Source organism: Haliaeetus leucocephalus, unplaced genomic scaffold (assembly GCF_000737465.1).
Source record: "Haliaeetus leucocephalus isolate CR32 unplaced genomic scaffold, Haliaeetus_leucocephalus-4.0 Scaffold140, whole genome shotgun sequence".
Lineage (NCBI taxonomy): Eukaryota > Metazoa > Chordata > Aves > Accipitriformes > Accipitridae > Haliaeetus > Haliaeetus leucocephalus.
Genome location: NW_010972576.1, coordinates 12,195,286 through 12,337,930, shown reverse-complemented (window position 1 = coordinate 12,337,930; position 142,645 = coordinate 12,195,286). Strand labels below are relative to the sequence as shown.

The 142,645-nt window shown below is 43.5% G+C and overlaps 1 protein-coding gene across 1 annotated transcript; it reads left to right on the top strand.

Annotated features, from left to right (window-relative positions):
* The first annotated feature begins 41,574 nt into the window (after positions 1–41,574).
* Positions 41,575–95,380, top strand: EMCN (endomucin). The gene is made up of 11 exons (XM_010586197.1): positions 41,575–41,635; positions 59,132–59,191; positions 61,841–61,939; positions 62,353–62,466; positions 69,447–69,569; positions 76,031–76,063; positions 79,078–79,143; positions 80,693–80,788; positions 82,530–82,554; positions 83,592–83,653; positions 95,322–95,380. Exons 1-11 carry the CDS (start codon positions 41,575–41,577, stop codon positions 95,378–95,380), a joined length of 798 nt encoding a protein of 265 aa, XP_010584499.1.
* The last annotated feature ends 47,265 nt before the right edge of the window (positions 95,381–142,645 follow it).

Sequence of the window (142,645 nt, the reverse complement as noted above, 5' to 3'; positions counted from 1 at the left end):
TGGGAGTGAAGTTGTGCCCGGGAAGAAGGGAGGGGTGGAGGGAAGGTGTTCTGAGATTTCGTTTTATTTCTCATTTACCTTACTCTGGCTGATTTGTAATAAAAAGTGAGCTAATTTTCCCTAAGCTGAGTCTGTTTTGCCCGTGATGGTAATTAGTGAATGATCTCTCCTGTCCTTATCTCGACCCGCAAGCTTTTTGTTATATTTTTCTCTCCCCTGTCCAGCTGAGGATGCGGGAGTGATAGAGCGGCTTTGGTGGGCACCTGGCGTCCAGCCAGGGTCAACCCATCACACTACCAGAAGAAACGGCACATCTTTGGTCACTTTGAGAACAAAAATTGGCAGAGCCCTGAGCAGAGTCTTGTTCTTCTGCCTCCTGCCAGCAGCTGTGTCCTAACCTGTAGCCTTGCCTCTTCCCTTTCATTTGCCTGGATAAATCAGTGTAAATTGTATACCTGAGCTGTGGGGACATTGAAAACCCCCGATTTCTAATCTTCAGTCAAAATCTCAGGGTTTGTATCCAAGGTTCATGAATGCTGCAAGAAGAATTTCCTCAGTCCTGCGCTGAATGCAGACATTTCTGAATAAAACTTTAAACTCCCAAGCTTTCTCTTGTTCAGCTTCAGCTGGTTTGATGAGCATATATCTGTTTTGGGTTTAGCTTTGTTATGGATATCTTGGTGTCATGGTTTAACCCCAGACGGCAATTAAGCCCCACACAGCCGCTCGCTCACTCCCCCCTGTGGGATGGGGGAGAGAATCAGAAGGGTAAAAGTGAGAAAAATCATGGGTTGAGATAAAGACAGTTTAACAGGTCAGGCAAAAGCCACGCACACAGGCAAAGCAAAACAAGGAATTCCTTCACCACTTCCCATCGGCAGGCAGGTGTTCAGCCATCTCCAGGAAAGCAGGGCTCCATCACGCGGAACGGTTACTTGGGAAGACAAACGCCATCGCTCCGAACATCCCCCCCTTCCTGCTCCTTCCCCCAGCTTTATCTGCTGAGGACAATGTCATATGGTCTGGGATATCCCTTGGGTCAGTTGGGGTCAGCTGTCCCAGCTGTGTCCCCTCCCAACTTCTTGTGCCCCCCCAGCCTCCTCACCGGTGGGGTGGGGTGAGAAGCAGAAAAGGCCTTGGCTCTGTGTAAGCCCTGCTCAGCAGTAACGAAAACATCCCTGTGTTATCAACACTGTTTCCAGCACAAATCCAAAGCATAGCCCCATACTAGCTACTATGAAGAACATTAACTCTACCCCAGCCCAAACCAGCACACCTGGAAAGGAAAATCCATAGTAACCTCTTGCCTTTGACAGGTCCCCTGCCCTTTCGTTCACTTACAGCTACAAGAATATTAAACTTTTTGATTATATATAAAATAAATACCTGTTTATAAAATGCTGTAGAGAACAGCAAAAATTGAGCAGGAAGTGAGGATTGGAATATTTTGTGTTTCTTCATCCTACCATTCCTTCATGGCTGGATCTCAGTACGTTTCTGTACCAGGAGGTGGCACTGATAATCACAGGGATCTGCAGCAGACCTGAACAGAAAACCAGTTGGTAAAATCTCTGTTGATACAAAGTATGACTACAGCTGTGTGAATCTGCGCAAAGGTCTACACGTCTGTTTTGGCTTTATTTAGCTGTCTGCAGGAGAATGGAAGACAGCCTGTCTCTAGCCAAAATTCTCAATTCAGTCCCAAAAAGGCAGGGCAGGAGTTTTATAGGTTACTATAGTATGTGAAAAAGTGAGCTGCTGCTAGGAAGGACAGCATCAGTAGTGTGGTTCCCTAATGCATTTATAGTATTTCAGAACACCATCAAACTGTGATCAGGTCAGACGTACTTAATCCTTCCAAAATATGCCTGAGAAAGTTCTGGTGCTCCTGGGGGAGGCAGAAGTAAGTAATACTGGCATGGGTTTAGGGCTGAAAACTCTTTTGTGATGGTTGTAGAGCTAGAGCAGAGAAACAGCCTAAATGCCTTCAGGCACTGCAGTGCTTGAGACCTTGGTCTCAGAGAGAGAAACCTAGATGCCTGGGACACAGTAGGTGCTTTGCATTTCAGGGTGAATAAATAGACATCAGAGCAGGGAATCTTATTCAAGGTGTTTCTCAGACTTTGGTCCATGGACTGTTGGTACTCTTTAAGACATCAGGAGGTATCCTGTCTAACAACTGCAAAATTATTTTTAAACACTCATGCAAGGAGTGTTTAAACACTCACGAGCAAGGAAAGAAGCAAAATTGGAGAATAAATGTAAGAAGTGAACAATCAGATGTCACCCTGCCTGAGTTTTGGTTCTGATGCAAAACATTACAGTAACATTGCACAGGCTAGTCCTTGGGAAACACAATTGTTTGCTTTTATATTTAAAGATCTGGAATCACTCTTGTTTCCAGGGTGTCCTCTCAGGGCTGCAAGGAAGGCCAGCAGATGCCCGCCTCTCCTGAGGACAGGGCTTTTTTTCTTCTCGGTTCTTCAGGGAGCAGAGAGGGCTACAGTCTTGTCTTGGAAAATGTGAAGGGTGCTTGGGGTAACTCTTGCTTGAAGACATTTTGGAGATACTGAGAGTATATCATTCAAATCTCCCATTGGTCTGAGGCATTTTAAAGCCACGTTTGTGATCTCCAAAGAAAGTTTTGTAATTGCCAAGCCGTAAGAGCATGAAAAAGGGATGTCTTCCTCAAAGCTCACTCCGCAGCTCCCTGATTTTGTTTCCTAAGCCTGGTGGAGGCATAAGCACAAGGTGCCTTTCCTGCACAAAAGCTGCTTCTAGTGCTTGGCTTAGCTCAGGCAGAGTTAGCTGGGAATCTCAAGCACAGTCCTATTTAGGCTTACCCTGGCATGCCTGAGGAGTAAGATGTAGCAGGAAAACTAAATAAATTGTGATCTATTGGAGGACTCAATATTTTTAGACACCAGTTTTGGTGAGATATAAAGCCCTCGCTCTCATTAGACACAGCCTATCTGACTAGAGGTGCAAACAGCCTCAGGCCAGGGAGCAAGCAGACTCTCGGGTTTCCTATTTTAGCTCTGTGTGTGAGTATGAAGGAGCCAATAAAACTAATAAAATGGTGATTGATTTAGTTCGTCTAGTGGCGGTTGTCTCTGTATCACCAGCTCCTCTTAAAACAGTTACCATAGTAATGAAAAATATCTGTAAGGGTTTAGAGATTTTTAGGGACAACAAATGCACAGTTTAGTCCAAAGAGTATCCAGGAAAGAAGTGATTAGGAGGAAGTCTTACTGGATTACTTCTCTGGATGGTATCTCTCCATGCATATCAGGACTTCACCACAGTGCCTGTTCATTTGCACACCTGATCTTTGCTCTCATATCCACATCTCCCAAGATCAACAGGGATTGCCTATTGAACAAATTTGCTTCCATCTTTAACTAGGCCTTGACAAACTCAAAAGAAAATGCCTTGCCTAAACAGTCAGCACAGTTCACTCTTTATGCAGTGGGAACTGACCTGCCATTTATTTAATGTCATCTTTTTCTTCACATTTAATCAATATGAATTGATCTCTATTGTTCTTAATTCAACTTAATGAACTATTGCATGTTTGAAACAATCATATAGCTGATGAGGTAGATATGACAATCACTGTTGTTTTTCTTTGTTGTTATCTAATTAATGCAGTTTTTTCTAATTTCAGCTTTATTTTGGAATTAAAAATTCAAGGCAGTTGATACAGGGAGAACAATTACATTGCTATGGTGTTGAGCAAAAATACTAGAAAAGCTGCTAAAATCCATGCCAGAACATTAGTAGCAGCATTTGAAGTAAGCTTATTTTATGTTCTCTCCAGTCAAATGAGGTTTTTTGGTGACTATTGGAGAATTTAGGTCAGGCTACAGTAAAAAGAGACTCTAAATAGAGCCTATGAGCAATTTCAAGACCCTGATTAGTTTGCGGGTTCCAGGTATTCGAATGAGCTTTGTGTGAGGTATTGCCTGAAGTCACGGATAACTCATGGACTGGTCATTACTTTATATTACCGCTTCTCCTTTTTTGTTATTTAAACCACAAAAAGCATTTATTCACCCTCTCAATTTTTTCTTAGAGGCTTGATGTGTCATTAAATCCCTGTTTAAAAGTCCAAATAAATGTTTCAAGGGTTGAGTGCCCGCAGTAAAGACCAGGAGCAGGAAAGGTCTGCGGCAAGGGCTGTGAGCAGTTCTGAAAATGCCTGCAAAAATTTTCCTCACTCCAAGCTATGCAAAATATTTGAGCAGAAGAGAGAGGAGAAGGCTGACATTTGGATTAAGAGTTGTTGAGAACTAAGTGTTTTTGAGACTGAAGATCTGGCAGCAAATAAGGTGAACCGAAGTGTAGCTTATCTGTTTGGCTGGATTTCCAGGCCTAACAAGTCCTTCATCCAGGAAGCAGACTGGTTGCCGAGGGAGGAGCAGGGCTAGAAAAATATTTATTTACTGAGGATGCTTTCACAGGTGCTCTTCTCTTTTGCTTATTATTCCCAAACAGCTTTTTTCCTTCATCTGTGTGCAAGGCTCACCTACATCTGGGAGGCAGCAATTTGCTCTTTTTTGATTTTTTGATGAAATATCAGGGCAGGGGGGTTCACAATAGCCTTGAGATTGCTCCATAGCTGTCTGGACTTCCTACCCAGCACCTCTCACGAGAAGTTAATTCTGCTTCACCTACAGGATTTTGTTCAAGCTGATTTTATCCAGCGGAACAGTTAAGGTATTGACAAATAGTAAAGAATAACAACAAAACACCAATTGGAAGAGCAAATCTTTCCCTTGGCTGTTTTTATTTGAAACATCTGAAATTATTTCTGCATAAGTGGAACTCCTCAATGAAGAAAATCTTTCTTAAAAAAAAAAAGAAGCATCACAGGGCATGAGAATGAGCTTGCACCTTGGATCCATGCATAGATGAAGTAGAAGGGCACAGATGCAAAATACTGGTCTCTGTAAATTCTCTATACAAAAGTGTTCTGTAATTTCCTGGGTATGCAATGAAAGACAGAGAGAAATTCAGTTAAAGAGGGTTTAATAGACTCCAAAATATTTGTAGGAATTTTTTCAACCATCTTATGGTGTTCAGTTATGATGCTATGATGTTTAACTTCTGTATGCAGAAAATACCACTCTTGGAAATGATAATTTGCTTTCTATGGCTTATTTCCACAAGGGCTGGGCGGGCTCATGGTATGACCAATCGTGCCATACCAGATCAGTTTGATATTTCAGCTTAAATGGCTCCAGGACCAGCGAATGAGGAGGAACACATCCCACGCCTTGTTCTTTATCCAAAACCTGCTTGCATATAGAGGAATGATTCCTTGGAGAATTAACACTTGCTGTTAAATACATAGAGGTGAGGGAGACCTTTTAAATACAATGTTCACATATTTGTGCACATTCTTTCCCCAAGATTAAGATCTTTTGGCCTTGAGTGCAGGAAGCTTCTCCTGTCACCTAAAGAGCAAGCTTGAAGTACGCACAAATGCAAATGTGCCCCAGGAATTAAAAAAAAAAATAAAAAAATACGCAAGTGATGGGATCCTGATTCGGACAGGACCCAGCTACGTGCACTGGTGCTTGCCTGAAATTGCTTTGTGCTGCTATGAGAGGCTAGCCTGGGGTTTTGGATGGCCCCAGTGAAACTTGAAAGGCGTTGTTTTGAAGTGCTTCTGGCTTTTCCTACAGTTCATCACAGATCTTGTTAGGAAATGAAGGAGAGGAAACTGGGCAACTGCGCTGCTCAGCCACGAGGAAACGCACAATGAGCGTGATGAAGCCAGCAGCTGCAGGACAATGGGAACAGGCTGGGGCTATTTTTGTTAGATGTGAACAATCAATTGAATGTGTGAGACCTTATCATGTTCCCTCCCCGCCTTCTCCCCCCTTTCTTCAACACTGGAAATTTTCCCAAAGAGAAACAGCTTTCCTTTTCTCTTAGCAAAGTTGATTACCATAATAATTTTCTCTTTCATCTCAGAGCAGGTTTCTTTTGGAAGTCTTTGATGGCTTCCTCTGAGCACAGTTATTGTCTTGCTGTGACTGAGTGACTTGCAGCTGGGTCGTACTCTGCATTGTGAAACCTGGAGCAGCATTTGGCAGTATTTACGAGTGGGTAAGAGTCCCCTCACCTCTCGCTTGCTGGATATGGAGGCTGGAAGCATTTCTCCCAGAGTTATCCTCATGCCAGAAATCTGAATTTGAACTGGGCATAGCTTTCACAGACGGAAAATAAACAGCAAGTGTTCACATCCTATCAGATATAATGAGAATAAATACATAATTAAGACGGTAATCAGTGCTCCAATGGCTGAATTTACCCTTATCTTTATGACTCTCTTGTCAGAACAGTCCTTTTAAATGTCACAGCAATATTAGCTCCAACTTACAAATGGAAAAACGGAGGCACATAAACGCACGATTTATGATGTTAAGCAAGAAGGAAAGAAAAAACATATTTTGTTCTCTCTCTAAACAGAACTACATTGTTCCTTTATGTTCAGATATAAGTATAAATCCCCCTGATATAGTTATGTCTAATTTATATTGTTTCAATGTTCCATGTGCCAATAGCAGATATACTACCCTGGATTCTCATACTTCATAAATATGAAAGGAATATTAATTTGTAAATGAGCTTTTCTAACATCTTGTGATATTTCAAGCATGCACTGAAGCAGCACTTGAGGTTTGCTATTAATATTTTTTATCTTCAGTTCTTCAATATGTAAGTCTTTCTCCCTTTATTAAGCAGCCTATTAGTCACATAAGATCAATACTTTCTGCACTTCTACCTATTATCTTAATGTCACTGAGATCTGGCTAGAACTTCATACCACAATTCTTGCTACTACTTTCATTTCATTATAATGACATGTTTACATTGGTAACAGTTCAATCAAAATTGGAAGTGTTTATAACACTTACTGCAGTTCAGATTAACAGCTTACTTCTACTTTACTACAAGGAAACCACTGAATTGACTGTAATTCCTAATCAATATAGCTATAATTCTTAGAATTTAAATAGGTTTTTAAGTGGTCTTGCCCATGCTGCTAAAGGTAACATGGCTGTCCTGTAATTTGTCATCCAGCTACTGCAGAATCCATTTCCAAACAGTCGATTGTTTCATTCTACTTCCAGTTACCAAAACCAGCAAGATTTAATCACAGGCTCTTTTTCCCATTTCCCACTGCCTTTCCTTCACCAGGACTTGGTTTAATGAGCAGTGACATTGTATCATGAAAGCAAATCTTGAAACACCTAATGACTGAATCCATCATCATAACATGTCCATGCCTACTGCAGAGGAGATGATGCTGGTGGGTACAGCCGGCTGACTCCTCCTTTAACTCCTGGCCCCCGATGGTCACTAACTTTCTCTTATTATCCCATTTGGTTGAACACAACTACTCACTCCACCCTGCTGTCCAAATATGCTTCTCTGTTCCAGATTTGTCTCTACCAGTTCACCATTATTTTTCTCAAAATCAAGCACAATTTCACTCACAACAGCTGCGGCTCAAACTCAGTTCAGCACTGAAAATGAAGATCACGGTTTTCTCAGAGTGGTCAAGTCGATGCTCTGACCTCACCAGTCATATCTGAGAAGCCTTAAACAATGCTTATGATCAGAGTTCACAGTTTAGGAATTTATCCTCCATTTCAGGCTGGCCTACCACACAATGACACAACTTACAAGCATTGCAGTGTCATGGTCTGCACCTTGAATAACTATTTTTGTCAGTGTTTTGGCTATGTTTCAGCTGAGGACCCAAATGTGTTTCTAAGCATGCCTCAGGCACACCCTGCTCCCATATCAGAAGGCACCAGACCCTAACAAACACCTCCCTCTTTCCCCTCTTGTGGGAAGAAAACCCAGCTGCAGGGGACCAGCACATCTTTTTGGACAGGTCGCTCATCTAAACAACTAGGTGCATTCTAGGCATACCTTGGGACTCGACCACTGCTCAGCTCAAATGCGCCCAAAAGAGACTTGATCAGCTTCTCTCCCTCTCCCTCCCCACTGCCTTCACAGCCGTCACGTGAGAGGGAATTTGGCCTTGCTTGCTTGAGCAAAACTTTGGATAGACAAACACTGACCCATTGATCAGATGTAATATGGCATCCTGATGTTGACTGGCACTTTGTAGGCTAGGCAAAAGCTCTCAGTGAAAATAGATGCCTAATTCCCATTGACTTAATTTCTGTGGCTGCTTGGCTCCATAGTGATGGAAGCTTTAAAGGAGGTGTTGGGTCAGACCCTGCCAGAGGTATTTTCTTTTCGGATGTAGCACCGGCGGACCAAACTGCTAGAGACTGGGGAAAGAGAGCTTCCAGACAGGTAACCCGTGTCTAAGTGTTACAGCACTATGCTTATTATTTGCTTGCTTTTTTTATCCCATAACTGACTCTTTCTGAACAGAATAAAAGGAGATTCAGGAAAGCCTTTGAACAGCCTACATACTTCCGTAACTTGGTTTCCCAGGTTTCCTAACAAAAAAGGAGCTTCAAAACCTCTTCCCTGAAACAGATGGAACTAAACTTGTTTCTTGGCCCTGTGACCCTTCCCTGGAAAGACTGCTGCCCTCTGACTTTGGCTCTGAATTGCACAGTGAAATGCCTAGAAACTGGAGCCCTGTTTTGTTAGTGCTTCTGGGTATTTAAGAGCTCTTTCGTCAAGGAGAGATGACAGCTTTCTTTTCAAATCAACTCACTTAGGAAAAAAAACCCAAGAGGAAGGGGAAGGAAAAGCTCTCAGCTCACACAATACAACGCTCATTTTTTATGTCATTGGAGACAGACAATGTTTTAAATTCATTTCTCACAAGTGAGTCTGAGTTCAGTAAACCTGGGATCCCTTTCCATTGTTTCAGAGGTAGCAAATCGAAAGCAGGTTGCCAGCAAATCCTGAATATACTGGGGTCTCCATCATATTGGAGTAGGCAAGGCTGATAGGACCCCAGCTACCTAACTTTAACTAACACTGAACCTGTTTTGGGACCTCCAGTGCGAGCAGACAGATCCCTTGAAAGGCACCCACCTCCCTCCGTTGCTCACTGCTTTCTTAGGCATTGACAGCGTGGGAGTAAATAGTGCCCAAGCTGGGCTCACCGGATCCTGTCCCATCTTCTAAGCAGCTTTTCTGTATCTAATGATGGAAAAAAAAAATCTTTTCCATTTCCCATCCCTGTGCCTGAGTTTGTAAATGTGAGTCCTTTTCCCAGTGAAGAAGGTTGACAGGTTAGCAATGGCAGGTTGTTAATACTTATGATGACTTCAAGTACAATATCAGATTTGTTGCCTGGCTTGGGGTTTGTCTAGACGGGTTGTTTTATTAGATAGCAGATGGTTTGGAAATTGTTTGCTGTGACAAGGCTGAGTGGAATTTGAATTCTCTGTTCCCAGACCAAAAAGGGGTGGGGTAGGGAAAGAGGAGAGCAAAACTCCCACGTTTCCCATTCAGACTGAAAAATGCATATATATATATATATATATATGTGTATATATATTATTGAGGGAAATGAGCTTCACTGCACTGATCACGGATCCTTAAGCAACTCTGATCAATTGCAGGGTGAATTTCCTCAGTACACCCTCAGTGCCAAAACTAGGAAAGTGAATTTACAATCTTTGAGTGTTTAAATTTTGCAATTTTGAATGAGATAAATAAGCAACAGCAGGGTGTATTGGCTGGACCAAAAAGTTGCAGTGATTCAGATCCTGGTATCAGGCAGTTGGATCTACCCTGTTTATTCAGACCCACGTGGGCAGAAGTTGAGGCTGCCTCCTTTGCAGAGAGGTCTGAGAATAAAGTCTTGCTGGCAATGATTTTGGATTTCTGTTTCGTTCTAGGCCAATCTTCATGTACTCATATGAATTCATTTGCAGGGGAGGCAGCAGCTCTCTCCCCTCAGAGATAGCACAAGGCTCTGCAGATGGGCTTTGTATGTCAATATGGACTTAAGTGTGAAGTTTTAAACAATTTCCCCTCTGTCTTTCCTGACATAAAGGTCCCCTGGGGAGGAACTGGTTACTGAGTCAAAAAACTGTAAATGTCGTGAAGCAATGCCTTTTCTCTGAAGAGATGCAAAGCTTTTGTTTCTGGCTGCACAGGAATGAAAAGCCATGTTTCTGAGCAGAAGCTGGGCCATCTGCGCTTTGAAGTATTTCAGATTTTATCCCCGGAGCCAGAGTATGTGCTGATAGAAAAAATCAATGACAGGTTAAAATTGACAGCCTGCAGCCTCAGTTAGTATAACTGGGGTAATGTACAACCGCATTTGGGGTTTATGATTCAGGGCTGAATGGCGCTTCTGGCTTCCTAAGTCCTCCGATAGGGTATCTGTGGGGAAAAGTATCTGTTTCAGAGGCAGGGAACTAAGAGGCAAAGGCTGGGTGCCTTAGTCTAGGGCAGCCAGCAGAGCTCACAGCCTTGTTTGGTAGGGCTTGGGGTAGGAAATCCCTTATGCCACTTCTCTCGCCACCGAGAGCAAGGGGAGAAGCAGCAGCTCTTGAATGTGGCTCCCTCTTTCTCAGGGGATGGCATAGTTGCATACAAGCCTGTATTTATACCTGTGTGGGCAATCACATTTTTAAAAAGGATTATGCACTGCTTTGGCTATTTCTAACCTTGTTTAATCACAACATCTGCTGAAATGTAACTGTAAAATGTCAGGGAATTCTCAAAGGTGATATCTGGCTCAGGTAGGCAAAAACTATCAGACTTTTTGTGTCATCTTTTTAAACTATACTTCAGCCAACAAACCTCTGACACTTGCGGGGTGCATCTATTAGGAGGAAGAGGCACCTAACTGCAGGCCTGTACTTCTGTATTCGTGCATTTTGGATTCCTCTTTCATCGTGGGATGATCCTGGAGTGAAAGATTTTGGACTAGATTTTGTGGCATTGAGCTATCTACCATATTACCTTCACTCTGCAACCAGGTATTAGCAAACATTTTAATATAAAATAATGTATATCCTTACTATAATTAGTGGTAATAATTCTTGTGCTTATTTTTCATGCAGAATCATACCAGTGGCAAGCTCCTTATTCAGGGAATAAGAGATGCCAAATTTTGCAGTGATGTGCCAAGCAAAGTATTTGCTGACACTGACTGATGCCTGCCCTGGTGCTGAGGGCATGCAAACAATGTGTTACTTTAATCTCCAAATAGTTTAAAGGAGAATATAGGCCTTATGCTAATTTTTTTCTATAAAGGCATGTGTTTGTCTTGTCTGACATTGTTTTACCAGTCTGTGGCTGCTACTCATCAAATAATTGACAAAATGGTAACACTCAAATTTTGCAAATGCCTTAATTCTCAAATATTGGGCTGCATTTTTGACTGGTGTTAGTTCTGGCATGATTGTATGTACATGGTGAAGGGATTTAAGGTTTATCAGTCAATAATCCAGTGGCATCAGGATGTCTAGAGTTAGCATTGTTAATTTATTTAGTGCAATTCCCCAGGATGAGTAAATGCATTTTTTTCTGCACACTAGAAGCTAATGCTTGATGATAGCTGCACATTGCCATAGAAACCAGGACAGGTTCAGCTGTAAGTCAAAGGTTAATTTACAATTATTTTTCAAATTATCTCACTCAGATGCATCAGTTTAGACAGAACTTGTCCAAAACCTGATTCCTTACCAAAAATCTATTTTTCTATTCTAGCTCTTCCAAAAATACACTAAGATGGCTCCTGTTTGCTTAAGGCAGATTCTCCATAAGGTGTTATACAAGATAACTGTCTGGTTTTGAGTGTTTGTAGCTATGTTTGCAAATGACAGAGTGACTGACAGCACAAGCTCTCTGTGGGATGGCTGTGGACCAGAGCACGGATGACTCATTGTGTATGATGTGTTTCACACCAAAGTGTTTGCTCTATATACCGAACATGTGTGCGAGTCAATAGCAAAAAGTTCAAGAGCAAACACAGCTTAGGTGGAAATAAATTCACAGTGACTGAAATCATTATGCCCGAGTCAGAAAGCTAATTTCATCAAAGGGTAGATGACAAGTGAAACACCCATTTAAATGCCTTTTTAAAGCAGGAGGTTTACTTGGGATGGTTCCCGTGTCCTCCGCAAATGCTTGAGGGTCAGGCAGTGTGAACAGAGGGTCTTGGCATTTTCTTGCAGTAAAAGCCTTTTTGTTCCAGGCACGGGCAGAAATGAGTTTAGGTTCCTGCTCAGATCTCCCCCATACAATGGCAATACCCAATAATTGGGTACTATTTTCCTCTTGGAAGCACAGACTTTTGCCGAAGACAGGCTTTCTCCCCCACCTGTCTTCCCAACTGCTTTGTCAGAGTTCAGCAGAGATCTGAATAGCTGGTTTTGTATTAGGAGCTATTCATTTGCTTTGTTGCCAATTAACCCTCCCCTACAGCCCTTGCATGTCTATAAAGCATAATTAAAAACAAACTCCTTTTGATTTGATGATGCTGTTAACATCCTCCTCGGAACAGCCCAAGTCTCAGGCTCGCTCAGTGGTGCAGAGGTGCCCCCCTCAGCTGGCTCCTCTCTCCCCAGCTGAAATAATAAGGATCTGTGAGAATAACATGACACTGCCTCAGTCCCTTAGGGGCACTTGACTGTACCTCTGGGCTACCTCTTCTTTTGTTAAGAAAACCCTCCACAACGTATGTTGGAAGATTTCCCATCCTGAGGGACATTTTACTGAACATATAAAGGCAATTTCACCCATTGTTGTGCTCCCTCTGTGAACATGTGGTAAAGTGACACAGAAATATTCCTCTTATCTGACTGACAAATAACAAATTGCTTTTACGCTAGTGTGGAAGATTAAACTATACAATTTACTTTTAAAATCAGGTTTCTCATGGGGGGTGGGTATGAGCCCACAAAGACTTCAGGAGTCTTTACTGGGCTTTGAATTGTGTCCATAAGACCCTGTTGTAGCTGAGGGACTGGTTCAGGAAGTGCTGCCCCATAGGGACCACTGGGGTCAATCACCCAACAGTGCTTGCATGGAGGGTCTTGCGTGTGGTTATGTGCGCAGGGTGTTGAGGGGCAAAGCACGTGTATCATCTGGAGGTTGCCTTTAGTCAGAAAGCCTCAAGCTCATTCCCCCAAAGTCTCTGGCAATGTCCCTTCTGCAAAGCCCATTTCCACATCCTAGACCTTTTCTTGCAGCCCATGTGTTTCTGGAGCCACGCAGCTGATGAAGCCAAGGGGTTCGTACCCTCATGGAGTGATCTGAGACATGGCCGCGCTTCATCAGCTGCAAGGCTCCAGACATGGCCAGGCCAGGACAGACAGGGAATTCCCGTTTCCTCATGCCACAGACAGGCCACAAGGCTGCAGTACTGTCCCTCCCTTTTCTGCACTTACAGAGGCTGGGCTGCAGCAATGGCAGCTTCACCCCAGGCGAGCCACCTCCTGGGAAGCTGGGACCAGCCGGAGGGACAAATTCAACCTTGAAAAACAGCCAGCAGAATGGCATGCAGATCAAAGGGGTATTGCAGAGCTCAACTAAAAGAGATCCCTTAGAGACTTTTTAAAGCATTTTAGCTCACCCTTAACTTCCTTAAAATGGAGCACAGGTTCTCTCTGGGAACAGAGAAAAATAAAATAAAAGCAGAGGATGGGACATGCCTTGAAAAGCACAGGCACCTTGAGGAGCATTGCCATCTTTGGCACCCCCATCTGCTCAGTGACTCTGTGCTGCTTACAAGAGGTTTAGTATTGCTGTTGTACCTTTTGAAATATAACACTGCAAATCTCTGAGGCTGGAAAAGCTGTTTTGTGATGATATTTAAACATTTTAAATGTGGGGTGTATGTATCCAATTTCCCACGAGGTGTAGGCAATAAAGTGTATGGGTGTGAAAGAGCCTTCTCAAGAGCAGGAGGTAGAGCAGTTATTTCAGCATTTCATGTGCCTTGGTCAATTTGTTTTTAATGAGAGGGAGAGTGTTTTTTTTTCAGTTTCCATCCTCTAGTTTGATTTACCAGTCCGTCAGTGGACACAGGTACTGTAAGTGCATGAAAGTATTTGCATGTCAGTGAAGATTTCCAAAAGAGTACAAGCTACAGTGAGCCATCCTATTTTGCAGTTAAATTCCATGTCTCTGATGGATTTCCCCACACTGTTGCTAGGAGATGAAGGTACTGCCTAACAAAGGATATATTGACAAAAAATTTTCCAGAACAAATCTATCTTGTTATGGTAAATAGAGCCTCACATAAAATGGATATTGCAGGATTTATTTCCCTAGTGGTGGCACTGGCAAAATTACATACATCAAGTTAAGGTGAAATTTCCCCATCACGAATGCGTTTTTGTTTTGTTTTGTTGACATGAGGACTCTCAGCGTGTTTAATGCCGAAAGCACTGTTGCCTTCCAGTGTGTTTTGTTGCTAGGCTAATACGATGAACACATCCTACGTTAGTGTTTTTCCCTCTTCCCTTCTCTGCTACTTCTCCCTTTCAGGAAGAAATGTGGCTTATTATAGCAGTTTCCTTTTTTTCATGACTCTTCTGGGAAACATGGATTCCTTTGCTTTTTTTAAAGCAGGGAAGAAGTGTGCATGACTCTGGACATGTTGAGATTTGGCATAGAAGCAGACGAATGCAATGGAAAAGCAGATCAGCCTCTTGCTTTACAGCTGTAGACACATGTACATTAAAAAAAGAAAACATGAAGTTGAATGGAAATCTAATAGAGGAACTTCAGAAATTCTCATGGAAAGATTAAATTTCTAGAGAATGACAAGTTTTCTCCCTTTCTTGTGGTGGTGTAATGAATACACAACAAACGGATTTGAACAGCAAAAGCCAACGTGGCTTAAGTCACATAAAATAAAACTCTTTCCTGGAGAGCAGGTTTAGCTCTGGTGTGGTGATTATATTCGCTCATCCACTGCTGTCTCAGCAGTTCCTATGCCACCGTAAGGGTCTCTGGCTCTAAACACATGTAAGTAAACAGCTCACTGTCCAGAGAGATGTGAAGGCTGAAAATGAGATTGCCTCTTACCTTGCAGGGGAGGGAAGGAGTCAGAGAGAAACACAGTCCCCACCATTTTCCTACATGCATCATTGCACAGAGGGAACAGACAATCTGAACTTTTTTTGTGTTAAAGTTACCATGTCCCTTCCTCCGCAGCTATGCAAATGTTGGGCTGGTTTCATCCTGGGTGTGCATCAGCTCACCCAGGTGAGGTCATCTGCACAGACCAGTGGCAGACGTGGTCCCCGCCTCCTCTGTTCGCAAATGAGTGGTGTGGAAGGGAGTTAAGGCAAACATCGTCACTTCTTACCATCTCACTCCTTGACCTGTCCCCTCCTGGGACGCACCGTCACCTTCTGCCTCCCAGGGCACAGTAAAGGCGAGCCCACCAGCTGGGCAGAAAAATGCGGGTGGGGAAGGAGGTGACACATGAAGCCTGGAGTCGCTCAATTGCCATCCGTCATGGCCATTCCCTGTTTCATGGGGAAAGGGAAACACTGATTTTGTGGTGTTGATGTGAATGCCTTCGAAAAGCACTCTTTCCACCACAGTCTTGGATGTCTGTGTCAACTTTTGCAGCACTGGCAATCACAAATAAAACTTGCCAGAAGCCAGAAATCTGCATTTAATTTGTCTATAAACTTGCACAGGGTTTTAACAAGACACGAATGCATTCAGATGTTATCTCTACTTGTTTTGACGGGCAGGGGAGAGGGGACAACTGGGAAGGGCCTTGTAGCTCCCACTGTTACTGCACTTATCCGGTTTTTTGCTGTAATATCCTGTTTTTAGATGCTTACAGTTTAGCCAAACATTAACCATTTAGGATGAGACTGACCATGCTGGGATGGCGCAGACCAGTGCCTGCGAAATATAAGTAAAAATAAAGCAAAGTATTTTTTCCCAGATCAAAGCCATGTGGGGGGAATATTTTATTCTACATTAAAAGATCACTGCAATCTCTTTCCTTTGAAATTTGGCATGGTGGTAGTAGTTAGGTCACAGTGCTCTTTGCTGAACATATGGCAAGCCAAGCACATTTAGCCAAAATAAAAAATAGTAACAATAAGTCCTTAAAGCACAAGTGGAGCACACTTGTATTCAGCAGAGACTTTGGTTCTCGTGACTGCATTGCTTAAGGATTTTTTCCTGCCAGATGCGCCCTGGGGATTTTCCCCCACTTGCAGCTCTGCAGGGTGTGGATCCCCTCACCATGGACCCGTCCGCCAAGCCTTGAGCGCTGTGTAGGAGGCACCTTTCAATTACATGCAGAGGTACAGCTAGAGGGTGGATAACAGAGCAGAGCTGGGAGCTCAGGCAACCTCCACCAGAGCTAAAATAAAACTCTGGTCTCTGTTGAGTAGCGATGTCTTCTCTGGGCTGGGGGCCGCCTGCAATGGGATGACATAATGCAAACAAAGTGACACAGCCAGTACATTACACCGGGCAACCTGGAGCGGGAGGTTTGGGAAACAATCTGTTTGATGGGAAAAGAAGGAGAGCCAAGGAAGAAGAAAAGATAGCCAAGGTGACAAAGGAGATTTTGGGAGGAGGGGAAATTTACTGGGTAAAATCTGAAGGCAGACTGTGAAAAGCAGGAGCTCTGAGGAGGGGTAAGAAGTTGTGTATTAAAAGAGGACCATGGCACAGGAGCAGAGACTATCAGGAGACGGTGAAGTAACAACATCAGGAAATTAATAGAACGGGAAAGGAAAAATAGAGAGGAGACAGTTTTTCCTCCTTCTTTTACATTTATGTCAAGTGCTTATTTTCTTTATCCAGCACGGTGTAGTTCGCATCCAAGGGTGATGCATGGAGGTGGTTAAAAATCAGTGTGATGTTTTCTTCAGCTCTTTCCAGCTTTAGGCTGAGCACAAGAGTAACTTTCTTTGCCGGACTCACTGGCCTCTGCCATCTTTGTGGCACTGGTAACCTCTTTTTGGCAACATCAATAGGGAGCTCCCATTTTCTACTGCCTATCTCTATTAGTTTGAATGGAGATTAGAGCATCAGGTGCGACGACTACAAAGTATTGTGGAAATGTTAGTGACTAGGGTTCATTCACAATGGTAAATTTTTCCTTACCAAAGAGTTCCCTCTGAAAGACGCTCGCATATAGCAGTGACTCTGCATCACTGTCATTTGTGAGGTATTTACTGAATTTCAACAAATTGTTTTCAGCAGGCTTGAATCAGCATGCAGTACAGTTGGTCAAATGTGGCTGAACTCTGTGGCCCCTTAACTGTGAGTTAAATATATTTTGTGTTCCACTGAGTGTTTTTTGAACAAACCTATTTTCCGGTGTGCTCCCTGCAGGATAGGGACTGCCATTGCCCACATATTTATTTAGCTCACACATTGGCAAGTTAAAATGGAAAAAGCCTTTTCACAGAAGCTGCAAATAGAAGAAAATCCTAGATATATGCAAAATCCTATTTCTTCTGTGATCCTGCCCTTACAAGGAGTAACTACAATTCTTTTCCTATCCATACCAAATTAGGTATTTTTCAGTTCTTGAATCTAGTAGTGATCTGCCTTGAGTGGCTGCTGACTTTGTGAGGAATGGATGGCCAGTGATAGCAGTGGGCTGCTCCACTGAGCATCTCAAAGCTTGCTACAGAGTGACTTTAGTCTGCTTTAATTTCTCCTATGTCCCTAACGCTGCTCTTCTGACATCTTAGTTTATTAAGCGTGCCTTGGGCTACCATCTTGTCTCCTCTTCTATTTCCTTCTCTCTTCAGCTCACCCATACGTGTTATTAATTCAAATATGTTTCAGATACCTCTGTTCACTAAAACCAGTTTATAATCCTCTTTACAGAAATGGTTGGAGCTGACTTCAATTTTTCACTCTGCTCTCAAAGAATAGATAATTAGAAGATTACTGTGATCTGTTCAGGTATGTTTTCATAAGCAAAAGATTCCTTAAATTGTATAAGATGGGAAAACACCTGAAACAGAAACTATAGTTTATAGTTATCTGTAAACTATGGAATATCAGACCATTTCCTGATTCAAGTATGAGCACATACACACTGTATGATACTCTTCATACAAATGATACTGAACTCTTAAAAAGCATTACAATGCCTTAAAAAGATTGGAGGGCGGGGGGGAAATATCTTTATTAAGGTAACTTTGTTTTCCCTAATCAGATAGTAAGAGTTAATTGCATTGAATGAAAAATCTTTTCTATTTTTCCTGCTTCGCTATGATGTGGGTTTTTTCAAAGAAAGAGTTTATTTATGAGGAAGTAATTAGTCATTAATTCTTCATTGCAATTACCTCAGTCAATCTATTAGCAGGAACTTCAGCATGGGTGAAACCAGCCTGTTCTGTTTTTCAAAGCCACACTATGAAATTCTTAAAGCACATTTTGAAAGAAATAGTAGTTGTGTTCAGTCACTAAAAAAGTTTCTTTATTGTTCCTCTTCTGCATTCTGAATTACTTAGTACCTGCAATTGCACAATCTTTATTTAAAGTAAAAAGTAATTTCTAATAGCAGGACTGTAATGAGATCTCCCAAGAGCAGGATGCAAAGTTAACCAGGTTGTGGGAACATGTATTCCAAGTAGATGGAATGGGATGTCAAATGTAGTTCCAAAATTTCTTTGAGAAGTCAGGAAAAATATTCAGAAGATTTTGTTATGTACTTCCAAGATCAAAAGATGACTTATCTGTGACTAACTAAACATATCAACGGGTATGAACTGAGAATTACCTGGGGGCAAATATTCATTCTTGTTTATCGTTCATTTGGTGACATACTGGTGGCTACTAAAGTTAGCATTAGCATTATCAGCTGCAAGTCACTGTACTTTTGTTGAGTTGCACTTCAAACATTTCCAGCATTCTAAATGTGATTTCACTTGCTCTTCATCAAACCAATCAAGCTGCCAATGGCTTTTTCCCCTTTTAGTTGTATACTAACAAACCTAATGTAAGTCACTAATAAAAAAAAAATTATTCCCATGAGTTCAGGCATTAATGCCCACGACATACTTTGCCTTTGCAAGCAAATCTTTACTTTAAGGGGGACCAAACATATCACTGAGCTATGCCTTTCTTATTCTACTAGAAGTATCTCTTTAGCTATAGATGAGTCCTTGGAAAGTACCATTTAACTTGTTAGAAACAAGTGAGATATGAGTAGGACTAGGAATGCTTTATTAGTTCTGCAGCAGTTGCCTTGGTGTTTTCTGTGTTTTTTTCTATTTTTCTTAGAACCAAAAATATTTCCAACAATATTTTGTTCTGAAATGCTATATTTAAATCAATTCCTTGGCCCTTTCTATTTGTATGCTGTTTTATATCTGACAATCCGTTAACATGAGCAATGGAGAAATTTCTGCACTGACTACGATAAACCTTTGGCAGTTGTTCCTGTTCTGACTGGTTCTGTGCAAAATTACTTCTCACTCCTTTCAGAAAAGACAAAATGTGGCCTTCCTTAGCAGAGTGTCTTGAATTCTTAATGGGACGTGACTGTGATAGCACTGTTGTAGTCTCAATCCAAAAGCGACATTACAATTAATTCCAAATTCATGAAGAGTGTAATATTTATTATTACACTGCAATTATTAGATCATGATCTTTCTTTCTGCCTTGCATTTGTGTCCTTATGATGTGGTTATCCTCCTATACAACCACTGTTTAAGTCATAAAAATATACAGGATAGAATCATCTTTAGATACAAGTGTGGCATGCAGAGCAATCTAGCTGCAGTGCTTTTAATTAGACTACAGCTATTTTGCATATCAAATATATCTGTTTGAATTTCAGCAGGACGTGATGTAATTTAGATACAAAGACTGTAAAGACATGTGGAGCCCTTTGTGTTTAAAGATACCGCTTAAATGTAAACCACTGCTCTTTGATATCAAGTACACAAGGTTTGATCAACAAAGTGGCCTGGGGAACACCAGCAGCTTTCAGCTGAGATGAAGCCACTTGGGTCCTCGCTGAGGAGGAAGCATCTCTTCTCCTTTCCTCCTCAGGTCCCTGCTTAGGGCCCCCATTTCAGGTTCCTCAGCTCCAGGAGCAGCCTGGCAGAAAAACCTAGGGGAGGATCAAGTCATTTTTTAAAATTAATTTTCTACCTTTGTTCCTCTCTTTACTTCCTGCACAGTCTTTGCTGTAATACAAAGAAAACTGGCTTTCTAGCACGCTTCCAAGTCAAGCACTGGACATGGTGGTTACTGAGCCCTTGCACAAAAACCATGCTGCTGCAACTGTGTGGCAAACACTTGCTGTTTACATAAACATTAAGGATGATAAGTTTTTCTTTCTCATTTGCCATTTCCTTGCCAGGTTTGCAAGTGCAAAGACAAAAGACCTGGGGAAATACTGTGTTTAAACTGACAAAAGCTTAGAGGAGGAAGACACATCTATGATTTCAGGTACGCACTTCAGTAGAGCAACACAAAGGGAGAAGTTTTCTCTTTCTCACTTGCTTTCAGTTTCTTTGATTTTTTCAAACAGTTCAATTAGTTCAGGTGATTTAATTAACAATTACACTGCTTGGGTTTGCTCTGAAAAGATTTAAGTGAATCAAATCTTCTCCTTCCTTTTGCAGCAAATTAATAACATAAGGACCACTTGTCAAGCAAGAGGGAGCTAATCAACCTAAGCACTAGATTAAGAGAAAATGAAGCCTAAAATCAGAGTCTGGTAGCCACAGCCAGCGGCTGGTTTTGGCTCCTTGCACACTGCAACGCAGAAGGCAGCACGTAGCAAAAACACCAGAGGGTTTTTTCAAGTATTGACAAGGAATGTACCTTTTTTAAAATTTTATTTTATGATACATTCACTTCAGCAAAAAGGCCCCACCATTCAGCTTAGCAGCTAGTACCTCCTGCCCACTGCAAGCAGAAAAAGCATGGCTGTAATCTTAACTAAATGTTGGTGCCATCTGGTGTGGGCCAGGGAAGTAGCAGGGATCTTCCCTCTGGCAGCACTTCTCTGTGAGTTGCCGTGAGGAATCAACTGTTTGGGCTTTTTTTTTCTGAGAGGCAACACTCTGCAATTAGATAGTCATCGTGAGTTTTATCCCCCGAGGCAGCGAGCACCCCCATCTTTCCTCCTCTTCCCTTCCCTGGTGGTGCGGGGCAGGGAGGAGCAGGCCTCTGCCAGGCCTGGCCCAGGGCGGCGTCGGGCCCATGGGGTGGCTGGACGGCCAGGCATGGGCACGCCTGGTGATTCACAGCTTCCACTGCTGTTAAGGTATGCTTCAACATCGTTGGTATTTATTAACGAGAGGTGTATTCGATCATATAGTTATTTCATGGTTTCATTTCACGAGGAGAGCCTGAAGGCACTGGCAGGATGAATGCTGGCTCGGACAGGGCCCCTGGCAGGGCCTGTCGGCAAACCCCAGGCAGGCTTTCCACTCAGGGGTACGAAACCTTTACCTCTCCTCAGGAGAGCAGGCTCGAGCCATCCTGCCTCATGCTTGTCTCGTATCCCTCTTCACCCAGCAGCTCTGGGGTTCGTGGAGTAACTTCACCCACATCTGGCAACGAGAGCAAAGGCCTCAAAGACACGAAGCCCTGAAGAATTAAATGAAAACTGGTGGCTGGAGAGAGGACGGAGAGGCCCCTGAGTCATGTCCCTCATGAGGGAAATTGGCGCTGCCAACCCTGTGCTTTGCCTTCTCCATTGCCCGGCCAGTGTGTGCGTTTTGGAGCCAGGCCGAGGAGAGGTGCGCAGGCAGAAGGTAGTGCTGGTGAAGAGGAGTCGGGCATGGTGGGGGCATGTGGGGAGGGATTGGAGTAGGGGAAATGAAAGCATTGCAAGGATGGGGGGAGGACATGGGAGATTGAAAGGGAGAGAGGGAAGCGACCCAAACCCATGGAAGACCAGGCTTCACTAACGCATCTGCTCACAACGTGGTGTGTTGAATCCTCAGAGCTGCACCACCCTCCCTCTTGCTTTCCTAAATGGAGCATGGCTAAATTCCTGCAGTTGCAAAGATATGGTTGTTACTGAAGCTCCTTTTCCTCTTGACCTCTGTTTCTCTCCTGTCTGAAAGTTTACTGGCATATCCACATATTACAGATTTTTGTTTGTTTGTTCTTAAGAATTATTTTTACCATCCAGACAATTGAGGATGTACCAGGAAGGCAGGCAGCAGCATTGCTTTTATTTTGCCGACAGTTGTCATGATGGGTGGTGACAGCAGAGTTTCCATCCACTGTGTAGATAGGTTAGTTATTCGAGTGTGACATGACCTTCAGATTAGATAATCACGGGTTGTTGTTTTTATCAGATCTGCCAAGAAAAAAGATTACTTCCTTCAAAAACAAATTTGAATTCATTATTTTTCCCAAGGAAACTGTGTACTTTTTGGGTATAATAGGGAGATGTTTTTGTGACTAAAATCCTTCTTCTCTTATGTATATGAAGGGAGTGGAGTAAAATATGGCCTTGACATTTCTTGACATGATGCTGTGCGCATGTGATGCTGTACAAGACAGTGATTCCTGGGATCCTGGAGCTTTAGATAATGTGGGCACAGGCTTGTACTTAATTTGCTTTTTAATCCACTGGGCAATATTATACAAGGAAAATACTTGTTTCGCAAAGTAGCCAAAAGCCTGCCTTCATTCAGGAATTATTGCAATTCATTCGTATGCGAAGAAAATATTCCAATAGTTGCTGTCAGTGTTTTCGGAACAACAGCCCACAATCTGCTTGGGTTGTGTGGCTAAGCCTTCTCTCTTTTGCATTGTGCATTTTGGTGTAAGATTTGTCAAAAATAAGAGCTTAGCCAGCGCGTCTGAACATTGTAGACCCTTGCACACTGTGTTCAAACTGCGCCATGGTTTTCTTTGGGGAGTGTGTTTTAACTGCCAAATAGTATATTGACATCAGGAAGTGAGCTTTCCGCTACTGGAAACATGTGCTGCCAAGTATAGCATTCCTAAGTAAATATGGAAGCAGAGATCATTGTTTATGGTCCACCTATTCACCCATCCAAACCTCTGCACCCTGATGTACGAAAGCAAAAGGGAGATTGAAAAGTACACAAGACCACTTTTCTCCTCATTTGACTTTGGGCCTGATCAGACTCCTCGTGAAATCTATGGGCAGAGACTCTACCCCTCTGTGTTAGGAACCCCCTCCAGAGACTGCATTCCTCACTTGGAAGTGTGATGCAATTTAGCAACGATCTAGCGGTGATTGACCTGAATGAGAGACAATTTTCAGCATTATTCTAACTCTGATTCCACCAATTTGAGGCAGGCCAGGGCTGACCACCTGAAAATCCCCACTGTCATATTTTTTGTGATAAGTCATCCGTATGAAAGGTGCTGATTTCATGGAAACAGGGACTGATGCTGCAGCCTGCACATTGCTTTACACAGTAGTAATGGCTGTCTCCCTGGTTTTCCTCCCAATGAACTGTGATGAAATGACTTGCAATTTTTATGTACATATGTGGGTGTATGTGTATGCAGTGTAGTACATTATTAATATAAAATTAATATACATTTGATGTAACATATCTCTTAAAAGCAACACTACCTGAAACAAAGAAAGGTTTAGCTTATTTAGCACTTAGCTCAGTTCTTGCCCCAGGAGAAACTCCCACTACCTTTGCCTGAATAAAGAATGAGAAAGAAAAAGGTTGTGGAAGGTAATACAACTCTGTAATTATACAAATAACAGCTTTGCTGGACATATATCTAATCTGAGACTACGTATTCTAGATTTATTCAGGCTTTGATCCACTTGCCTCAATTGCCATAAACACTTCCATTTAAATACAGAAGGAGGTTAGTATAGAGAAACATGCTGATTACATGCAGAGTAATGATTACACCCACGTGGATGCTGTGAGATGCATTTGATTCATTGGTCCAAATGGACCCGATCCTGGCTGTAACAGCCAAGGAGTCCTGTGTTAGCATCTGGTGAAGGGAAAGAGGCTTTCTTACATCCAGATTGTTTCTCGCTGCCATTCTGGCCTGGGAGGCCAGTGGGCATTTGGCACAGTGCAGAGTAATGTCAGAATCACTCCAGCTACTACCAGCCAGCTATGAGAAGGAAACTGGGTTAGTGCCAGATTTGCTTGCTTTTTCTACTGTGACAGGCACCCAGCACAGCTCAACTGGTCTAAAAGATCTCAGACATTATTTCCATTTCTATCAGTATCTTACAATTGTTAACTAACATCATTTGTTTATCTGAGGAGATAGAACATTTCATTGTGGCTGCTAAGTTGTTTGTATCCTATTTGGGGATGTTGCAGAACATTCTTTAAACAAAAAGCTTTGACCTTTTATTTTTTAAAGTCTTTGTGCAAAATAATCTGCTGTACATCTATGCCTTGCGCTCACCTGTGTTGCCCTTGCTTTCACATACTCATTTATGTTTCTGTTAAAAGTGTTTTCATCCTATACTTATTTAACTTGTTTATATAGCAAAGTTTCTATTATATATTTAATACCTATATACACTTATATACATAAATATACAAAGCTGTTAAAGCCCTTCTCCTTCAGGGGCTATTATGGCCTGCATTTCAATAGATGTTTAATACATTTTAAAGGTCCAGTTAACCAGCTTTAAAAGTCCTGGAACTCCACAGCTCAGTTATGCCATGCTTTCTATACAAAGCTTTGTGAGGGTAGCTATTACTGTGTTGTATGACTTGTTAAGTGTAGTTGAGTGCAGTGGGAGCCTGGGAGGCTGCATTTTGATCACTACATTTTAAGAGTGTCTGCTTTTTTTTTATGGAACTCACATATATGCAGTCCCTTCTACTATACATCATGTACTACTGTAGTTTGAGTTTTGGCTTAACATGTTTAAATCTCCAATCTGTGCTTAATGGCAGGATGAATAATGATGTTTTCCATCTGTCCTAAAAAGAAAGAATATCAAAGGTATTACTTGTGGTGGCAGCATGCTTACTACAGAACTTACTATCTTAGAGATGACCTGAGAGAATTATTAACTATGAATTATACTTGTATGACTGGAAAGAAAGAAAATCAATTAGTGCTGGCCATTACATAGCCCTGAGCTAGTAATATATAGGCAACACATCCTATCAATTCTTTGGGGATTGCTAATTATCCAGCTTGGACGATACTAATACTATTAATATTTGGGGCACAATTCTGCTAGGAAAATTCCTTCAGGACAAAGCTTGGCATCTCTGATTTTGGAATGGAAGGGTTGCAACAAGAAAAGAAAAAGGAAAGAATGAAGCTTAACCACCATTTTAACCAAAAAAATTGCCTTTGAAACTGAAATATGACAGTATTTTGTTCTGAAACATTAGTTTACTTAAAAAGATATTAACATACACATTAACACAGTAATGATGTATGTCCCCTACACATGTGATATTACATCCTGAGCCACTTGCAGTGAGAGAAGTCAGTGGGATTTGAAAATGAGTGAGAACTGAATTGTGACTCAGGACTTTCACCTGTAGGGATAGACAGTGTTGCTACTGGTACCTTGACCAAGTTTTTGGGAGGGCGATGTCAAGCAGCCAACTTCAATAAGTGAGGAGCTCCTCACTCTGTTTAGAAGAACAAGTAGACAATTTTCTCCTCCCTACAAAATATCTAAATGATAGAATTGGAGTAGACAGAAATTTTACTCAGTAATTTAATTCAAGTTGTGTCAGTCTGAAATAAGAATAGAGAAAGGCATTCGTTCCCAGGAGCAAGGAGCTGCAAAATACAAAACACAGTTACAGAGTGCAGTCGGGTCTGTATGTCCCCTTCGACAACTCCAGGGGTATTGTCGTAATCACCACGGCTCTGCTGGACCTGTGATGGACAACAAGTCGGTTATGAATCTCAGCAGTGTCTCCAATGTCCTGTGACAGTTGTGTAAAACCCATGGGTATATGATTCTTCCTTGTGTCCTGCTCTCCTGTTCAGGCCAGGTCTATAGCTACCCTTCACTTTCATAACCATAAAAAAAAAAAAAAAATGTTGTGCATAGCTAATTCCAGTATCTCAGTTGGTGATTTGGAGGAAAATATGTGGAAATAATGCTTGACAATTAGGTGCAATCTGTAATCCACAGAATTACAGAGGACCTGAAGCACCACTCACCTGTCCTGGCTTAGCAGTTCCTATCTTATTCACAACATCAATCCTGAGACCTCTGTTTACAGAACATTATGGCAAATGGTTTTTTTCATTCATCGTTTGGTTGCTCTGTCTAAGGAACCTTGAAGAGCTGCAGACAGAAAAATCATTTTATCGGTTTTGTTTTGAAAGCTTTGAAAGAAAAAGCAGAGATAATTCCTGAGAGGCTGCAGGAATTCAAGGCTAAAGAGCAGAGGAACCATGGAGGAACGCTCACAGTTACAGATCTGTGTCTGGTTTACATTGCTGGGATCTCAGTGGAAATGGTTTTACTGATTTTGCTGAGAGCTGAGCCATGTCCTTTTACTGGATAGGGTGGCATTATGCCACTGCAAACTGGGCAATAAGACTCTGAAATTGAATGTACAGAACTTTGGGTACAGGGAAAAGTCTGGACCAGAACAGGTGATGGGATCCTGTTCAAGCAAGGGAAAATATAATGGGGCAGTTGGATCATTCTTGCAATGCAAATAAAGGATGTAGGAACCTAAGGGCGGCTCTAGCTTCCATTAAACTCAGTAGCTCTTTTGCCATGGCTTCTAACAGGGCAAGTGTTACAGCCATTAGAGACCAGGTTTTGCTCATTTCTGCATTATTGAGAAAATTCCAATTGACTTTAGATAGTGAGGAATTATGCCACTCACTTTGTAACACAGAAATAATGTTTAGCCTGTTTGTTTTGTGCAAAAACTGCTACAGCAGAAGAGCCGAGATATAAAAGGAACAACAAGTTGAAAAAGCAATTCAGTGAAACTGTGGAGCTGCTTTTAGTATTTAGATATTAAAACTTTCTTTTGAAATAGTCTCACTGTGCTTACATGGGTTGTTTGAAGATAAAAAGAAGACTAAGGGTGGCATTTTCAGCAGGGATTTATCCCTGTTCCTTCTCAAGTCAACTGGATTTCCACATTGGCATGTCAGGGAAGTGCTGCATAGAGAGAGCATAATCTAAACCAAAGCCCACTTACAACCCCCAGTCCAGTGGGAGTCCTTCCCCGATGTCAATTGCTTCAGACAAAAATTTTGAAGGTGGTCACCATTTCTATAATTTTTCTATGGCTGACTGCAGTGATACATCTAATTACTGATACTACTGACCAGTAATAAAAACACATTGGTAGTTAGTGCTTAGAAGCTTGAAAAAGTTATTCCAGCCATCTTGAATGGTTCTTAATCTTGTTTGTTAAAATTATCCCAAAAATAATCAAGGGCTTCCAAAGATACGGGTCAAAACACAATCCAATTCTAGGCACATAGCTGGACCATCAGGTAACCCTTCAGCTGGGACACGAGGATCCTGGTGTGTTTCAGGGCCATGAAATATGTTGTTAACATAACCTTGCCTGATTTTTTTTTTTAACCAGGCATTGGGGTACAGTTGGAGAAATCAGCTTATTGCAGGACCTTTCCAGGACAGTTTGGAATGCTGTTTCATTTATACCCTTGCAGACATCGCAAGCTCATTTAAGCCACATACACATTTGAGTTGCCCTAGACTGATTTATTTAAATTTTTTTTTTTTTAAAAAAGGACAAATCAGGACTCAAGAGCTGCTTGGAAGATGAACTTTTACATAGTAACACCATAACAGGTATCTCTGATCTAACTGGAATAGGGGAAACCTCTTTGGAAGCCAGGGCTTGGTGGGAGGGTTTTACTGAGTTTCTCTGAACTAGTGCAGCTTAGAGACGTCTTGGAGAAACCCTATATGACAGCTCAGAGAAGAGAACACCTTCAGATATATTTAAACCTCACATTTTCTTATTTCACAACTTGCTTTTGTAGTAGGTAATCTGAGCTGGTAATGCATCACCTTGTTTCTCAGGCACACGGAATAGAGAGGTCTGTCAGGCCATGAAAGCAAGCCAATGCTGGTGACCACACGGTTGTGGCATGCTTATCTGCTGCAGGGTTCATTGGAGGGGAATGCAGAGTACCACTTAAAATGAGAGATATTCTTCAGAGAGCTCTACACTTCGCCAGGAGGCAGTGGGGCTGTTTGTGGAAGACAGTGCTGGTGTTGCCACTGCTCTCCCACAGAAGGCAGGTAACGGGCTGGTGGGTCTATCTTGCGCTGGGCGTTACTAGACTGCAGCGCTACACACACTACTGTACAGACTCATCCAGTAAAGCTCTAGCTGGGGATGGAAGGAAGGAAATCAATGAATCACCAAGAATCAGCGCACAGCCCTTCCTGCTTTCTTTTGAGAGGTTTCATTAAGCCTCTGACTGACGAAAGAACTGAAAACACACATAAGGCCCTGTTAATTACCGTGGGGCTCTGCTTTAAGCAAATCATAGGAGGGGTGTTTTCACAATTGTAATAATGTTTGCTCTTATTGCTTCCTTTGCTGCAATATTAAACTGCTCTTTAATCTCCACCAAATCAGCCACGTTAGCGAAGAACAAGCTCATCTTGCGTTTCAGCTACTGCAGTTATCTTCCACTAAGTAGTTTGTATCAGTTTACTAACTTAATTTTACCAACAAGGATGGTGAAACTAAAGCCAGGATATGGCCATCCCTGAATTCACGATCCGAGTCTTGCATACATGGTGATTCTGCAAGGGGAAGCCCTTGAAAATTGATCTGCAAAGTTTCTTAACTTTGTACTTGGGCACAAGTGTGCACTAAAATCCGTGGAGCAACTGTGTATGGGTGAGCTCTTGAAAACACAGCTTCAGCAGTGCACTGCATTTGTTCACTTAATCTATGTTGTCTCACACTGTCATCCTCATCTTATTTTCTTCATCATGCTGCTAGTTCTGCTGCAGCAGATTTCAGAGGGTCAGCAGTTCTAGGAGATAAACCCAAAGCCATTGTACAAAGTAGGAGCTCCACTCTCCTGTGAAAATGTTTTCTCCTTTCATCTAAGGAATATTTAAAGGTTTAAGTTCACATCAGTTGCCTTTTAATCTTTGTTTTGTAATTTTTCTCTGACCTGTCAGCAAAAACATTTGGCGCCTTGCTCTACTCACTGAGTAGAGTGGCTACAGTCTAAAGAAAGCTTCTTCCTCATGCTATTTTTAGTGCCGCTTTGGATTAATTCACTACTTCTCTATGACCAGTCAACACTATTATCCCACAGTCCACGTTGCAATCCTGCAGAGGGTGACTTACATAAATTCCTTTAGACATACAAGTCTTACACTAAATTTAATTAAGGAATTCAGAAAGATTCTTACTCTTTGTAAAATTATTCAAATGTAGTTACTAAAAAAATCTGGACAGAATAATACATAGTATGTTCACTCTGAGGACTCTAGAGACAAAAGTTGCCCTGGTATGTAAGGAATCAATTAAGACAAATTAGTGCAAGGTGTTCTGAGAATAACCTAAAAGGACATTAAAAGGCTGTTGTAATTAAAATAAAAATCAGCTTCTAAAAGAGGTTAGTAAAATGGTTACAGCTTTTGTGTAGAGGCGAGGCTTGAGAAAAATATGAGCGTAATTACATTTTTATTTGAAAAGAGGACTTTCTAGGAATAGAGTTACACATTTGGTTTTGATTTGTGCTTCTGGTTTGGCTTTGGCTTCTGCTTAAGATTTAGCCTAGGTTTTGGTTTCAAGCATAGCTGTACCCTGGAGTGATGTTTTCTGTGTTATGGAGGGTCTTGACAAGGAAAACAGAACCTCTTTAGAAGTAGCCAATTAAAATAGCTTATTTTTATTTTTATCTTCCAATTCCCTGTAGGGCATCCTGTTACCAGTTACATAGCAGAGACAAATCCACTTCTTCAGTAGAAAAAGGCAGGTAGTTTCAGCTGCTAGAGTGTGTGAGATACCTGGGGCCTCAGGGATCCCTTGTCTTGCAGGAGGTGCCACTCCATGGGCTGAAAGCTACGTGAGAGCCCTTGGAGCCTTACTGGAGGCTAGGCAGACAGATAGGCTGCAAGTGGCTTTTGCATAGATAACAAGAGGGAAGGAAGGAAGCAACTGGGGGAGATGCAGCAGGACCTGAGACAACTTCACAAGAAGCTGGAAGGAGGAAAGGAAGCAAGGCTGCGGCCCCGGAGTTGTTCTGGTGCTTGGGGCTCTGCCACTGGCCCTGCCATCCTTCCTCTCTTCCACCTACAGCAATGGTGAAATATGGGGTTGCATCTAAAATGGAACTAGAAAATTAGAGCTGTTCTGATTTTGTGTTTGACCTGGAAGGAAAACTCTAGTAGTACCTGAAAATCCTGGTGCTCTTATTTGTCATTGGTTGAGAATGCACGGCCAAGATTTCAGACTTGAGAGACTAAATTAGGCTCCTAAACCCCACATTTGGGTGCCTAAATAAGCTACTTTCCCAGAACCTGCTGGGTGATTACCAGTAGCAAAGATCAAGCTACTAATCTTGGTGGCTAAAAAGGATTTAGGAGCCTAACATTAGACACCCACTTTTGAAGCATGCTGACGTTGAGTTTTAGCCCATTCCTGATTTATGTATTTTTATTTTTGTGAAGTTTTTTCCAAATGCAAGCCTGGGACTCCTCTTGATGTCTTGTGTTAATAGGTAGTGTTTGCAAAACATTTGCCCTCACCCATCCCATAGCCCATTGTCGAACATCAGAGTTGTTCAGACATATTGGCTGAAGGCCACCAGCAGTTCTCCCTGCTTTTACTGACCAAGGAAATGCATTTGGCAAAAGGTGGTAACTGCATTAAACTGAAGGAGGACGTTAGCAGTAAAATAGCCCCAGCTTTTCCACATCTCAAGTAATTTTCCATAGTAACTTGAGAAGGAGTATCAGCCAGCTACAGAAGTGTGAGCACTATCTTCATTTTTCTCTCCTGGCCAATTATTTCTCTTGTTTTTATGATCTCCAAGAGAATAATTTGGCTAGTGAGACCTTAGTTGTGTAGGTTTGCTGGGTAGTCATACGGTCAGAACCCACTCCAGCTGAGTATATACTGCATTGCCGGTTATATAAATGAGGAAAAATGTTACTTGTTATCAGTGCAGGTACAAAGGGGAGAAGTGAAATTTGAGTGTATGAAGATGCAACAGAGCGGGGAAAAAACAAACAGAAGCGATGGTCATTGCAGGGAAATGGAAGGCATGTCCAAACTATTGAGAACTGGGAAACAAAATGTTGAAAGTCTCACAATACTGAAAATAAGATGAAAAGAAGTGTTTAGCCGAGTCTTTAGCTCCATGGTCTTATGGGAGGTGCACAAACCAGGTAGAACTAGCCACATTAGTGTAAGTGCCTTCTCTGTTAATTACTATGACAAGTCTATATGCAATGGGGTACTCTTTTGCTACTCTAACCATTGGGCACTCAGGTATCTGCAGGTCACATTAGCAACATCATGTGTGGTTTTAAGTGACAGCTGATTCCTGTATAAGGAGCAGCTGAGTTGCAGAAGGGCAACATCAGGTGCTTTGGTTGACATGTAGATCACATCTGTCTTAAAGGTAACGTGTGCTTCTTGTTCCATGCCCTGCTACTTAATATTGCCTATAGTCACTCGTTTGCATGCACAGTGAATGTCACAGGGCACTGGTTCAGTAAGTTCACAACTAACTCAATCCTAGATCTGATGCAACGGAAAATTCCTGTTGGTGGTATTGTTTCTAACTTGCGGGTTCCATTCTGTCCCATAAATTGGGCTAATGCCCAATGGAAATAAAGATAATCCCTATTCCATGTAGTTCCCACTCTGAGTGAGGCCAACATACTAATACATATGGGAATGCAATATGAGGCTGGAGTAGGACGCAGGAGATTTGCAGAAAATAGAAATGGAGGACTTCTATTCCCATGCCACAGTTCCTTCTCCAGGGCCTGATTCTATGAACACTTGCATGTATAACTTTGTATGTTAAGATGGCCAGCTGAATTTAATATGAATAATCATTATGCAAAGTACAGATTTGTTAACCTGTCACTAAAATAAGTGTACAATAGGTGTGAGCAGAATTTTCCAAAGTGGTAAGCCCTAACACTGCTCACTGAAATTGGTGAAAGGTTGGGTTTAGGTTTTTTAATTGACTTCACTGGGAGCACAGTAAGGCTGGTCTGGAAGGGTTTGAAGGATCTGCCCTGTGACTTTGGCTAGAGAGCAGATCTGGCCTGGTTGAGTGCAGATCTGGTCTGGCTAAACAGCAGAAAACATTATTTTCAGTTAAATTCCTCAGCAAATATTGCTATTTACTCTCCAAAATGTACTGAAAGGATATATATTGCCAGCTCTGAAGACGATCAAATGTTAAAAAAATTATTTATCAAATAGATCTTTCAACAAAAAGTAGAAAAACTTACCAATAGTCAGCTTGATAAATAGTATTCCATCAGCTCTACTGTTTGAAAGATTTTGTGAAAAAAATCTGTTTTAGAAGGGGGAATAAAATAAAAACATGGCCCGAGAGAAGCATATTTCCAATGCAATTGCAATTGTTGTCAGTAACCAGCAATCTAGCCTGGATGAAGACACCTCCCAGTCATTGTTATTCTTGAAGGATTTTGTGACTCTTCCTGTTGTTTTGCGGTGGGTGGCTCAGTGACTCACCCCTGGGCCTCCCAGCCAAACAACAGGATCCCAGGGAAATGAAAGTCTTTCTAACACCAATAGGTACAGAGGTATTGAAGTGCAGCAGCACTCTCCTTCCACCCCCAGAAGCAAGGAGTGATTGCTATAAACTACTTGATCAAAGTGAGGAGACCACAGAGGAGGGGCTGGCTGTGGGTCGTCAGTGAAGTATCGCTCCTCTTGCCCCTTGCCCATTGGTATTCTGCTGGAGCAGTACTAATGTCTAGATATTACTTCCTGAAACACGTGTACTTTCTGATGCTTTTTTCTTTCAAGTACTGAGCTGATCCAGTCTTGGTTGTACAGCATATCAAAGCATCAGGTTATATAGTGATTTCCAGCAGCTATAAGCTGTGTTGAAACAGTCTCTTCTTGTAAAGCTCTGTTGTGCAATGAAGATGACAGAAAAGGGTTATGCCAATTAAATTAAATAAAAATCTTAGGTTTCCTCAATCAGTACTTGAACAATTGCCAGCACTTTACATTTCTTCTAATGTGGATGAAGCTATTCTGCAAAACTGAACTTTCTGTAAGTACAGTAACACTCTTGCAAAGGAGTTGTGTGCTATCATTCCATCTACTTCAGTAAATGTCATGATATACTCATCATACATACATGTAACTTCACAGGTTTTGGCTATTTCTACCCATCTTTTGTTAACACACGGATTTGATAGTCCGTGTATGGGGAATTGCCACCCCAGCTAGCCCTTGATAGACTTTGCATTTCATGTTGTTACTCTAATGGACTAACCTCCAGGCTCCCCAGCTGTGGTCTGCACACAAAGGCTGAAAATGGGCCTCCATATCTGTGGGTGATGACAGAAGTTAGATAACCAGTGGATTAATGAATTGATAAATGATACATTTTCCAGACTGAAATTCTACCTCATAGACTCTCAGTATAGCAAGTGCCCTAAAAAAATGGGAGTCAGATCTCTGCCACAAACCATGGTGCATTATCTCTGACAGATATTTAACCTGTCTTTACATGCTCCCGGTGATGGCGATACTCCCTGTCTTCAGCCAAACTATTCAAACAGTAGAAAGTCAGATGAAAACAATATGCCGAAGTTTTAATGAGTGCTTACTTCCTTCATGAATGTGATTAGGGTATTCAGCCTGAAACTATGGTTGTGTGGACTGTATTGTCCCAGCCTTGCCATTGTTCCTCCCTTCTTTTCCCATTCCTCAGGAAACAAAAATTATTAGTCTGTAGAAGCAATTGATGTCCACCTGCTATGCCTAGCACTGAACAAAAATGAAAGCAAAGTATTAACTCCAGTGTCTGAAGTGCTGAACTTCAGAGCGTAACTCCAGTTGATTTACTGGAGCTCACTGGGGTTTTGCTTTTCAGCTGAGCCATGGGGATTAACAGTCTCCATCTGTAAAGGAAAATATGTTGTCTCAACTTGTTGAAGCATAATATGTAGGTTGTATGTGGTCCTGTTCTTCATAGAGAGATGTAGGAGAGAAGCAATTTTTTAAAACTGTTCTTTGCCTAGCCATCTTTTCATGGTACCCCAAACTTATTTGCATAGGTCTTGACTCCAAATCAGTATTTTTTAATTTTAAATTGAGATACGGTGTTGTTGCTGCAAACACCCATGGTGCTAATGTCCCTGAGCATAGTTTTATAACTCCAAATATATGACAGTGTATACCATAAAGTTAATTTTAAAAAGTGATTGGTATAATATGTAGTAGTTTATTAACAGCTTTTGTTACTACAAGCATTTTCCATTGCTGCTGAACAGGTCTAAATACAGTACGTGACAGCACAGAATTCTGGTAGTCCATTTTTGTCTGTTGCCTGGTTGTTTTTTTTCCCTTAAAAAAGTTTTAGTCTTATCCCAGCTGTCTGGAACAAAAATTTAGATGAGTGTAAGCGGAGATAAATGTGAATTGGTGCATTCCTGATAACAAACTGTCCAGCAATATTAAAAATTACCAAAAGCATGTATGTGTGAAAATTTTTGTACATTTTCCAGCTATCTGTGGATGACCTGAAGTACCTGCTTTTAGCAGGTGCCCAAGATGCTTTTATTTTCAGTTGGCTACTTACTGCCTATTACATGCTGTGGAAAGCATTTAGTCCCTTCTGTATTGCTGAATAAATTGGGAAGTAAAAATGCAGAGAACAGGAAAATGTTTATGATATCTGTGAAGGGGCAGATACGCAGTCTGCTAGGAAGCTGAAATGCTAGGGGTATATTTTGGCACAGGGATTTTACCCACTTTTCTTGCGACGTTGTTTCCTTATCAGACTGGACATGCATTGTATTTTGCATGTGTCAAAAAGTGCTTGCCAGCAGGACTCATTCTGATAGCAACAACAGGAAGTCTGAAATATACCAAAGGAATGGAGTCTTGGGAAGCCAGACACTGAGGAGCAGCAGTAATAGCTATTCTGGATAAGGAGGTTAAGCCACAAAGAGTTCAAGCCTATCAATGCTGGAAGTTGGATTGGAGGAGATGGTAGATAGCTGGGGGAAAAAAAAAAAAAGGCATGAGGAAAAATGCCAAGCAGAGAGAAGCTGTCTTAAGTTAGAGCGGCTCTGTGCAACAAAATGTCTCCTAGACATTGTCTTGGAGCATAACTTAGTCTCAAATTCATAATATGTGAATTCTGGCTTCTTGTTATGAGTTCCAGAAAAAGCTGTTCATTATGAATCGTCTCTTTACCTCACTTTCTTGACGGAGTAAGAGATGCAGGAAATTAGTGTGCTGGCCTGGCAGTTTCTGCATACTCTCTATCTGCCCAATGTTAAATTCTGTGCAGCTGCCAAATCTCCTGTAACTGTCCCTTTTTCCAGCCCCACATCCTGCAGCTCAGAAGCTCCCATGGTCCTCTAAGAAGTAGCCCAAGCCCCCCAAATCTCACAGTGTTGACAAACAGAAACAAAACTGGGCAATGAGGAATCTGGACACATTTTTTTCAGTGACTCCTTTTATGTATGAGTGGATGAAAACATAGGTTTATAATAGATGCTGGGATACTAGCAGAGCCATAGTGTTAGCTGCTGAGAAAGCTATAATACTTGTATTTTAGTACAATAACCTCTTTATAATCAGATATTTTATAATGTTCTAAGATGTTCTTTTTCTGGCACTAGTGGTCTGAAAACAAAGCTGACACTGTTAAAAACTATACCTTAGACAGACCAATGCACAGAGTATCCCCTCATGGGACTGACGAGAAACCTGATACATTTTTCCACTGCTTGTGCAGAGGAAACCAAATGGAAAAGAGAAGCCACAGAAACTCAACTCGGCAGAAGCTTAATGTCCAACAACATCTTGTCCAGGAAAACTGACAAGTATGGTTGGAACATAAAGTACATCTTAATTTTCAGTGCTGAGGTCCACTGCAGTCTCATACTGCTGCTTATTTTTTAACCAGACCCAAGAAGAATGAGCTCATTGCAGTTTACCACAACAAAGACGAGATATATGTCTGCATAGATAGTGGCTGGATTTATTCAGCCTTTTGGAAAATTAAGGCATGGTTCAAACACATACTTCTGTTTTGTTTCCTCTGAGACAGCCAACCGTATAATCATTCCATGCGTTTCAAATAACATGAGAAACTGAGATTGACTCACTGTTTCCCATTTCATTAGCTCAGGACAGGATGCAAAGCCTATAAACACATTCTGTGTGAGTTTTTACATGACATGAAGTTCCTTGCTCTAAGTTTGCAAGCCCAAGTTTTTTATATCCCTAGACTGATTGTTTATGGTCTCTCTCTCCCAGCTCTCCTGACTCCCCATACCTAAGCATGACATATGACTTGGGGCAACGGTACCTTTCCCTCCCTAGCTTTCTTCTCTCTGCCACTGTAGTTATGCTCAAGCTTCTCTCTGACAAGCAAGGTCGAAATATCTATACATCAGTAACTCACCAGTAGAGAAAGAATGGACCTAGAATGGTGCCCTTAGAAAGACCTTGGCTGTTAAGTAGCACATTGCAACTCCAAGCAAGGAGCTCACAAAGTCAAGGGACATCCACAGGGAGACTAGTCAACAAAAAACAGCCAAATACAGCTTTTCAAGTACATAATCCAGATCTGAGTAACTTCTGAAGCCAATAAACCAGGTCATCAGGTATAGGGTAAATTGGTGTCCTTCCATTAAAATATATTGTCTACTGGATTAGGAAGTAGGGACTGAGCACAAAAATGAGACTGTCTTTATTGATACACAAGGCCCATAAGACGGTGAAATAAACTGTGGCTCAGAATGGAAATAAAGTTTTGGGAACAGGAACACAAAACACGTAAGTGCAGAGCCCTCTTTCTATCTTGTGTTTTGCTAGCAGCAGCAATGGGAGTGTACAGTAAGGGAGAGATGGACAGAGGTAGCTCGGGAGTGTAAATTTGCTGCACCCTTTTGACAGTGACATGTATCTACTGAATACCTCAAACATACAACATCCTTTGAAATCTGGCACTCTAGCAGAGTGGCAACTACATTTCTACAAATATGGTCCTGACTTGTATCAATTGTAAGTGGATAAACTGAGGATATTCAAACATATTTTCACTCCCTGTAGTACATCCATAGAGCTCCAGGTATGAAGGAGTAGGAAAAACATGTTCTGCAGTAACAGATATCCTTACAGAATCTGCAAATAAACAATACTCAAACCTGACAGCTAGAGTTGCAGTAATTCTATTAGACCGGGCCTTGAAAATATCTTTTGTAAAAAGAGTACTGAATACAGCCTAAATGCATTTTGATCTTTAGTGCCTACATAAAGGCATCTAGGCACTTAGAGATTTAGTGGATTTTTTCACATTAGTGGCTGACTCTGAATCAAATAAGTGAGATTTAAGCATTTCCGTGCTACAAAGAAAACGTGGCTATCTTGGTTTTTTAAGCACTTAAATACATTTGTGAGCCTGATCTTTCATGTTTTTAATATTATTGTGTGAAGAGGAATTCAGGTACTGACATTTCTGTTCCCTGAGATGTTCCAGTGCTTCCATAAGAAATTCAGAACAAAATATCTACATTTTAAAATGTCCCTCAGCATGAATTTTCAGAGTAACTTCTATACATGACCATCAAAATATCTTGGTTTCATACTGCTATATTCAAGTTTTGTAGAATTCTACTTTATATTAATATTTTAATATATGTAATAGACTAAACCAAGCACTTTTAAAAATAACAGAAAGCGTAACTAAATGATGCGTTTCTACACTGTCACAAGTGCATTTTTCAATTTAAATTTACCCTGCTTCTGGGAGTATAACCAAATGTACAGGTAAGTCTTAAGTAATTTCTGATAAAATATCGCTTTAGATATATTTGCTGAAATACAGACGTAGCAAAAGAATAGGAGTTTGAGATTAGCTTGCTCTTTTTCTATCATTCTGCTGTTAAGAGTTAAAATAACCATCAGTGGAAGGGATAGCAAGCATCAATGGGAAAAGCTGGCAAATTTAGTCAGTGCGTTTGTTTCTTCACTTTAGTAAATCATCAAAGACTGTGCATCTTTTGTATCTTTTTGGTTTTGCTTTTGTAAAGACTTTGACAAATTTACTCTTTGCACCTACGTTGGAATTGCCATTAGCCCACAGCAAGGCAGCATGGCTGTCCATATTATTTCCTGGTTTATGCAGTGGTTCTTCAAGAATATTGAATGATATGTAAAATTTTTACATTCTCTAATTCTGAAGGGGATTATTTGAACCTCATAGGAGAACTGTGCATAAAAAGGCAATGTTTTGCTCCAAGCAATGTGAACTAAGAAAGAATATATAAATACAGCCTGAGACCAATAAATCTGTAACTGCAAATCCACTGTGGCAGTAAATGATTTCCCTTTAATAATGAAATACCACACTGGCAAAAATAAATATATAACTCAGGCTACCCCAACCATTATTGGACTACAAAATAACGGTATTTTAAAACAGAGAGTCCTTTCATTCTCTAGAGTGCTCTTTGGTCATGTTTCAAGTTTTCTTCTGCAACTAGGAGGGCTAAAATCTTTCTTGAAAAAATGTGGAAACTGAGACTGTCACACAGTCACTTGTTCTGGGACTCAAAGTGAAACCCCAGATATTCCAGTATTGGAAGTAATACCACAGCTGGCAGCAGTACCAATGACCAAATTTCTTTTCATAAAACAAAGCACACGTTGGCACTGAAGCTAAATTTCTTGGTTTGAGGAAAGAAAGAAAAACATTTATTCAATAAAGGAAAACTTCTTTGCTGGTAAGGAGGAAAAGAGATCTCTGTTCAGTGAACACATAGAGGAATAATCTTTTGCTACAAAGATCGCTGGAAGTTTTTAAAACCTTAAATGATTTCTTTTTAAAGGAAAAAGATGTTTCCATTGACAAGAGTTGTGAGAATCTCTCTTCTGCAGCTCAGATACTCCAAGCCAGAAGCCACAACTCAGCTTTGGCCAGAGTTTTTCTTTCAGTGAGTTATTTGAGCTGCTCCCCTTCTATTCCTTACTCTGTGTGCTACTGCTATCCACACCAAGTTTGATCTAGCAAAAGTTAGCTGCCTTTGATGTTGACGTTAGTGAGTATCTCAGAGGGGCACAGTTCTCTTGATGTTCTGGGAGGCAGTAAGTTGCCTTAGGACTCTCTGAGGTACAACTTGAGTTGCATGACATGGTGTAAGGCAAAGACACTTGGCCCTTTCTCTCCCCCCCAACCCCCAACCCCTCGCATGAGGTTGGGGAGCCTTTTCCACACTTGCGCCTGTGATATGGGTAGCTACTACAGGGCTGCAACACTTTATGCCCTTTCTGCCTTCAGTGAGTTGCAGGTAATCACCACAGTCATCATCTTCAGCAGCAGCAACAGTGCACTGAGGACTCCTTGGGATGCTGCTACTCAGATGAACACACTGAACCAAATCAATACTCTCTTAGGCATTCAGATAGTTTCTGTGGGTCTCAAAACCCAAGGAAGGGATCCTGTCCTTGGGCCTCTTAGATTTTGCAGAGGTTTCATTTCAGTCAATAAAATAATATTCCTTTCTGTATCCTTCTTCAGAATTAACATTTCAGGTGATGGTTTGGCAATGCAGTAAATAAAAAGTTAAAGTCCCTCTTATCACATCAGAAACAGCCCTAACCTGGGATGAATTCACTCTCCATGTTCAGATTTATCTTTTTGCTTGAAGGCTTTCAGCTGCAGTACTTACTGCTTTTCTAGCCCATTCTAACTTTAGGTCCTATGTCGGCACAAAAATAGCATAAAAACAGAGCACTGGTGTTAACTCCCTGCCATATGCTCCAATCAACTTGACAAAAGTGTCATTGTGTGGCCCACCTCTACTCTGAGCCAAGTTTGTATTACTGTGTGATCCTTTCCAATGATGGTGAAAACACAGTCTCGCTAAGGAGAACGTATGTTTTTGCATCTCTTGTGGATGCAAATACCTAAGTTTGTCCAAATGATGTGCCAGAAATTTATTGTCTACCATCTGATTTCTATTGAGCACCAGCTTTTGTCACCTGCAGTAGGCAGAGGATGCATCATAACCTTAAGATGTAAAAATGTAATTTCTTTAACTAAATAAAAGTTATTCCACACATGATGCTGAGCTGCTGCCGTTTATCCTCATCCCATGCATAAAACAGTACTGTTGTTGGAAGCACTGTGGCTTAGCTCCTGGGAGTTCCTGCATGCAAAGCCGTTTCAAAACTTGTCCTTATAGCGAGAAACAGTCATGAGGAAAGAAAAAAAATCTTAATTACTGCAATAAGTAGGGTTGACTGTCTAATAAGTCAGATTGTTTGTGAGGTCAATTTTTCTGCCAAATTTTCCTGAGAGTTGACAGAGGGAGATGAGCAAACATACTGCACTGCATTCTCCTTGTGGTTGAAGTTTTGTGATTAATTGCCATCAGCTGCCTTGAATCGTTAAGGCACAGAGCACAAGAGTATTAGGAGATCGTGTTTTGATAGCCTTTAACTCTAGACCTCTGCTCGGGTTTCTTCCACAGAAGTCAGAGAAATGGCTGTGAGAAGGAGGGATATGAAAATTTCCCAGATCAGCAGGTCCTGAGGAGAAGAGAGCGATTCTGCACTGGCTTATTACAGCCCAGGTAAGAGGCTCACTCTGGGGACTGTATTCCCATCCCATGGCACGACAAGTACCTATATAGAAGAATAAACAACTCTTTCCATTACTAATGGAGCAGACGCAGTCAAGGCTAGTTGCAACTTTTCAAATTTAAAAAAAAAAAAAAGAGGCCCAGTTTTCATTTAAAGGAAAAAAACACACACACCCCAGCCCTAACTCTGCGGACCCCAGAGCCTCTCCCTGCTGGGGCACCTTGCTGGAGTCACTTCCTTGCCTTGTGCTAGTGGCCTCTTTCATCCTCTGGGTTGCAGGATGGCAGGTCTCTCAGGAGGCACTCTCTCTGCCTTTAACGTGAAGCAGCTGTGATTTTCACCAAGGCCACTTTACACAACACAAAAAAGAGTCAGGTGGGGGCTCCTGTTCCTTGTTTTGCTTCTCTGTTCCTGGCTGCATTATTCCCCACTATCTGGGCTCCCTCACTGCTCATAAATGTCCCCTTTAAAAGTATCTCCAGCTACGGTATGAAAGTTGGTGATGTATAGCATATTCTAAAGAAAGATTTGGCTCTGTTCAAAAACCTTCCTGACCTCGTGGCCAAAGAAGAACAAAATAATGTATTAACAAAAACACAGTTCACTGCCAAAGAAAAGGAGTTCCTGTAAGGACTGAAACAATAAATCTCCTCCGTACTGAACTCCCAGAGGGAGTATGTTGTGTTTCCTCCTGTTCTTTATCAAAGTCCCCAAAATAAGCAGGAATGGGCAGTGACTAGGCACAGTCTCTACACACCTTTTTCCATGGAGTAATTAAGGCCTGCCTCAGAGTGAGAGAGCACTCCCTGCCCAGCTGTGTAGGGGAGAGCTGACACCACCACCATCACCACCACCACCACCACCAAGCATGAAGCTCCTGGGGATTGCTGCCTTTTTCCTAGCTGTACTCTGTGTTTGCACTGTAGGAGGTAAGTTCTTTGGCTTTTTTGGATAGACTTGTAACATCTGTGGGGTGTTTTGTGAGCAAAAGCTTAGCTGTCAGTAGCTGGATGCCTTTTTTTTGTCTTTTTAGTTCAGTGATTGAAAGACTGTGTGTTGGAGGAGAAGAAGGTACTAACTGGTGGTTGAGTTATATGTGTTCTGTGAAAAACTTTCCTGCATTGTATTTTTGTGACAGCTCTCTTTCTAGGTGTCATGAAGCTCCTCAGTCTGAGAGGAGTTAAAAGCAGAGGTATATTTACAAAGGTTTTCTGTTCTATTTTTCTTCTTTGAAATAAAGCATCTTTTGTAGAGATGTCTTTAAGGGGGGAATTGAAATGTCTGTCAGATTTTGTAAATACTGCTCTTGCAAATCAAATCTATCCTGATGCATTTCCCTGGCACCATACCAGCAATATGTTTAGCCAAGGGTATATCTCAGAAATTATCTTAGTTTTGCCCCCAAAGATACAGGGGCTTACGGCATTTATTGAGTGTCAAATAACGAGGGATGCAAGCCTAGGGGTGATTTAGTTACTGAGTGCAATGTCTTTAAAAAATTATTCTCAAATGCACAGATTTAATCAAACTTTGTGGTGTTCACATGGTCACTGAACTGCTGTCTTCATTATTCTTCAGCTTGAAAAATCATGCTTTTAAAGTGGAATTAACTAGTAAAACCTGACAGGGTGAAAAAAACTGTAACAAGGGCTAGAGTATATCATCACCTTTGTCAAAAGATACATTTGAAGTCAAATCTGCTTTTTATCTGTACTTTCATTTGCTGGCTCTCTGGAGTGAATATTTATAACCAAAGCTTCCACAAATGCCTATAGATTGTCTGTAAGGGATTTTATGAATCAGAAGTTAAAAAATTGATAATGCTAGATTAAATGATCTAAAAAAAGGTAATCAACTCTTGCTCAGATTACGTGTTAAAATCTAGAAATGTCTTTTGTGGTGTAGCTTATGCTATTGCTTGGGCTCACTGCTGTTAGGGGAAAAAAAAATCAATAAAGAAGATTAAAAATAAGATTGTGCCACAGAAAGAACTGCTTTTAAAACTATGTTAAGTAAGTACAAGCCCTGAAAGTCTGTGTTGAGGTACTATTTATTCTCTGTCTGCTACTCCTAGTAAAAATAGCCTTCCTGTCATTGTTAAACCTTTAATTTCACAACTTCTGAAAAGCAAAGTGGAGTTGGATCAAAAGAAGCATATTTAACACAACAGTCCATAAAGCTTATCAGAAAGCAAAATGCAAAGGTGGGAGGAATTCTGTCAATTTTATACAATCCTTTCTTTAAAAAGGATTTTCCCTCCTCTGCGTGATATGAGCAGGGAAGAACTGATGACAGTGAATAAGCAAATTTTATATAGGATACGTTTGCTCTGAACAATTTTGGTTCTGTAAAAGTTTTTTTTTTTTAATGCTTTATTGCAAGGTAGACACAGTAGTGAAGTTCTGTTGGTAAATTCACAGTAGAAGATGAAAAATGTGTGTGGGGAAATCTGGAGTATGCCTCTACCTTGTGAAAGTAAAAGTACATAATCTGGGCAAGCTTCCTTCAGGCTATCCCGTGCATTGACATGTTAAGACAGAAACAGTTTTATTGTCTGCTATATGAGGCTGGACCAAAGTCTTTGGATTTCCACTGTTTGTGGTCTCTAAAGTGTTCTGGACATCTGGGCTGTGACAGCAGGATTTTATAATCTGAAGAGAGCAACGGATGGTAAGGAGGCTGACACCAATTTCTCTCATGCTCAAGTCTCCCTTTTCTGAGCATTGGAGCCAGAAGCAAGACGTTTCTCCAGTTGCTTAGAAACACTTTTAGTATTTTTAAATTATGCTCAGTAAAATTTAAAGAAGGTCAAATCACACCCTGGTGTTTTAATACTCCCTCCTCCAGGTTTTGGGGTAGTTTGTCTTCAAAGCTTATCAAGACAAGTAACATGTGGGCTTGCAGCCTCTTCACATAATACACACCAGCTGCTTGTCTTTGTATCTTTTGTAAATCATACAGAAGTGGACAAGGATATTTCCATTGTGCTTAGTAAAGAACGTACCAAGTCTCCTGTGGGGCTTCCAAATTTCATGCCTTGTCTTCAGCCTGTATGCTGGTGGTGCTTTCTTGGTAATTTCCTAATTCATCCTGGGATCTTGCATCCTCAGAAGTCCCTAATGTTTTGGTGGGGTCTACCCTCTGTCAGCAAATTACTAGAGGCTCAGTTATGTACAGATGTGGTGGCCAATAGCCTCCTGAAAACTTGTCCTTCCTCTTGAGGCTTTTCTCAACCCTTTGAGAGCTAAAGGACATGCTTAAAGCAGGGGTTCCTTCATGCTCATCTCAAGGTGTTCAGTCCTCCAGGCATATCGCCCTTCATTCTTACCTGCTCCAAAATGTATCTCAAATAGAAATGCTTTCTGGGTTGGTTCATAGCATTTCCAGCTTTAAACAACAGACAGCACCGGAATGGATCAAAGAATATATTGCCAAACAATAGTAATCAAATATAAATGCTCTTGAGTCTGCATTAAGATGTAATTACTTTTAAAATGTGTAAAGGTGAAGTTTGTTCTTCTAAAACATGAGGGGAGAGGAATTGGCATGTGCTTATAATGCAAGTGCTTAAAGGTTACATCTTCCTGTGCCCTGGCCTTGTAATAACAGCATGGCTATTGCTACATGGCATAGCAGATGTCCTCCGCAAAGTGCTTGTAGCACACCACAGCTTCCTTCTCACTCAGGTGCTCAGGTCTCTTTCTTGCAGAAAGTATAGCAGAAAAGAGTGAGGTTGTGCTCCTCTTAGCATCAGTCTGGATGCGTTCAGGTTATGCGCTCAAATGTAGGAGCTGGAATGTACTGTCTCGTGTTGTAGACGTACAGTGGCTGAGTTTATTAACATCTGATTAGTGACCCCTGTTGACAGCGAGCAATACCTTTCTCCAAGAGTGCTCTCATCAAAATTGATGGCACTACAAAAAAACAAGGGTACCTTCCATTTTGGAAAGGTAGGAACAAATCTTGGCATTGATAGCCTGCTCCAAAGGCCACTGAAGCCATTTGAAGCTGTTCCATTACACGGTGGATCAACCCTAATTTATGTGCTTCCCAATCCCCCTCCCCATTAAGGGGATACTATGGAGCCAGGGACATCATCCCAACCCTACGACACAGCATATTAATCCCGGCTCCCAGGCTGATAGCTTGAGAAAAGTTCCACTAAACCAGGGCTCCTGTAGTGATTATGTACATTTGCAGCTGCCTGAACTCTACTCTTATCGATGTTAACTAGAGGAGATGGATAGCCCTTTCCTTTTCATCTTCTGTGCTCTCAGCTCACAAGCCTTCAAGTCTTTTAAAAAATTAATTTTTAGAATTAAATACTAACGAAACTTTTTTTAGCCGTTAAAGCTTTTGAGCATGGTCTCCCCTCATTCTGGGTTATTTATTCATGGCTGTGCTCTGGGAGAGACCAGTAAGGCACAGGCTGTCACAGTCAAATTGTTGTCTCATCTCTGAAAATTTGAGAAATGTGAATAGGCTTTAGATAACCAGCTGCTTTTTCACACCTTTAGCTTGCTGGAACCCAAACTTTAAATGTCTTGAGAGTTTGCCTGTTGTGAAGGAAAAAAAAAAAAAAAAGTGTTTTGTGTGTTTCTGCCATTCCTAGCAGTTTGCAAGACTAGTTTTCTCAAAAATCAAATTGTAGTGCTGGAGCTTACCATAGCCTTTGAGTTTTTTGTTCCTGTACAGATTTTTTTCGTTCGTTTGTTCTTCCCCCCCACCCCCCACCCCCACTGCCACATTCCTTTCATTTATTGGAGCTTTCTTATACTGGGTCAGTTTTGCCTAATGGATTTTCGAGGTGTATTTATTACTGGACAGAAGAAAACTCCTTGTTCTAGCCCCAAACCCGAATGCAGGTTTATTGCATTTACTGAGGATAGAAGCAGATGGCTTGATACCTGCTTGATAAGGAGATCATGATTTGCAGCCAAAATAAATGGAAACTGAATTTGAAGGGCAAGTTGCCTGCAGCATTCGGCTCCAAACCTGAGAATACATAATGCCATATAACATGCCCAACAAATGGTTGTCTCTTCTGAAAATTTACCTCAATGTTTTCTCTTTTATTTAGCTTTCTCTTTTATCTGTATTAAAACCTAGATTTCTTATTATCTTTACTCCTTTATAAATTAGGAAAAAAGATCTGCTCAGGCTTATGTTTTGGGTTGGTTTTGTGGGTTTTTTCTAAATAGGAAAGGACCTTGAATTTGGTCTCCAATTGTTTATACATCTGAGTCCTGTGTGAAAAACCTGCAAAAATACAAATAAAAAAATAATCTTTAAGAAACTCTTAACCTAGGGAAGGGAGTATTTTTAACTGGTACCATTTGGTAGCCAGGCTAACTTCACAGTCTGAAGATGAGTAAGGCCCCACAGTAAAATCATATGGGAAAGACATCCTTATTACTTGTGTTCTTCATGAAGGGGGGGGGGGGGGTGTTTGTTTGTATTTTTTGCTGATTTTTTTTTCTGAAAACTCAAAGAAGACCCTTTAATGGTTTTATTTTGCAATTCTGTAAACAGAGAGACAATGTTGGATTTGTGTGTGTAGCAGCTGTTACTTCCAAATACAAGTCAAGAATTAAAGACCTGGCTCCCCTAGAAGACAAACGTTTACTTTTGGTTTCAGGTAGCACTCTAAAAATAGGTGTCCCAGATTTAAACAGAAGAGTCAAAACCCTTAGTCACACCATGTCCTGCCACGCAAGCCACCATCATTGTCCCAGCACCTGAGCTATCAGGTAGTGATACCTTGGCATTCATCTTGTGAAAGTGGGTCCTTAGATGCCCTAACAGCAGCACACTGTATCAGCCAGACCTACCTGCAATAGAAAAAGTGGTTTGACACAATTTAATGTGACACTATCTCTATGCTGTGCCTTCTGAACCTACTTCCCCATGTGAGAAAGCTGTGCTCTGACGATCACTTGATGCTATAATGGTTCTAAGGGAACAAAATTCAGCAGGTGTGATCTGCTGGGGTGTTGTCCCCTTGCAGGAGAGGTAGAAAGGGGTTAAGAGGCCCTCTGATGCCACCCACACATGTACTGGAGCCTGGTCTGGCAGGGTCACGTTAATTCCAAATAATTTTTTTCTTGGCTGCCAGGCTAGACAACGGCCCCTTTCAGGCCAGATTAACTAGCTAGTGCTCCAAAGGTTATGTTTCAAGCTAGTAACAGGGCAAGGATATTCTGACTGCTTTTATGTGGAAAGTGGATGCTTGCCTGACTTGGGTACAGGTGAAAATCCCAGCCTATTTATCAATAGAGTGTTTATACAACAATTTTTAATCTCTCCTTTCCAATGGCACTAACATGCTCCTGGGTGTTAGCTGCATGTTGTAGATAGCAATGCATCTCAGCTTGCTGAAACTGCAGAGCAAGTGGCACGTAGTTTTGCATCATATTTATCCACTGCAACCTTTCTGCCTTGTCTTACCACTAGAATGAAATTACATGTTTTGCCAGGATGGGAGCACTACACCAGCCTTGCTGTCTGAAGATTTCTACGATATGTAATCATTCTAAAAAGCACATTCAGTTTGTCTTAACGCCATGATTTCTCAGTCTGGTACTTGGTTTGAGGAGTGTCAGTGTAATCAAAACTTTAGGGTTAAATCAATTAAATCCCTGATTATATTAATGAGATGCTTATGCTTCCTGCAGATTTCTCCTTTCATAATCTTTAGCAGGAGATTAATATTGTATTTGGGCTTGACAGGTTTGGCTATTGAGGCAACAACTCATCAGAATGGCAAAAGCTTTGGATTTTAGTTAGTCTGAGGAAAACAGTGCCAGGAGATTTACTAACATTCCTGGCCAAGGATTCACATTATTTTCCTCTGTAAAACACCTTACTTATTTGTTGAGGCATGTTTTCATTGCATGATAATTATTTGAAGTGATCAGAGCCCCATATATTCCTTCATGTTTTACTAGTTTTCCCACTTCTTCACATGCTCAACGTTGAGTCTAGGCTTTTATTTGAAACATAGTGTTGATAACCTTCTAAGTGTTAGTGCATGTGGTGCTATCTATCCCAGTACGAGGACAGTCTGGAATCATCTTTCTTTGACAGATGAATTACCCCTCCTCATCTCAGCATGGGTCATATATCACAGTAATATAGATGATGTAAATATCAGTGTTTGTGAACTCATTCAAAGGCTGTGGAAGCAAAAGTATCACCAAACACTACTAGGTGAAATGGCAAAAAATTGAGGATTGCTCTGGCAAGAAATGAGAAATTCAAATGTTTTCACCCCCAAATGCTCCCTGTCTCTGGTAGAGAGGGGCAACTTTGGACATGATACTGCTATGCAAAGTCCTCAAAAGCCAAAATTTGGGCTTTTTTTCTGCCCAGGAATTTACAGACTCTCTGAAACTCCTACCAAGTTGTCCAAACCTCATTTCCTCTTGACTGCTACAGATGGTCATAAAGGCAGAAGTCTGTGGCACGTTGAAAGAAACCTTTGGGGCCAGCGTGCAATTCGATTGTAGTTAATTAATTTCTGCACAGGACTGTTAAAATCTCTTTCTGCAAACTACTGAATTCTTTGAATTATGGAGCTTTCTGGACATCCTGTGGAATTTAACTCTGCTTTGCCATGAAACACATAGATCTTGGAAATTGTAGCCAACCCCAAAAGCTGGCTGTCCAGAAAGGCTATTACAGTAGAACAGCTTTAGTCTCCCTTTAGGGTGTTTTTTTCTTATAAGAGTATTAATATATTTGCTGTGGTTCAGAAGGCAGCAAGTGTACTTACCAAACTGTTGGGCTTCACTTGCAACAACTCGCTAGAGTAGTTTCCAACATGTAACAACTGGAAGAACTTGGAGATCAATGCCAAATAACCCAATCCCCGAGATGTGCTAATGACAGGAAGGGGAGGACACAGCAAAGGTATTAGAGGCAAAAACCTCCCACTGCAGGACTGTTTTTTGGTTCTCTGCTCATTTTACCCTGTCTAGTTCAAATTGCTTCAGAGGAAGCCATTATTTCCCTTTACATGCCATTCCCTGTGCCAATGGAGTCATGTGGCTAGTGCATCTTAATGCTGTTGAATTTAGGTGAACTAGTGCACAATTTATCTTATTGACTTAGTGACACTTTCTTGTAGTGCACTGTCTGCTTCCTCCCTAATTGCTTTCACCTTGCATTTCCAAGAACTGGCAGGAAATACTGTTTTCAGGGGCAAAATGGAAAATGGAGATTGGTCATTTATGGAAAAAATGGCCAAGGGAGAAGAAGAGCAGAGGGGTTTGAGTAGGAATGGAACAACTCATTCACAGTAGTTGTAATTGTCATGGGGAATAAAATTACGCTAATTGCCAATAAAAGTACAAGTGATGTCTGTAGCTGTTCACCAACATGAGATGATCAGCTCCCAGCTCACCATGACTTCCCAGTACACTGACTGGGACCCGGGGTTTTGACAAGCCTGAGCATCCTGAATATGGTCTGCTTTCTGCTCCACTAGGAAGCTGGTTATCAGTGTGGGTGCTGGCATGGCTACTGCAGCAGTTCCCACCGCTCTTTGACAGTGTAGGTCCTCAGTGCTGACCCTCTGCTTCAAGTGTTCTCCTAGTAACAACTTTGGATTTTTAATATGAATACTTTGGAACATAAAGCATGTGAGAAGAGCATTTCAGTTTCATATTTGAGCTTAGCAGTTGTTATCTGTTGTATCACATTGGTAGAAATTCAGAATAACATGAGTATTCAATCAGCTTGGCAGGATACTTGCAGACAAGGAGGTCTTCATCAGCTATATGTGCCAGCTGCAGCAACCAGATATTTTCAAAGTATATCCTTCGTCCTTGCATATAATGTAACTCCAGTGAGACTGTACTCTACTTTGGGCTTGCAAAGCCCATTTTGGACTTTCCCTTTGGGATATTCTGTACCATTTAACCTTTGTTCTAGGCAATGTGGAAAAGATGAAGAGAGACTCATTAAGCATGGAATTACATTAATTATAGAAGCAATTTACAGTGTTTCCACAGAAGTTTTCTGATGGGAACAGGTTTTTTGATGCTCCAGAGGCTTTCAGAGCTTTGTCAGGAACAGAGTGGCATGGGCGGGTGTGGCTGAAATGGGTGTCTAGGCTGATTCCGGATATGCTAGAAATAAATACATCATAGCAGACACTGCAGTGACCCTTTCCTGAATTATACAATTAGTCATGTTGCTGGAGATGCATTTGGATCACAAACATAGAGTAGAAGAACTATGATTTTAGTGACTGCTGCAGCACGTTGCAAAGGAGAGCTACCGATTGACCTGGGCTCAGCTTCCCCTCTGGCTGTTTTATGCCTGCCCTACCCAAACGCACTCTTTCCTGGGAAACAAAAATAGGCTTGCAAATAGCATGGTAAGGAAAAAGCATTGTAAGCATTACCCGGAGAAGGATGTAGTTTTCTCTCCACCTTCTGGGTGGGGGTGACTTACACCAACGCTCCTGTTCATTCCTGTTGCAGGGGAAGGGGCTCTCCTCTCTTTTTCTTGTTCTACTCGGCAATGCACAATATGTAAAAAGCTCTTTCTATATAAAACTGCACCCATTAAAGACATTTTCAAATTGATTTAGCATGACTAACGCAAGGGGGGTGGCAGTTTGTTTTTCATACCATAAAATAACCCTTAGTAACTCCTACCTTTTATCTTACACATGGACAGACAAATATATCACCATCGAACGGTGACAATCTGGTGGTTTAAATAGCTTTAAAGGGTTTAATTAAAACCTATTAAATAGGTTTAACAGGTTTAAATAAAGAGAAGTGCAGAGCTTGGAGCCTTTGTCCAAGGCAGGCTGGAGTGCTGATGAGCATGCTGAGCACATTTATTATTTTATGGAGTGCAAACAATGTGCTCATCCCTCTGTAAGACACAGTAATAAAGATATCCACTATGCTTTATGTAGGAGCAGAAAATGCATTGAGAAAGCTTGTGATTAAAAGCCCTTGATAGGGAGTTTGCGTTTCTTCTGAGTCAATAAAAGAAACCATGAAACTGGCTGGTAAGTGCCCAGATTTCTATGTCCACACACACACAGAGGCAAAGCATGCTGTGCTTGGGTTGTTTCAGATACTTGATAAAACACAGGGTCACTCATCCAACTCTTCTCATTACTATTTTTGTTGAGGGGGAGCCCTCAACAACCTACAGCCATGTTAACTGAGGCTAGTCCTTGGCAGCTCTTTTTCAGTATTTCTCTGGGTGGTGGCTACCTATGCAGGAGCTGTTTGCCGGGTGCTTTGAGCAGGCTTTGTGGAAACAGCACTGTTTGCTTGGGGAATTGGTAATTCCCAGCAGCTCTCTGCTAGTGCTTGGTGTTGGGTCATGCTAGCCACACGCCTGAGTGAGCAGGAGGAGCACTGGGGCGCTGCCGGCACCAAAGCTGCATTTCCTGCCTTCTCCCCATTCCCTGCTGGAGAAATTGTGGCAGTTCCCTCCCTTTCCTTCCTCTCCTCAGCTCTTGCTGTGGGTGCCTCCAGCCTGCCCGGTTTGCGTTTCCTCTGCAGAGCCAAAGTCCCGTGTTGCCCCAGTTGCTGCTGTCCATTCCCAGGCCTTGCAAGAGCAGCCTGTCCCTGTCTCCCTTTGCAGCTACAGGGCTTTGCATTTATGCTCTCCCTTCCCTAATGTCTTCCTCTGTCTCCTGTTTTCAGGTGCTTTTGCTTTCTCCAGGGAGGGTGCTATGCCCTTCCAGCCCAGTAGCTTCTCCTTCCTGCCTTGGTGTCTTCCCTGATGCTCCTGCCCATGTTTCTTCCAACTCTTTTATAGCAGGTCATCTCTGTCCTGTGACACCAGCCTGCAAACCAGGACCAGAAACTACAGTGGAAAAGTAGAAAATTGAATTTAAATGTAAGATCTCAACGTGTAGGATTTGTATAGCATGTTTTCAGTTTGCCGCTGAAGACAGGCGTGACTGAAAGGAAGGTAACAGCTTGGCAAACGGGAGGTGGTTTCCCACCTCCCTAGGCAGTGGGAGTCACAGGCTTCCAGCTGGTTGGCATCAGGCAGCAAAGAACACGGCCTCTCTCCCTGCCTTATGGTTTTTAACATTGCCTGTAATATCTGACCACATCTCACAGGGGTTCACCTTAAACGTGACCAGTGTAACTTTGGAAGGACTATGTGGACCCTGAACAGTTGCTGTTGTAAGATACTCACAATGGAGAAAATCCTGAGGAGGAAAATGGCTTATGTTGCAGGAGGCTGCGTTAAGAGCGTTTGCAGAAGTGCAAAAACATTGTGAGACCAGGCTGGAAAAACACTTTGCAATTCTGACTCGTGATGATATTGCAGTGGCGGCGATCCAGCATGGGACTGTTATTAGGGACACAGCTTTCCTTTCACCAAGTGCTATCACAGCGTGAATAGCTGTGTGCAGATACTGTTACAAACACATCTGAATGTATGTGAGGCATGCCATGCCTTGTGTATTGCTTTAGCATACTGAAGAAATACGAAGACATGAAGGTTGTGTATTTTTCTTTCAGTTTCCTTCAAATTCATGAAGTTTGCAAATGGCTTTGTTTAATTTAACATCCTTTACTACGCACTGTTATCAGCTCCAGGCATTCACTGGATTCCATCAGAACCTTGATTCCCACTTAAAATCTAGCTTATATGACAATAGAGGAAAGATTTAAAGTATGAGTCCTTAAGAATTAAATGTACTAGAAAGACTATTACTTTTATCAAATTAATTCTTTTAGAACAAAATATCTGCAGGCTTTTAATATTTTATTATTTTTTTTTAATTCTGGAATGTTTAATTTATAGATTTTGTATTTGTGATCTTACAGGTTTTGAATAGGAGGAAAGGAATTGCTGGTTTCCAACAATACTGTTAAAATTGCACATAAGCCTCTTCTAACAGTACATCCCAAATGGAAGTTTTTGTGATCTGGAAGCATCTATGCTTCCTCTAAGATTTTTTGCAGTGCTTGCTGGTTTTCTAAATAATTTGCATAGTATGGGTTAGTCATTTTTAGCCAACCAGTGACTAACCTATGACCACAATTCAACACTGTTTTTTGATTTTTGGGAAGTTTCATATCACGATTTCAGTCTTAACAAAATACTCCAGATTAAATTGAAAATACTACAGGGATGACTGTTCTTAAGATTTATTGAAACACTGTAGATAAACCCCTCTGCTCTTAGAAACATGCCTGTCTTGAACCTGCAGATTTCATGGCAATGAATTTCTCTTGGTATTAGGTAGCTCTTATTTGTGCAATTAGAATGTGGGGGGAAAAAGCTGTATGTAGTGGAAATAAAATAAACTGCAGAAATGCAAAGGGAGGACTGAAATAACAAGTTATCTAAAATTAATCCCTTTCCCTGCTCTGTCCTACACTACAGATTTCTGTAGTATTTTCAGAGGGTTGATTCTGCACTGAACACATGCTTCAGACAAAGCAAAATATTGAAAAAGCTGAGATTGGTTGCAAATGCCAATGTTGCAGCTTGTATCCATATTATTATTTTGGAAGATCCAAATGATAAAAACTGCAGATGCAGTTGAGATCTTGACCTGCAAATATCTCTGTTTCTTGCATAATTCCATTAATGCTAGCATGTGGTGCCATTGTGTGTTGCAGTTTGTAGTCCTCTAGAAAATAAGAACGTACTATTACTCCTCTTTTATCGATTGGAAAATGGGACACAGGGAGTGTCTACATGGCAAAATGCATAGAAATACTCAAGCTGACCTGAATGAGGCAGATTAAGTTCCAGAAGCTCCACCTAAACTAATTAAACTGTATTGTTCTACATAGACATTCCAGGGAGGATAGAGTAATCTCTACTCTGCTGTTGTAGCTATTTATCTTATTTGCGATGATATATCCAGGAGAGCTGTAAACCAGCAAGCTCACATACTATTTATGGTAGCACAAGACTGCAGCGTGGATGCCACAGACATGCAAGAAGTCGGGTAGATCCTTGGAGAACTGGCCAGCACCGTATCATTACAAACCAGCCATAACCATTAGTGGCAGCTACTTTAAAGCATCTTTATATGTATTTTGGCAGAGTATTACCCTGAAGCTGTGCAGGAAACTGAGCCTGGGTTTCCTAAACACTGCTTCTACCTTCTCATCCTCGGCTGGAAGTGCAACCTGGGCCTCCACAAAACATTACTGAGGAGGAAAGGCCAAGAGCACCTAAATGCTAAACTTCACCAGGTAGAAGGCCCATGTAGAAGGCCCATTTCTACATCAGGAATTAAAACTTAAGTTTGATCCCTAAATTAATGTATTTGGGTGCACTTGAGTACTGTTTGGAGGGCTTGAGTAGGGTTCAAGGAGTGCCTAAGACTTGTTTTTGCTCTCCACACATAGGGGTGGTGTTTGTGCGATGACTGGTTGATGGGAGATGAACTTCTCATCTAGGCAAACCACATTTTTTTCTTTGGAGGATGCGCGAAACTTTGCACAAAAATGCATTACAAAAGAAATAAGAAATTTATCTCCAGGTTTAGGGTAGAAGGTCATGAACTGGGAAAGAAAGATGGGTGAGGAGTGAAAACAGAAATAAGAGAAGTGTAAGAACTACACTGGGCCTAGTGAAAGATCAGCTAAGAGAATGAAGAGGTGAAGCATCAATAAATGAAAATGAAAGAGAAAACATAATAGACAACAGACCTCCAAGGTAAGAGTAAACAAGTTGTGTACATTGTCAGGCAGCAGCTATTTATTGGGAACTCTGAGAATATCAGTACTAGCTTTTGTCACAAGGACAGCTGTAACTTTCTCCAGAAAGGACAAAACATCAGATGAAGTGTACAGGCTTCGCATGGATACTGCTGGAGCAGCTGTTACAGGAGGCTCTATCGTCATTGGGGGGGCTGGCAGAATTATCAATTGCTTCCTGGAAAAAGATACTATTTATTTCTGATGGTGTGGAAAGACAAAGCAAGAAAGCAATTTTGACTTCTGCATGACTTGTGTATAATTGCAAAGGCCCAAGGTCACGCAAACAACCATAATATAACATAATATACAATAAACAAACATAATATGACACCACCACCTGTAGATTCTGCTTTATAGCCTTGAAGCAGGGAATTAACATGTACAGGTTTCCTCAGGACACCTCTTTGGTAATTGCTCCCAGCTACAGCCTTTTGAATATTGGTCTGGTTTTGAGTGGGAATATCTTGCATCCTCACCAGTAAAATGGTTAAACCACTAGCTTCTGGCTGTTACACCATCAGCTTGACACAGGCACTGAAAAACCTGCAAAGTTTCTAGTCCAAATTTCCCTTGTCCATTACCTCTAGTTTCATCCTCAGTGGATGTAATGAGAAGTTTATTCCTTTGTCTTTGTTGCAGCGCCTCACCTACTTGAGTGCTGTTATCATGCCTTCCGTTAATCTTTCCATCTCTGGGCTAAACAAATGCAATTTTTGCAATCTTTCCTGAGAGATCTTTTTTTTTCTAGACTTCTGATGAGTTTTATGGTTCTCCATTAACTTCCCTGCCCCTGCTCCAGGCATCCACACCTTTGTCAACACCCTTCCGAAGCTGGACCAAGTATTTCAGCTGTGGCCTAACCAGTGCTCATCTGAATGGAGGGATTTTAATATGAACATATGCTCCTGTCTACCTAGTGGAAGGTCAAGTGAAAAAAATATCAAACAGGCCATTTCACTCACTATTTCTGTAATGATAGCAACTTTTCCATAAACGTAATTTCTTTTGAAAACCAGATATTGATGCCAAACCAGACAGCATTTAAATTCAGTAATTCATGTAACGAATGCAATCAATATATAATTGAACAATCTATTAATCTTTAAAAATGTTTTTGTTTTGACTTTTTGGCATTCACTTTTGTATTAGCTATTTCATGTGGCATTTTAAACTTAGTGGTTTGTGCCCTGTAGTATTCTGTAGTGTATAAACAGAACTACCGATGTAATATCATGCAGTCATTTCTGCTTTTTTTCTGTCTTGATTATACCAATAACAGGCACCTAATTAAGGCAAGGTCAAAACCTGCTTATCTTAGTCTTCCCAGTGTAAAGGTAAAAATAATATGGCCGGGGGGTGGGAAGAAATGATGAGAGCTCTAAGCTCGGACCTTGGAGACTGAAGTCTACCTACATCAAAAGCTGCAGTTTGAGGACAACTGTGGCCGTTGGTCAGCCCTGGCTGAACTCAGGGGCTCCTCCTGAATTTTAAAAAAGAAAGTAAGTTTAGTGTTTCAGTTCATTCATTTCAAAACCATGCCTGAAAACCAGATACAAATTATTGTACTGTTGCTTTAATTTTAGAACAAATGTACCATTTAAATCCAAGCTGGAAAAGACAATAAAGGGAAATTCTGTGAACATGAAGAAAAAAAAAACCCAACAGTTACTTTTTTTTTTTTTTCATTTTGGCCTTGTGGCTATGGGTCAAATGTTTCTCAAGCTCTTCTTAATTCCTTCTTATTTTTCCTTACTCTTACTGTCTCTGGGCCTTCCTGCCCTTCCCCTCTCATCTTCTTCCTGTCCTGTTATCTTTCTCCCAGTTCTGATTTCTTCTCACCTTGTTATCTACTTCTAGACACATTTTTTTAATTTTTGGGTCTTCCCACCACCACCATCATCGCTTTATCAGCCCAGTGTCAGCTCTGAGCATCTTTTAGCTCCATGTGTGTTCTCCAGACATGAGTGCTACATGACAGGTCACCTACACTCTTTTGTCTGAGTTTATTGCCAGCAAGCATGGCAAATGGGAGGGGGTTGTGTGTGGGAGCACTTGCTGAGTAGATTTTGGCTACTCCCACATCAGAGTACATTGAGGTGCTCTCATATGAAAGGGATCACTACATCTAAATTTGTTGAAAACCACGCAATTGTAACTTTACGTGGTTGTCCCTCATCTGAGGCTGCAGCCAACCTGCCATGAGCAGAAAAATGAATCTTTCTATCTTTCTCTTTGTTTAGCAACAGTCTTTAATGGGCCAAAGTTCTTTTCTCAATCATTTTTGACCTCTTGCTTTTATCCCCCCCTAGGATTCTCCTTAGTCACAACTTAACATTGCAAATAAGAGCATAATAAGCCACTAGTTCTATCACTTCTTTTAATCAACCAGTTCCCCCCCAAATCCTGGTGAGTTTTAAGTATTTTTGCGTGTTGCTTTCAACTTGTTTTTAAAGTATACTTAATTATCCACCATTTTAAGAAAATAATTAATTCATAAGACCCTACTTTAGTCTACTCTGCTAATCAAATTTACCTTAGTTTATCTCTAGTCTGTGATAAAATCAGCAAATTGTGAATCATAACAAAACTGTGACTTAAATTCTCAATTTTTTTTAGTTTTGAGGAAATCTTGGCCTATCAACATGGTTATTAAATGGAACACCTTTAAAGCATGAATAATCTAAGTATTGCAGCGGGCTTTCCACAAAGTCATGCTGAGTTAGGGGAAGAATAAGTTAGGGAATGAGCTAATTGGCCAGCTAGCGCGTTTAGCTGGTGTTACAGACATGGTAGTTACTGAGAGATGTTATAATAAACCATATGAAATGTAGGCACTGTTGAAAAAACATTCTGGTTTAGTGCTGTGGCCTTGTGGCATGGGGAATTACAGGAGATTTGTCAGCAGCTCATAATGAGAATGAAGAGACGGAAAAATGCTCGTTGTTTTTGGAAACAAGATTGCTTTTTGGTCTATTTGGATAAAATTTGTTTTCGAAGTTTTTCAACTGTGGGTTATGAAGCATTATTCTGACTGGGTAACTAAATGGCAGACAAAACAGTATTTTTAAATGCAGTGTGCAAGGGGCTGTGCATAGCCTGACTGTATTCATGTGTCCTGGGGAGTGGGGCTGAGTCAGCAGCAGGCCCATAGGTAACTGATTTAATTTGATATGGGATATGCCCACATCAAACTGGGCCAGCACGTGCTGTGACGAGGCATTACAAAGGCAGCAGCATACGTAGAAAAGATACCCAAGAAAGCGGGGCTCACTGGGAAGGGGCAACATCTCAGCTGAGACCCATTAGAAATGTGCAGGTGCCAAGAAGGCTGATACAACTCCTCTTCAAGCAGTGTAAGGTGTTAAGGGCTCATCTGACTAGACCTTAATATGTGCTCGCAGAGCTCCTGCAATTGTACTATGTATTTATTTTTTTCCAGGTTAGATCTATGACTCTGGCAGGCCTCGGGTGGTGCTCGTGAAATGTTAATCGGAGTGGAGCATGCTGAGCAAAGGGAACAAAGCTGGCTGTTCTGCCCTGTAGCCAAAAAAAGAGAGAATGCCAGCAGATATTACCATGAATAGAGTCACACAAGAATAGTGACATGCTGTCCTGACTCAGTTTTGCGATGTCTGTATTACAGCATGCTAATGCAGCATGACAGGATGTCATGCTCCAAACCTGAAAGCACTGGGGGATTAGTCTGTGGCATTTTGCTCCCCCATTCCGTCATAGAGCTGATCTTTTCCTCCCCAAATGTACCCATCCTTGTCTCACAGCAGTTTAAAATCGTTGAGAAATGCTACTGTTTCTGACTCAATGTAGTTTTTTCACCCCCTTTATCACCCCCCTAACTCCTTTTAGTAGAAAAATACAAACCCCCCAGCAATGAGACTGAAAATCTTATTTGAGGCCAAAACTCTAGTTGAGTTACGCTGTTACAACTTTTCAGCACAGCCAGAAGATATAGATATTATTTTGCTTTTGGTTTGGTGGGGGTTTTTTTGGACAGCTTGTTTGTTTTGTAATATTGGACACTTTCACCTACTAACTTGACATAGGATTTTTAAGACTGGCATCATTTACTGCAGTAAACTCCCAACAGCCAGAGCACTGCCTTAAGGGCAATGGGAAAAGTCAGTCATTACTCAACCTGGTGCTTCCCAAGCCGTGCTCTGTGAATTCTCCTCTTCCCCTCTTCCCCTCACATATAGTGATCAGGGTGATGCTGAAAAGCCATCCTGAAGTGCTTGTTCTAGCCAGGGAGCTAGTACAATTTTGTTCCTCCAAGGCAGGAGAATGGGTACTTACTCCTGCAACCAGTTATTTTAGGTAATCCTCCACCCTGAAGACCCAGAGCAGCTGCAGTTGTACTCAAGGAGAGGAGGATGTAGCAAAAAAACCTTTAATTGCTCCAGGTTTTTTTCCAAACTAGTCTTAGAGTCACTAATAGCTGTTGGAAAACAACCCACAGTCCAAGGGGGGAGGCTGTAGCAGATGGTCCCCATTATAGTAGTGAGGGCAAAGCTAAGAGATTTAGGATACAGCTTGAAAAGATTGCTAGCAGTTACATGATTTGGTTGCTTCTGCTAATAGGCTTCTGAACTTGATTTTCCAGGAGGGTCCTTCCTACTCTCTGCCTTATATGCCTATGTAGTGCTAAATAGATCTGGAAGGTGGCTGAATATGATTCTGTGTTTATTTCAGGAGATGGTATTCCACCCAGTTCCACTTGTGCAACCACATCTACACCAACAACAAAAGCTGGTAAGAGTTCAAATTCACTGTTATCTGGTATTCGGAAACTCCCATTGCCTTTTTAGCTTTCAGCTTTTCCAACTTCTGGGAGAAATTAGGTGAATTATTTCATGTAAGGTGATTGTAGAGCAATGTATTTATCTGGGCCTCTTATAAAACTCTGTTGAGAAGAAAGGATTGAGGGATCTTAGTAAGGGAGGGTTAATTTGAGCAGGATGCATTTTTTGTTTCAGGTGAAAAAGGCTGCAATTCTGTGTGTTCTGTGCTCTTAAGGAGTGGTTCAAGTGTGATCAGATATTAATAAATTAGCTAAGACTCATAGTTCAAGAGGTTGTTGGATTGAGAATAATTTGGGAAACAGCCTCAGTTAAGGGATATGGCAGCAGGGGGTAGCTGATTTGATGGGTGTAGTGTGACAGAAGAGGGCATGGACTTTGATAGTGAAGAATTACACAATATATGCCAATGTTGGGCCTCAGTTAGTAGGAGAGAATACATGTGCATAAAGCTGTCATTTGCAAAAATGTTACTGGTAACTTCTTGAAATTATTGATGTCAAGATTCACTTTTGGGGGCAAGGGGATTCCACCAGTGCCCTCAGTTTCAAAAGCTGCATTGTCCGTCTCTTTTTTTTGTGATTGTTTTAACTAGATCAAACTTAAAGTCCTAAAACTATGAAGACTTAACAGAAAAAATACCTGCTTCAGATGGTAAAAGTCTGTGATTCTGGCTTACATCTTCAACTGACACATTCAGTTCTCTTTATTGTGTAGTTTTGTACTTATGAAAAATCAATATTGACCGTATTTCATTCATGTGAGCTAAATATCAACTCCTTTATTAGTTTGAATATTGAAGACTGCTGCATTTAATAAGTGATGCATGTGAGAGAAGAAAACTTGGACACAGGATTCTATTTTTTGATAACTAGAGATACTAATGAGTCTGTTTTGAAGTTGAAAGCACTGAGGTGAGTATGATGTATATGCTTGAAGTGCTAGTAATGGACGTGAATAAGATGCAGCCAGGTGAAGTATGCATATATTATGTTTATTACAGCAGAAGAATTAGTCCTTTTCAAATTCTGTTGCAGTTGTTTTATGTTTTAGAAACCCTGATGTTCATGTCTGTTTCAAAGCTATTTCATAAAGGCCCACCACCTCACAGTGAATGAGCCCTTCAAATGTTTCACTGAAATTTCTCTTGCAGCTTTTTGTCACAGAAGGGAAAGCAGTATTGTTATTTATGCCTATGAGAAAAGCATCAGAAGCCCACTATGAGATTAAAGCACTTTGTGGGTGTGGAGCAAGCTCCCAAGGAGGTCCATCCTTTGAGGCACTGCTATTCTAGGTGAACAGCCAGCAGACTGAGAGTGGAGGAAGAAAGTATAAGTTATATTCCAAAAGTTCTCATATGAACATTGCATTTAGAAGTACTCAAGTCATATGAGAGAAAATGACATGTCATGTCATGATTTGTTCCTATTCTTTCATGTATCCCATCCATGAAAAGTGCTAGAAGAGGTAGCAGGACACATGTTGGGTTGTTGTCAGGGATTTAAATAAGCCTCTGTAGCTGACAGTAGCACTTTCTGTTTGTATTAGATTACAGAATTGAAAGCTGGGCTTTTAAAATGATTAGTTATGGCTTTTTCAGCCCAGATTCCTCGACAGCAATTTGGCCAGTCTGTTCGCTTGAGCATGTGTCAGGCTCACATAGGACCTGCAGTATGCCATCCATGCACAGCAAGACACACTGATTTCAACCTTGCTATTGCCTTAGTGATGTTTGGGCAACTCTGCTCCCCTCTTTCCATACCAGCAGCAGCTGGAAGTGATCCCTGCTGCCTGAGGGAGCCCTTTACCTTTCCTTCAGCCTCCAAATCTCACCCCTCTGGAGGAAAGAACTACCAGGAGTCACCTTACGAAGGGCACCAAGTTCACCCAGAGAACCATCACTTACTAGAGAATACTATTCATCTGATCCACTATGTCCTAAGCTTTGCTGCACACCTCAGAGGAAGGGCTGCCAGGTATTCTTTTATCCCCAGAAATCTGGGTGCAGAGGAAGAGGGTGTGGCAAGAAGAAGACTCAACCGGGGCTTGAGGTGGACAGCAGAAAGAAGAGGAAGAAATTGCACAAAGACTAGTAGAGTCTCTTCCCTTTTGGTTCTTTACCTGTAATATATAAGCTGTGTTCCTGTGTGTCACTCGCACTTCTTTCTAGTGAGTTTACATCCCTTCACCTATTAAACAGGCATGCAGCAAAGTGCTGGTCAGCAGTCTAGTCCAGCAGCACAGTGAACCCATCCATCCATGCCAGGGTCCCTTCCCCTCACCTCCTCCCTTGAAAGTCATGTCAGGCACCTCTGTATAACTCCCAAAGAGCATACACCTCTTCCTTAGGGGATGGCTGGAAGATACAGCTGCTAACTTTCAGTGGGCAATTTGCAGATCGTCCACAGGCCAAACTTTCCCTCTGATACCAACCACATGCACTTTGAATCCTCTTTAAAAATGCGTGGGTAAGAAAGGACTGTAAGGGCCAGACTTTAAACAGAAATTCACTGCCTTTGTGAGAGAAGGCAGCTAGAGGTGTGTGATGTTTATTTATGCATGATAAAATAAATCAATAAAGATGTGAATGCCTTTCTTGCAGTAATGGAAGCTGTGAGCACATCAACCTTGCAATCAACATCATTGCAAATGTCAGTGCTGACAACTGAAAACAGAACTACAAATGAATCCATCACAAGTGGTAAGTGAAAATTTCTTTGAGCTAATTGCTGATGCTGTTCCAGTGGTCATTCAGGAAATTAAGCAGCCATGCCTCTTGGCTTGGGAATTTGTTTTACAGGTAGTGAACTCTTTGGTGAAACCTTGCAGGTGTGCACAGGAGCTTCCTCTTGGTCAGGCTCAAGGCAGCTCCAAGCCAGGCCTCATAACTGTGCTATCACAGGCTTGTCTTCAGTGTGATGACCCACCTATGGGACAGTAAAGGCTTTCTCTGCGGTGAAGGGAGCCCTGTCCCTGTTGTTTTTCAATTTAAATGAAATATTCTTTTGATACTTTAAAACTAGGCTGCAAGCAGGGCAATAGGTGTGGTTTTTGTGTGTGGATATGTATGTATACAAAATTGATGAAATAATTTGAATGTCATTCCTCTATTAGACTCCACATCTTCTTCACCTAATGCTACACAACAAATAACACAAGATACAACAACACAACTACCAGTAAAAGCGACAACTACAACAGCAGAAAAAAGTGACAGCACAACAAACAGTAAGTGATAATTTCATTGAGCAATTTCTGATTCATTGTATGCTGCATTTCTGTAAAACAGTGTGGAGCAATAAAAGGACATCAAAAAGTAGTTTGGGTTATGGATTTGGAGGCTTGGGGAAGCAGAGCTGTTCATCCTATGATATTACATATCTTTAATGAATCTTGCCCTAGAATCCTACACAAAGAATATTATACCTTTAATTTGTAGTGGAGGTGATCTGAAGCCATGACACGGGATTTAAATCTCCCTGTAATTGGGAGAGATTTATTTGGAACAGTTTAATTTTCTTCTGTGTTTTGGTTGTGGGTTTTTTTTTTTTAAATAACTGTTTCTTCAAAAAGAAATGATTCTATGTGATCAGAGTAGTGTCAGAACAGCCCTTTTTGTTTTTTATTTTTGTATTTGTCACAATGCTACAGTTAATTATGTTCTATGTTATTATGAGTCACAGTACTGCAAGCAGAGAGGTGGTACTAATTACCCTACATCAATGCTAAGAAATACTTTTGTTCTCCATAAATCTTCAGAATAATGTGTGTTTTGGCCCAGCGCATCAGATTAAGATTCTAGAAAAATAAAATTAAAAAAAAAAAATCTCACATATCCAGCAAGTAGTTGGATTAATTTAAACAAGTATAATAACATCCAAAAGGAGCTCAGCAGACTTATGATGAAATTCAGTCCCCCTTTTTTGTCTATGAGCTACTCTGTAAATGTTTGCTCAAGTCTTTTGCTGAACCAGAGCTTTTTTTATATTTAATTGACTCAAAAAATTAAAAATAAATACTCCAGATATTTAACTCAGCAGTCAGTGGTACACCAATGTTCTCAGAATTTATATTTAGAGCATACTGAACTGTGACAAATAATTAGAACTTGACTTCTCTTCCCTTGGTTTCCTTGTCTAAAAAGGGTTTCCTATGAAATGGCCTGCATGTTTTCTTTGTGCAAATTCTCCTTCAAAGCCACCCCTCACGGACCCAAGCCTGCTAAGCTGCCTGGAGAGCCATCACCCTTTCACTTAGCAGTTACATCTTCTACTGATGTAGCTTTCCTGCTATGCTTGGTGTAGGGAGTAGTCTGATTCTCAGCCCAAAGTCTTTTGGTTTTTGGCTTGGCTTTTAAATGCCAGTATGCATGAGTCACAGAATACAGTCTGGCCGATGCACAAGCTGCTGAAGTGATACCGAAGGCCACAAAGAATCTTTTTAAGCTTGCATTTATGACCCCGTGGGCCTGTCAAAAGCCTGCGGCATGGTGCATCACACTATGGATGCGATTCCTAGTCCTTTTGGTTTGGCGGAGGTTCCTGGCTTGTGGGTACCGGAATGGCACAGCCACCTGGAACTAAACCTTGGTGACAGGTAGAGCTCCCGGCGGGGGAAGGAAAGCTAACGAGGAAAGGCATGCCTGCCAGTACAGCTTAGCTCCGGCCACTGCTCTGCACTGATGCCCTGAAAAACTGGTGCTGGGGGTACAATGGTGCTGTGGAGGTGTGATGGGCCTGGGTGTGAAGTTTTCACCCATGTGCTTCCTTTCTATTCCTCTTGTGTCCTCTTCCCACCAGCTAGAGTTCAGTGCCTAGTTGCTTGGGTTGTGATTTGTTTTTAGAACTCCTCACTTAAGCTAAAAAAACCCCATAACTTGTGATAAAAATGGTTGATAAATGAAACTAAAAACAGGGCTTACCTGCCTCTCACTCCCTTTTGTAAGATGGAAAATTAAAGAAGATATTGGGAACTGCCCTGTATTAAAAGACTTTGTATTTTCTTTCAACGCTAAGTAGTATTTGGAAAAACTGTGTATGTGAAAACCAATTTTAGTGTTTTTTAAGTCAAAATTCTGGTCTACCTTTCAAGAAAGTCATATCCTTGGCTTCAGCACAAAGGAGTGGGATGGTGCACAAGGTAGGGCTTTGGGACTGGGCACTGCACAGGGGCTGTGCAGATGTGTGTCCAGCCCTTGCAGAAAACCCACAGACCCCTCGACCACTGTCTGGCTGCTGGCTACAGCCATCTCTCTGTTTCCATCCCACGTGTTGGCATGGTGAGGTGCTGTTGACTTCACCACAGCAGCACAGGGCTGGGGGAGTCGCATTCCCTGAAGTGAGCACAGGCATAGCAAGAATTCTGCTCTCAAAATGGACAGGAGATGAAAGTTGTCTACTCTCTCTTTTTCTTTTTCACTAGCACTCACTTCTCCCCCTTTTTGGGCTGGCTGTATGGGACTGAGGCAGAAATTGGCAGTGCCTTTATGACACTTCAAAATATACCTTTACTACACGTGACTTTTAATAAAAAGGAGGCACTTCTGTTGTTTCGTAATGGAGACCATCACACTCTCTGGTTCAATCCCTGCTAAAAGCTTCAGCAAATGATCACACTCACACAGCAGAGATTTGACAGGGTTCCTGTCTCCGCTGCAATTTCTGTGGCTACTGTCACCTTTTATTATAGATTCAGGAAATGCCCCCAGTGCTCCATACACTGTGAAATCATGCAAACGACTTCGTCTTTTTTTTTTTTTAAGTCTTCAGTATTTTCTTCCTCTGCAGGCCATAAGTACAATCTCTCCCTCTTTGCCCTCCTGCCCTGTTTATTATATTGGAAGCCAGCAATTAGACTTGTCTCCTTAACCTTCTTATTTATTAATATCAGTGGCCAAATCCAATAGTTCACATTTAGTCAGAGAGTGACCTCGCTTGTGCAGTCCAGGCCCCAAACCAAGAATTTATATGGTGCCACACTACAGCAAGTTGCATCTGCAGTCGGGATTTCATATCCTGGGACACTTGGAGTTATCAAAGAGAATATGAAATTAAATGCAACAAAACATTATGTTCTTTCTCCCTTGGATATGGAGCAAGCATCTTATGCAAAGTCAGTGCTCAAGGTATTAAATTACAAGTAAGAGTGGATTTTTGGCTGTTATGTTTCTGATTTATCTCATGCCACTCTTCTGAATGATGATACACGATGGTGCAATGAAATATTCAATATTAAAAAGTAAGAAAAGGAAAGAATGCAGGAGATACTTTTTCTCTTTTTGTCAAGCTACTGGTAATTAAGAAGGAAGCTTTACTTCAGTAAAACTACCAGAAGAGGGCTATGGTAATATGTATCGCTCAATTGTCCTCAGGTTGTTACCGCATGCTATAGGTAAACACCGAGTATAGTTGGCTGCTGAGACATGTTAGGCAGAGAGATGTTTTAAAACATATATTTTTAAATACTTGGGGGTTTCTGCTTACCAGAAAATGTAAAGCTGGCAGACAGCAGATGCAGTCAGCTACGGGTGTAAACATTAAAGCTGAGATCTGCTTGGTTACCTCCCTAGCCAATTTCCATTCCTCTGAACAAGCGTGAAGTTGCATTGGGTTTGCTACACTGGGATTTTTCAAAGCTTTCATGAATGCACTTGTTAATGCAAATGGTTTCTCAGGCTATTGATTGCAGGTGTGAGGCCTATATGTGTGTTTATGCTAAAGATACAAGCTCAAGGGAGAAGGTTTAGTCTTCCATCTAACAAAGCTCTCATGCTGGCATTTTAATGCAGTTTGGGTGCAGTTCCCTCTGCCCTGTAAAGGTGTTTCCTTGATTCATTCATTGTCCAAGTAAGGTTTGAACACAGATGTCTATATTCTTTGCAGTGCATAGAGTATATGCAGAGTATTTGCTGCTTACTTTAAGCATCTTATGATGTCAAAGCTAGTTAGGTAACAGCCTGCTGTAAAGAAAATCTAAAGTGCTGTTGGGAAATGCCAAAATATATGTGGATTATACATAGGTTAAGTAGAAAATCATGCTAAGATCAAGTGAGGATATCTGTCGAATTTCAGCTGGTTAAAGAAAATGAAGGGGTTTGAGAGCACAAAGAGTAAGGCAATACCTGAGGCTCAGACAGCAGCTTTGCAGAGCAGCTTCAGGTTCCCTGTTGATTATCACTTTGACAAATATATGTTAACACACTGTCATTTATCTTATCAAAATATCAGCAGGGAGAGCTGCATCACCACCAGGGATTTCTGCCACTGCAGCAATCATGCCCATTCGGACAGCTATTTTACAATCTTTACTGCTTTACCATTTTTATTCATAATCAGCTGTTGACAACAAACCCATTAACTGATGATGTGAGTGCTTTTGCAGCAGCAGCAGCCATCCTTCTCTGCTGTGCTGCTTTTCTGCGAGCCCAGGCCTCCCCCTGCCAGGCAGGCAGAAATCTTTGCTGCAGCTGGCTGAGCCAAAGCGTGATGAATTACTGCAGCGATGTGTCAGTGGGGATGGCAGAACTGAGTCACTGTGTGCCCGCGCAGAGTCCCCCGCCTGTTCCCAGGCAGAGCACGGGCACCGCAGTAAGGACTTGCAATGTCTCCTCCTGTTGAGATCAAATTAAAACTTGCATAGATATGAGTTATGGGATTTTCCAAAAAGGCAGATTTCTAGCAGGCACACTGTGCTGTCAGTGCTGCTGTTGCATAGGTGAGCAGTGGCTGGATATGGATGCTTCTGTTCCCACAGGCTTTTGGCACAGAAGCTCTTCGATCTGCTAAATGTGTTGATGGTAGAGCCAATGCTGTGTATTAGGTGTAAGGCTTGGATGCTGCTTAAAAGCTGCTTCAAAGCCACAAGTCAGCAGAGAATTGGGTTGCTAGGATTTAATCTTACAGTCATACAGTGGAATTAAGGGAAGCTGCCCTGCGAGGCTGAGTTTTTTGTCTTGGGAGTGGTGAAAACCGGCACACAGACTTTTGCACCATAGCACATCTACTTCACCCCTTGACACTGGGAGTGGGGAGCCTGTTCTGCAGTCTGCCGAAATAAGTGCAACAAGCGTCACGCCAAGCCCTAGGTAAAGGTGTGAGTCATACCTGGTGCTACTCAAGTCACAGGAAGAATCTCACCCAGGCTAAATTAAAAAAAAAATGAAATGGAAACACTATCATCCCTCCCCTCCCAATCCCCTGCCGAGGCATATCCAGCGCACAGCCCATGTTCCCAAGAACAATCTGTTCTCCCAGCTCCCAAACACAAGAGGAGCACCCGGGGCTGGGCTGCTGCCAGGACTGATAGGATGCCTGGAATGTGTGATCCCCATGGGAAAGCGGCTCTCCATGGAGTTACAAGGCAACTGGCTGCCTCCCTCCTCATCTCTCCCACACACCTGATTGTTTTGCAGTGTTCACAAAGCATATTTGTGTTCGATTATCTCAGCACATGAAGGCTTACTCTTATTCTGCCTTACTTTTCATTCTCTCATGAAAGCTTTTACTAACTTACAATAAGGCAGCCACAAGATGGTTGCTGTTACTGTTACAAGCCCATGCATCTTAAAGGGAGAGGGAGGTTCTCTGGGGTTTTTGCCCTTTTTTTTTTTTAATTGATCTCAGATTAAAATTCAACATTTAAAATTTGAGTCTGAAGCAACCACAGTAAGAACCAAAAGTGGAAAAAGGTTGCTTTTAAAGATTCATTCAGGGCTTCTATGACAAGAATGCAGGAATTATTAAAGTTCTCAGATCCTTGCATTATACCATAGTAAAAAATGAGGTAGAGGAGCTTTTTACACTCATCTCTACTGCAGATTAGGCTTGCATATTGAAGGGGTACAATGCTGAGGTTTCTGGAAGGAGCTGACAGTGAAATTACAGTTCTCATCACTAGAATCCCAGTGAAAGTTTTAGGCATTTAAGCTTGTTTTGCATAATTTTCAGTACAGTTTCCTTCCATGCCTCAACCTGCAAAGATACTATCCCTGGCTGTCCAGCTCCTCACAGTTCTCAAAGTTGTATGAATCCCCTGACCCCAGTGGCTTCAGCTCACTCATTCTTAGCTCATTGATTTTTGAAGCTTGCCTCTCCAAGGTATTGCACTTAATAAACAAGAGGGAAGGGCTGAGTTAAAGGTGTGTGGTGGTAGAATAGGGAGCTTTGGGTGTTGGGTTTTTTTTCCTGAGAAAAGGGGTCTTTGAGGGACCAAACTGGTAATCAGAGTTTCTAAATAAAGTGTGCGATGAAGCATTCCTCAAGATTCACGTTACGTGTGCATGATGATGCGCTCGTTTGACTAAAACATGTCTTAAAGTTGTTTTAGTTCTAGTGTTTGAAATTCATAATGAAGAGGCACTGAAAACAGTTTATAGCTCAGTCGCATCTCTGATTTATATCAGAAAGGAAGTATAAGGTTACTCTTGGGCACCCCTATGTTTTATTCAGTAGGCACTGTCTTGTCTGTTGTTAATGCTGAGGTTTGAGCATAGATGTAGGAATTATCAGCTGTGCCGGAACAGCTTAAATTCTTTCTTGCTGTCACTTGGTGACCTTCAGTTCTACAGGCTCAGGCGGTGCCCTGCAGCATTGTCTTGGACTTACCTTAGGCTGCAAATCTTGTGACACAGGTGGCCTTGATCCTCTATTGACTGTGTGAGAGCAGAAATAAGACGCTTTAATTTTTCATACATTAGTTTTCAGGGATATATTATTTCCTAGGCCTTAAGAGCACAGAATGAAATAATTAACTCTGCGCTTAATTACTATCCCTAAAACTTTTTACAATACCACATTATGTGGCAGTTGTGGCTGAAGCTTGCTTTTTTTGTTTGTTTTTTAAATTGTTTTTAAAATGAAGGTTAAAGATAGAGGGCAGTAAGTGGGCCTCTCTCTTCTGCTCATGTTACTCTTGGCACAAGACTGTCTAGTTATTCTGGGCTCCCAAGTCAGAGCTCTAGGCTGTCTTCTGGCACAGATGTGAGGCTGTTTCTGGTGCTAGGATGTGCTTTAAAGATGCCTCAACTTTGCCAGTAGTAACAACTTCCATAGGGATGGTTCATCGCTTGACAAGAAGTTACAAGAAGCTGTAGTGCTTTCTGACCTTAAGTCTCTTCTATAATGGTGGGAGCATTTGTCTGAGGGATGATCCAGGATCTCAGACAGTGTTTATACAGGTGTATCTTACCTGAACATTTGTCTCCTTTCCAGCTACACAAGCAAGTGTAACACAGTTGACACGCAATGAGAGTTTGGATGCTTCATCTACTACGAGACAGTCTTTTTCATCTACAATCTCTCTACAAAAAACCACTTCTGCTCCTGGAACCTCAGGTAGGTCTTGAAAACATACACTCTGTTTTCCTATACAAACAGTTAAAAAGATGCAAATAACTTCGAATCTCTTCATTTGTTGTGCATTGTCCTGGAATGAGAGCCACCTCCTTATTCATGCAGGGTACGCTGTGCCCATGTCATCTAGCTATGAAGTTATGATGAGTGATGGGTGAACTTCAAAACACTCAGCTGAGATACTCAATGTCATTACAGGAGGATATAAATTACAAAAGATAATAGCAATCTTTATATATGCTGTATGTGGTCATTGTGTAGCATTGACTGCCAGAGGAGGTCATCAAGATAAATTCTCTGGCTGCAAAGCAAAGGAGACAAAGGAGAAAACAGCTATAATTTTTACAATTGTTAATAAATATGGAGGGCAAGTTAATGCATATTACCAATTAAATTACATTGTTCAAAGTACAACATGGTCACATGCAAGGTCAAAAAGATATTAATGCTTCCAAACTCCAGTCTAGTTTTATTGTTTTTCTGGGTGTGTTTTGTTGTATTTATCCACTAAGCCACACTGTGGTGAATATAGATGCCAGGTCACATGAGCAATCACTTATTATGCTTCTAGCTGGCTTAACTTTCCTAGATTTTGAAGAACCATTTATTCAGGTTTTTTTAAGGTCTCTTGAGCCTTCACTTCACTCAGTACTTACTTTCAGCTACATGTGTATAAATCCAATAAGGACACTGACTTTGTTTGCATATCCCAATTATTATTAATCTTTAATATCCCCCAAAGGGTACAAGACTCTTTTTAGAACCTCTGGATTGTGTTTGTGGGAAATAAGCATGCACGTGTACTGTGGTTTTTCCTCATAGAGGATAGGATCGGATATAAAAGTGGAGTATTATCATATGCTCAGTACACACTGAAATGCTTAGAAACATGCAAAAAGATATTATAATAATAAGCATTTTAAGGAAGTTGGGATTTTTTAACTGTTAATCCCAGGCCACTGATTTAGAGAGGATCTTTGCAATTATTTCAATAAGGCATATATTGTGAGCTGTAGTTACTTGATTATCCTGTTAGGTTTTGTGTCTTTTGGCAGACACATGCATGGTATGGAAACCTTACCATTGGTACACTGCAACAAAGCAGTAAATTACAATGTTTTTAATTAGCAGTTCTCTCGCACAGGTAAATTCTCCAGGTTAAAATGAAATTGTAATATATATCTGGCTATGGATCACATGTATTGAATTACCTGTAACATTGTCTGTACAATTACATTTTACATTTAAAATTTGCCCAGAAAGTTTTACAACCTTCCTTGGGTCTGTTTGCGAAAGGCATCATCTTACTCAGCTCACTATGCTGTAAAACCAATAAATCATCTTAAGCTTGGGGACTACCCAAGATGCCAGGACTATAATTGCCTGGCTGTGAAAGAAAGGGCCCATCTATCCAGGGGGAGTCAGTCTAGGTGCTTGGCATAGCCAGTACTCTGAGTTCCCATAAACCTGCCATTTCAAAATCACTTCCTCCCGCATAGGATTTCCATGCTTACACCTTTCCTGTCTGCTCACAGCACCAGCTCCTCGCTTCTTTCTTGCAGCTTAAATATGCAAGAAATCCCATTACTTACCCTGATGAGTGAGGTAGCTTATCCCAAATGGGCGCACCTTTAGGCCACCCTTGCTCCCTTATTCTCTGTATATGTTAAAGACTTCAAGAAAAAATGTTGTGGTTCCCTCTAAACAGATTTCTTCTTCTATGTGCAATTGCTCAGGGCCAAGGGAAGCCATATGCTGCACCCTAATAACTTTCAAAGCAATGCAAGTGTGAAGCCACTCATTTCATTCTGTGCTGAGACTAGAAGAAATGCTGACTTTCTCACTGCCATTAGATTATTTCTTCTCAGCTCTTTGAAATTTCACATTCAGGGGCTTATTAGGGGCTGGATACCTTTTGTTCACCAGAGCAGAGGCTGGTATGTGCAATGGGGCTGGTGCTGCAGCCCACAGGGATAGCAGAGCTTGCAAGCTGAAAGCACCCAAGCCACAGCTTCTGCATGGGAGCTCAGGGGAAGACAAATTAATGTGAAATTGATCCAAAACAGAACATTTCTGTTTGGTATGCTCAGCCAAAATAATTCAGCTGGCTAACCTCAGTGCAAAAGAATATATTTAGTTTTGAGACCATTTTCCATTTTTAAAAAAATGCCATTTTGGTGAAAATTTCCTTTCTTGCTGCAGAAAAAGAAAAAAGCACGTTTTGAAGAGAAATTTCCCATCAGCCATATCAAAAGATCAGGGTGTGGGAGGAGTGCCACAGAGAGCTGGAGAGCGACTGAAATGAGTGGGGGAGCCTAGGAAAGAACTTGGAGAAACATCAGAGAACAGTATTGCTGTATTAAAGAAGATTGAAACCACCAGCCATGGAGGAGGGGCTGTGTAGTGCTCACCCAGGCTAGAGAAGGCAATAGGGACTGTTTTTAGCAAAAAGAGCAACCTGCATGTGTGCCGTTGACACATACACTTCTTTAACTTTGGCAGTCATGTATAATATACCTCCTACTCATTCTCCACCTCCACAGAGGATTGCTTGCTAATATTTAATTTTGTCCTTTTGTTTAATTAATGAAAAATTGGAGATTTAGTGGACCAGTCAGAGTCTAAATACATCTGAGAAACTTTAAGTATTGTAGCTTTTTATTCTGTGACCTAAACAACAAAAAATCCATAAAGCAGTATGAGCTTAAGTTCACCCAGCAGGGTGGTAAGATCAAATGATCTATTATAATAAACTGTCAGATGAATCAACCTGCTGCATCTATTGATATCTTTATTGCACTCCTCCAATTATAAATCCTACTCACTTGATTCACAGGAGGCATCTCCCTAAGAAAAATTCTTATGAGTAAGACAAGGAGGGTTTGACTTTTTCTGTACGCAAACTGTGTAGGAACTCTGGATAGTGATATTAGGCAAAAATTACCCACTGTATCTTCAGCTTCTTCACAAAGAGACAGACACAAAATTTGAAGTGCCTGGCAGATGGAAAATATAGGAAAGCCTCAGTTAACAGTTACAGATCTATAGCATGGTCAGGGCAAGGAGGTTTTTTTAAAGTTCTTAATTTTGCTTTGATTTATATTGTGGTATCCCTCTGAGTAATCAGCCAAATTTATTCGTTTGTTTTGCCAGTGAACACAGTTTCGTGTGGCTTGCCTCCAAAATCAGAAGCAGCAAACTGCAGGGTATCCAGGCTGTTTAGGTAGTGGTTGTTGGAGAACAGAGTGGGGAGAGGTTAGTTACTGGTCTCTTCCTCCATCTGTCAAGCTTCCAACCAGCACTGAACTGACTCGGGCAGGTATTTTCAAATCAAACCACTGTCATGTGCCAATTTTTTTATCCTTGTCCTCCTTACTGCACAACAAGGACTCAGCACAGCCAGTGTTGCACACCTCACTTTTCATGATGAATTTGGAAATCTTCCCAGATTATTTATGCAGAGCATCTGCCCGCTAACCCACAGCCCCAAAGGACGTAGTAAGCTCTGAACAGGCAGCCAGAACAACTACGGCAACTATGTTACCAAGTGAAATGCTGCCTTTCCTTCTGTCCTTCTCTTTCTGTAGACCGGCATCCTGAGACCCTGCCACCAAAAAGGGTACTGGATGGTTATTTAGAAAATGCAAACTGAAAGCACCTGCTGAACTGCTCCGATAAGCACAGCTTTGTTTGTGTGGCAGGGCTGAGCAATCTCTGCACAGAGGGTGAGCTGGCACCTTGCTTGCAGACTGGATACAGGGGGAGACAGAGAAGGGCATGAGATTTTTCCTATTTAATTTTTCATGCTCTAGCACAATCTGGGTGAGCTATCTTTGGGAAAGATGCTTGTAGTTTTATTGTGTTTACATGTGTGCAGTTTTTAAAAAAATAACAGAGGCTCAGGAAGCTCCTGTGGCTCTTGAAGGAAAGGTGGAGGGCTGCTGTCATGTTTCCTACCTGGGATGATTTCTGCTGTCTGGGTTTATTGATGTGGCAAGGTCTGGCCAGTACAGCAGCATGGGTTTTGATTGTGCCTGCGGGTACTGAACCGCAGGTTGCCCAACCCTTCCTGTTCACAGAGCCTAATGTCACCTGCATACAGCTTTCACAAACCTTAAGTCTTTGGGGATATCAGTCTCTGGCTTGACATGCTTTTTCTATTTATTTGTTCACTCTAATTTGAGCCAAGATGGTTCACTTGGTTTGCAAGAGTGAAGTTAAGGGAAAATGTATAATATGTTATAACCTTGACAGGGGTTCTTAGGAAAGCTCAACTCTCCTCAGGCTTGGGAGACAAGGTTTGAATTTCATGGAGAAGTGACCTATTTGTAAGACTTGACAATGTCTTCTGCCTTTCTCCAAGAATATGCACACACAGGGCTTTACAACCCTTGGTGTGTGATCACATGGTATTTTTATCATGGGATCCCACTCCTTATAGGCTGAAGGAAAGGCAGTATTTGGGTAACACGCAATCATATCATATTTGGATGTTTCCTTAATGCCAGGTATGCGTCCTGCTGCTTTCTGTACTGTGTGTCATTCCAAACCTCCTTTGACAGGCCAGTTATTAATTTCCCCAAAGCTTTTCCTTGGCTCTTCTTGTTAATGTTGCCCAAACATGCTATAAACATTGCCTAATGAATCATCACAGAGATCCCCTCTTAGCAAGGTGACATTGCTTTTTGTAGATGGATTGATGAGATGATAAAAAGCTTAGGAAAAACGTCTCCTCTGGATCCTGGGAAGCCAGGGCGAGGTAACTGTGTACCTTCAAAGTACTTAGCATTACTGATATATTTAGTATGTTCAAGAAGAGCTCTTACTGCTGACTTTTAAGTACTTGGCTTTTCAACCTGAACGTGCTTTTTGTGCATGTTTGTGATTAAAATGCAGTTAAAGCTCTGTCACACATATCATTAGCAAAAGTGGTGATTTGCACCCCAGTGGCTCAAGTAATCCATGTTTTTAATTGGGTGTAGAGAGGAGGAAAAACAGCCATTCTGGTTTTCAAAGAGTACATTCACAGCAGTAGAATATCGTGCTTCACTCGTGTTAGAGCTCCAGTGGTAGGGGCTGTCTTTGTGCAAAGCATCGGTCCACAGCACAGAAAGTGCAGCGAGGGCGTAAGAGTGGATTTGTACTCCCTGGGGACCCCGGTTGGAGGAGGGGCACTGCAACCCTGGGCACTCAGGGGAGAGGCTGAATGCCCGCCTAGAGTTACAGCTGCCTTCACGCCGCTCCCTCTGTGGTCTCCCAGTCTGGCACAGCTGGGACACGGAGGACGTGCTGGTGGGTCACATCCTCCCAGAGAGTTCTCAGGACAGGGTCAGATGCACTACATTCCCCACAAATGCTGTGGCAACAGTGAACCCTGAAAAGACCCAATGAGGGGGCTTTTATAGTGCCCTCTAGCCTACAGGAAGGTGACCAAATGCTATGATTTATACCTCAAAATAATGAGTGGCTGCTGAGGATAGAGTGACTGAGGGATTTTTTTCCATGGTAGCTCCAGTAATCCAGTGTGAGAGGCCTCACTAGGTGGGCAGAGTGCCAGTCACTCGTCCCTGGCAGGAGACAGTCTGTCTTGTACAAACCGATAAATGTTTTGCTGCCAGTTCACGCAGGTGGGTATTCTCAGAGACACGGATGAGTTAGGTGCCTGGCTCCCTTTGACTTTAGAGTGATCGCAGGAGAGATTTAATGCAACATAATAAAAATCGGTGTGGGAGCGATGGTTGTCTGTGGCTAGCGTCCAAATGTGAAGTATTCACAGCCGCCTTAATTTCCAAGCCTGCTACAGTCTAGACGTGCAAAAGCAGCAGCATACTAACAAAAAGCTGACAAAAAAAGTGTTCTGCACCAAAAACTTGTGAAGTGGCCGGGGGAAGCTGACAGCAGTGGGCCAGTAAGCAACATGCACAATGCTCTGCAAGGTCCATTTCTTCCTCATTACCAATGCCTCTTACTCCTGCTGCTCAGCAGTCTGCTGGCCAAAAGCACCAAGATAATTAATGAAGATTCATTTTTAAAGGGTTTTGTGACACTTGAAGACACGTCTCAATTAGGCATTTGAGTTTCTTTTATTAAAACACTTATTTGTCAGTTAAATGCCAGCTATTCAGTCCCAGGCACTTACTTGGTTTTGGCAGGAAGAATTTTTTAGGAATGTATCAATTAATTCAGGATTTTCTTCTCTTGAGTGGAATAACAACCTAGCATAGGCTAAGCTTTGAATTCTGCTCACATCTATAAGGGATGTCTGCAGACTTTCACAGCTCAGACTTTCTGGGCTTGGGAACAGCATCAGTGTGTCAGTTCTGGGGCAGCATTTCTTGTGGGGTTACTGAGCACGTTGCTAGAGTCTGCCAGTTTGTGTGATGTGAAGACTCTGGACATCTAAAACAGATACTAACAAATGTGTTCTTTCTGGTTTATTGCAGGCCTTCATGTGAGCTCCCCCACAGAATTGACAAGTAAGAGCAATAGAGGGTTTTCTCTGTGCATGCTGATGAAAAGGGTTGGTGTGGGGTGGGAGGTGGGCAGCCTCAGAAAAGGAGACGTTCAGGGAACAAGGAAGCTCTGGGAGAAGAATGAACCTGAAGCGTAGTACAGAGAAGCAGAGGAGTGATGCTCAACTTGTAGCAGTAACTTTGCTGTGATTTCAGCTGAATGCCATGTTGGACTAGCATATACTGAAAAGAAAACAGGGTGGGAGCACAAAAAAAATCAGGCCTGGCGTATTGCATGAGGCAATGGGAAACTGATATAAATAGAGTATTATACCAAGGAGCTTGTTCTTGTCAGTGGCTGTCATTACTCGTCCCATGGTTAGGAGCAGCAGGTCCCAGAGTAAGGCAAGAGTTTCCTGTGCTAGTGAACCTGTATTGTGCTATTTTCCTTTCTCTGGGCTTATCAGGAAACAGTCTCTTCTGTACTGGTCCCTGCAATTCTTGCTGCTGCTGCCAGCAAAAGCTTGTCCCTCCTGTTACCATGATGGATGTATTACTCCAATTAATTGTTATTCTGATCCCAGATCATTCCATAGGTGGAAAATGTCTTCCAGATCCACTTTCTAGATCCAGAGAAAGTAGACAGGATGGGCTGGCTTGTGAGAAACTTTAATGAATGAAGTGGGGTAACTGAGTTAAAGGTTTTAATTCCTTAATCCATTTTATTCATTCAGTGGTGCTTCTTTTTAGCTATTGTATTTCTTATTGATGGTCTCAAGTAATTAAAATGCTAACCTACGGATTTTTCTTTCCTTCATTACACACATCCTGGTCATTTAAGAAAGAACTGGGAAAGTAACCAATGGATTTGAATCCTCAGTTTTTCTCCTGAGGAGATGTTGCACAAATGCAGGGATACACGTTCATGTTTTTCAGTGTAATTTGTTTCTGTTGACATTTTCAGTCAGTATCCAGGATAACTCATTGCTGTGATAATTGCCTGCTTGCCCTGTATATCATGTAGTATATTGGGTAAGGTAGCGAAAAGGGTCGTAGTATTTCCCTGGGAAATCTAAAGCAATCACATGGAATTACAAATCCATAAGAATTATTTCAGTCACTTGATGGCTCACAGTTTCCATCCTTACATTATCACCCCTCAGCAGACTGGCACCACAGGAGAGAGAGCTTCTGCTTTAAAGAAACATAGTGATTTTTCAGAGATAAGGGTCTCAGACAAGGATTGTTTTCTACACTATAGCATCAGAATGTCTCTGCTGTGGCTGTATTGTTCAGGCACCACACAAGCACATAGTAAGTGATCATTTTTCCCCAGGATGTTTCAGTCTCTGGCCAGACAAATGAGGCGGGGCAGGAGGGGGGCACGGAGAAAGGAAACAGAGAAGCTGACAATCTGCCCAAAATTCACACAGCTACACAACAGCAGAACAAAAATGAAAACACAGCTCGCTCTCTTTCCCAGAACTACAGGTCAATTCACATAAATTTTGAAGTAGGACCAGTTCCTAGTTACCTGGAAAATCCAGTATACTGGCATATTCAGCAAACCTATAGAGAAACTGGCCCCTGGCTGTTCTCTGCTTGGCTACTCTTGCATCAAGATACAACGTACTCATATATCTGAACAGACTGGTATGTTGTGAGAAAGGGAATATGGGCAAAAGCAGAATAGTGGAGAAAAAACACTCACCAAAACATTTCTCAATATTGGGCCTGAGTTTAAAATCAGCGCAGCAAGGAAGAGGGAGTCCTACACAGTTGGGACAAACAAACCTTGTTTTTTACTCTAATTCAGCAGGCTAGAATTACAAGTACTGCCTATACAAAAGCTTCTGTAAAAATAGGGACATGTCATTCAGAGACTTAGCAGAACAAAATTGTATTCTAGCCCTCAAAATGGCCCTGGGAAATTGGTTTTAATGACTCAGTTAATTTCATAGCTTCCACCCATCATTTTGAGCCCTCTTCTGTTCTTTCAAAGAGGAATCGTGCATCCCTACAGGTGCAGGGTGTACCTGAGCAATGGATCAGAGCCTGCAACAAAACCTCAGTGGCTGCTACTATATTCTTACAACTGACATATGCAGCCATGCTCTCTACTAGGACCCCTGCTTAAGAGACCACCTTCCCCAGATGCCTTTGTTTGAGAGGTGTTTCTGCTATTTAAATGAGCAATAGAAATGCTCGGCCTTGCATTACATTTGTCCAGCTGGTCAGCTTCTTCAGTGGCAGTAAGCACACGTCTACTTAAGCCTCTGTCCATATGGAATACAATCCTGTGTGCTGTATAATGGAACTAGGGAAGCACCGAGGTTTGCTTTTTCTTTTTTCTCCCTGGAAGTTCAGTGGTTGTTTTTCCACAGACTCTATGCAACAAGGTAATAAATATTTTGGGTTGTTGATACCTGACTCAAATTCAGGTTAGCACCTGAAGGTAGAAGTGCATTCCTTTAAAACCTGCCCTAAAAAACACTCCCAACAGTTATTGCTGTCCCAAAATGTGGCACGTGCCTTTATAACACTCAACTCTCAATAAGATCGCTAGCTACTAATATTGCATGTCTTTGGAATTCTTCATCTACTAGTAGCACTTTTTTTTAATTAGCAGTAAAATATTTTGGTCTTTCTTCTTTTGGAGGCAGGTCTAATTTTCACACTCTTACTTTTTTATTTGCTTGTCAAGGGTTCTTTTCTAATGTTGAACAGTACCTTAGCCTCCCAAAAGTGAAAAAGTTTGTAGCTCATAACCTGTAAGTGGACAAGCAGATGATCCTAGGGAAGACTGCACCCATGCAAAGTGTGTGTTCCTTCTAGGCCACACTAGGTAAACTTTTCCACCCCTTTTGCCAAGTTATCCAGGTATTATTGAGAAGAACTATAGCTGTGGAGCACCAAATGGCTCCAGATCTGGGGACACAAAAGTTGTTTTGGAAGGGTAATTTTTTGGAGGGATTTGTTTGGGGAGTTCTGGCAATTACACATTAACCTGAAAGGCAATATTTCTTTTGCAAATCTAGCTTTTGGCAGTACTGGAAGCATTTCTGGAAACAAGAATGCGGCCGGGAGTGATATCCACTATTCTAGTGAGTGTTCCTACTTTATTGTCCAGCTTTTGAGTTTTCAGTCAATCAGTTTGGCTTTTGATGAGTGATTGAAGTAGCAGAGAAATGAAACTGGTGGTTTTATTTCTAGCCTTGCCAGACGTAGACCCTATTACAAACCCAACTTAACTGCCTGTTATAAAACTCCTCTCAAAGAGAAACAGAGCTTAACAAGTTGACACCACTCTCACTGCAGAGCAGCAAAATTATTCCCAAGGACTGATTCAAAATGATAAAACTGAAAAAAAAAATGTGAACAGAGTCATCCCCTGTGAGAGAAGACACAAGGAAACATACGAAAATGTTGTTCATATACCGTTATGAGTACAGATAATATGAATATATTGTTATGAATTTATTATATGCATATATTGTTCATATTGTCATGGGAGAGGAGGACTAGGAGGGAGTCTTCTGCAGACTCTTCAAGCACTTGATATTTGCATGATGCATGTAACTTAATCTTTTATTTTAATATGCATCTCTAGGGCAAGAGCATTACTGCAGATCTGCTATTTCCTACCCAAAGTACTGGATTAGCAAAATATGTTTGATGTTTTTCCACTGTAAATTTCTCTCCGGGTTCGCCCTCTAGTTCTATAGATGCATACACACATCTATATGAATATTAAATATTAATTGCATCAAGAACCATCAAAGACGCTATTTCTAAATATCGGGCAGGCATGACAGCTGATGCCTTGGAAGGCTGTGGGAATGGAGCCGCAGCCTTCCGTGACACAGGGCTTAGGCCAGCAGGCGAGAGAGTGCCTGCTAAATTTGAATGTGGCCAATGGCTGCCAGAAAAAAGATAAATGGGGAGAAGCTGGGCTTATATATTTCCCAGGAAAGCTTCTCTTCGTTACATAATTCTTTCCTTTTTGCTTCTTGGCTGGGAAACACCTGTCAGGAAATGGCAGATGGTGGCAAATAATAAAAGGAAAGAAATGTCCTCATTTAAAAAGGAGATCTTGCGTTTTCTATCCCTGGTTGTAAGTGCTGTGGGGAATGTTACTGAATTATGTAACTCCTTGGTGTCTTTCTGGGTGTACAACGTTAAAAGAGAAATAATCGCTTCAGTTGCTGAATTTCAGATGAGTCTTGTTTTCAAAAAAAGAGGAAAAAATAATTGCATCTATCAAAAATGTATTCCTGAAACACGACTGTTTCGCAAAACCTTTGGGCGCCATCAACACTGGGGATGAATGATGAATATCTTGATCAAGATTATGGTGGTCCCAATAGGGCAGGTGCTAAAACCTCACTCTCTTACAGAAAAATAGGTGAAACCAGCTCCACAGTGCAGCACGAGTGTCAGGGAAGGACTAAGGATGGGGGAAGGAGAGTGCCTAAATCTTCCCTCCACAAAGGCTGCGAGCCTGAGGCTCAGTGGGTGCGGGAGGAATAACAGGAGCAGCAGGTGATGTTTGGTGAAGCGGAGCTGGAGGTGCCTCTTGCCTTTGTGCATGTGAGTGCCTGTACAATGCAAGCAAGGGGCAGCAGGCAAAATTATGTTCTCCCTCTTTTGCAGGCGTTATCTTGCCAGTTGTCATTACCTTGATAGTCATTACCCTCTCTGTCTTCTCGCTGGTGGCTTTGTACAGAATGTGCCAGAAGAAAACGCCAGGTATTTGGTTTGCTTTCTCTGGGGGGGAGGGAAGATCAATGTGCTTTTTATTATTTAAAGATCTCTGGGGTCTTTTTAGATTACCTTAACCATAGATGTTGCAGTAGTCTGATAGGAAAGTTTCTTGTATTTCAAAGTATTTTGCCTAAAGTAGGAAACTTACACTTCATTTTCAGAATCAGTAAGAAGAAAAATGTCTCTGATTTTTGGAGAATATATAATGTCGTAAAGCTTTTTGTTCACGCTTTTGCAGTTACAAAGAGCTAACAAACAGCTGTGCTAACACACAATCAGTCAATCACATAGAAAAAGACAGTGAAAACTAAGTTTGGAGATATTGTTTAACAAAATCACTATATTTATTTTATCTCTGTTCTAGATACAGGCAAAGAAATATCAATGCTTTCTTTTAGGAAATACCTGATATATACATACATACACACATATGCATTTATATATAAGTAAAATTTTCCAGTTACAGTATAACGTACATGGGAACAAAATCCCTGAGCAAACAGTATTTTCGGAAACAGTCATTTTGACAGAGCAGCTAACGCCAGTATCTGTTTCACTGCTATCCATGAAATACTTAAGATAACGGGGTATAATTCCATTAAATTCCATTTGCCTTATGTTTCAAAGAGTTGCCCGAGTGGGCCACAGACAACTGTATTCCCCATTAAGTGAAAACCCAGATCTGGATCCAGACTGTGGTTTTTCTCTCCCTGTGAGCTGGCATGAGTTAGGAGACCTGTGCAGAGCTTCAACTGTGAAATCACTGGGCCTTGGAAATATAAAATCCAAATAGGGTGTTGAAGCTGTAGACCAAGGCAAACAGTGTGTCGCAACCAATTTAGCCAATGACATGGAAAACCAGACCCAGATAAACAGAGGAAGGTGTGATCCTTGCTTAGGAAATTACGGAATATTCGGAGTCAAGAGATAAAGATATGAGGTGAAGAACATTTCCTCGCCAGCCTCCCCCATGCACAAATGCCAGCAGGCACGGTACTAGCAAATTCACTGGCAAGCTAGAGTAGGTATCTTGGAAGCTAGAGTAGACAGATATTTGTCCAGGCCTACCCAGTGTGCTTCCCCTGTGGACAGAGAGCCCAGTGCCATGGGACTAGAAGTGGCTCCGTATCTCTGATATAACCCCCTGGCCCCATCCATCTGCCCACAGTTGCACATAAGCATAAAATACTTTCAGTACATGATTCGTTTTGAGGAGAAACCTGTTCCTCATCAACAGGGATGTGACAGGCTTTGTTCTCAGATGTGCCAGGTTAAACCCCCCAAAGCATACAGCCTGGCAGCTTGTTCTGTCACTCCCCTGGTACAAGACACTCACACTCTGTCTTTTAGCTCAGTTGTTATGTACTTGAGAACTGTAGCATGCTTGCCTCCTCTGTGCCAGCTACCGGGGGATTTGGGAGCTGCAGGGAAAAACGTGCTTCTGTCATGCTCTTGCACAAGTCGCATATCATTCTCCCTAGTTTCCAAAAGTATTGATCCAAGCAGTATCAGTTCACTTTCATGGATAACATGGTTATGTTTTTGGAAGACAAACTAGAAAAAGTGACAATTAGCCTTCAAACTGGTTGATTGTGTTAATATACTTAATGCAATACTGCAAAATCACAACAAAGCCTTCTGCTAGCAACTGCGATAGCTATGTCTAAATGTTTACTTAAGTGAGTTCCAGCAGTCAAAATGTATTAACTTTTGTTCCTTCTTCTAGAGAGACAAGAGAACGGCACTGAACAGTAGGTTGAATCCTGTCTTTTCATTGCTTTGAGATCTATCATGGGGCACTTGTGAACGCAGCAGATTCTGCATGAGATTTTCTTTGATCTTTCTCTATTTAAACATAATAAGCAGTTGCCTCCCCAAAGAGAAATATCCTGTTGAAAGTGATGCGCTTGCAGTTATTGTACACCTGTATGCATGATAAGCAGCTGTTCCAGCATAGACAGAAATGTGATGGCGATGGCTCTCCACTGTTTTGCAAGGGATCCTTTTGAAATGGATAAGTGGCTTATGCTGTGCCACAGGGCCCATTGGCCCAGTCTTTCTTCTCTTTTTTTATCAATTTTTGCCCCATTGATATTCCCACACCCCCCATCCTTTCCCATCCCCCTTCTTTTGTTCATGTTTTCTCTCTTTTTAATGTTTTTTATTCTGGATTATTTTTATCCTTCCTTTTCTCATGTCTCCTATTATTTCATGTTCCTCTGTCCCATATTCTCTCCACTAGCCCATTTTCAGAGGCTCAGTTAAAACAGTATTGGCATAATGAGTTTGAGGAGAGTAAAACTGAGAAAGATCCACCAGAAGTTATATACTAGTATACTAGAGGCCATTGAGTCTGGCTGTGGCCTCTATGTTTTGTATGACCAAAAGCAACATCTGGGCTGCTGATTTACTTGCTAGCCCTGACTCCCTGGACATCTGAAGTGGTCCTTTTTGCAATTCAAAATGGCTAAAAGCCTTGTATTGGCAGAGAAAAAAGATGATTCCCTCTTTTCCCTGAGATGTACTTTTTCTGTGGAGCACTAGATTGAACCTGGAGTTATGCAACTTGATTTATTACATATTTTAAGAGAAAGGTGTTTTCAGAGATATTGCTATATGGTGTTTTCCACCACCAAGACTTATATGTGATCCTATACAAAGCCCATTTCAAGCCTGCCAGTGTAGACTGGCATAGGCACTGCCTCCTCCAGATCATGATCTTAGAGTTTTGTTTGGCTGACCAACATGAATGCTGACTGTCTACTTAAGTGTTTTCTGACTTCAACAGGGTCCAGTCAGATAAAGAAGGAGTCAAACTTCTTTCTGTGAAGACAACTTCTCCTGAGACTGGTGAGTGTTTGCTCTGTGTGTATGTCAGTCTCCCTTTGTGAGCCCAGAGAAGTGTCGTTTTGGGATGTCATCTCCAATAGCAAAACCATCTTCAGTTCTTGTCAGGTCAAAGTCACCACAAAAAATTCCTCTACAGCGGAAATCCCCGGATTGGGAGCCTGTAGAGCTGCATTGCAGCTGCACTCTGTGTGGTATCAGTATTTGTGAGAAGTATGACTGGTTTAGGGAAAATAATTTTTTAAAATCTTTGATGGCAAGTGATCTACTGGTAGGCATGTTCAGGAGTAACAGTGATCATGATATTTATCAGCTAGATCTGGCTATACAAGGAAGTTTGAAGACTGGTAATATCCCAGGGGCCAAAATGTTTGGGAGTGAGTGCCATATGTAAACAGGGCTCTGTTGGAGTTGGTGTTGGCAGTGTTCTGTCAGCCCTGTACCCAGTCACCCTTTACATTCAAAATCCTACTCTCATTGCAAATTCCTCTGTCCTGTGCTTCACTGATCCAGTTTCTTACAGAATATGTGGTAATAAAACATAAATGAGCAGAGGTTATAGGTAACATGCACAAAAGAAAGCAAAATCTCATCAGTATAACTAAAGAGATGGATGCAGTTATAGGTTCTGCAAGAAATAGAGTAGCACAAAATAAGACTGAGGCAGAAAAAAATAATCTGACTGATTCCCAGCTATTCAGCAGCCCCCCCCCGTCCTGGTTTCAGCTGGGATAGAGTTAACTGTCTTCCTAGTAGCTGGTACAGTGCTATGTTTTGAGTTCAGTATGTGAAGAATGTTGATAACACACTGATGTTTTCAGTTGTTGCTCAGTAGTGTTTAGACTATAGTCAAGGATTTTTCAGCTTCTCATGCCCAGCCAGGGCACAAGAAGTTGGCACGGGACACAACCAGGGCACCTGACCCAAACTGGCCAACGGTGTATTCCATACCATGTGACGTCACCTCTAATATAGTAACCGGGAAGTGGGGGCGGGGAATCGCCGCTCGGGGACTAGCTGGGTGTCGGTCGGCGGGTGGTGAGCAATTGCCCTGTGCATCATTTGTACATTCCAATCCCTTTATTACTACTGTTGTCATTTTATTAGTGTTATCATTATCATTATTAGTTTCTTCTTTTCTGTTCTATTAAACCGTTCTTATCTCAACCCACGAGTTTTACTTTTTTTTCCCGATTTTCTCCCCCATCCCACTGGATGGAGGGGGAGTGAGTGAGCGGCTGCGTGGTACTTAGTTGCTGGCTGGGGTTAAACTACGACACCCCCAATGAAACCTCCTATGGTAGAGCTACTCACGGTGAAACTTCCTCCCTTCACCCATTGCAGTTCGCTTCCTCAGCCGTGTACCTCCCACCTTTGCTCTTACCTCATCTGCAGAAGTCCTCCAGGAAAAACAGCCTCTTACTTTATGCTTTTTTAGGTATAAAAACCTTCTTTTTAAAGTTTTTGGCCATATGTTTCCCCTACTGACGTTTCAGAGGTTGCCTGATAGCTGCTCTCCCCTTTCCTCTAAATTCACAGGAAGTCCTCTGAAACACAGCACTTGATCTGAACTATCCTCTACTTGCTGGAGAGGCACAGTTTGTACTCTTCAGCCTTCTCTGCAGCTCCCAGAAGGTCTTGCACAATCCAAAAGACCCACAGGACAGCCCTTGCAACAAACTGTGCAAGGTCCCTTCAGCCTTGTTGACACGGAGCAGCATGCTAGGAGGCTAGAGGGGGAGGAGAAGGGCTTGCTCCATCGCAGGATGCATCCTTCTGCTCCGCTGCTGCTGAGCAAATGCAAACTAAGCAACTGTGCTCTGGCACTTAAGTGACTGCACTTCAGAGCTTTGTGATTTGGAAAACTTCATTTATTTGTTTATTTTAGTATATGTCTTTGGGAATGGACTTTTAGCTTTATTTTAAGGGGTATGGAGTTATGTGTGTGTTTTCATTTAAAATCAGAGTATTTTTTTTGAAAGCTGAATCAAGTCAGAAACTGAAATTCATAGACATTTTTGATTGATCCTGCCCTCATACCAGTTTCAACAATAAAGTAACTTTACTGGCAGCAGCAGGATTATTTGTGTTTTACAGCAGGGTAAATGAGAAAAGACCCTGGCTCACTGTTTGTTTTGTTTTTTGTTTGTTTTTTTTTTCACAAGATGAGGTCTGGTGCCTGTTAATCAGCTACTGGTTCACGAAGTATCTAAATATCTTTCATCCAGAGGATGGTTGATATTCTTTTTTACTGAATTATGATGTATGCATGCTATAATTGGAAGGTATGAGTCATAACCACTTAGAAGACAAGATTCTTGCCCTCATTAATACAATTCATATTTAAACTAGCTACCATTTCTCTTGAATTCTTACATCTTTATATGTTTCAAAATTAAACATGCTTTCACAGAAATGGAAGTCCTGTTTTTCCCCGGGTTTTTAGACACACTACTTCTTAAAAGCAATCTGAAAGAAGGGCCTGTTTTCTTACAGAAATATTTGTCACTCACACAGGTATTTTCAAATATGTTAGGATGCCTGCCCATTTGAATAAGACTTACTTGCTTCATTAAAAGCTCAGGTGTAAAGGCAACTGTTTCTTCCAGTACAGATAGAAACTTGAAAAATGTCTAACTCGTGGTCCCTCTTACAACTACTGAAAAAAATTGTACTGTGTAAAACTTCTTTACATGTGTCCTTCTTTTTCCTTTTTAGACACATAGAATCCAGCTCAATTAAAAGGTGAATTCGTTGTCTGGCCATTTAGAAAGTCTGTGTTGTAGCCGCCTCTGATTGTACATACCAACAAAACTACAAAAGATTTTGACTGAAACTAGGAAGTTCTTAAAAGCAGCCTTAACTTTACAGACAGACCTACATCATCCTCTTGCTATCGATAGGCTGCTCAGCTGCCTGAGGTCAAACATATATACAACAAAGTTCCGCTTTGACGTGTATTCAAATTAAGCATACAATTAAGTATACAGTATATTTTTTTAATTTTTACTTTTTATTCCAAACAGGAGATTTTGAGATTGTATAATTGTGTTTAAAATGCATAAAAAACATACATTCAGAACAAATAAGGATATGACCTACAAACTGCTCAAGTAGGCAACCTAGAAAAACCCTGTGTCAGTGTTGTGCATGATGTATCTTGATCAAAGGTTATGGTGAGTTTAATCTTGCCTTATTTTATCTATCTAAAAACTAAGCTGGCTGCACATTGCCAGCTGAAAGAGATGTATGTGTCCAGAGGGCTATTTATTCCATCTGCCTTGGACACGTATCTTGAATTGGAATGAGCTGACCTATGGAGGTCCATTGACTACTGAAGGATCCTATTTTAGGACTTCTAAAATTAGGCCCTGACTATAAATTGAAAGAAAAAAGAAAGAGTCCTTTTTCAGAAGCATAGCTGAATTAAATTTAATCAAGAATATTATTTCAAATACCTGCAATTAATGTGAAAGAATACAGGAAAAGAACAGTGTTCAATTAAGCCTGGACTAAAGTAATCATTTTTAATGGAGCAGTATCATCAGGAACACTAGGTAAAACTGAGCTTTATTATTCTCATTTTTAAAAAACTCTTCTGAGAAAGATGGAGTTGCCGATAGCTATGAGCCCTAAGGCACAACTGGCTGAGAATTGATGTAAAGTAAAAAAACAGACAGACAAAACTAAACACCTTGAATTTTTCATGCACATTTTTTGTGAACTGCAACACCTGATGCAAGATAAATGTCTGTACTTGCATCTTATGTGAAAACTGAGCTTGGATAAAAACGCTCAGGATACTGAGTCGTCTTGAAAGTTTTACACTAGTGTGCAAATGCAGGACTTACTGCAGCCATTCTGTGTTGACTATACAGGCAAATTTAGGGTGGCTCTTCCTAGGGAGAATAAATAGTCTTCTACAATGCAGAGCTCTAGAAGATCTACCTGCAAAAATATTTATTTGGGATTCAGTATAGCCCACAGAACTGTATGTTTGGCTTGTCAGTGGTAGATAAGTTTCCTGAGGATGTAGGATGGAGGGTTTTAGTTAGTGACTAAGAGATCAATACCATGATCCATAATGTTAATGATAAAGTATTGCCTATCTTGAAAACATACCTAACTTTTGCTGTAAGGGTTCTTGCTTATTTCACTGAAAACCAGCAAAGGTATTGATCACCTTTTAGGACTCATGAAAAATGTTGAGGGATGGGAATTCCTCAGTAACAAAAAGGTTGAGGAATAGAAATTGGGGTAAGGCTATTCCATACGGATGAATGATGTGTGATAGAAATATTGATAATTGAGTAATGACTTGACAATTTTCTTTTATGGCTCTTGCCTGGAGTACCCATTCTAGAGCAGGTAAAAATGTATGAAGGGCCTTTACAGAAGCAGCACACCAGTTCAATATTCAATATAAAGTCTCATAGGAATGTGGCAGGTGACATAATATTTCAGAGTTTTTAGGTACAATCCTGACACCTAAGAATAGGCTGATTCATTAGGGCATGTCTTCTAACCAATGTGTGCTCTTTTGAGATGATAAGGTAGGATATGACTTACTTAGCTTGTAGGGGTATTGTCTGTTCTGCCTTGAATTTGCTGGAAGGATATTAAATGTGTCAAAGCTGATGTGGCTCAGATTTTGGTGAGGCACCTGGAATGGAAGGTGGCTGGAGAAGGGTCCATGGTACGTGTCAGCATTAGGGCTTCCCAAGACATCCATTGTGGACACAAATGTAAATTCAAGCATTGCTACTAAATAAAGCTGGGAAAATATACCAGGCAAACATGGATATTCAGGGAGAGACCTGACCTGTCACATGTGAAATTCCTTAACTTAATTGTAATCACATTGGAGAAAGGGATCAGTCAATATCTAGAGGCACTTTCAGATGGCAGTGCAGTACAAAATAGTATGAACCAAGGATGTAGAACAACCAACATTCCCCATATGCTCCACATCTCTTCCAAAAGCTGCTGTTGGTTAACAGAGCTGTTATCTGCTGCTTCAACTGGATGTACCTCCTGCCTGTAGATTTTCATAACATATCTTGAGTGCGTCTCTTGCACAAGATGAGCTACCTACCTTGAAGATGTGTGGGATTTCATGGCATGGATTAATTGGACTCCATAACTTCAGTCACTTTTGAGATGACCCTAGTTTGTGTCTGCAGCATTCCTCTGGACATCCTGAATTTCCAAAGCCTTCTCTGTAAAGGCTTTGAGGATTCCTAGCCTTCAACGTCAGAGGATGGTGACTGTACTATATCTAGTGACCGAGCACCAAAATCATCCCACGACAAAGGAAAAAACCTTGTTCTCGTTCAGCTAATAGATTTGCCTCGGTCATTGGAATACATGTGAAGTTCAGCACCTGATGAGACAGCCCACTGTGGTCCTAGGATATGGACCTGGAAAATCCAGTGGTCTTCTGAAATGATGTGGTTGGATGACAATATCTTCATCACTGCTTTCCATGAATCTCCAAATGCTGGGACTGCTTAATTGTTATGCCTCACACATCAAACCATAGATGTGGCTGTGGTACAATGGGACAAATCTGGAGCTGGGGCAGAGGATTATTCCCTTTTGGTTTCTGTTATGTTGAGCACATCTGAGCATGGACCATGGCATTTAAGGAGGTAAGAAATATTTGGGGGGTTTACCTCATTAGCACCCAACCTAGGGGAATTTATCCCTGCCAGGCGGCATGGTTCCATAGTGGGCCATGGGGTTTCTCAACATGTGTTGATAGTTTCATCTCTCTCTCATTTTGTCTAGGATCCAGGTGGATGCCTCTAGGAGTAGGTGAAGAAGCTGGGTCTCTAGGTTAGGCACTCTGTCACTGAAAATTCTCTTCCCTCCTCCTCTCACTTGCAAGATAAGCAATGCAGGTCAGCAAAGAGCAGTCTGTTGTCATGCTGTGCGCTTGAAGCAGTAAGAGTGGGTGTTCCTACTAATGTGAGGATATGATATTGATTATTTCTTTTTCCTATTATGAGCTGTACTTTCAGTGTCTTATTTTTTTTTCCCTGCAGGTAGAAAACCTAGAAGCTGCTTCATAGAAAAGGGTCCCCTCACAACAGAGAGATAGATCAAGCACCTGCTTCCCTCTCGTTCTGTTTCTCATTTTCTGATACCCTTTTTTTTAAACTTTGTATTGTGTAATGGCCTGAAGTTGTGTTTTCTTTCTTCACAGAAACTGAAGAATAAACTTTCTCAGCTTTTTGCAGCTCAAGGCTGGATTCTGTTTGTGTTTACTCGCACCACAAAGATCTGACTGCACACTCTTCCAGCTGAGACTTTTGGGCAAAATATTACATAGCGTATGCTTCCTTCTGTATTTCTAATTCAGTCTGTGAGCTGTGCATATTTGCAAGGGTTTTTAAAGCTGTCTCTTACAGTCAGAGACCGCTGAGGGTCAGGTGATGTTTTCATCTGTGGAGCACTTGCAAACTTTGCAGGCTGCAGCTTTCTGAGATGTTCCTCTGTTGGGGGAGCCACCTCCCACCCTTTGCTGGCCATTCAGCAGCAGTTGTCTTCCTATCCTTCACCTGAATATTTCCATACACGCTCTCTCTGCTGTGGTGTATTGTACAGATCCTTCTGTCCTGATGACAGTGACGAGGAGCAGTTTGCAGGGGCATGGGTGAAGTGCGTGGCTGGGGAGCACTGCAGCATGTCACAGGTGCTGGACCCACTGGCCCACACCAAACCCAGCCAGCACATCCAGGTGCTGGGTCCCGCTCAATGCTGTTCTCCAGCATCTGTAATGCACCTCTCTTTCTTTTAGTTCAGCATGGTAAAAGTAGACATTTAGATTTCTGTGTCTGCAGAGATAGTTTTATACTTTTCTAAAAAATAGGTTTCTGCAATCATATTCTATGAAAAACTTGCTTTAATTCTTTGGTCCAAACCAGATTGCCGCTTATGAGCAATTTCTCAGCAGCAGATATTACAGTGAAATAACAGTGCAACTCATTTTTTCTTACAGACAATGTAATCTGAGATGCAGTACAACCTATTTCTTATGTCAAAGACTATTTTTTGTACCCTTTTTTGTCCAGCTTTTGCAATAACATCGAAGAGGGCTTTGCCCAGGTCAAAGACTTTCTGTATTCATGGTGATACAACCTGTTAACTCTCTTTTATATCATGTTCTGCAGTGTATGTGTATTCTGAATAATATATTCAGATTCTGAATCAAATGGAGGGGGGGAGGAAATTACAGTGAGATTAATACAATAGCCTTTCATAGAGGTGAGACAAAGAAATGTTTGTTTCAGTGTTTCAAAAGTGATTTTATACAATCTGTAATTTCAGCTGATTATGTGCTCATATACTGGCATCAGGATGCAACATTGATAGTCAGAAATTAGTATATTTGTGACAGTGAAAAATCAAATCAAATGCTGCACAAGTGAAATTTTAATTAGGAAGAAAACCTTGTGTTTTCACTGAAGTGCTATTACTTTCCTGGTTAAACATTTAACTTTGCAGAGCCCTCAGTATCTGTGTACTCAGTCTACTTCCCATGCACTTAAAACAAATATGTTGAAGGATCAAGAGTTATGAATACAAAATTTTTCCTATTACATCTTTCTTATCCTCATCCCTTTGAAGCATGACCACATTTTAGAGGAGGATGTATGCAGTGTGTATTGGATTGGGCCCAGTGCCTAGACTGCTAATTTGCTTGGGTGAATCGGCGATCAGGGCTCCAGCAGAAGTGTTTGAGGGGTGCCACATGGGAGGCTGTGCATATGAAAGACCAGTGCTGTATTACGGTAGTTGCTAGAGCACCTTCTCTTTTAATATTGAAGCTAAGAAGCTATGATCTGAGCCAGCTGTACCTGCTCAGATCCTGGATCTATGTAGCCCCAAATCCTGTCACTGAGGGTGGCTAGCATGAGATGTGAAGGGAAAGATAGCAAACAGGGAAGGAGTCCAGTAATATGTCCTCCACCATAGCCTTTCAGCAGTCTGTGGCTTGGAGACGTCTTGAATTAGAGGTTGTATCTTTGGTGCTTCATAGTTCTCAGTGGCTTTTACTTCCATGAATTTGTCTTATCCTCTGTGGCACCAACAGCCTCCTGCAACAATAAGTTAGTTTAACTACAGATCTGTCTGTATTATATGACAGTAATGTTTAGAGACTTCATGGTGCCTATGTCTTTGTGTTTACAATCCAATTTCAGACAAAAATCAACAGACAGGTGCAACATTGGAGGATGAGAGGGAGAAAAAAGGTTTTAATGGAAGGGTTTGCTTGTCAGCTAAAACTTCCATGTCAGTATCAATCTGATTTCATTTTCCAAATATTCTGCCTAAGGCCTCTTTCTCAAACTGTGCATCATTTCTTTCAGTTTTTGTAGAAGTGCGTGATATATATGAGGTTGGCTTCTCACTGCCCTCTGCCAATCTATCTGAGCCCACAACTCCTCCTCCATCAGGAGAGGTGTCACAAGGCAGGACCACAGGTAAAGGGGGTCACGTTGCACTTGCAACTCTGCAGTTGACAGCGCTTTGTTAACTGCACCAAATACTTTCTTCCAGTTCCCTTCGTCTCCCCCTTTCTGCAGTTCACTTATTTACTTATCAAAGTAGACAAATGTGCACTGAATTTTCAACCTGTTATCAGAAAATTATTGCCATAGTACCTATCAAATTGGATCAACCAATACCTTTATGCAAGATGCTATATAACTATATTGTGAGAAGCTGATGGCTCAAGTCTCTCTTGATACCTTCCAACTCCTAGTGTACAACACTAGAGCTTGTCTGTCATCCTCCCCTAAATGCATAATCCATTATCAACAAAAGCCCATTTTTCACTGATCATGTTGTCCAACAGTTTTGCTCTTGTTGGTATATTTTGCATAACTATACCCTTTCTCTCTTGAGGAGAGCCTTCAAAGCATGCAGGTAATCTATCTAGACAGGTTGAGCACCGCCACTGCTCTGCGTACTTTTTCCATCTGCAAACACAGTTCAGTGTGAAATAATTTCTTCAGTAGATTAAAATGTCATCTGTTCTAATGAAATACTAAACACAAGTATTTGTTTTTCATTTCCCTTATGGGAAGCAAGGTCTTATCCATTGTTTTTAGTGGGTAATGGTTTGGGGGCAAGTTTGGTTTTTTGCAGTCTTGGAATTTGTTTCTGTCAGTTACGGCTATTCTGAGATCAATAAAAATGTCTTCCCACTTGCAACTAACCTGAATGTTCTTCCTAATTTGCTCTTTGTGTTGCAGCTGGATATTTAGCACAACATCAAACTGCTAAGCCATTACACTCCAAAACTGTTCTAGACACCTCTCTGTGCAGTCTCAAGGCGCACTGTAGCCCTGTATCTAAACCCATGTGTTACCCTTATTACTCTTGAACAGAGAGCATCTGTGTGACCATTTCTTCTCCAGTATATCATCATTCTCTCTTCATCACTGAATTGTTAGTTGCCACTAATGATTGCAGACCCTATAATGCAAATATCTTCAGACACATTTGCAACCATGGAGTAGAGGTAACTTGGTTTTCTTTCAGAATTCTTGCAGGCTCCTGCTTTCTTGGGAGTCCAGTGGCAAAGCAATGCAGAGCATTCCTGCCTGTGTCGAACCCTCATCGGGCAATCGCTGATATTATGGCAGGATGTTGACCCCAGCAATAGTTTGTGGCAGTTCACTCTTTCAAGGGATTTATGTGTATAGCACCAGGAAATCTAGATAGGGCATGTGAGTGTCTATCAGTCAGTGCTGCAGTGTCAGGGTCTGCAGTAAGGCAAATTCACCTCTCCTGTCCCGACCACTGCTGTCGACAGGTACCACTCAACCAGTCTGCCTCCTGCAGCCAGCACTGCCTCACCAATTTCATACTCTGATCCAAAGCCTATTGACATCAATGGGAAGTTATCCAGGGAGCTATGCTGGCTCTGGAGCCTCTCCTTAGACATGTTATTTTCCTGTGGTGCAAAGTATCAGTCTTCCGTGTAAGTCTGCCTAATTTCTAGCGTAGGCAGAGCAACCAGCTGAGAGTGGAACTGATAACAAAGTATTGATATTTATTACAACTATTGAATATTATCTTCTCCATGGTAATATATTTCTCAATGAAATTCTCCTACGCCTTTTTTAAACAATCGTGCCAATTTCCCCCTTTCATGCCTTATTAAATCTTGTATTTCTGTATATTGAACAAGGAAGGTAAAGACATGCAGAAGGAAGAAATAATAAAGGAAGAAAGAAATAAAAATAAATTTAAAAAGAAATGAGATTTCTTGAAAATCTCATTCCTTTGTTAGTACAAAACTATACAATATTTGCACTGGTTCACTTTATTTTTGCTTTTCAAAACAAGATTTTTATCTCACAAAAACTTTTCACCTACCAAAAAATGTATAAATCTTGTTGAAATGTTTCATTTTTTTCTACAAGAAACTTGTGCTTGCCTTTTCTTTAAAAAATTATATTATGAATTATTGAAGAAGTTGCTGAAGGCCTTTTTAAATGAAATATAACGTCATCAGAAGTTCTGAAGTTCTCTAACTTAGCAACAACTTATAATGGTTTTGAAATAATTTTATCCAAAATTGAACACTTGGGAAGCGAACAGCATTCCAGCACATTATTGTTGAATGATTTCTCATTGAACCCTATTAGATACCAAGCTTTCTACTCATCTCCAAAAGGCTGCACTAAATTAAAGAGCACTTTTTGCTGCCAGGAAAAGCTATCTGAAAACCATTGAAGAGTCTTTTCTGTTTTCTTCAGGAGTGCAACTATTTAATTTAACTTCTAATTATTTAAATGCCTAATCAGTTAATTTGTTATAATCCTAATATGTATTACAATTTTCAACCCCAGGCTGTAGATCATATGCAAGCTTTTTAATACATACTCACTTTTACTTGAATGTAATACAACTTTTCCCTTTCTTGCCTTTTGTGTGTGGTTCAGACATTAAATTGTCTCCCACAGGTGAGCAGAGAGGCAGGAGGCAGTTTCCTGGATGCGTTTGGGTTTCCCCACCTTCACGCCTGTTTACATGGGGCTCTGCCTAGTCTGGGGATACCATTCCCTTTTCACCTCCGTGTACGAATCTCTGACACAAAGAAATCTCACTGCCATTCCTGGGACATGCATTTGGAAATAGGACAACTATAAACACGTCCTCATCTGGAGGCTTATTTGTCTGCCTATACCTGCTGGCAGCGGCTCCGCTTCTCCAGGGAAGGAGGAGTGAGGTCTGTAATCCCTGACTGAAGTTATTATATGCTCATTTTCCTGCTTTGGAGGAACTGAGCTGCTGTCAGTGATATCGTCAAAAATTAATTTTATAGTTGTATCTTTTTCTTTTTATAATTTCATGTTCTAATCATAGTTACAAATTAATTAAAGTCTTACGCCTTTTCTAACCCCTTGAGAATTGCCTTGGAAATACTTTGTGGTAGTAACCCACCATTTGAGAGCAAAACATAGGGGAAATAATCTATAAAATGTGGAGAAAGTAGTAAAAATCTGTTGTGTGGACAATTTTTGCTGGTTAAGTAAATCTGACAAGGAGACTGGCTAGTTTGTATAGTGGTCGGTGATGTGTTCTTGCTAGACTCATTTGTCCTTTTGTCTTTGCATGTTTAACTGATGCAAATATATTTTCTGTTTCTTAGGAGAGCACTCATCTCAGGGGAAGAATAAAACTCGGCAACTCTTTACACCTCAGCAATAAATATGTAAGTTTATTGCTTTTGTCTTATGTCCTGTAACATTAGCGTTTGTTAGTCTCAGTAATACTTTTTAGTCTCAGTATTGTGCCTAAACAAAAGGGTTAAAAATGCAAACCAGAAAGAGCAATGACTTCAGCTGGCAGCAGCCTCAAGGAGAAATGGCTTAAACAAAGCTCAGCTTGAGGACACCATCACGAACAGAGTCCCAGGCAAACCGAGGGACTGAAAAAGCTGTCACCTCACAGAGGTAGACCTTTATGGGCATAGCATTTGGCTTTAACTGTTCAGCGTTTCCTGTTTGTAATAAGAGATTTTTAAAGGTAGTTACCTATATAAAAAGGAACTTGGTACCCAGAAGTGTTCAGCTCCATTGGTTTCGTGAAAAATCTGTGTCCATTCCACATCATGCAAAAGGAAGCGCTTTCATTGAGGTGGTTTATTATGGCTTGAAATCCTTCGTGGCTAACATGCACAACTGGTAGGTGTTGTACTTTTATGTGTGCAAGGGCAGAGACCATCAGAGCACCCCTGAAACCCACCATTTGTGAGGAGGGTGCTGCATTTTTCTTCATGTACGAAGCTTTCTCAGGCAGCGCAATCTCCGATTCCCATGGAATTGCTTCTCTCATTTGTGGGGAAGTGGGGTTCTTTGCTGAGGGTGGGAGAAGGAAGCAGCTGCGGGAAAGGGGTCGGCTGTGGGAAGGGCCCTGTGTGACCAGGGTAGTGTAGGGAGATAGAGAAGGTTGGCCTGAGGAACTAGATGTCACAGCATATGTGGGATGGACCGGACAGAGGCAGCTATGTTGGGCCAAGATGAAGCCCAGCCTTCCACCATCATTGTAGGATGAAGCCCCTCTAGAATAGGTCCCATTGCCCTCCACTGAGAGAGATCTGGTTGACCAGAAATGTGGAGAGACCCTTTTGCAAAACATCTTTGATATTTTTGGCCTATTCTCATTTCCCTCAGGACGTACAAACTGAGCTTTCCTGATGCCAACACTAAGGACAAAATAACCTTCTTTGTCCCTTGAATTAGAGCAGCAGAATGCAATTTTGCCTACATTACTGAAAACCCAGAGGGGGTTCTGTTTGTGCAGATGCAGGCCAATGTCCTGGACAATGGATTTACTCCTTATTGTGTATCCTGTGTTGGATTTACTCTATGTCATCTATTTCAGCTTACTCTTACACTCCTGAACAACCTTACATGGAATAATAATCTTTAGATACTGTTGTCGTTTCAGATGTGAAGCAGCCTGTTTTATCACAATATGCAGGAACATCCCACCAAAGTTGCAGTTTTGCAGGAAATGTGGAGCAGCTGAAGCTTTTTACCAAGCAGGACACTTGCATTAATGACCAGCTCTTGACTTCTAAATCTCAAGTGTCTCCTGTTCCTTCTGGAATGACACGTAATTTTTTGATGGCTTAATAACTGGTATATCATATGTATTTATTATTTTCACATAGAGTAAAAACAGGAAAACATTCAAAAAGGTTGAAGAGAATGTAAAAATCAGGTGATGTTTGCATAGTAGTTGCTAAAAATGTTTTCTGCACATACAGGGAGAAATATGTTAGCACACTTTGCTGAACTTATGGTAGGTAGGGTTCTTTTAATTGTATGTAGCAAAATGCAAACAGGGCCTGACCCTTGAAACAGTACTGCACAAATTGCCACTATGAAAATTAATTCAGTGATTTCCATGAGACTCCTCACTGTAGCACACATTTCGCTTGTCATAAAAGTTTACAGCATGGGATGCCTGGGTGAAATGCTAAAGTGTGTGCTTTTTCTGTGAAGGGGGGAATATACCTTGCACTGAGGTTCTTTGAAGTTCTGTAAATTACTGAATATGATTCTTGTAATGTAGCAGGCAACATAGTTTATTTTCACCTGTTCCTTGGCTAATTGCATTTTGTGTGCTATAAATACGTCTCCTACATAGCCTGGGGCGCACAGTGGGGATCAGCAAGATAAGCAATTTTACAGATCAACCTTCTTCCCTCTGTTCCGAGTAATGCATGGGATTCCTGTGGGTTATTGAATAACTCTGGAAGTTTAGAGTGTTTCAAGTGCTAATTACAGACTCTCTTAATTTGTACAGAGCTGGCAATTCAAAAATATCAAGTAATGCTTCTACCTGCATGTATCCTGCTTTTCTAGAACTATAAATGTTTGAAAATTATATTACGTTGAGCATCTGCTCAGTCTCAATCCACTGACTCTGGTAGCATGCCAAGAACCTCCATTGTTTTATTGGCAATTGGAAAAAAGACAACTGGCAGGACCAAGAGCCAGGACAATGATCTAAGTTTTGATACCTATTGATACAATGCTTTTGAGGAACTTCTCTCTCCAATTTCCCTCTCTGGAATAATAAAACTTACCTAGCAGTATGGTAGGAGGTTGAGCAGATTTGTTAGTTCATGTTTATACACGAAGCTGGAAAGTGTTCATTTCCCTGTGCTTGACCATTGCTCTTATTTCCACTTTGATGGGTCTAATAATCCTCTGTCTTAGGGACACCAAGGGAAACTTTTGATGAAGCTCTGTAAAAGGTGGGGAACCAACAAGGTCTTCCATCCTGCAGCTGAACTTATGTGGTTCATTCAGGTATTCCTGGATTACTTGGGTTGCTCAGGAGCAGAGGAGTCTTGGATGCCTACTTTGGAAAGGTCAAGCCATGTACAATATGCTAGTTGGCACCTGCAGCTATTCAAATTCCTGATTGCTGAAGTTTCCTATGAAAAAAGCAATCATTGTGGATTTTCATGTTGATTTAAAAAAAAAAAGTATTTTGCAGCATTTTGCATCATATTGAAAGTACAGTAGAAAAAAGCAGAGAAAGATTGTGAAATATATATATGTTTGTGATAAATTTGTTCAGAAACTACCATGGTGTGTCAAGAAAAAAAAATTTAACTGCCTATTAAAAGTTATTCTCTTTATTAAGCGGCTCTTCTTTTTCTCTTTGCAGAAATGCAATCCATTACTGATACCTAGTACAACTATTGTTCATTACTTTGCATTCCCATAGCACAGAGTGACCTGAACTCTTTGGTGAGCCTAGAGGGCAGACCTTAGATATTCTGGGCATGGTGGTGGCAGAGGGAGCATGAGACCTTGCAGAAGGCATGCTAGTGGTGGCAAGTGGAGTACAGAAAACTCCTCCTCATTACAAGAGTTGATGTGAGAGAGCAGGGCTCACTGCAAATCTTGGTACTAGAAAACTGAAAAATGCCACAACGGGGGAAGATGTTTGGGCTTATCATGATAAGGGGCATGGCAGACAACCAAGCTCTCATCAGAAAGCTGGGAAACGTATCTCAAAGTGACTGGCTTGTGTGACTGTATGTGTGAAGCAAAAGAGATGGGTTCAGTGGAGAGCAGAAATGAAGAACCTGTGATCCTCTCAACCCCTGAGGCGACAGAGCTTGTGGTAAAGGGAAATGTATGAACTTCCATCCTTGTGAAGGATCAGGAGGGAACTGATGTTTATATGAAGGAGAGAAGACAGATTTGCTTGAAGGATATCTGTAAAGCATGGAAAGGATTTAGAAGAATATTTAGGGCTCACTCTTCTGCAAAGCTGGAGATGCTGGAATTGGCTTTAATGGGAGGTGATGAACTGACTGCAGAGAGAACTCAGTTATTTAGGAAGACTTACACGCAATGGCTCAGGTAGATGAAAAAGAAATGAAAAATCAATTCCCATTGTCTGGCTCAACAGCTCTAGTGTAATACATGTCTAAAAGATCCACTCGAGTTTTTCTAGTTACTAGCATGGCCAAAAAAAATCCCCAAAGTAGAAGTTGGTCCTTTACATGCAAGGTTTGACTATATGAGGATGCCTACGAAAATGGATCTACATTTGTAAAACTCTTTCCACTAAAGTTTGACAAAGTCTTCTGTGGACAGTCCCACCTAAATTGAGTCCTCTTCAGCTTCTGTGTCATAGTTTGCTACAGAAGTGAATGACACCCACTTCAGTGTGGAAGGAGCATGCCCACACAAATGTGTTTGAACTGGATCTGCTTTCAAATTAGTTCAGCTCATGAGTTACTAGTTAAACAAGTTTTTAGGTCAAGCATATGATTCTGATCTACATGTTACAACCCAAGACTACAGAACATAATTGGCTGACAAAGACTTTGGAGTATTGTTAGTCACTGTTAGTAAAGTCTGCGGGGCTCAGGTTTGCCAGGAGAAAGGCTTTTTCAGCACTGTTCTTCTCAGGCTCAACTTGGGAAAGTCAGTCACTGTCTTCAAGGATAGAAAACTTTCCCTGAGCTCTTCCCAGAGTCCTAAGCCTGTTCAGGTAGAAGACTTGCAGTATTTTGGGAGTGACCAACTGCAGCACACTGGGATTTTGGACCCAGTCCCAAAGAAGAGAGGTGAGCACTAAAGAAAACAAACAAACAACAAAAAGTGTGGTGCAGTGTATTGACAGTTGGCTTTCTACTCTAAGATGCTGTATCAAGCAACTTATTTGACTCATATAAGAGAAAAAATACCAGAAAGAAAAAGATTTTGATCATTATTTACAGGAAAAAGGTCTGGAGATGAGAAAACAGCATAGAAAAATGAAAATAATTATTTCTGAAAAGTAAGGGCTGAAGAGGTAGGCATTAGGTGCTTTTAAAAATCCCACGAGCAGCTTATTAGTCTTCTTAGCACTTAAATATTTAGTTTTGCATGTTTGGCTGAGGGCCTCGTGAGCTGCTCATGAAGTGGTCAGTCTTTTGTTTGTTATTCTGCTTATGGCAGTGCTCAGAAAGATGCCTAAATAAAAAATATTCCTCAGGTGCCCTCTATTCAGTGTGGGAAAGCTGTACCGCCAGCCAGCGAGGCTCCTGCGAGGGAGAGCAGTGGCACCATCTGGATACTTCACCCTCCAAAACCCCCAAAGGCTTTTGTGGTTTCAGAGTGACTCCACCCCACTGAAGAGGGGTGAACCATTTAACCGCACACTGGCATGCAGTAGACTTGGAGAAGGGCATAAAGCACACAAGCCTCGCTGGCTCAGGATGGGGAGGGCGTTTGCGGCATTGCTGGGATGCCTCAGTTGCCAGCAGCCCTCTGCTGACCCCAGGGTCTGTTTTTTCTGCTGTGCCCCGTGGTGGCAACGCTGCTCTTTGCAGCCTGCCCTTCCATTTGGGGGCGAGAGAGCAGCGCAGCATGCTGGTTATTGAATTGCTCTTGGATTTCTGCGGTGCTGGAGCAGTCCCCGGGGCTCGCCTGCCGGAGCATCCCCTGGCCCCACTGCAGTGCTCCAGCGAGCCGGGCACTTCCAGCACATTGTGCCTACGAGCAAAGTGCTCTCCTCGGGAAGCTTTAAATATACATCTCAGGGCCTCTCTGGCACCGTTAATTATGGCTCCTCAATTTCTTCAAATTAGGACTCTATATCTAATAAAATAAATGAGCTTAAAGATTACTCTATTGATTCCCAATTGAGGCAGCTTTTCAGTTTATGGCCGAGGGCAATCTATAAAACACGGGCTTTAATTAACCCCGGTGACTGCAGCTGATGTGAAATGCCAATACCCTCAAAATTTTCAGCACAGACAGCTGAAGGATCTTCTCAGCTCCTTCGTGTCCACCCTGCATGCTCCCCTGGGTGAAGAGCTGTGTCAGAGGCACTTCCCCACTGGGCTGCACCGGGGCCAGGGCCAGAAACCTCTCTGCTACCACCACCATCTTCTTTGCTGGAAGTGCCATCTATGCCTGTTGACATGCCTGTCTGCCTTCATCCTGAGGGTTGGACTAGATGACCTTTAAAGGTCCCTTCCAACCCAAACCATTCTATGATTCCAGGATCTTACCTGCCCATGGCTTTGCAGGTAGCCATGAGAAAGACCCACAAGCAGCCTGCTGGTGGCCTGCAAGGGACACCAAGAAGGTCCTGCTGGGACGTGGGGACCCCACACTGTGGTGGGCAGCTCTGGGGCTATTTTTCAGGCAGCAACAGGTAACCCTTTGTCCTGTTGCTGTCACATTGTGGCTGCCGTGTTGTGCTGTACCTGTTCCCTGGAAGGATCACCTGTATTAGGCAGCTCCAGGCTTTGCACAGTTTAGTCCATTATTTGAGGTTAAAGCTACTGCGGTGCCTCAGTAGGGCAGCCCCAGCATGGGCTCTGATGTGCTTCAGGACACTCACAGGCGGCAAAATTCATTTTTTTCATCAACAGCACATGATCCAGCCTTTTCATCCACCCCTTTTGGTCCCCACGGGCAGACCTTCTAGAGGAGAAAAAAAGATAAACTTTCTGCCCAACCTGTGCAAGTGTGGGGGACCATGTCGCACCCATCCCACTCCCTTGGTTTCTGCCTCTGCCCCGCCACTGCCATTGTTCCTGTGCCATGGGACAGCCTGCGAAAGGCCCTTTCCTTCAAAACCTGCCCTAGGGATTTGAACCTGCAGCATCTTTTGGGGTAGCGAGAGGAGCAGTGCTCAGGACCTCTGGCTGGCCAAGGACTAAACACAAGCCTGCCTGTGGGAAAGCGTGCCTCGCTGCCTCGCACGGCAGGGTTTCTGTAGCAGAGATGCCAGCTTTTGGGCCACATCATAGCACTCAAGGGAACAGCACTAAACAGTGCAACTACAGAACTCACCCCCACAAAAAAAACCACTAAATAAAACTGGGAGGGAAGAGAGAGCTATGTGGGCAAAGAGCATTTTGCTGATTTTCATCTCTGCTTTCCACGATGCGTTAATTTTTTCCAGATGTGGTGCTTTCTGATAGAAAAGCAACTGTGTTATTGTGCTCTTTATTATTACTAACAACTTTCAGCTTTCTTATTACATCAGTAGGACACTTCCCTGGTCAGGGTTGCTGTTCTTCTAATGAACACGGCTTATTTGTCTCCCTCCTTCCCTCCCCACTCTGCTTTTTCTCTGCTTGCTCTTTGGGTAGTAATTTGATGTGTTGAGCTCTCACCACCTCCGCTGCCCCCGGGGCTGAAGTTCTGACGATGCTAAACAATTAAAATGCAATGCAATTACAGGCAGTACAGAACAGCAGAGAATAAGCCGGCAAAAATTCAGCCGTGCATAACACTGCAGAGACTATGTGGCTGTCAGTCTCCGACTCCAGGAGATAATTTGGTTTTTTCTAAGAAGCAATAATTGAGCCTTTCGCATGTGCCACGGTTACGAACTAGTCAAAAGCCTGTTTGCTGTGCACCCAGGAGCACCAGATGGATTGGATAGTCCCCGCAGCTCTTCGGGGGCTGCCAGCTTTACACTTCAAGCCTTTTCTTGCTCCTGTACTTGTAAGTTATTCTTTTGACAGCTTTTATGCATACGAGCGCCTTGTCTGAATTTAGCTGGTGAAGTGAGGGAGGAAGGGTGAGGAAGAGCATGCCAAATGAAACCCACGTAGCTGGGGGGAGTTCAGGGCCAGAGCTGAACTCTGCCGCTTGCATCCACCCCAAGAAAAACCCATGGGAGAGACAAAACCATCTCTGACCTTCAGCCCCCAAATTACAGTAAGCGCTGTTTGCTGCGAGTCAGGACGCGGACGCAGGTGCCCCACGCCAGCCAGTCTGATCACACTCGGATGCTTCAAGTCCTCTTTTCATGAACCCCATGCATACCTTTCCAAGGAAGACTTGGTACCATGGAGCTCAGCAAAGAGCTGCTACTATCAAAAAAGTAATTGGAGGGAGAGTTTTCACCTGGGGTTTAAGGGCTTATGGCCGTGAAGCACACACCTGATGCAAAGGGCAGAGAGGAGCTGGTAGCAGGTACCTGCAGCCGCTCTGCACAGAGAGTGCTGAGCGCCAGGCCTGCTTGGACTTGCAGGTCAAATCCCAACACCGAGCTACAGAAAACTCTAAATGCTCCCCGTTCTGCTTAGCAGAGCTCCTGCTCACAGCAGTGGGGCAAAGAGGTGGGATCGGGAGGGAAAGCACCTCCCGGGTACAAACCCCACGTGGCTGCCCAGGGCAGCTCCTGTGCCCCAGACTTGCCGGCCTTGCTTCCCACACCCTTCCCGGGTCCCTCCCTCTCATCCCAAAACCCATGGGCATTCATTGCAGACACAGACAGCAATGACAATCCTATTGCACCACGTCATTTAATCTCTATTCAACGCTCTGCGTGAGGGCCCTGGCCTGGACCTCCAGGAGATGGAGATAAAATGGGACCTGGATGTGAACCAGGCCACACTTTGGTGCTGATTAAGCCAGGTGCTTTACAAGCCATGGGAAGCTCTTGTGCTATACTATGCTTGGCCAAGGGGCTAGGGGAGATGCTGGGATGCTCACACCACAGGGGAGCTGGCCCTGAGGCACATGTGTCCCCCATCATTTCCTTCAGGTGCCACCACTGTGTGATCACCAGGGAAATTTGGCCCCATGCACGGCCTTCCCTCCCTCCCTCCAGGTAGGTTTCTAATTGCTGGGGCTGCTTTGCACCCTCCCCCCATGACAATAAGTGCTGCTGTTTGCGAAGGACGGAGGCTTTGGGGCATCTTCCATCCTCCAAAAACCTCAGTGTGCTCAGGTCCCCGCTCCGTTGCCCAGGCTTGGCTGCTAGCTTAGGAGCAGGAAGGCTGAGCTGGCGGGGGGTCTGGGCAGTATCTGAGGACATCTCAGTCCCCGGTGCGCAGCCACGGCGCGTCTCGCTGAGGAACTACCGCAGCCGAGGGGAAAAATTGTTTCTAACTTCTACCAGTGTTTCTTCTCTTTTTGAGAGGTGCTGCCTTCGGCTGCTGCCTCGGGCGGTCTGCTTTTGCCATCTTCTGAAAATCCGTGGTGTTACAGGGCGGAAGGCACCTGCGGGGCTCTGGGCTGCACCCGCTGCCCTCGCGCAGCCATGAAAGCATCTGCGTACTGAGAAGAGCTATTTGTGATGGGCACCACCTGGCCCTCTCCACACAGCCACCGTTGAGCTCTGTACCTAAGAAAAATACAGTTAAAAGCTCCATTTTAAACTCAATGTTGAAGTTTGGAGCCTGACTCTCTGCTTGCTGTGCCCAGCCTCGAAACCTGTAAAAGATGCGATCTGGAATCACGCTTGCCCCCTTCAAACGGTTTCTCAAACCTCGTAATTTTTTAAACTTTTTTTTAAAAGCATTTTAGCAGTTCTTTGCAACTTTGCTGTCCTGAAGCAGTAGCATGTGCAGGAGCACTACACGGCAAAGGTGGTGGATTTCTCTCCCCAGGGTGGAGTGATGTGGAAGGAGCAGCAGACACAGGAGCCGGGCAGGCCCGGAGGGGTTCAGTCTCCTGCTTGGGGTCTTGGCAGCAAAGGTAAGGGATGGCTTTTGATGAATGAATGGTGCAAATATGCCGTATCTCTGGTCTGAGCTTTCAAAGTTTCACAGAAACAATTTTCCTGTGCCTACAGTTCACCGACAGTGTGAGCTGTTTGGGGATTGTGCTGTTGGTGGGGTGTGCGCCGTATACTGTTTGGAGGATGCAGGAACTTGCACTGAAGTCATTCCCTTGCCGTTTGTAGGCTGGAAAACACAGCCCTGCCTTTCTCTGGGTGGCTTTGCTCACCACAGGCTATCTCGACACAGCAGGACTGGGTCAGGTGTGGTGACGCTTTGTCCAGAGGCTCAGTTTCCCATCCCCACACAGGTCATAAATTAAACCCAAAGTATAAGGAGGAGAAAACCTGACATCAAAAAAGTCAATGGGGTTGCTGTGTCCTTGAGGCAAATGGATGTATATTTATGTACCCAAGCATCCTCTGGTAGACTAAAATTAAAGCAAATGGCTCTGTATATTTTCTTGAACAATATCAGGTGATCTGATAATATCATAGCCCTCTCTAAGGGATAGAAGGACAGATACCATTGCAAGAAAGAGGTGTGATTTGGAAAGAGGAGAGAAAGATCTTTGTTTTCTTGCACTTGCAAGAAAATTGTCTGAGAAACTGCAGCTTTCAGAGGCTTGCCGTAGATTGCAGAATGAAGGTGACTTCTAGATCCAGAAATATTTGATTAAAAATATTCCAGACTTTTTTCTTCTTTTTTTTTTTTTTTTTCCCATTAAATGAGGGCACCTAACCAGCTGGTTTACTGTGCCAGTTTCAGGAACACGATCATCAGGATTCAGCTGCATTGCAAAGGCAATGCACTAACATAAGCTGAGCCTCAGTCATTAGGCACATATGGTCTTTATTTTCCATAGCTGGGTCTGACATATAAAATTAGTTATTTTGCCCATGTGTGTTGGAAACAGCAGGAATTAGTGCAGAGTATAAACAGCATACCTGATGGAGCAAAATAAGGAGAAGTTAATGGACATAATTACTGGAGCAAGTGTTCCAGGTATTCAAGGTGGTGTTCAGGGAAGAAGAAACCCTAACTATTACGGATAAAATCATTTCTTGGCTTTCAGAGGTCCCTTTCAAATGGAGCACACTAATACTTAGAGTCTGTCTTTTCTAATTGAAAATGAGTAACGTTATCCCCAAGTTACCGAGTGAAAAAAAAATGAGAGCGAAAGAGCATCACATTGCCAAAGCATGGCGTGCGTCTGTGGTGGGGATGGGGACAGCAGCTCACCAAGGCTCACATAGGCCCTGCTCCTGCTTTGCTCTGCAGGTTTAATGCCCAGGAAAACACATTTCAGACCTAAAGTCCTGCAAGTGAAACAGATATCAAGGGAAGTTACAACTGCTGGTCATCTTTTTAGAGGATAATATTGGGATAATGTTAACTGCTCTCCTTTTATTTTTAGTTTTTCCCCTCCAAACTGTTCACCCATGCGTGGTGTTTGCAGCTCACCTGATGCTATTTGCCAGCAGCTGCCTTACTAGAAATGTTTGGCAGACAAACTTGTTGCATCATCCTTCCAAACTGCCTCTTACCACCTCCGAGCATCACTGCCCCATTTGCTGGGGCAACAGGCAGTATGAAATGAGACCAACACCACAAAGCTCCTGTGCCATTTGCATTCATCTCCCGTATTAATTAAAATTGGTCTATTTTCAATTAAGCTAACTTGCAATTTCCAGCACGCCATAACAAAGTGCCAAAGAAACAGTGAAACATTCTGGTGCAAATCCTCCCTCTCCTTCAAGAGAGCTAATACAAAGCAGTCTCTGACCACCTCTGTGCACTTGCATAGGAAAAAACAGGTCATCACTGGCATCTGATAGCAATGGCCCAAACCCCCGATGTGTGAGCCTACAGCACGGCAGGTGTGAGCTCTCAGTCAGGTTAATTTTCTTAATTATGTATGTTTTGTTAAGCAGTTCTCTGAAGTGGCACAAAATACCAGATACCTAACTAAGAAAACTAACCTCAGTCGCTTCATACAAATAAAAAGGTTGCTGGGACATGAGACAATCCTGGTTTGGCTTAGCTGGAAAACCTGGAACTGCCTTCACTACTAAAACCAGCCTGGAGCCAAAGAGGTGCCATGGGGAGAGTATGGGTCCCGCAGGGCAGGAGTCTGCCCTATATACATGGGTCGAGCTGCTGGTATTTTTGGTGCTGTGCGGGTTCTGATGCAAAGCTTGCCTTTGCTTCTGCAAATGGGCAGGAGGTGTTAGAAACAGGAGAACCTTAAGCAAGCCACCAAAGTCTGGGATATGTTCCTTTTGTTTATTCTAACCTATTGTCCTTTAATGTTAAGCCATGTCAGACAAACTAGGATGGGTGGTGATGGTCTGGGTTAAAAGGATACTGTGCCTACCTGCCCCTTTCTGCCTCCTTTTCTCCTCAAAGGAAAGTTATCTTATCGCTGTCTCGGTCCTGCTGTGTTAGCAGTTCCTCTGTCCAGCCTCCCGAATCACACCGCACAGGATTTGTGTTCGGCAACCTCTGCTTTTATATGAGCAAGCCACAAAACCAGCCACCCTCCGTTTTCCAGCAGACGGCGGGGAGGGAAGACACAGCACCGCACTGGTTTTATTGCGGACCAAACTAGCTGCCAGCAATGCTTCCCACGGCGTGCTGGTGGCAAGGCACAGGCACCAGTACTGGCCCCGAAGCCAGCACAGCAGGGGAGCTCGGATCATTAGGAAACCTGAGTCAGCTTAATTTTGTGCTGTGGAAAATGAACATGAACTTCTCTTGCAGAGGGAGCGGTGCACCAAAGCAGCTCAGTGTCTGGACATATCTGCACCTGGGCGAGGAGGACTGGGCTCACGTGAGAGCCCAGCAGCACATTAGTAAGCAAAAGCTGGTTTGGCAAGCTAATGCCTTTTAATAATGCATTTTAATACCTGGATAGGAAGGTAATGTTCTTTGTAAGAACATCACTTCCGGTTACGTTGGGGTCTCTTTTCTGTACCAAACTCCCCAAGCAGATTTCTAGATGCTCAACAAACCAAAAATTTCTTGCCTTTGTTTCACCTCACTGCAGGGAACGACAGCTGGTGCTCCGACTTCAACCAGCGTTGCTTCCTGCTACCTGCTGTACGGCCTTCCCGAAATGCCTTCAAGGCATGGATGGCAGCTGAACTGCTTCAACAATCTCACATCCTTCTTGTTTTATTACTTTGTGAGATCTTAAAAAAGCCAAATAATAATCTTGGCCTTTTGGTATGCTCAGCCCATGCTGCCGGGCGGTATTTCGTCTTTGCCGGCAGACACCACCAGGAGGTTGACAGCCATCCCTGTACCGATACTCTGTCGGGTTGTGCGGGGCTGTAAAAACAGTGCCGTTGGGTTTGGCCGTAGGCGGCAGGTGTTGCAGCAGGTGGATTCAGGTTTTCCCAGCCTGTCAGCTGCTCCGGCAGGGCACTAGAAGAGACTCTGCCATATGAACGATGGGGATGCCCAGCACACGCTGTCTCATTGTGAGAAACATCAACAGGGAGTTTCATCAGCCTTTGCAAAAGCAGCAAAGCAGCACAACGCTCCCTGGTTTGCCACCCCAACGCTGGTGTGACGCCAGGGTGCAAAGAGCAAGCGCGGTTTCCAGCAGGCAGCACAAAGTGGTGAGGACCAGTGAGCAGCCCAGCCCAGCCTGCTGATGAACACTCAGGCGACAGCAGATGATTTCCCAGGCCTGGTTTCTGGGCTGAGCGGCCCGGCGTCACGCTGCCATACCTGAGCTGGCTCCGAAATGCGAAAGGCTTTGGCCGTGCTGGGGTGCTGTGCCGGCGGTGCGCTGCAAAGCCAGGCGATGAGCCTGGGAGCTGCTACACCAGCACGGCTACTCTGCTGCCGGTCATGCTCCTGGGGAGGAAGATGCTGGCTGTAATTTTGTATGCAAAATGAAATTTCTGTGTGTTTTTTCCTCATCCAAATTCGCTTGCATCAAAGCCTCAAGTTTAGGCAGCACATCTGTGAAGGAATGAAAAGTTTCTTTAACGTGATGTACAACAAAACTCGAGTGTTAGTGCATTTCTCGGTGGGCTATTTATTTGCAAGCAGGTCCATTGCTTTGGGTCTACAATCAAAAATAACACCAGTAGCCTGAATGTGCTCTCTTAAGTGATCTCTCCAGGCCTGCTTATAAAGAAAGGAAAAAAAGAAGGAAAGAAAAAAAGTATCATTCCCGCTGGAAGAAATACCCATCCCCTGTCTTTACCCAGGACTTCAGCTGGTTCCTGAGCTGCACGTCAGCTCTTGGAGCACAAGGGCCTCCAGCCCTGCAGGCAGAGCCCTCGCTCTGCACCTCCACCTTCTGTGAAAAAAAGCTCATACCTGCCTGAAAAATACTACTGAAGCAGCATGGAGATGTTACCTTTTCAGGTCATTTATTCAGCAGATGTGGTGGAGGGGAGGGAGCGCTTTGAATTTGCTTTGAGTTAGTTCTGGATATGAACACGAGGACAAAAAGGCTTGTCAAGAGGTCTCAGTTTTTTCTGGAGGGATTTGACATCTTGATGTGGGAGAAGGGAAACAGCCCAAAGCATTAACGAAGTTCAGCCCTGGGGCAGAGATGGAGGGAGCAGACGTGATTATAAGAGCTGAACAACCTTAACTGAGAATTGCAACCAGGCATGCTGAGCTTTTTTGTACGCAAAGAAACCATTTCTGTTCCCTAACAGCCATTTATAAACCTACTGCCGTGCAGATAATCTTCCCAAAGACAACTGGGCTTGACTAAAACATTACATCCATCCATTTTACCACAGTTACCTCATAACACAGATGTGAAATGAGCTAGGTAACAGCTATTTGTATTCGCAATAACACGCCAACCAAAACCATAACGCTTTCAGCTTTTGTTCTCCTTCCCTAAGGTAATTTGGTGTCTTGTTTCCATCCCACTGTTTGTTGGTGGGGTTTTTTCCTTAAGACATTTCCCCTGGGAGATGCTCTAGGGAGTAGCTCTCAACCTGCGTTTCACACCACAGCTGTCTCATGGGTGTGATTTTTTTTTATTATTATTTTTTTTTTCCAGCTGGAGTGTTTGCTAGGCTCTTGCTTGAAAAGGAAAAATATTTTTTTGCCATCTTCTGAAAACAGGATGGTTACTGAAAAAGGAATATTTACAATTTCTTTTTTTTTTTTTTTCCCCAGCTATATTGCCTGCTTGAGCAACCAGTGCGAACAGAGAGCATTTAGATGCCAAAAGCCACACAAACCTGTACGTGCTTTTGGGAGCATTGTGCCAGGGCCACAGCAGGAGTTTGCCAGGTAAAACAGCTCTGAAGAGGCAGCAGCTTCCCCCCACTCTGAACATGTGGGCTGCCCTGAGGTGATGCCCTGGGGGGGTCATTGGGGTGGGACTGGGAATGTGTCCCCACTTGGCTGCTGGCCCCCACCTGTCCAGGTGACTTCTGTTCACATTGGCTTTACGTTTGCTGTAACAGGTTGGGCAAAGGCCTATTTGCATGACAGGCTGCTGCTGGAGCAGGTGTAAAACAAACAAACAAAATCGAAGCAGTGGTTTGGATTGAACTTCCGTGAGATCTGTTGGAAGAAGTAAATGTATAACTTACCAAATATACAACCTGTGAAATCCATAAACTGCAGTAGAGGACGAAATAATTCCTATCCTAAAAATGCCTATTAAAAAGTTGCTTCACAGGAGAAGGCAGTGCTTTTTGTATAGGACAACTTGCAACAAACCTTTATCTTTTAATCCAAATAGACCAGAAATGTCAGTGTAACAATGCAACCATCTTTCACTTTTGTTTCTCCCCAGGCAGAAAGAAATTTGGCATTCTGATTGCAAATGCCCTTTAGGTCAACACTGGGCGCACTGCATCCAGCAGCAGTGGGTAGGTAACGGTGCCTCAAGCCCATGCCGGTTTATTTTTTCCTGAGGATTCCATCCCCAGAAACCAAAAACCCCACTGATGAACTAGAAGAATTTTTCAAGGAGAAATGCAAGATGTGAAGCCCCTGTGCAGGGCTCCCACGCGGGGAAGGATATTTCAGCAGTGACAGCCCCAGAGCTGTGAAGCGCCGCGGCCAGCTGGCAGATGGAGATGTTTGCGAGCAGTGAAACCAGAGCTTGGGAAACAGTGTAGGTCTCGTTTAGCCCTGCAGGCAATTAGAGAAAAGACCCGTGCTTTCAGCACAATGCTTTCTTCCAAAAATATGGACGGGTAGATGCCGTCGGCTCTCACCGATGAAGTGCTGTGTACCTCTCTGTGACTGACGGGGACGCTTGCTGCCAGCCCACGTCAGCACCCTGGGACTGGGAGGTGCTGCTGGCTTCTCGTTCCCTCTGGAGACAATTTGCTTTTTCAGTGGGAAAGGTAGATGGTGATGGTGACTAAGATGATAGCGATGGTAATGATCATGGTGATGGTGCACTCCCCAACGGGTTGCTTAAGGTCTTCGCTCCGCTAATTAAAGTTCCCTCTGTTGAACACAATAGTTTATACCCCTATATTCTTGCGATTGCCCTTAAGCTTACAGGCTTTTTAGAAGGGGAACAGTGTCATGGGAGCTGGCAGTGCTAGTCTTGAGGTAAGGCTTTGGCTTGTGGAAGGGCTCGTGCTTTCTAAACATGCAGATTTTAGTTTGGTAGCTAAAAAAAAACCAAACCACCAAAACCCAAAAATGAAACCCTTCCTTAACCCTCCTCCTGAATATTTATTAGTCTGTTGCTGAAAAGTCTTATGAGCCTGGTTTAACTTTAACCCTAGTGAATAGCAATTAAAATGAAATCAAAGGGTTTCTTTTTTTTTTTTTTTTCCATAACTGGTGAAAAACTAACAATTTAGATCCTTATTTCGAGTCTCTGAAGTCTTGAAGTTTTCAGCTGTTTGGCTATTCCTCTGCCCGTGTTTCACAACAGGATTGGGACAAGGTTTGCTCTGCTCCTGGGCAAAGGGAACGGCACCTTTCCTTCCTTCCAAGGCTCTGCTCCACTATGAAAAAGAGCATGGATCGAGAGGTGACACAGTGAAAAAAATGAAATTAAATTTTGGTTTACCTTCTCACCAGTCTGCCACCAGATCTGTGTTTGGAGGGATCGGCGGGGGCTCCTGAGGTGGCTGTGACCCCGTCCCAGCCCTGCTGGATGCGGGGATGCTCCTCATGCCCTGATCCCATGGGCACTCTTGGGTCTGAGGACGATGGTGGAAATTCATCCAGTGCTGCGGAGAGCGTAAGGATATTTTCAGCTCATGCTCTATATGAGGAGGATAGTTTCTTACAAATGTCTTTGTTATTACTACTGTTGCTTTTATTGGCAAAATATTGAGTGTTTAAGGATGGGTGGAGATGACTCTCCCATTTTCCCCAGTCCTGTGTCTGGGAGTTGAAGCAAAGGCTCATTTTGGTTGTCGTATTTGCATCCTTCACTTCTCATGCTCAGTGCCTGGAGACTGGTATGAGGTAATTATTAATATATTAAATATATATTTGGAATTGCTCTAGTACCTTAGCATTTTTATATCAAGTGTTAAATCTCCTTTAGGCTTTTTTCTTACCTAAACCTCTGCCCTTTGGAGCCAACGTTTTTGGAAAGCAAAAGCTTTTAAGCTGAGCTGAAGCACAAGTGGATTTACTAGAGTTTGAAACGTCCCACGTGTTAAAGCAGTGACCCTGTCCATGCGTGCTCCAGGGACAGCTGAGGTTGGCCGAGCAGACTCAGCTCCGCTTGTATTTCAGGGCAGGACTGGATGGCTTTTAGCAGGAGTGTGTTATCGGGGGCAAGGGAGAAGGGAGCACTGAGGAAAAGGGGGGGGGGCAGCTTTTAGTAAGCGGGGCATTTCAAGGTGATCAGGCTTAATCTTCCTCATTGCTGCTAGGTGATCGCAGCAGGGGACTGGGAGACGCTCAACACTTTTTAATTAAAGCCGCTATTGAAAATATTCATCACTCGGTGGTGGGAGGGAGAGAAACCTCCTGCCCCTTCTATGCACATCACAGGGAGCTGAAAAGGCCACATACCTGTTTTATCTCCTCCCATGTGGGCCAGCTTTGAAGCAAGGTGTAACACCTCTGAAACACCCCCTCCCTTACCATTTCAGGTAGGAAGAAGTTTGCACCTATTAGCTTCCAAAAATAAAAGGTTAATTAAAGCCAACTGCCTAAACTAAGCCCAGATTGAGTTGGCTTGGTATATTAATCACCTGGAACTACAGCATCAGGATTTTCACGTGATGGCTAAGGTTCAGCAGCATTTTTCGGCAGGAGAAGACAGCTCAAAGTGAGAAACCCAGGGTTCACTAGCCAGGGGTTGTCACCTCTGTACTCTCCCAAATCAGGGGTACCCTGGGGATCAGAGCAAGAGTCATAAAGTAATTTAAGCAGAGTGAACATAATATAGGATGTCGTATACCCAAAAAGCCTGCTGTAGGGCTATCACTGATGACAAGAAACTCTACAATGCCATGAGAAAACCCTCTTGCCACCCCAGTTGGGTCGGTGCTGACTCTCTCTTTGACTCACTAGCTTAAATAACCAAAATTATTTCGAGCTGTGTGTAGGAAAATGACTGGACTCCACGAGGCGGCAGAGGTCCAGTGACTAGACACAGACCACGGCTGGAGTTGTCCACAGGGGGCCTCCCCACCTACAAGTTAGTTTTGCTACCAGGGGCACCCAAGCGAAAGAAGGCTGCACCACCCTTGCTGCTGCCGGGGATGTGCAGGGAGTTATCGATGGGAGGGAGAGTGACATCCGGCTCCCCAGACGGCTTGGGACTGGGAGCATCCCCAATGCAACCCTGCAGACCAGTCCCTCTAAATCCACAGGAGACATGCAGGGAGATAGGCAAGGATTACCAAAAGAAGCCCCCAGAAGATGATATTATTGACTAATAATAATTTGTACAAGTCTCACTGAGGATTGCATTTCACTTCATGCATTAAAAACATGCCTTTGCTTGACTATAGCAATGGTTGTGACTTCAGAATATGTTTCCTGAAATCTTCACAAGGAAGTGCTGGTAGATGGTCTATTAGAGAAATATATTTTAAGACTGTTCAAAAAGTAAGTAAAAATGTTTTTTTTAACCCCCCTTATGGTAGGCGATAGTGGGTGGTTTGTTCTGCAGGACAAACTTGTCTCTGATTTTCTTCTTTCCATTTTTTCTGATTCTCCAACAGGGGTTTAAAATTCTTCTGCAGAGTCTTCATGGGCTTGAAAACTGAGCAAGTGTCCTGGTTTCAGCTGGGATAGAGTTAACTGTCTTCCTAGTAGCTGGTACAGTGCTATGTTTTGAGTTCAGTATGTGAAGAATGTTGATAACACACTGATGTTTTCAGTTGTTGCTCAGTAGTGTTTGGCTAAAGTCAAGGATTTTTCAGCTTCTCATGCCCAGCCAGCAAGAAGGCTGGAGGGGCACAAGAAGTTGGCACAGGACAGAGCCAGGGCAGCTGACCCAAACCGGCCAAAGGGGTATTCCATACCGTGTGATGTCATGCCCAGTATATAAACTGGGGGGGAGTGGGGGTGGGGGATCGCAGCTCAGCGACTAACTGGGTGTCGATCGGCGGGTGGTGAGCAATTGCACTGCGCATCAGTTGTACATTCCAATCCTTTTATTATTACTGTTGTCATTTTATTAGTGTTATCATTATCATTATTAGTTTCTTCTTTTCTGTTCTATTAAACCATTCTTATCTCACAATGACCCACGGGAAGGGTGAGTTTTACTTCTTTTCCCAGTTTTCTCCCCCATCCCACTGGGTGGGGGGGAGTAAGTGAGTGAGCGGCTGCGTGGTGCTTAGTTGCTGGCTGGGGTTAAACCACGACAGCAAGATTTGTAGCTTGCAACAAATCTGAGACAACATCTATGAGTGTACTTGCAGGGAAATATGTGTATAAGGCTTTTCAGGCGGTTACCAAAAGGGTATTATTTTTCCATATAGCCTACGTTGCTTTTTTATACCCAAGGCCTAACACTTGGAAAACTCATCTTCGTAAATTGCTTTCTGTGAAGGCAGGTATCATATAGTGTTTTATACAGCATTGGGCAAAAATAATCTTTAAGGATTGGGTCACTATGGTAACCACTTCTTATCTCAGAATCAAAAAGTGGTTATGATTGTAATTAAAAAATGTATGCTTTCTACCAAGAATTATTCTGAATTATAATTCATTTTCTGTTGCATACTGGAGTTATTTTTATTGCCCCCAAAGGCATAAGCATTTGTTATAATTCAGCAATGCAACACTTCATAGAGAGAGACTATAACCTGCTTTGAATATACTGTCAAAAATTGTGGCTGATGACTTCAACCTCTTAAATACTTCAACAGACTCCAGCGAAACACCAGGAATGCTTTTTATTCTCACAGAGAGGAAAGCATAAGATAAACAAAGCCTCCTGAAAGCTCGTGCTTCATCACAACTAGCTGCATATCCTGAGCCCAGTGATGTGCAGAGAGGGGTCTAGGTTTGCTGCTGTAAGCAGGTGGGTTGGCCACAAATTCAGATTTTCCTTCTGCTTAAGCAAAAGTTTTATTTTTTAAAAAAACAAAACCAAACAACAACAAAACCTCACCGCTTTTCTTCCTTGGGCACTTGTGCCCATCACTTCTGTTCCCAGGACCATGTTCATGCCTGGAAACCTTGGCAGACTGCTGGGACATGGCAGGCGTTCACAGGTAAATCACTGTGGCTTCCCTTAAAAGCTGTAACATAAGTAACAGGAGCATAATGCTCCACGTGGCCCCAGTCAAGCTGGTGGCAAAGCTGCTTTTCAATTCAAGGGGAACAAACCCAGGCTTGCAAGTAGGTGAGCTGCTCTGATGGGGGTTGTCCACAGGTGGCTTCAGGGAGGAGAGAAACCCTTGCTGCTAATTGGAACCATTTCCAAAGGGGTAATAGCAGGGTGGCCCCATCCCCTCCTCCCTGGTCTGGGTCTGTACCAGGCCAGGAGACTTTCAGTGGGATTTTTGGCACTCACCCCTGGTATTTCACTTTTTTGGGGGCTGCAGCCTATTCATTCTTCGGCTAATGCATTATGGAGCAAATATCTGCCCATGGTTTACGTAAATAGTAATAGAATTGTTTGCCTAAACGTTTCTTTTTTCCACTCTTTCCAAGAGGGAGGCAGAACAAATGTTTATTTTCCTAAAAACCTGTAACTTTCAACATTAATTTTTTTTTTGGCTCATTTCTCCATAATATAGTTGTGAATCCCCGCGGACTCATGAGCATTTTCTCCTGGAAGTGGATTTACTGCTCAGTGGCCGCAGTTATTCCAGCAGGACACCATGGAAAGCCTTTTTGGTGCCTAAAATGAGGAGTTTGCTCTTCCTGGCCTGGAGGAGCAGACTCCTGTGCTCCAGATGAGCAGTAATGTTAGGTTAATGAGCCATGGACTAATAATTTTTATTCTTTCGGAACCGTTCCAGCCACCTATCCACCCAAACGGCTCTCAGTGGAGGAGGAATTGTAATTCATCGAGCTGGCTGAAGGCTTTTGGGAAAGGACCCTGTAAAAACCCCAGTCCCCAGTCACCCAGAAGAGCCCAAATATGCCTGTGGAGCCTGAGCACTGCAGCCAGGATGGCGTGGCGGCAGCACTGCCCGCAGTGGCACAGCCCCTGCCTGCGTTTCGGGGCTGGCACAGGGATGCTCTCAGCACCCAGCTACAGCCTTCCCTTCACACAGGCTAACGCTGTGGGCTTTCCAGGTGAACCTCTTGCCACCTAGAGAAGGTAAATACTTAATAATGGCTATAATAAAGTCGAGTGGCAAATGACTTCATTAAGCCTGGAGTAATAATTAGTTTAATCAGCTGAAGCGCAGCTCAATAAAGCGCACTTCAGAGGTGAGTTAGCTCCAGCATGCCGTGCTGGGGGCAAGTGAGGATGCTGGCAGCAGGAGGGCTCTGCAGACCCCTGCTGTGGTGCTCCCCAGGCATGGAGGGACCCGGTGTTGGGGGGGTAGCATCAGAGGGGTACCCTCAGGGTGGGTTTCCTGACTCTGCAGCTTGCCCCAGCACAACTCGGGGACAGGACTAAGTACAAGGCAGCTCCTGAAGCAGGGGAACTAAACCCTCTGGCCTTGAGGCATGCCCGCAGCTTCGCCCTGGGCATCCATCCCTCAGCTTCACCAGGGTGCAGCAGTAATTTGTCCTTTCCCCTGCAGGCTTTTCCCAGAGCATCCCCAGGGGTTTCTCTGTTCTTTGGCAGTTCGAGCTAATGGTTCAGTCCCCAAAACGCACGCTGGTGCCTGCTTTTTTTTCCTCTCTTCAGTTTTTGAAGTATCTGGCAATTCCCCTTTTTTTTGAGCTGCTGGGGAAGAGTCACAGCTGAGCTGCAATTCAAGCTATCGGAAAATGTCCTATTCCCCCCTGAGTGCAAGTGGGTTTTGCACTCGTGATGGTTTTAATGTCAAGCAGTGTCTTCAAGTGTGGTATCATTCGCAGAGGTTGGATCTCCTGCACTGCCATGTGTTGTTAGCCTCCTCCGCCGCCCTCATCTGTCTAGTTTCACAATGGCAGTTGCTTGCTGGTATAGCCCTACCCTTAGATACAAGAAACAAGCTTGTCTGTGTTGAGACTAAAGACTACATTTTTGTTTTTCAACGTAGGGTGTCTGCAGTGTGAAATCCTGCTTACCACCAAGGACATGCATCATAGTCCAAGCCAGCGGGGACCACAACTCCTCCCTTAAGGAGCTGCTCTGTGAACAGTGGAGTTGAGACGTGCTGCAACGAGCAGGACAAATCAGTGCCTTAGTGCTGCAGCCTCAAAACAGAGCAAAGGATGATGAAGCTCTTTACCCTGTCCAGGTACTGGGAACCGACCTCCTCCTCCCTGCTTTCCAAGCAGGGCTCGGGGTCAGAAACGCAAGAGCCCATCAGAGAGGTTTTGGGGGGCAGAGGGACTGCTGTCTAGCACCACGGCTTCATCAGTCCTCGCACCGAGCTCTGAGGAGCCCTTGGAAATGATGATTACTTGAGATTGCAGAGGCTACAGCAATCAGAGTGATGCTAAGCTTGGAGCAGCCTACTTCAGTTTGAAGTACATTAGCATGCCCAGTACTGGAGAGCAGAAACCAGCACGATGCACCCTCACGTTGTGCAGTGAGAAACAAATCCTGCCATCTGAGCTGGCTACCGGGATGAGGCAGTCCTCTATCTACTTCCTCAGTCTGAATTCATTTCCTCATCCTCTGGAAAGAGTAGGACATGATGGTCCTTGCCAATGGGGCATCAGAAAGAAGGAAACAAAAGGGATTTGCTCGCAAGACAGAAACAGCACATTGCCAAGGGAGGACCAGCTCAAGGGGCCGGAGCTTCACACTGCCTTCGCTTCTCAAAGCGACATCCTGCTGTGCCATGACTTTTTGGAGACTTCTCCTAGGTGTGCCAGTGGGCTGGTTAATGGGGTTGGGGAAAGGAAAACTAGGCCGAAAGAGGTGATCAGGAGAGCCAAGTAATGAAGTGCAACATCAGCAAGGTCCCTGCCTCCTAGCAAAGGTCCTTCAACCAGACATACGCATGGGTGAGAAAGGAGGTGTGGATGTGTTGGTTGATGATGCCTTCAACAGATGTTGCATGTGAACAGATTATTTGTGCTGAAAGGTGAGTACTTGAACAATCAGAACAGCCATTTACAGTTCCTCTGGGCAGGTTTAGTCTTCCATCCCTGTAAAGCCACCCCATGAACCAAATGAGGCAGAGATCCTGGGAGGTAAAGAAGGTGTCAGGTACCATAAGCGCTGGAAGTGACTGAGCTGCACTGCAGCACCAGCTGCGATTCTGCGTCCTCCCTTCTGGCTCCAACACAGACAGTATTCTGCTCATGCATGGGGAAAAAAAAAAAAATCCCAGCAGCTTTTCAAAGAGAAAAGCCAAATTTATTAAGTTGCAATTCCTTCACCCTGGCTTTCCAAGGCAAGTTTGGATCCAGACTCCCCAAGGATACACTCAAGATCTCCAAGCATGCAGCCCCACAGGCAGGCATGGGGCCAGCAGGTCTCACTGCAGGTGCCCATCTCCCATTACCAATTTTCTACACAAGCCTCAGGGTGGAGGTGGCACAGGTGAGGGGATGCTCCTGTAGATTGGGGGCATCCCTGTTGCACCTCCCCGCTGCTCCCGCCATTCGAGCTGCCATGCCAGTCTGTGGGGACCCCAGGCTGTGAAGCTCCATTTTTTATTTTTTTCTTTCCCGCCGCCACCCCACTCCAGAGGATCATGAATGTGAAAGAAGAAGATTTTCTGGACCTTAGTCCAATGTGCACAAAAAATAATAATTACATTGCCGATAGCAAGGGTTTTCTGTGCTGCAGCCTCGTGGCTCGCTGGGACACCGGGAAGGCTGCTGCGTCTCCAATAAGTGAATCAGGCACCTGAGATACTGGCTGCTGCGCTCCTCTGTCCTACAGGTAGGGGTAATTCTTTAAACATTTCAAGTCCAAACTTGGCACTGATTATCTAGGCTTGAAAGTGGGATAAGGATGAAAAGAAACTCCTCTTGAGGAAGACAGAAGAGTGTAAGGAGGGATTTGTATGCGCTGCTTTAACATCCTGACTTGTATGGGGCAGAGCAAGAGGGGTGAGTGGGAAAGAGGCAGCCATGCCATGGGGGAGATTTTTCCCCATGAAGCAAGCAAGGCAAGCTCTCTGTCCCCCCGACATCAGGTTGCCTCCCCAAGTTTCCACTGAGCTTTGGGCAGCAGTGGGCACTGAAGGCTTTTCTCTTTCCCTCATCTGTAAATACCACTTGAGAGGCATTTCAGTGCCATCGTACTCTTGCATTCCTAAAGCAGGTCTTAGCCCCACCTGTGGGTCAGCAACCTAATGTGAGACAACAGAAAGCTTGATGTTACTTCAGGGAGTTTTAGGTACCGTCTAAGTAATGTGACTTCAATGGTGTGTGTGTGTAATAAAACCACAGTGTGCACTTCTCTTCCCCTTCCTCCTCATCACAAAAGAAACTTTTCCCTTGATATCTACTCTAGGTTAAATGTTTCCTTGCCTGCATGTGTCCAAAACAAAACAAAAAAACAACCCCAAAGCAGGACAGCAGTATCAGCAGGGCCGAGCCATGGCTGTACCTCAGCTCACACTTCCCCAGGCAGCAGGGCAGGAACATGAAGCAGAGGGCTGCCTTTCAGCGGAGAGGGATGCCTAAGTTTGCAAGCAACTTCTGCAACACTGAGATGTTGCATGGCAAAATCCATCAAGGTCGTGTAAGGATGCGATTCATTGGCAGGGGCTGGTGGGTTTAGGGTTGGCAGCAGCAGCAGCCAGAGGGACATGTTTCGGTACCCTCTCTTCTGCCTGCACCCAAAGCCTGTATGCGGTTTCAGCAGTTGCTATATCAGCTTTACAGCCACAGCCCAGATTTCTGCTGCCAGAAAGCCTGGGCTGTGGGCAGCCAGGCACTGTCTTTATGGCTGTGGGCATTAACGTGCCTGTAACTTGCTCATCCTTTTTCAAAGGAAGGGTTTGCACCAGAGATCCTGGATGGATCTTTGGTGGCCTCATTGCATTTCTTTAGCTGATAAAATTCTCTTATTGGGGAAAGCCAATACCCTGCAACACTGCAATTTTAATTACATATTCAGGCTGGTTGTTTTAGGGAGCAGTCACAAGCACAGGCCTCTTGTAGCAGCACCTTTTATTCAAAGGTAGGTAGTCAAAAGACTCTTCCCACTTTGCAGATGTGCTGTTGCATTTAATGATGGGAAGCGTCACTGTAATCACCTTAGTGATGCTTCTGCTGAGGCTTAGAAAATTTACGGTCTCCTTGCTGTCTTCCCCTCTGCCTGAATCTGCTTCCCCGTGCTCTCACCAACACAAGTACCCTCTGCCTCTTTGCTGAACAGATGCAGTGGGAAAGGGTAGAGAAACCCTTCAGGAGTGTTTTACTGGACCAGGAAGAAAAAGCTGGACATGTTTTGCCATGGGGCTGCAAACGGTGGTCAGAGCAAACCGGAAAATTGGCTGAGTCTCCCATCGCAAGGGCCAAGGCACCGGTGACTGCTGTTCAGCCCGCCTGGCCTCCTGGAGCAGGGAGGGCAGGCACAGGGATGCAGGAGGGCGTACGCAGCTGGGAGTTAGGAAATATAATAATAGTTCCTGTAATATGATATAAGAAGTGCATCTCGTTCATGAATGCTGCTGCCACCCTGGCTGCATGCTGGGCTCCCGTTATGTTGAAAACTGCCCTTTTTGTTATCTAGGAGGAAGCAACAGGATGCTGGTGAATGTACCGGTGATCTCTGATGTTTATGTGTCTGTGCTGGTTTTAAGATGTTTAAAGCTCACTGGGACTACGTTATTTCATCTGGTTGAATCAGGGCAGCTCCCAAAGCACCCAGGCCTTCCTGGAGCAAATCACTGCTCAGACCCACTGCTTGTGAGGACTGGTCCTGTTTAGCATTAGCACCATGGCAGGGAGGTGGGGGGTGTTTGCCATGGTTGTTTTGACTCAGCAAGTTAGATCGAGAAAGCTTTGAGAGGAATTTCCAGCAGGCGTTACGCCAAATGCCGTGGTGGGTGGATTTAGCTCCACTCATCTGCTGCGGTGTGCTCCTGCTATTTGGCCAGGTAACCTGAGTGCTAGAGCACTATAGAGAAAAAGATAAAAAATTTCCATGCTCAGGAGCCAAGATGAACGCAGAAGAAATATGTGAAAAGAAATTTTGCGCTGAGCTACCTGTTTATAAGGTAGTGATGGGCTGATACTGCTGGTTAGCTGAGTACTTGCCAACTTCCAGGCAAGCCATTTCTATAAGTGAATATGAGAATAGCGAAGGCAGGCGCTATCGTTATACATGGGCTAGAAACCCAGGGATCTGCAGGATCTTTGTACTCATGTCTGAGTGACAACTTGTCAATGCACCAGCATGGAAATGCATCACAGCGGCTCCATATTTACTTAACCAACAGGAATCTGCTCTTCGGTTTGAATTTTATTAGCTAATAAATGAGACTTACAGAGCACCGGACTGCATGCCTGACAGGCTGTGAACATGGGTTTTGTTCACAAAACTTGCTCCCATCATACAGCTGGGTGTAAAGGTGGTCAGGAAAGGACCAGCTGGGCTGACTGTGCCAGCACTGATGATGCTGTGCTGGTCCTCGGTGACTGTGGAGCCTGTCTCCACCCCTCTGCACTTTCCCTAAGCTGAGCACTCATCCTTTGGGTGATGAGAATACCTTTTAGTTAGCTTTTTCCAAATGCTGGAGCATCTGCAAGAGGCTTTCCATTCCACAGGTCTTCAGCCATTATATCTAGAAAAAAATAAATCCTAAAGCGTATCTTGCAAATGGCTTCAGGAAACTACTTCCCAGTCAGGTTCCCACCTCATGTAAGAAGGAAAATGTGTGCGCCTGGGTTTTTCCCCCGCCTTTGAAAAAGTGAGTTATATTACTATTGTTACTGCTGTTTTGTGAACAAGCTTTGGGCAAATGGCCTGCAAACTGCTGAACGTGCCAGAGACCAAAGGCCCCGACTCAGTTGTTCATCCTGCTTTATAAAATAATTCAGTATAAAATAATTTAAGCATGGACTTAAGTGTGTTGCTGAATTGGGACTTTGGGGCAAAACCTGCTGGATTCAGTTCATCTTAAGTGGGTATTTATCAGAGCTTGAGCAAAGCCACTGACGTTTTGCTTAAAGTATTTCATAAAAATCCTGTTGGTGATAACTTCAACACCAGCACACAGGCATTTTGGGAAACAAATGAGGATCAACCAGCGTTGTGCTGGATGGGTCACAAGGGAGAGGGAGAAAATTGGCTAATTTTGCTATTTTTAAGGCAGTCAGCCATGCCGATGCGAGTGGCAAACAGAGGAGAGCCAGGCGAGAGCCAGCCATGGTGGAGAATGTGATGGCCGGCTATTTATTTCAGAGGAAAATTGGCAGTAAAAGGGATCTGGTCAGCATTAAGCTCTGGCAGTGTTTATTCTAATTTTGTTGAGCTGACTCCTTAATTAAACGGTTGCTTTACAGGGAGTAGAAGTATTGGCTGTGTGGTAATGAAAGGTGGAGGCTGTCATCCCAATTCACCTATTTTTTTCTGAATGTTGAGAAAACATTTGCCACCTCTGAGAGGCTCTTCTCCCAAAATCTACCTATCCTTCTCTGGGCAGCCACAGCAGGAAGAAGGGAGGTCCCCTTCTTCCCACTGTGGCCTCCCGCTGCTGTACCCCAGCTATGGAGGATAATTTTGCCTCTAGTTCTCAAACAGCACCCAGGCATTTGCCTGTTCCTAAGGGACAACTTAATTCCTTTCCTGGACTTATTTTGGGCTATAATGTGGCTATGTTTCAATGCCTCTTATTAATCCCGTATCAAAGGCAAGCATAGTAAGGATGTGGAAAAAGAGCTACAGTTTGCTTTTTTCCTTGCTGAAAGTCTTGTTTCCTTCTCCCTGTGCCCAGGGCTTTCTCTGGGTCTCAACCCAGCAGCTCCTCCACCTCACAGTGTTCTTCCAAAAGGATTGCTATAAACCTCAGAAGTATGAGAAATATTGTTGTTCATATCTTTACACTGCTAAGATGCAACGTTGGGTCTACATAACTTAAAAGCAATGTTTTTGGAAAGTCATCTCTATGGTTGGCAGTGCAAATATGACTGATAGGGCAGGCCTAGGATTGCCTCCATGGATGAGACTACCAGGGAAAATGGTCAGCTGGAAAACCTTGAAGCTGTCCTCCTTAAAGGCATATAGCAAACTCAGAGTCATCGGTGGCAGCAGAGAGAGCAGGGATGGTTTCCCACACAGTTTGGATTTTGTAGGTCCCTGGTGCTCGGTTTCCATCAGCTCACATGGGGCAGTAATGGGAACCCGAGGTTTTTCACAAAAGTTGCTCCTCACCGGGGAAAACAACTGTGTCCAGGTGAAACTTCATGCAACAGGTGCATGTATCTGCCTGCATGCATGCGTGTGATGCACATGCAGGCAGTGAATTCAGCAGTTTACCCCATCACCGTAGCTGATGCAATTGCTGATGTGTGTAACCGCTGCCTCTTGCTGACGTCTGGATGACAGACTGCGATTTTGGGTAAGGAAAACCAGATTTGCAAGAAGGTCCATGGCAGATCCAGCCAGTGCTGGAGCCTGGAGTGTACCTGCAAGGATGGTGGGCCAGCAGCGACCTGCAAGTACACAGACAGCACTCAGAGCTATTCTGGATCTCACATTTGGCTTCTGTCTTAAATTAAATATCTCTTCATTGCAGCTGGCGCTCTGCCAAGTACGGCTCAGCCGCAATGTTCCCTGGGACGAGCTGTGTGCTTTGTACGTGGCTTGTTTTGTTTAGCAAACCCTAGGCAGGGAAAGAAAAATTGCCGAAGCCTGGAAGAACTGGACCTGTTATTTCTAAGGCTCCTGAGCTAAAGCATCATCTGCCCTTGGCAGAGTTATCCAGGCTCAGTGGAGGAGATGATTAACTTCTTTAAAACAGGATCTCCTCAGCCCTAGACTCCATGCTGCTGCATTACTCTCGGCCAAAACACCTGATGTATTATGTGGCAGGTACCACATCCAGAAAGATGAATAAAGTACCATCTCTTTGTTTGCTGTTGACCCCTGCACAGCTGGCTCGGGTTTTTTGGTGAGTTTGGAGGGACTTCTGCCCAGGCAGTGCCTACAGCTTATCTGCAACAGGACGACTGGCTTCAAGCACCCTGAATGCCATTGGGTCCTTCCCTGCAAGCCGCTGCCTCCCTATTTAAGACTAGCACCGCTGGCCCTTCACCCCATACATGGCACTGTCTGGCTTAATAGGATTATAACACCATCCCCTGAGGATGGATTCTTATTTTGTCTTGCGGGTTTATAAAGTGCTGTGGGCTCTGGTCTTGAGCTGTTGGGGCAACTCAAGGAAAAGAAAAGCTCCTTGCAGCGAGGAGCCCGGTGCTGCTGGTGGGGAAAGTCTTCCCCTCCAGGCCAACTGCAGCCACAGCGCTGCTGCTTCAGCATGCTGTATTTCGTGCTGCTTTTAGGCGGCGCGGTTGGTAATGACTGCTGTAGTGACTGTGTCGGGGGATGACTTTATTGAGATGCTTAATCCTCAGCAGGTACCACGCAATATAACACGCAGTTGTCTTGGAGGTAATAACGCCACATTGATGTTTTACTATGCTGTTAACCCTCAGCACGATGAGGTATTACAAACATCATTTATCTGCTGTTCTGTTACTGATAACGCGCTTTCTTGCTTGGAGCCATCTTGCCAAAGCAATGATTGATACGATGCAGGAAGCAGCTTGCTTCTTGTGGCCATCGTGTTTTATATTGCTCTTACTTTTCATGCTTGTGGTTCCGCCTCTGTTCCAGCTCTGTGGGGTCTTGCACCATAAAATAGAGGCTCTGGCTGCAGGATGTGGCATGGCCTTGCTTTACAGTCGTGCCTTGCTGCTGCATGGATCTTGTAGGGTCTCTTATTTTCATAGCTGTTCCTGCCTCTTCTCTTTGTTAGGCTTAAGGCAGAAAAACAGTAAGAAGGATCATGGCTTTCTGTAAGGATTTACATTTATATTCCATGAAATACTGACATAGTTCCCTGAAAAGTGGGATAGAGACATGCTTAGATCAATCTATGACACATTTCCTGTATTGCGCGTCACCTCTTAATATGGTGCATGTTGCATCTTCTTGATTCTTCCTTGGCCAGTGAAATCGGTGGAGCTTTGACTACATTTCAGTGGAGGACCAGGACCAGGATCACATGCATTTGGGTAATGACTTGTATGTACATGAAGTATTTTCCAGATTACGATTTTGGGTAATTGGGGAAATTTTCACAGGAATTAGAAGCCACTACAGGGATGTGATCCTGTTTTACATAACAATTTCTGATTGACTGAAGTATGGAAAATTAACACTGATGAAGACAGTCAAAAATTTAGGGTAGCACCTTTATACTGATTGTGTTATTAGAACACTCAGAGCTTTGTAGCTTATAAATATAGAGATCGTCTTACACAAAACCTTGATAGCATGTCGCTCTTGGGAAGTCACCGCTACAGCTGCAACGTGTCCCCTTCCTCAGCACCTGACTTTTGCCTTGCTCCCACATCTAATATCTCACTTGGGTCCCTCCTTTGTGGCCTGCCAAAGATTTCCCTTAGGTTTTTGTGATTGAGTCACCCGCAGCTCTTCCACAAAGATAGCCGGGTGAAGGACTGAAGTCCTGTGCTGAGGCTGGGGCTGCAGGTCTGCCTCCACCACACAGCTCCTGCCAGGGCTCTTTCCACCTCCTCCCATTCCCTCCTGCCCATCTCACCTGCTTGGCAGCCTCAAGGCTGGATCACCACCTCTGGGCAGGGATGTATGGATATTTGGATGGCAGCCGATGGCAAAATAGGTGCTAGCATCGCCTGTTTTTAAGGGGGGCTGCTGACTGTACAAACTGCTGTACTGTTCATCACTGTGTTTCTTCTAAGCTGTGGCTATCCCTAAGATTTCCTGGCCACAGCTGTCTGTCTTCCTTGACACTCCACTGCAGCATGTGCCCAAAGCGAGCCCCAGAAATCTCCCGGAGAGGGTCTGGACTCAGGCTTTCCTGAAAGCGATGGGGATTTCCTAAAAACCTCCTGAAAATCCTGCTTTGGAACTTTTTCCTGTGCTGCAGCCTATTTATTCCCAAGGCCATCGGCCCCCCTCCCAGCCCTGGCCACAGGACGTGCACTGGGGGCACTCAGTGGAGCAGAGAGGGGTGAATTGGGGGGTCCACCGTTCACCCCCTCCTGCAAAGGAGGGAGTAGGTCACAGCTGATTAATATTAGTGACCTGTCAGAGGTGTTTTCCAGCTAGATTGTGCAGCATGCAGCAGGTTTTTATCCAATCCCACTGCCTAATCATGAGCAAACTGGAAAACAGATGGCAATTACTCGCAGAGCTAAGGAAGGCTTGGGTGGGAAGGCACCGTGCCTTTCCTTCCTGATACCTCAAGCATGGAAAAAAAGTAGTGAATCCTTGTTTACTGGGACAAGGTAGAGCTCACAGCTAGCGAGGGCACCTTGATCCCCGGCTTGTGGCTGAGGAAAGCAGCCACTCAGAAATGGGTTTGAAAAGGTGTTTCCAGGTTCAAAACTTCAAGCTGGATGATGTTGTATTTTCAGGTTTTCAGTAAGTCCCGGTTAAGATATGTAGCACTAGAAGACACTTATGCTGCCTGCACTTAAGCCATTTCCCAAACAGGTTTTGGCTTTGAATGCTCAGGAGTATGTACTGACATATCCGATAGTGATAAAGTTCACAGAGCTGGGGAATCACAGGTGCTTTATTGCCTTTGGGAATACGCCAAGGATGGTTGCATTTGGCGTTAATATCCATCATTTATTTTACTGTCTAGTGACAAATTCTGTCCCCCAGGTGTGGATCCACATCTTTCTTCCAGTGAGATAGAACTGCAGCCTAATTCAACATAAAGACAGTTTGGCTCTTGGAGCTGGCAGACTCCACACTGCACATAAGGGTATATGGGAAGGCATCAACCATCCTGAGGAATAGCTGGTAACCTGCTGTTACGGGGGGCAGAAGAAAACTTCCCTCAGAGGCACCTTGATAGCATCAGGGAAACTGACACAACCGAAAATATTTAGATTTTATTTTACCATGGGGATCTCAGCCTGGTTTTTGCATCACACTGGTTTTCCTCCCTGTACATCTGCGGCAGGGTGCGAGGCCAGACAGACCTTGATGCCTCTCCGTAAGGCTGGGCTTGTGTTGCGGGGATGCGATGCTGCGCCGGGGCTAACACCACGCTGCAGGCCATTGTGAGCTGCAGCGTCCCCTGCACCACGGCACCACTCAGCCTTGTGCCGAGGGGTCGTTCCCAGGGAGGCCATGAGGGCTGATACCCACCTGTAATTAATACCACACCATCCAGCCTTCAGAGAACCTTCACTAGTTTCAGGGCTTTGCCACTTTCCCTGTTAAAAAATGGGTTTGCTAATGGGAAGCGGGGGTTGCCCTGTGCCGGCAGTATCTGTTGCATGGCAGAGATGGTGTTTGCAAAAGGTCCTAAATCCTGCTGGGAGCAGCTGCCAGAAGATGCCCCACACAGAACACTGACCAAGCAGAAATGCAATGCTTGTCTTGCACCTGTCTTGCATTAAGAAATTCTTAATGAACTAAAGAGACAATACTATGGTATTTGTCCCTTTTTAAACTATGAGGGGAAGTGATGTGGGTTATCATATGTGATAATGTCCAAAAGCTGAATTACAGAGCTGTCAGCTGTGGGACACTGAAATGACAGCCCTTTAAAGTGCTGTGAGGCTCTTGTTGGACGCTTGTATCAAAACACTCATTTTAGCCTCAGGAAGACAAATCCACCATGTCTTCCCTTTCTAGGTAATTTAAAGTACTGCAGTTCAGTAGTGGGATATGTAACAAAATGGCTTTCTTGGAAGTTGTCTGGGCTGTAGGTAAAATCTCCTCCCCTCCCAGTGGCCAGAGTCACACCAACACCATACCCAGGGGCTTTAAGCAGGGTTCCCAAGACGCAGAGGCCTTTTGCATGCCCTGTGCCCTCCACAAAATGACCTGATCGTGGGGCATCTGCGTGCGATGCTCTGCGATTGCCCGGCGCTTGCGTGAGCCCCGCCTGGGTCGGCATTTCCCTCCTGTCGGCCAAAGCCCACCGCTTCCCACCCCGTGCTCGCTCCGGCACCCAACAGCCTCAGGCAGCGGTGAGATCTTCTGGGGCTTGGCAATCTGCTGGCCCAGTACGCTCCCTAATTACTCACTGGAGTGATAAGGAAAGAGGGAGCACCATCCCCAGTACCACCAGTGCCGAGCTGGGCTGGGAAGAGCCTCGCTAGCTCCCGTCCAGACATGGCCGCCAACGCTTGGCCTCTCCTTGCGCCCACCCCTCCTTCACGTGGCCACGACCCGGAGGTCGAGCCGTGCTCCCATCGCAGTGCAGGTGAAGGACCCACAGCCTTTCGCGGGGTGAGAGAGCGGGACGGGGGGGGCAGCCGGGGTGTCCCATGCACTTAAGACGTCCGATGGATGCGACAAGTGCAAACGAGCTGCCTGATCGCGCCGCCGGCTCCTCTCCCGTGGGAAAAGCCCGGCTCCTCGCCGGCCAGAGGAGGTTTGGGGCAGCGTGGCAGTGCCGCAGCAGAGCTTCCCCCACGCCTGCCCGTGGCCATTAAGTCTCTATTACAGGAACACAGAATTCGCTCCACAGATGAAAGATAATGTCTCCTGAGGAAAATAAATCAAAAGGGGGGGGAGCAAAACAAAAAGAACCCTTTGCACTGCAATAGCGCTTGCAATTAAGAACAAAACAGAGCAGAAAGCTCTGAAGCTTGACTTTGGGCAGGAAGAAAAGGCCCTCCCCGAGAGCCCCGGGTTTCTGTAGGCACAGTGCGGTGGCTGCTGTCTTGGCTTTACGTCAGAGCATTAATGCTGTTGTTTCGCCCCTGGTATCAACAGAGCTTGCCTGGTAGGTGGGTGGGGTATTGGGATTTATATTGTAGAGAAATTCAGGAAGGCTTCAGTCTTCCTCTCCCCCCTCGCCCCCAAAGCTTTTGAAAGTCCACTGGGGACCCCTAATGTTCAGCTGCTGCTGAAGCACACGTTTCAAAGCCAGAGCTGTGCAGCTTCTTCAGCCATCTATGGGTTTGATCATTCCGATGGGCTTTTATTACAGGCAATAACACTCCCTTCCCCCTGCCAAGTCATCTTTCTGGGAAGCTCTGAGAGCTTCTTGAAACGTTTGGTAAAACAACATTTCTACAGTCAGAAAACATGCCAGCCGCATCAAACAGGGATGCCCCTGGAGATGCTTTGGGAGACAGAAACCTTTGTGCCACCCGCACAGCATGTAGCATCCCTTCCTGACCTGAGCCGTGGTAGCAGACACATCTAATATGCCCAACAGAAAAGTCTGCAGAAGAAAGGTGGTTAGAAGTCATGGTTGTTGTGAAAGGCACTGGGAGGAATAACCCTGCGGGGATTTTTAAGGACATCGGTGACGGCTTGGCAGGCGCTTAGCCCTCCATAAACTTCCACTACCTAGTCTCTATTCCCACACACCTCCCCATGGCTGTCTCACTTCTCCCCCCCTCAAAAAACCCTCCACTGCCCACCTTCAAAGGCCCACACCCAGCTGGGCAGCCTCCATGACCAAAACCTACAGTCCCTTCCCGTTGTGCTCAGCCAGGGCAGATGGGAATTGCTGCTTTCTTGGGGTTTTGCCCCAGTTTCCTGGTGCCTCTGCTGATGGGGCCAAGCAGGACACACAAATACCTCCGCCACAGCCTGGTTTAGGGGGGTTTTATCCCACATCCCTGGGGTCAGATTTCCTCCCTGTTATCGCAGAAATATGTCATCTTTCCCAGACCAGCATTATTATCATTACAATATTTCTCTCGCAGCCAAAGGCAACAGCATGGCTGGTTACTGGGAGCGGCAGCCACACCACTGGGCAGAAAAATGTTAGAAATGCAATTAGAGTAAGTCACCCTCCTCTCTTTCGCACCTCCATCCCCAAACCCAAGTAAATCGGAAAAATCCATGCTTTCTAAGTGGCTTCTAACATAATGAAAGTCAATTAGAGTGATGGAAACGGAGCTGATAACTGCAGGTTTTCATCACTGACTCCGTGCTAAATGTCTGTTCTGTGTGGTTTGTAAGGAAGTAAGGGTGCATGGAGGGGAAAGGATGGGTTGTTTTTTTTTTAAAGCAGTTAAATTGCCTCTAATTAGCAACACAACTGTAGTCAAAACATAATGTGAGGATAATAAATTGATATTTGCATAATGGAAATGCTACCAAAATGTACTTCAAATAAGCTGAATTAGATTATAATTAGAGCTGTGTTTTGGGAAAGAAAATCCTTCTAATTGCTTGTGTACAGGCAGTGCCAAGGAGGAGAGGGCTGGCAGCTGCTGGGGAGGTCCAGCCAGTGCCATGCGGTACAAGTGCCCTGCGACTGGGGGCTGTTCCCTGGGCGGGGGGACAGGGTGTCTGCACCCACCGGGAGCCAGCGCAGCCCCAGCGAGGCAGGTTGGTGGAGGAAAAGGTAGGAGGAATGCGAATGTGTGCACCCTTGGCCATCAACCGCAAAACCATGTTTTGTAGGATTGGAGTGAAAGAAAATCCAGGGTGAAATCATACAGACAGCAATTAGGGTGGGAGACGTTCGTGCCTCAGGGGAGGTGGTGCGAGGGTAAAAATGCAAGCGCTAATTCTGCAAATTGCATGAAACCGGTGAACATCTTTTCTTGGTGAAGTCTCAGCACCGCATTGAGTTGCAATAGCCTCCTCCTGCTGCTATTTCATAACTGGCTTTATTAAATCAATAGTTATTTTTTTTTCTGCTGAAATGTATGCAAGGTTGCTCGTGATTTATTGTCCAGCTCTTACTACTCCTTACTAAAAAAGAGGCCACTTGGAAAGCGCTGGATGATAAGTCACTTGCCCATTGTACGAGACCATGTGCACCAGTAAGGAAACTACAGCTGAGATAAAGGAAAAATGTCATATTCGAAAACAGCTTTTTTGAAAAAGCGAACAAAAGAACCAGCAAATGAGTACCACAGTGGTATTACACCTTGCTACCGAAGTGAAGGCAGAGCAAACCTCAAGGCTGACTTGTTGCCCAGTAGCTGCAGTGTCTCACAGTCGGTGTTAATGCCCATTTTGGTGCTGGGCAATGACACAGTTCAGGTGGGAAAACTGATCATCATACAAAAACCTGCTCTCTCACTTTGACTGGGGGACAGAAAAGGTGATTTCTTAAGTCTTGTGAAATACAATGACCCTGCCCACAGGGCCCTCGGCATATTCATTATTCAAATACCTAGGTTAGTATGCCTGGTGTTCGCTGAGGTAGTGCCATACGCCAAACCTGGGCAGCTAACAGCATCATCCTGGACCCAGTGGCAATAGGAAAGGGGTGTGAATTCGGCCATCACCAGTTGGTGGAGGCGTACAACAGGGCATGGCTCTCCTTGACCATGCCTGAATGCCCTTCTGACATTGGCTGCTGTAGTTAGGGAAGATGGAGAAAACAAGGAGGATGACTTTGGGGTGTAAAGGAAAACCAGCAGACACCACAGGTGTGGGTTTCAGCAGAACTTTTGACACAGCTCCTCATGCCGTTCACCTGGTGGATGCTGTTTTGCAGGGACAAATACAAGGTTTTCCCACCCACAGGCACAAAAAGGAGGGTACCATAGGCCTGAAAAGGATGCCCGGGGCACTTAACTGGTGCATCTCTCTACATACGAGACATATAGCATAGGTCTAGTTTCCAAATCAGGAGCTACAGCTCATGCATCTTTACTGTATGAGAAAAAAAAGCTTGTATGAGACATGATGCAGCACTAGCCTCACTTCAAGGGAAATATTCCCCTGCCTTTGAAGGGTCCTGGCTCGGGGCCCCAGCCCGCAGCCACAGCAGAGGCCATGGAAATAAGCTCCTTTTTGAGTTGGCAAACGCTGTCTTGCTTTTCTGTTTGAGGGGGAGGGAAGAGAGAAACTCGCCTGGTGCTCTGCTCTGCTCTGCTGCAAGTTTTGTGGTACCAGATTTAATAAAGGGATGCGTGGGAGGGAGTGCAGAAGGGAAAGAGAAAGGAGAAAAGCGAGTGTGGGGAGCAGGCGGCTGCACTGCAGAGAGCGTTGGTCTGCAGGAGGTGCTGCCGGGGACGAGATGGGGGAAGGCAGAAGGATGGCCAGGCTCCAGGTCTCCTCTGCTCTGTCCTCTCCTCTTGGAAGCAAGACGCAGAGCTGGCCCCGAGGAGCCCAGCCTGGGGACAGCCAGGCAAAGCAGAGGCAAAGCCTGGCCATTCCATGCTTATTGTGTGGCCACCAGCCCCTGCCAGCCCCCGCTGTGCTGGGTGCCGGCATGTTGTGCCTGCGGGATACACCCCAGGTGTTGCCAGCATCACCCTAGAAAGACACTGAGGCTCACGCTCGAGGGGGGACAGGGAAACGGGAGCCTGGGCAAAATCCTTCAGGCCTTTGCCTACGAGTTACAGCCCAAAAGCAATTCTTGGCAACCAAAGCCTGGCCTCTGCCATGGGTTTGCAGTCCCATTTGCTCCCTTGGTGGCAGCCCCCCAGGTCTCGGGCTCACTCGTGTGGCCTCAGGCACCTGGGAGGAGCGCAGGACCTCGCGTAATGCAACAAGTGAGATGGATAATCACAGTAGGAAAAAAAGAAAGATTGCACACCAACAAAGGCAACCCTGGGAAAAAAATTTATCGCTAGCAAAACACTGTGGATCTTCGTTTAGTGAGTGCACTTCCCGTGAAATGCAATTGCTCCCACTGTGGTTTTAAACTGAGACCACCCTGAAAATGAAGGTAGTTTCCATTAAATTGAATTGCTTTTCCCCAAAACTGGCATGGCAGGGGTAACATTGATCAGGAATGATAGCTATTAAGTGAGGGCATTATTTATATTTTCTATTAAATCACTGTCATTTCTATTATAAATGACATCATGCATGCATGTCATGCTGATTTACAGTGATAAAGCCTCGGTCGTGATCATTTATTGTAATGCATAAGCAGAGCATGAAATACACGCAGCACAAATGCACCAGCAACACCACATCAAGCTCAGATCAATATTTGGATCTAACTTAGTATTAGCAGATCAGTTGGTGCAACACTGGTGGTGCTTTTTCAGTAACGTTCATGTGCCCATTGTCAGTGCAGTCCTGAAGGCTATTTGTCTCCTCCGCCCCACTTTCCAGTGCTGTTCAGAAGTGGTGAGCCAGGCAGCAAAAGGAGCAGGAGCAGCAACACATCGCTGCCATAGATCTGAGCATGGAGATCCAGTGCAAAGCAAATGTAATGCCTGATGAATGATTCAAATGCCTAAAGACTAGACACTCGGCAAGGAAAAAGCGGGGTTGCTAAGTGCAGAAGAAGGCAAGGTTGGACAAGCATTGGTGTTGCAGCAGTCATTCAGTGAAGGTTTCTGCTCTTGAGAATGTTTTCCAAAAGTTGCTGAGCTTCTCGGAGCCCATGGGCTGCTGCCACACTGAGGAGTTTCTCCACTTCCCTGAAGGACACGAAACCTTCATCAAGAAAATCCAGGAGAAGGTTTGATTCATTCCTAGCTAAATTTTATTTACCCAGGCTTTTATAAGAGGACCACAGCTACTGGCTCTGAAAGCATCTGTAAAGTTAACTCTCCACTATTCAGAAAATGATCTGATTTTCTTTCTGCTTTTCTCTGTGGTCTGAGCATGTATGTTCTGCGTTTGGTGATTTTCTTGTCTTAGTTGAATTGAAGATGAATTTGGAGCTCTTGAAATACATGCCCCTTTCACCAATCAATACATGAGTCTGCCTAATCATGCGACATGCAGTGGAGATTGAAATGAAACGCGCTAGCTTTAACTCACAGGATTTGCCCAAACATAGCTTTTTTAGTTTCAGTTAGCTTAAGACTGCTTTCTCTAACCTCAATTTTAATTTTCAGGCTCAGAGTAAATGTAAAAAACTCAAAACTCAAAACAATACCAAAAAAAAGGACTAGGTTTCACTGTGATGGGAACTCATCAGTTGTTTTAGCTTCACTTAGCCCCAGGATGAGTCACCACAGCAAATGTACAAAGAACAAGGCAAGTTTTCTTTGGCTGTGGGCCTTGCTGGGAATGCTGGTATGCAGTGTGCACAGGCACGTCAGGGAGAGAAACGTGTCCTGGACGGTTTCAACCCAACCTCTGGGCAGTCAACAGGAAACTTCTCATTGACCTCGCTGGACGGGAAGGAGAGAGAAAAGGGGGGTCCCCCAGAAAGAAAGACAGGTCTTTCTAGCAGAAAATTCGCATGTGGCTTCAACAGCTCTGTCTATACCAGTATGGGTCTTGTCCCTTGCCTTGACTGGGAAATCACAGATGGAAATACATATGTAATCAGACCACAGGCATTTTGGGTACTGTGTCACCTCATTTTTAAAATCTCATTGGGCTAACCGAGTTTTTCAGTTTTCTTGCCACAGGTAGGGCTGCATTACTGACAATACAAGGAGAGGGCATTAGAAACGCTGGAGTAGCTTCATGTGTGGAGTATCTACAGCACCAGGTTCCAGCCCTCCCCAGGAGGAGCTGGGAATGCAGCTGTAATGGAAAGGAAGAGGAATAGCTCAGGTTACCCTTCTTCAAGTGCCACAGTCATGTTTCTGAGTGCGCCCACCGCCAGGTTGAAGGAGGAGTGGGGATGGCCCTGCCCCGCAGCCTGCCTACAGGGGGGAAGAGAGAAGCAAAGAAAGTGGTAAGAGAAAGTACAGAAGAAGAAAACCTGAGTTTGAATGTTTTAAAGCGAGGTAAGAGCAAAGAAGGAAAAAGGTATGTATAAATCAGTGTCCTGAAATGTGACCCCTTTAAAATTTTCAAGCCCTGAACGGGGAAACATCTTTATTCAGAAAGGTGCCAACGCTTCAGCGTTTCTCTAAGTAGGGATGTCCTTAAAGATGCCTTCTTGGTTCACAGCCCCTGCGCTCACAGGCACAGTTACTTCAGCCCTAAAAATCCTGCAGTCTGATGCTGTTCTACGCCATGAGCAGTCACAGAGAAAACATCCAACCTGCCCTCCCCCCCCCCTCACTTTTTGGGCAGCGCAGTAACTTTCCCCATCCCTCATCCTTCCTGTTTCTCAGCAGGAGCGGGAAGGTTTCAGGGGACACAGCCCAGGCTCCCGCCACGGGTGTAACCACTGCAGGTACCGCAGCAAATGCACAGCTGCCTCGCTTACGTGGCGGAAACCTCTTGGGAGCGTGTGCCAAGAGCAGGAAATTAATACACTGCCATAACTTGATTTTCTGTTGCCTCAGCAGCTTCTGGCCCTCTCCACTCCTGCGACAGTGCATTTTTCCCACTGCCCACCTGCGGCTCGAACCTCTCCAAAAGGCTGTACAGCAGCACCAGCACCCCTCTGCACTCTCACTTTCGAGACACTTACTTGCCTCCCACTGATTTAAGAAATAGCAATAGCAGGTGGGGAAAGCGGAGCAAAACATCTGACCCACAGCAAGAAGTTGGGAGCTCCTGGTCTCCTTGCTGCTGCCCTGTGCATCTCCCTCCCACCGGCGCAGGACAGCTCAGCGTGGCTCTCCCCCCAAAAGCACTGCTGGCTCTTTTTCCTCCTCCCACACCACAGCAGCCTTTCCCCAGGAGAGGGCAATTTCCCATGGCAGGAGTTAGGTTTTGGTTTTTTGCACCTCACCTGAACCAGTGCATGGCCATGTCCTCATTTTTTTCCACTCCAGCTCCTGAGTGTGAGACAAAGTAGCAAAGCCATAGTTAGCATATAAAATATAGTGTCCAAAATGCAGCAGTGTGGTGGTGTACTGCATAGCGCAGAGCCACATTTGTGCTTCTGGCTTACACCTATATGCACTCTGGCAGCAAGTTAGCCACGGCTTAGAGAAATGTTACCTTGCAAATACCTCTGTCCCAGGATGTGCTGGGCATTGGGGTACCCCAGGTGAGCGTACACATGAGCCACGTGGAAATGGAAGTCCTCGTAGCACAGCAGGATGTAGAGCAGGAGAAGGCCAGCAGTGATTACAGCTGCCAACTGTAAAAAGAGGAGCAGTCATGATGCAAGGAGAAAAAGAAGCTGAGAACCAGCTACAGCAAATTTCATCTGAGCTCTGAAGCCTCCCAAAGACATTCCCCACAGAGAAATGGGAGGAAAAGCTCACACAACCACAGAAAATCAAAGTCACCTTTGATAAAGAGCTGGTTCCAGCACCCACTGAAGCTGGCAGAAAAGGTGCCACTGACTTCAGTGAGCAGCAGATCAGCTCCCAGGTTAATACCCGCTTTAAGCTCTGCTACAGCAAAGGAAACTACAATCTTTTCATTTTCTAGTGGTCCACTTGAAAAAAAGAAAAAGAAAATCATAAGGCAGCATCAGGCTTTTATGAGCAATTCATCAAAGAGGCTTGCCAGAAGGAGCCTCATTCCCTGGGCAGCCGGGTCCTCAGCCCACCACTGCCCACCACTGACCACAACATCGCCATACAGATGTGAACACTCCCTTTGTGAACATCCCTGGTTACAGTGAGGACACGTCACCAGTGTCCACCCCTGACAGGAAAATAACCTTGGGTCTGAAACTCTTCTTGCATCCAAAGTATAAATCAGCAAAAAGCCTGCTGTACTGCACCAGCAGGGAAAAAAAGATGAGAGACCAGAATTGGGCTGTTTGCTTTTTGATGCCAAATTGGATTTTCTTTGTTCAGTGAGCTAGCTATTAGCTTCCAGTGAAAGGAGCTGGCAACTTGAGCAACCACAACTTGGCGGGGTCAGAGATCCCTGGCAGGGAAAAGAAGAGTGGGGTTAGGAAAAGGCTATAGGAGCCCCACGCAGAGCCTCCTGCCCACACAATTTACCAGGAGCCTTTTGCCTCCCCACAAGGAAAAGCAGTGAGTCTCACCAATGGCGCCAGCACTGCAGAAGATAAAACCCTTCCCTACTACACGGGGAGACAGAGGCCAGGGACAGTCCCGGATGGAAGATGCCAGTCTTTGAAAACAACACCGGAGGCAAGCGCTGATCATCTTTCTCAGTGTGACCCTGTGCTGAGAGAAACCACGCTGATGGTGCGTGATCCAGAGGAGACCACTAATACCTCATCCTTCAGCTCTGCAGCTTTGGTGCAAGCAATGCTGGACTCTTGGGTCTGATGTTCAGGGGGACGTGCCGAAGCACCTGCAGGCCCCCTGCATGCCACTGGATGCAGGAGCAGAGCAGAGACGAGCAGCCCCATTTCAATGGCCAAGTCAGAAACAAATCCTGAGGTCCCTCCGGGTAACAGCGGCTGCCACAGAACAAGGGCGCTTTTTCATCTGGGCATAATTTATTGCTATGGGTACTTGTGAATAGGGGCTACAGCGTGTATGTGGGTTTGTCACCATGCCATGCTCAGAATGAGCCAAGGGGACAAGAAGCAGCTGGAAAGGATGACGAGACACAGGAGCTTTAACAGCTGGGGGCCCCTCTGGCCACTACAGATGGTTTGATGCAACTGGTACAGACGGGTGCAAAAACCAACTCCCCCTCATCTTTTGGGGGGGTATAGCACACGATGGATATGCAGACCATTGCAAAGCAAACAGCACATTTAGGTCCTGATGTGCTTCTCAGCTGCCTGTAGAGCTTGAAGGGAGGGGTGGTGTGGGTCTGGCACTTCCTTGCTGTTTTGTGGGGGCTCCTGCACTCCCACACACCACAATCAGATGCAGCAACCACTGGAGGCAGCAGGTTGCCAAGAGTTTGTTATCTCCTAATTGGAACCCAGGTCCTGGTTCAGGCCCAACTCTAATTGGGATTAGTGAATGCTGAGGATTAAATGAGCCTAGTTAGCTAATTAGGCTAACTAGATAAAATAGGTAAGCAATAATGATATGCAAATGCCCCAACATTTGATTTTCTGGCTGATGAGCTTAGGGATGTAGGAAATTTTGCTGTTCTGTTTGAGACCCTCCCATTTAGCCCATGCGATGCTGTTGCTCAGGCAAGGATGATTGCCAGACATTTTGACAAAAACAGCTCTCCTGTAATGCAACGGGGACCTGCAGGGCCTGAAAGCACTGATGGGTATGTAAATCCCTGTAAGCCAATGGCAAATCCAAGAGGAAATGCAAGTCACAGATCGATCCAGTTACTGCTGAATGCTTTTGCTCTTATTTAAGAGGAGGAAGTGATAGTCCTGAAAAAAATTATGATGGCTAGAAATATGGTAAGAAGTGCTCCTTGCTGGAGACATGGCTGATGTTAAGGGTCCAGCTCAGGTAAAGCTGAGTGCAGATCTCTGGTGAAGGGAAGGGCAGCATTTCTGAAGAAGAGCAAAGGCTGCTGAGTAAGAGGCTGGTTTCACAGTGACCATGCACTGCATAATGCTGTCACTGTGCTATTTTGTCACTGTTGCAGTGGCTGGAATATCTCAGGGGATGTTTCAGGTGGTTGCAGGAGATAGGGTGCACAATGCTGTAAGAGACAGCAGCGGTGCTTTTGTGGGTACAAGTTTGGGGGCTGCAAGATGCTCACAGCTGTGGCGTCTCCTTTATGCTCCATGTGAGGCTGCCTGAAGTCTCGGGAAAGGAGTGGGAGACGTGGTGTTTGGGAGGAGCTGTTTGTACCAGACCTGCAATAGATCTGCTACACATAACAGCAAACAAACAACCAACTATTTCTAAATGAACGGGGAAAGGATGTGGCGGGAAAGCTGCTGCAGGTCATGGGGGAAATCTCTACAGCCAGGCTGTGACTGTGCACCACTGCCACGGGGGTACATCCCGACACGAATACTCCCTGTGGGACACCACCTCTCCGTGGCGATGTCTGTGACAATCAGCCATCCGCTGCTGGCAGCTCCCACCCTCACCGCTGCGGTGACACTGTGCCTGGCTCCGCTTTTTGTTCCAGGCTGGTTTTTGTGGGGAGGCTTTCAGCTTTTTGCAGTTGTGTAGGCACTGGCAGGTGTAGCAATTAAAACATTTCACAGGCAGTTCCTTTAGAAATGGCCCACTGAGCATCCCTAATCTGATTTGGGGGGGGGAGGGGGGTATTTTCTTTTCCTAAGCTTTCCTAAAGGGTGAGGAAGACAGACCTATGCATGGCAAAAGGCAGATGCACAAAGTGCTGGAGTGCACTGATCCCAGCTTTGGGAGGTGGCACCACAAACAGTCCTCGCTTGGCTGCCCACCAACATCCAAACAGGCGTCTAAAAGCACACAGCTAGTCCAGCAGCAAGCGGAGATGTTAGCACACGTTTTCATCATTAGTTACCAAAAATACTCCTTTGCCCTCTGCTGTGGCTACATCTGTGTTCAGGTAAATGTTGTGCTGTTTTAAATGTCTCCAAGACCAAGAGAGAGGGGAAACATAATGATGTTTCTCAAGAAGCAGCTGCTGACGGAGAGGGGGCACCCTGAAGTGACATGTCCCCTCAGGAGGGATGCAAGAGAGAGGCGCGACTCCCCTGGGCTTCATCCAGGCTGGTTGTCCGCCCCCCTTCGCCCTCATGGCTGGCACCGGGGACCGAAGGCACAGCGTACCAGCAGTCCCTGAAACCGACAGCTCCTCGGGTACCCCAGCTGGGCAACGAGCATTCATCTACCTCAAACGCAGGAACGTGGGGAGCTTGTTGCATTGCCTCACGCAGGGCGGGGAAGCAGACCACTGGCCTGAAACCATGCTCACAGGCTTGGGGGGAGCTCTTGGTTCCTCATCCCACCCTTTTCTTCCGTGGTGACTCATTGGGAAACTACTTTGCATGTTTCAGATGTTGCATCATTGGAGCTGCTCTAAAGCAAGAGGAAGCCCAGTGGTATCAGGGGGGCTACACCAGTGAACTGGGCAGTGAGGGAGCCAGACCAGGCTGTGCATGCATATTTAAGTGACCCGGTTCCTATGGCAGCTTCGGTGTGTCACCTGCACCATCACCCATATGCCAAAGCCAGGTGATCAAGATCAAAAAGGTGATCAAGAGGAATGCCTAAAAATCCCACCCATAATGACTGCACTGGAAGTTGCCACACGTTACTGTGTGCTAGCAAAAGCCCCCGCTCCCCAAACTCTGCATTGCAACAACTATCAGCGAGTCCTGCATTGCGTTCCCTATGCTGGTGAGCAGAAAGCCCCAGGGACTCTGCAGAGGCTTTGGTGACATTGCAATTGGGTCTGCTCCAGGCCACGGCACTGAGAAAGGCATTGCAAGACTCCCATTTGAGAGGCTGTTGTGTGCAAGCAGCTCCCTGTGCTTCGACCCACCCTGGCACCAGTGGTTTTCAGGGGCTGGCATTGCTTCCCGGTGTGCCCAGCCAGCTGTGGGGTCTAGGCCGTCATATAACACCTTGGTGCCAGCGCTCCCACCCTGAGCCCATCCCCACACTTACCTCCCACCTGCTCCACGCTGAGCCGGAGGGGTGGGGGGTCTCAGCCCCTGGAGAAGGATTTGCCTGGGAGGTACCAGCACTGCCCCTTCCCTCCCGTCGCCGCCACGCTGCAGGCTTTGCGTCCCCCATCCCTCCCTCCTGCAGGAGGTCTGAGCGCCTCATTTTAATCTGGTCTGCTCCCTGTCTCACCACGCACTGCTGCCCTGCCATAAGTCTTCCCCATCACTGTCCCTTAGTTTTGCTCCTGATTTATGGCAGCAGCAGCCCAGCTGCTTCACTAAGATAAAAAAAAAGAGGGACAGATACACATCCCCTTGCAGAGCCATAGAAAAGAAGATGCTCCTGCCAAAATCCTTTCAAACCATTGATGTTTAACTCTCTCTGGGCTGAATATTTATTTTCCTTCAGCCTGCTCCCAGGCGTTGCAAGCCCCTACCAGTAAATCATTGTATTTGATAAACTTGAAGGTTTTTTTCTTTCTGCTTTTTGTATGAGAAGGAAAGTGCATCACAAGCAATGATAACGTTACCCACCACTGCAGATGTTCTTTATCTTGTTATTTCAATTGCATGGTCTCCACAGGCACATGGGGTGTGATGTGTTGGATTTTGGACAAATGTAAGAACATGCAGGCTGAGTCCCAGGTGAGAAAATTAGAAAAGGCGCAATGATGTATAACTGGGAAATTATCAGAACATACAGAACCCCCACAAAATTCAACAGGATTGGATTATTTTTTTTAAGCTAGAAAAGAGCTTACTTGTTAAAGGCAGAGCTGTATAATTATGCTTCTATTCATCTGCAGTAACTCTACCTAGTGACTTTTGGACACCAAATTCTGTTTTCCCTTCATATCTAAGAAAACACCTCTTTTTAACACAAGATCCCTAATGCATGTTGCCTTGCCTGCTCTGAAGTCCTAGCACAGGATCTTAACCAGATGGCCGTCAGACAAGGTCCATCTCATGCGAAGTGCTGACCTTGCCTGGTTGCCTGACAGTAAAAATAAAATATTTTTCTTTCCAATTTTACAGCAAGATAAGTGGCATGCTTTGGTTTTAAAGGCAACCCCACCCCCAAGAACAAGGATACCTCTTGGCGGTGATGACTTGGGCTAATAACCTTACTGAAGAGGAAACCCTTCATGCTCTTGTATTTTATTTCTTATGTTATGCTGCCACCATTGGGCCAATTTAATTTGCTCAGTCACAGCCCCGTTATGGTTGAAGAGATCCATCTTTATGCCCCTGGTCAAAGTGTGAACCATTTTCACAGTATATCAAATTTAATTGGACATTAATAGTCATACTGCAGGATCAATCACTTCCAAGTGCAAAACTCTGCATTAAGGAAACTAAAATAACTCAGAAACTTCTAAACGAGTCCAGAGCAGAAGGACCTTCACTGCAGCAAAGAGCCAGGAAGAGATGAAAGAAGGTGAGGAGTCTAATACCTACTTACCCTTCTCTTTTTTTAGCTACTATTATTAGAATTTAAAGATTAAAAAACCCCCCAACCTCTCAAGGAGTCATTCTTCTTGGGAATGAGCCATCCTATAGCTGCAATCCCAAATTTTGGCAGAAGTAAGCTCCTGAGTTATTCTTATTGTTGTTTGTAAAGGCATATTGGTAATAGTTATATTCATACTGACATCTCGCCTAGCTGTGGGAAATCGGTACTTTTCTCAATATAAAACAGACCCTGGGGCTTGCAGTTCTTTGTTGCAGACGACTAAAAATGAGACCCTGTTGTTACTAACTATGCATTATTCAGTGAGGGCTATGCCAGGTGTGGTACAGGGTCTCATTCCAGTTGTGAGCGTGAGTTACTTCTCTACAAAAATCAACTTACACCACAAGGAAGAAGTAAACCAGGTTGCCAATCTAGAAACAAATGATGGCTGTAGTAGCTGCCTCCTGCCAACAAAGAATTGGATCCCTTCTACCTGCAACAACTTTGGCAAGGAAAGGACAAGCTCCCCAGTAAATTTTCTCTCTGCTCTTCCAAGGGGCAGGTGGCATTTCTATTTTCCCTTTCATCTTCACAGAACAAGTTGTAAAGAACCATTTCCAGATCCTGCAAAGGAGCATTTTGATTGGAAACCTGGAACCAGCCATGTTCAGGAAAACACAATT

Bases quoted from the DNA above. Each gene is read 5' to 3' on its own strand.
- EMCN (XM_010586197.1), top strand. From the start codon at position 41,575: ATGAAGCTCCTGGGGATTGCTGCCTTTTTCCTAGCTGTACTCTGTGTT. The intron at 61,940-62,352 runs GTAAGTGAAAAT...TTCCTCTATTAG, and splicing joins AAATGAATCCATCACAAGTG to ACTCCACATCTTCTTCACCT. The intron at 82,555-83,591 runs GTAGGTTGAATC...TGACTTCAACAG, and splicing joins CAAGAGAACGGCACTGAACA to GGTCCAGTCAGATAAAGAAG.